Raw genomic sequence first — 123,968 nt, forward strand, 5'->3', positions numbered from 1 at the left:
TATTTAAACTAAACTGAGCTAGACAATGACATCTCTGAATTCAATAATGAAATGCCTTTAACTGAAAATGTAATGTTTAATCGTATTATTATACATTACTGACACTCTAATTTGATACTGTTAAGTGCTTTGACACAATCTGTATTGTTAAAAGCGCTATATAAATAAAGGTGACTTGACTATGAATTTTGCTTGTCACTTAATTTTCTTTTTTTTTAACCTAATAAATAAAACTTTTCTATGGGATGACAATGAGTTCATAATGAAACTTTATGTCTGAAAAAAATCCCAGTGGCATAACGTTTTTTTATTTACAAAACATTATATTTATGGAAGCCCACTTCCGCCACATCTGAAAAAAATAAAACAATTATGTGTTTGCTGAAAGCTAAACATATAAAGTCGAAATGATAAGATTGTCGAGTGTCATAGACTTTTATTTTGAAGGACATTATGGCGCGACCCTGCTGCTGCTACATGTGCCAAATCAAAACACAGCGAACTGTTGTAGTGCTGTTATGATAATGATATTAGTTCCTAATGGACAAGGGTCTAGCAGTTTTGTAGCTGTATATTTGCAGTACTTTTCTTTCCTTATAACCGTAAACAATTTTAAAATTATCTTCTTGTAGCCTTACATTTCCTCTTTCCGCCTCTTAGTAAGTAACATACGTTCATTTACGCTGAACTACATTGGTATTATGTAACGCATACAGTGTAGCTTTACGATCTATCATCTATGCGAGCGTTTATCTTTTGTACAAACTCCATCTAACTTACCTGTGCAAATACACATAGTTGTTATATAAAATCAGACAGTATAACGTTACATAGTATGAAAGTTTACAGTATATAGTTTACTGTTTGCAACTATACAAGTAAAATAATACTGTGATCCACAGCTGAACAAAAATGTCCCAGGACAGTCAACATGGCAAGTGGACCATATCAGATAGTGAGGACGAGGACAACATTATTCCTCCAACACCTCAGAAGGATTCAAACAAACTAAGCATTAAACCTGATTTAGAAAGAAAACCTGATACAATCACCACTTTCTTCAAGCAAGAGCCCAAGCTGAGTTCAAAACGCAATGAGGACACCCATTCTGTAAAAGAACCATCCGCTCCCTCCATGAGATCTGAAGCCAGGAAAGCTGCACATATGACTCAAACCATCCCTGTAAAATATGAAAGCAACCATTCACCTTCTGTAAAGAGAAAGAGAGAAACAGAGGAGGCAGGCTGGATCCTCTCAAGCAGTGATGATGAAACTCCATCACCTGCCCCGAAAAAAGAGCCCAAGAAGTCTATTGTAAGTCCTAAGAAGAAGAAGACTGAAGACAGGCGTCCTCCGAGTCCCCATGGCACTAGTTATTATAAAGAAGAGCCAGCTGATTTCTTTGAGACCAATTTATTGTCTATGAATGACATGTATCGTTTTTATTTAAACAAAGTCACTGGGATACCAAAAAAGTTCAACACTGGAGCGCTGCATATCAAAGGTATCTAAAGAGTTTGTCTACTTAAGTTCTGATGCATGTTATATATTTCTAATCATTATAATAATCTGTTTTCTACTCCCGTTCTATAATCAGAGATACTTTCTCCAATGTTTGGAGCCCTGAAAGAGTCTGTACAGGTATTGTGTTAATAAATGAAGTTGCAGCTAAAGAGACTACTACCAACCATACAAAATTTTGTAATGTTTTTATCCTGATCAACTTTTTTGTTTTCTTTTGTAGTTTAATTACTGCTTTGACATTCCATGGATGGTGGAGCAATATCCACCTGAATTCAGGTAGGATGAAATCTCACCTTTTTAGATTTGATGTAGAATTGCACACTCATTTCATCACACTGAACTCACTAAGTGAGTGCTTATTCTGTTTGTTCTTGTTGTTTTTAGGGACAAACCGGTCATACTCGTTCACGGAGAAAAAAGAGAGTCCAAGGCTCGGTTAATCGAGCAAGCCAAACCATATCCACATATTCGTTTCTGCCAGGTTCTGTCATTTTTGCAATAATCAACTTTTTCCACTAGAGGGAAGCATTAAACTTTATGGTAGTCTGAGGTCCCCTAAAATATTATGTCTTTCAGTAACTGTGTGTATATTGGAAAAACATAAAAAATACTTTTAGGGCAGGATTTTTAAAGTTTAAAAAGGTTTGTTAATGTTTGCTAAATGTTTGTTGTTGAATCAAACTCTCTTGTTTTTAACAGGCCAAACTGGATATTGCATTTGGCACACATCATACGTGAGTGTTGGACATTTTATTTATCTATATAAATTTAGTTAGACAGTGGGTGAAGAAAATAAGACTTAAGCTTGAAGTTTCTAGTAAAAATTACATTGTTAAACCTATATGTACAACCATAAAACAGGTGTATAAAATAAAGCATTCAACCATATGACAAGCTTTTTCAGTAGAATGGGTTATACCAAAAATCTCAGTGACTTTTAAGGTGTCACTGTCATAGGATGCCACCAGTTAAATGCTTGAGTCTGATGTGTAGAGCTTTACTGGCCTGCACAAAGTTCACACCTGAACTATGGTACTCTTTTAGGATGAGCTGAAATGCCAGCTGTAAGCCACATCCCATCAGTACCATCACAGAATATGGATAAAGCAATTTGCTCAGCCATGAGAGCACCTAACATCAAAACATTGATGCTCACAGTTATGAAATGAAATATTCAGAAAGCATATATTGGTGTGGTTCTAGTGGTGGCTTGGTTTTTAATATGTAACAGTGCAACAGTGGTGGTGTTGTAGCTCACTTATATAATTTCATTAACACCTTGATCAGGATTTAGGTTTTATTAGCAGTCAGTAGAATAATGCATATTGAATGTAGCACTTCTCGAACTACTCAAATGAGTATTAATGTCTTCTCAGTCCATGCCGGCGTGCAGATTATCAGCTGAGCATCTGTTGCGATGAGTTGAAATTAGATGTTAAACAGACTCGGTATTGAATTTTAATGTGATGTATTCCTAGAGTACTGTTTTCTCGCACAAGAATCTTTCATGTTTTATTCAACAGAGAAAGACATAACAGGATTTAGCATTTTTGACTCCAGAGGAGCGAATTAAATGGCTTGTCTTATTTTATATAAATTGAGTAAAAAAGTAAGCAAAAGAACAAAAAGATTGGCAGTATAATCCTTCTCGAACACCTTTGTCAAGTCCTCAAGTGCTAATTTGCCTTTAAATGAGTTCTAAACGTGAGTTATTTTCTTAATACATTTTCACACAAAGAACAGCATAGAATTGATTTTGAATTTCAATATGTGGGTTTTTTGTTATAATTAATATAACACAGAAGCTGCAGGCGTAATAAATGTGCCTCATTGTTTAAATCTATTCTTTTATGCCGCTTGACATAAAAAGCCATGGATTTTAGGTAAAATCAAAGTTATTATAATTAGTTATTAATTCATATTGAGTCTTTGGTAAATGTGCCATAGGGTTTAATGGTAGTGTTTTGTGCTGTTTGATGGACACAAATGAAACAAAAAGATTGCATCAAATAAATGTCATTATGTAAAATCAGTCATATTAAAATAAATCATAGTTGCCTTTTGCAGGAAAATGATGCTGCTTTGGTACGAGGAGGGATTCAGAGTCGTCATTCTTACCTCAAACCTCATCCGACCCGATTGGTACCAGAAGACACAAGGGTAAGGTGGTCCAGTGTAGAATGGGAGGGGCTAAAAACAAACTCATGTGAATGAATGGTCAGAAACGTTCTAGCGGTTTATTTTGTGCTCTCCTTTGTAGTTTCTCGTTTTCTGAATACATCAACATTTGTTTCATATCTGAAATGAAAGTGGTGCATTCGCTAGTCCTAATGACACATTTGTCTGTTGCTATGACAACACACTGAGCAGACACTTAGAGTAAATTGAAATTAAGCTGATGTATCCTAAATAGGAGTGTTGAGCTCTGCAAATCCGAACAAACCAATCACATTGTTATAGACACCTCTCTGACCCGAAACGGTGTGTTTAAATTAGCTACATGGAATAATTGCTTAAATGAAACCGTGGTTTATGAAAGCTGTCCTTTAATAAAGATATTCTCCATGGTGTCATATTCATACCAGCAGAAGCTAGCAGGCAGGTCAGAATGATGGCTAATGAATTAGCAATCGCTTTCGGTTATTAGGTTCAATTTTATTAACGGTGTATCAGGAACAGAACACCATTAAGGAGACAAAAGCTCCAGAGTCAAAGGGTTAGGCCGCCAGTTAGGTTATCAACCACACTAAGCTGTGGATTAATGAAATCTCTAAATTGAGCAGTTAATATTTAAATCCGCTGGTATACATATATTCAGACAATCTGACATAGTACAGTATATTGGCCCATTCACTCAACCTGTACTGCCCTCAGTTCACAAAGAGGGCATTAAGTGCTGTTGGAGCTGTGATGTAGCGGTTCGTGCTGTGCCATATGGTACCGGGGTGTTTATACGGGCGATGTGAGTTTGAATTCGGCTTAATATTTCCCAAGACTATTCCCATCTATTCTAAGCATCATTTCTTGTCCTCAGTGTCCCTGTAAATAAAGTGTAACCACAAATGAAAATGATTGGCAGCATAGAAAAGTGGAGAATATAGCCACAGCTGCTAAATTTGAAAGAATAAAGCATCTCTGGCCAGCTGAAAATGCCTGTGGTTGTACATTTGGTTGTAAAATGAACATTTAATCAAAGTTGGCACTATTGACTATTCACGTTTTTTGGTCTTGTTGTGAACAATTATTTGAAAGAAGTTTCTTATGCTCACCAAGGCTGCTATTAATTGATCAAAATACACTAAAAGCAGCAATATTTTAAAGTATTGTTACTATTCAATGGTTTCTAAATTAATATAATTTAAAAGTCATTTATTTCTGTGATGGCAGAGATGAATTTTAAGCAGCCATTACTCCAGTTTTCAGTGGCATAATGATCCTTCAGAAATCATTCTAATATGCTGATTTTGTGCTCAGGAAACATTTATCTATTTAACGGTGTTGAAAACAGCTGTCTAATATTTTTGTGGACACCATTGTTCATTTTTCAGGGTTCTTTGATGACATTTACATTTACATTTATTAATTTAGCTGACGCTTTTATCCAAAGCGACTTACAATTGCTATATATGTCAGAGGTCGCACGCCTCTGGAGCAACTAGGGGTTAAGTGTCTTGCTCAGGGACACATTGGTGTCTCACAGTGGATTCGAACCCCATGATGAACAGAACGTTCAAAAGGACAGCATTTATTTCAAATATAAATCTTTTGTAACTATTAATTTCTTACTTACTGAACCCAAATTTAGAGTAAAATGGGGTAGAAAATGATCATTCACATTGAATTTAATTACAGCTGAACCGTTTTGCCATAGATTGCCCCTTATCACCAACAATTGATGTAATTGGTGCATACAGTCCCCTCCAAAAGTATTGGAACAGTAAAGACAAAATTGGTCTGTTGGCTGTGGAGTCGAGACATTTACAAATATGATTAAAAGATGAATATGAGACTAAACTACAGAATGTCACATTTTATTATTGTGTGATTCAACACATAGATGTTTTACCAGCTAAGAAGTTCAGCACTTTTAGAGTTTCATCCCTCTATCTGATGTGAGCATAAGTATTGGAGCAGTTGCCTCACAGGTCTTTCTAAGTGATCAGCTGTGTCCTGTTGCATTAATTCTTCAGATATTAAAAGCAGGGAATGTGTCGTATCAGTTATATCCATTACTTCTGCATTCTGAATCTTGCATTCGATGATGACACACACAAACCAGGATGAAGCTGAGGGAGATTACTTTGAGAGAAAAGCAAGCAATTTGGATGCTAAAAGAAAAGAGGAAGTCAATTAGAGCTCTAGCAAAAACAAAGGTCATGGAGAAATCAAGAGTTTGGAAACCACCAGCGACACCAGCAACCAACAACGACCTGATCAGCTGAGAAAACAACAGTAGTTGATGACAGACAAATCATAAAACCTGTGAAAATGAACCATAAAAGGCATGTCTGTAAAATCACCAACAACTTCCAGAAAGCTGGGGTGATGCTCTGACAATTTACTGTCCTCAGGAGACTTTGACACAGAATTACAGATGCTACACAGCAAGATGCAAACCTCTGACCAGCACCAAAAATAGAAAGGCGAGATTAGAGTTTGCAAAAAAGCACAAAGGTGAGCCAGAAGAGTTTTGGAACTGTGTTTATGGACCGATGAGACAAAGATGAACCTTTATCTAAGTGATGGGAAAGAAAAATGTGGAGAAACAAAAGGGAACTGCAAATGATCCCAAGCATACAGCCTCATCTGTAAAGCATGGTGGAGGTGGTGTCATGGCATGGGCGTGCATGGCTGTCTCTGGAACAGGCCCTCTCAACTTTACTGATGACTTAATTTATGATGACAATAGCAGAATGAATTTGGAAGGGTACAAAACCATCTTGCCTACCAATATTCAAGAAAAGTTTAGCAGATTAATTGGGAAGTGCTTCATATTGCATCAGGACAATGACCCAAAACACCCTGCCAGTTCAGTCAAGGAATTTATAAGGGCAAAGAAATGGAAAATCTTAGATTGCTCAAGTCAATCTCCAGATTTAAATCCGATTGAACATTAATTTCACCAGCTGAAGAGGAGAGTAAAGGCAGAAACTCCCCAAAACAAGCAACAATTGGAATTGGCTGCATTAAAGGCTGGGAAAAGTATTTCAAAGGATGAGACCAAGAGTCTGGGGATGTCTATGGGTCACAGACTCACTGCTGTGATTGTGTGCAAGGGATCTGCAACTAAATAATAGCTTTTAATCTTTTATATCTACCTTATGTTCAACTGTCCCAATACTTATGCTCACATCAATGAGTGGGATGAACTCTAAAAGTGCTGTTCTTTTTATTTGTAAAACATGTATGTGTTGAAACGGCTAATAATAAAATGTGACATTCTGTAGTTTTGTCTCATATTCATCTCTTAATTTTGTCTTTACTGCTCCAATACTCTTGGAGGGCACTGTATGTCTTCAGAAATTCCATATGCACCTATTTTTGTGGTATTGTACTTAACAATATTCACTTAGACATTATAGATATTATAGGACATAGATAGGATATAGACAGAGGTATAAAGTATTGGAGTAAATGTAACTAATTACCGTACTTGAGTATCTTTTCGGATACTTTGTAGTTTTACTGAGTATCAAAGATATTAGCAACTTTTACTCTCTACTTCACTCCATTATTGAATGATTATCTATACTCTTTACTCCACTACATTTGAAATGAGTGTTGCAGTTACACATTACATTTTGCATGGCACCTAGCTTTTCTGCAGCAGTTTATTTCTGCTACAAAAAATGTAATACTGCCTACTACAGGGCACTGAAAGTACTAGATCTTGTGCGTTTTGCCCTTAATCGCCCAAACTTGTCAACAAGACTACTTTACATGAATGCGAGTGCCTTAGCAAGTTGTTGTGAATCACAGGTGTTTTATAAGGACATGACTGCAGCTGGCAATAAGGCCAAATCCAGTGCAAGAAGACTTTGACTTTTTAATTTTATTTAATTTATTAAATTTTTATTATTATTTATTTATTTTTTGCCATTTTGAGGTGTTCAGTTTTATTTTGGTTTTAGAAAATGAATGTGATTGCTCTCCTCACAAATCAGCTCTTTCTTGTTTGTGTGCTCTGTGCCTTGTCTTGGACTTTTATGTCACTTCCTGTATCCCATGGTTTTTGTAGTCAGTTTCTATCTTATCTTGTTCAGCTTGTTAGCCTCCTGTATATTTATTTATTTTAATTTATTTAGTCATTTAGCAAACGCTTTTATCCAAAGTGACTTACAAATGAGGACATAAGAAGCAATCAAAACCAACAAAAGAGCAGCAACGTGCAAGTGCTATTACAAGTCTTGGTTAGCCTAACGCAGTACAGATAAATATTATTATTATTATTATTATTATTATTAATTTTTTTTTTTTTTTAATAAAAAGACATATAGATAAAATAAAATTAGAATAGAGTGCTAGAGTTAGAGGGTCAAGTAAACATTTACATTTACATTTATTCATTTAGCTGACGCTTTTATCCAAAGTGACTTACAATTGCTATACATGTCAGAGGTCGCACGCCTCTGGAGCAACTAGGGGTTAAGTGTCTTGCTCAGGGACACATTGGTGTCTCACAGTGGATTGGAACCCGGGTCTCTCACACCAAAGGCATGTGTTTTATCCACTGCGCCATCACCACCACGTGGTGCAATTAAAGATGGAACAGATGAGTTTTTAGCTGTTTCTTGAAGATGGGTAAGGATTCGGCTGCTCGGATTGAGTTGGGCAGGTCATTCCACCAGATGGGAACAGTTAATGAAAAAATCTGTGTAAGTGTTTTTGTGTGTCTTTGGGATGGTACAATAATGCGTCGTTCACTTGAAGAACGCAAGCTTCTAGAGGGCACATAAGTCTGAAGTAATGAATTTAGGTAAAGGGGTGCAGAGCCAGTGGTGGTTCTGTAGGCAAACATTAATGCCTTGAATTTAATGCGAGCAGCTATTGGTAGCCAGTGCAAATTGATGAACAGAGGCATGACGTGCGTTCTTTTAGGCTCATTAAAGATTAATCTTGCAGCGGCATTTTGGATTAATTGTAGAGGTTTAATAGAATTGGCTGGAAGACCTGCCAAGAGAGCATTGCAATAGTCAAGTCTGGACAGAACAAGAGCCTGAACAAGGAGTTGTGTTGCATGTTCCGAGAGAAACGGCCTGATCGTCTTAATATTGTATAATGCAAATCTGCAGGACCGGGCAGTTTTAACAATGTGGTCTGAGAAATTCAGCTTATCATCAATCACAACTCCAAGGTTTCTGGCTGTTTTTGAAGGAGTTATGGTAGATGAGCCTAACTGGAAGGTGAGATTGTGATGAAGCGATGGGTTAGCTGAAACTACAAGCAGTTCTGTCTGCATTATATATATATAGCCCTAGTGTTTCTTTAGTTCTTTGTGAGTTGTTGAATGTAAGGCTTGTCTGTTTACCCCTCATTCTGTTCTTTGTTCCCTTTGGTTTTTGGAGATGGTCCTCACTGCAGAACACAAGATCCAGGGGGTGTGGTTGGATCTAGAGCCAACTCCTCCCACCTTACATATACCTAAACCTACCCGTCTCCACCCCCTGATCCCTAAACCCACCCATCCCCACCCCTAAACCTACCATCTCCACCCCTAGATGTGGATCCAACCCCGCCCCCTGGGTCTTTGTTCTGCAGTGAGGGGCTACTGGGTTTTTGGCTTATTATTTGTTCTAGTTTTTCCATGAAATCCCTGCACATAGATCCTTGCCTCTGCCTGTTTTCCCCAGCTTCTCCACAACATTACAGCTTTTGACTGGAATGTCTCTTTGACTAGTGCATCTTTGAGCCTATATTTAGTATAAGTAAAATACTTAAGTACTGTTAAAATCAGATACTCAAAGACTTTTACTCAAGTTGTTTTGGCATTGGTGACTTGTAAATTGTAGTGGAGTAACTTTACTTTTACTCAAGTATGGTTTTCAGGTATTCTTTACACCTCTGGATATAGATATTTTATATTTTGTTTCTAGTCCATGACGTTTTAGAGTAAACATAAATTTGCTGCATATAGCGCCACCTAAGGGTGTGCGATATATATCGTCTGCGACATCGTAATTGTTGTTTTAGCAATGTGCAATTTGACATTATCGAGTATTTTGCAAAAACCAATCAAAACACCCCTACAGACTGCACGCATTCATTTCATTAAGTCTAGACTAGAGCGCATGCGCATTTAGAGTGTTTCACTGCATGATTCAGTCAAAATGCATTAAGAATGATCCCAAAATTCAAGATATGAGAGCAGAAAATGTATATATATAATTTCATATAGTTAAAATTACACGAAGAGTGCTGTTTTTTGTTCAAAAATAAGCATGATTGTGATATGGATTTTATACAACAGTTCAGTAAACAACAAGTTTATATTAAGAGACTTGCGTTTTAAACACCATATTGCCTGATTTTGCTCCATTTCGCCAAAAAAATAAAAATAAAATTCCAAACAGTTACAGCACTGTTTTATGCGTCTCTGAACAACGTGACGGTGATTCGTTCCCATTTATCAATTAAATCAACCATTTAAATGATTCAGTTCAGTCGCAATGACTCATTTATTAACAGTGATATGCTGCCACCTACTGGCGATTTTAATTTCACATTAAAAGTATCTGTTCATTTTAAAATAATTTCAAATATCAGTATTCAATGTTTTATGTTTAAAATATCAAAATATTATGCATTTGTAACTGTAAGTTAAAGCACTCCATGTCCCTCTGAGCTGCATTAAACAGTGTGTAAACACATCTAAATGCCATTCAGATTCTACTTCTGCAAAGATTCATTTTGATGATACTGGTTTCATTTGTTTGGTAACAGCCTAAATGTCTTATTATTCTAATTGACTGATTTGTAACAATTTGACTCAAAAAATGGCTTCATTAAAGGTAAAATTGCTCATAAAAGGTAAAAATCAATTTAAACTTAAATGAAAAGATTAATTAATCACTGATGTGAACTGACCACACAGAATATGAAGAATATCAAAAACTGCAGCTGTCCACGGTAGTCAGATATCAGCACAATAGCACACTCGGCAAAATATAGTCTAATTATGTTTATCGAAAAAATCCCAAAACATATCGAGATATCTTTTTTTTTTCAATATCGCACACCCCTAGCGCCAGAAGCAGAAGCCTAGAATGCAGAAGCCTAATACTATGAAGGGGTCTCTGTTGATCTTTTCTACAAAAGTTAAAATATTAACTATCAAAAAATAATTTGAAATTGACCGTGTGTATAAATTGCTTTATTGCTATCAGCCGTAGTAAAATTAGACTCCATATTTTAATTAAGGTGAATGAAAATCCATATAGAATTTTGACAACCCATGCTTTTACTTTTTTCACTGAATTAATTTTATGGAAAGACATTTAACATTGCCCCTTCACTACTGAATCCTCTGAGCCATGGCAAAATTTTTTTATATATTTTATATAAAATCATATTTTAAACATTTAAGTGTGAGTTTTCAGTCTGTATTGAATGTGATACAATAAAAAAGATGTGGAATGATATCAAACAATATCCTTCTATTGAGTTGTCTTTGTGGGATGTGCAAAAAGACAAACTAGTGCAGTCTGATTCGCAAACAACTGACTCATATGAATTAATTATTTTTGTTGTGATTGCCCTTGGAATAGTTTTTTTCCAGAGGCATTCTTTTAAATTTTCACTTTTAACTTTTTTGCTTTTTAAACGGGCATATAACACAAGCAAGGCAAATATGACATGCCCCAGTCGCAACTTCAGGATCTGACAATCTTGTGCATGAACTTTGTAACATTTTGATGATTCACGCCCTTCATTAGTAAATATGTTGCTGGTATCTCTATGACAGGATGTGGATGAGTCCTCTGTACCCCAGGTTACCGGAGGGAAGTCCAGGAACAGCGGGGGAGTCTCCCACCAACTTCAAAAGAGACCTGCTGGAATACCTGGAAGCATACCGGGCTCCAGAGCTTGCTGAGTGGATTGACCGCATCAAACAGCATGATCTGTCAGAAACAAGGTGAGGTTCTTAACAAGTGAAAGAGCCATTATTTAAATGAGAAAGATGACTAGCATAGTCAGACCTTTGACTGATTGCAAAAGGCGTTCACAATGCTGCTTATTCTGGCAGAAACCATCCAATTTGAGACTCACTGAGTGACATGTAAATCAACCATTTTATTTAGTTTTTCATGCCATTTAGTTGTGGGTTTATCTAAAATAGACAATATCATTGTACATTTTATTTTATGTTTTTGAAAACTTACCAAAACAGCCATTTTCTATTTTAATACATTTTTAAATATAATTGATTCCTGTGATAGCAAAGCTGAATTTTCAGCATTATTACAGTCTTCAGCATTACATTAATCTTCAGAAATCATTCTAATATGCTGATTTGGTGCTCAAGAAGCATTTATTATTATCAGTGTTGAAAACAGTTGTGCTGCTTAAGATTTTTGTGGGAACCAGAATACATTTTACAGAATTCATCCTTGAATCCTGAATGGAATGACTCAGATGGCATGACTCAGAAAACAATGCAGCTCATGAATATCTAGCATATCTATATCTTGCAGTTTGATTTCTAAATAAAACTCAGCATATCTATCAGGTTTGGTTCCACTAATATGACTTGGTAAATAAACAAATCCCACCTTCATTATTTAAATGGTGATTAATATTATAGATATCTAAATTAATTAAAAATGTAAATAAATTAAATAAAAATGTATTTATAATTTTAAAAATGCTTTACGTAACTTCTTATGTTTTCTTGTATAGGGTATATCTCATTGGTTCAACTCCAGGAAGATATCAAGGACCTGCCATGGAGAAGTGGGGCCATCTACGATTAAGAAAAGTAATGTTTTTGTGTGATTCGAGTCTTTTTCTTTCAAAGACAATAGTTCCTCTCCGCACTAGACATAAGAGTGATTGATGTTCATGAAAAAGCATTGTACGCCTGCAGGAAACCCTTGGAGATATACTCTTCATGCCTTATTTATTGAGGGAATTCAAATAACACGGGCAGAGTGAGGTGTTGGATCGGTCTTTGCAAGATTCATAAACTGAGCCAGGAGAAATCAGTTTCTGTAATGAAATGGAGTCACACTGAACATTATCTAAACAGCGCTTTGATATAAATGACTGACTCACACAGAGCACACACTTTACACCTTCATAAGGCTCATCCCACATCAGTGGATCTCAACTGGTGGGTCGTGAACCAAAAATATGTCAAGGGCTGTTTTGAAAAGATTGCTGACAGCAGAGCAAAACAATACTAGTGCACATAATAACGTGCAACAGACCATATAATCATGCATACTTGTGACAGAATAAATAGGCTTATGATCTTTTAAAAGAGAGATAAAAACACGTCCCATATCTTCTGTTGTTGACGTCAAAGACCATTTATCCAATTTTGTTGCTAATTCATCTGTCACTTGATAAAAGCTTGCCAAATGAGACGCATGCAAATATTGATATAGTGTGACATACACTCATTGTTTTTGTTTCTCTCAGCTGCTCAGTGAGCACACAAAGCCCGTGCAGAACGAAGAGCGATGGCACGTGCTCGGCCAGTTCTCCAGTATTGGCTCCATGGGACTTGATAAAACTAAATGGTTGGCAGCTGAGTTCCAGCGCACTCTGACCACACTGGGGAAGGCAGGGAAATCATTAGCCAGTCCAGAAGCACAGATGCTCCTGGTGAGTGTTTCGAACAGCCCCCGCAGAGCATGCTGAAGCGGTGAAAGTATCTGCTCGTATCGCTGCCTTACCCTCTCTGGATTGCAAACAACGTGGCCAGATGGATATTACAATAAACACAGTTGCATATTCTCCTACCAGCTTGCTTGTCTATCAGGATAAATGAGCCCTCAATTGTGTCTCCATTTTAATTAGGTTAGAATCAAGGAGGGACGCCGGAGCGCACATATGCGTCTGCCTGTTTCTGCATGTTCCTCATTCATGTATTTCAGTATATAGTCCCTCAGAGCTATGAAATTTGACGTCCCGCATGTTAAATTAGCAATTAGTATTCATAGCATGTTCCCATTTGCTATACTTGAATTCCAATTTTGCAAAAAAAGGAAACCTTGTCAAGTCTCTCTCGGCTCGAGCTGTTAGAGACAATACTTACAAGAAGAATTCTCATCCATTCTGTTATTTGCATAACAATAGATGGAGGGATTGAAGATTGATTTCTGTCTGATGCAGCTATTGTTAAATGTCAGTTGAAAAATCAAGCCGCCACACGGAGAGTCTTCAGCACAGAGAAAGATGGCAGACAGTACCATCAAGCCTTAAATGTTACTGTGTCATCTCTAAAGACCGAAGACTCTTACAGTTAGCGGGCTTCAGAAACTCTGTTGAGTCTTGAGATGATTCAGTACCATAACTGTTAAGGATGGGTGAAATTATTCATAGGTTCTAAATGTAGACATATAAAGAACACATTATGCACAAAGCTACTTTTCTATTGAGATCACATCTGTATTGTGCGAGTAAGACAATTTAGTTGGGTCTAGTTTCATAGTGTTTTAAAGGTCAGTAGGTTTAATGGGTGGATAGGTAGATAGCCTACAGTTCAATAGTTTGAGGATTATAAGTTTTTTTGTCACGTGATGCTTTAGAAATGATTCTAATATGCTGATTTTGTGCTCAAGAAACATTTGTTATTATCAACCAGTTATGCTGCTTAATAGTTTTGTGAAACTGTGATACTTTTTTTTCTTTGAGAATGGTAAGTTCAAAAGAGCAGCATTTATTTGAAATAGAATCTTTAACAATGTAAAAGTCTGTTACTTTTGATCCATTGAATCCATCCTTGAATTAGTATTAATTTATTTAAAGAAAAGAATATTAATGAACATTTAGTCAAATTGACACAAACTAAAAAAAGGAATGAATCCTTTGTCATTTCTAGGTTTACCCATCTGTGGAAAATGTGAGAACCAGTTTGGAGGGCTATCCAGGTATCATTCATTTTTTACTCTGAAATCAAAACAATTTTTAAATGTTTTTCAAAACTAACTGTTCTTATCCCTGCAGCTGGGGGATCTTTACCCTACAGCATACAGACGGCTCAAAAACAGCTCTGGCTTCACTCTTACTTCCAGTAAGTTCTCATATCTCTGTGAAAAAAAAAAAAAACATTTTGCCAATGTACTCATCAATATTCAGCCTAAAATTACCCTTTTTAAATGTTACCATAAATATTCTCCTAAAATAGGCTCCTTAGCAGTGCTCCAGACCTCATGATCTAAACAGCTGCCTTTCTGAAGACTTGTCTGACCCTTAAATTGCTTCTTAGAAATTTCAGTTAGGTTCTTATTCCATCTCTCCCATCATTTGAACACATTATAACCATAAATAAGCAATTTTACTGGTCGCCTCAATTTTGCTAAGTGATCAGAGATGGGCCTGTTGCGATGTAGATTCAATCTCAGTCCCCCTCTGAAGTGCGCGCACTACACTTCTACTCAGTATATTTAAATGAGTCCATGTAGACTTCTGTATTCATGCCTGAATGCTGACAGCAATCAGACAGAAAGCTCTCCTCTTTCTCTGCACAGTACGCCCTAAAGCATTATCTCGCTGCACCTGCAAATGGCATGAAATGTTTTGATTTATCAGACTATCCTCTTCGGATAGTCTGATAAAAAAGACTGTTCTTTTGTCACTTTAACAGACTGATAAGCTCTTCTTGCACTACACATATATCTGCACTGTTTTTGTTTTATTTAAATGATTTGCACTCTATCTATTCTGCCATGTGCCTTATGCCACTTTATCTATCTCTTTCTTTATTTTTCTACAAATGTCCTCATTTGTATATCTGTATAGTTGTATGTACATATGTTTAAACTGTATTTATCTGTATTTGAACGTCTACTGTCAGTGTCTTAAATGTTAACTGTATGCACCAAGGGTCTGAGAGTAACGCAATTTCAATTCTCTGTATGTATGTGGAAGAATTGACAATAAAGGAGACTTGACTTGACTTGAAATACTTTTTTGGGTGTTTTTGCTCCTCGGAAAGGTATATCAGCAGGTGTTTCTCCATTTTCTTTCTCTCCTTCCCTTACCTTCTCAATCTTTCTCCTCTAATCAGTGGCTGGCATGCTGATGTTACTGGCAGGAGCAATGCGATGCCTCACATTAAAACCTATATGAGGGTTTCACCGGACTTCACACAACTAGCCTGGTTCCTTGTCACAAGGTTAGAATGATGAAGTAACTTACTTGCTAAACTGAATTCATTTTAGGCCTGTTTGACAGTCAGCATTTCAGATCAGATATAGCTACTCTAGTCTCAAGAGGCTGAAGAACTGTGGCATGCAAAGTTATTTTAGTGTTATTTATATACTATTATAGTTTTTATTAATATTTTGAATAAGCTTTTATTTGTACATTTTCAGTTTTTATTTTAACTACATTTGTCACTTTTTTTTTTTTTTTAATATAGGTTTAAATTATTTTAATTTAATTTTAATTTTGAATTTTATTTCCAGTTTTAGTGATTCAACTAAAACTTGTTAATTGTTGTCAAGCCAGCATTTTAAAATTGTTCATGTATCAATCTTTTTTTTTTTTTTTTTTTTTTTATTAAAAAAAAATGTTTTGAGTGGTTGCAAATACAGATTGCCATTCTGCTATTACAAAATGCACTTTAAATTAATAGGCAATATAATCATATATCATCATGTTAAACGCCTGTTTTATTGAGATTTTATGACTTGTTATTTCACATCCATGCTGCTTTAGCAATATTAGATAATTAAGTCTTTATCGTGTATCAGTTCAGATCATCTCCAAATTGCACATCACCACAAAATAACAAGAGCAGTCTAGAAGGAAATACACAATTTTAAACATAACTGCATCAGCTTTGAAATCAGTTTGTGGTTACTCATAGGTTTTGTTGATGATGCATACAGTATATATGACTGTTAATCTTTTACAACAAACACTAAAACTCATCTTTATTGCCTTGAATATGACATGTTAATGCTAAGCTGGATGAGATCGGCACCGTTTCTGCTCTTTTGTTCTTCAGAGAGTTGCTCATAGCTGCCAAATTAATGCTCTTGGCAGAAGGAGGCTTGTTTTTCTCTGATCCCTGGCAGATTTGTGTCTTCTGTGCTGCATTGATAGTGTTCCACTTGAAGGATCCCTTAGGCTCCATAAATGTATATTTACACAACATAAGTCTGATATGTTTGTTTATTGAAGATTATGCCATTCTCTTTCATTGGCTGTTTCTTAGCTGCAAAATAATAACCACTTTCCTGTTTCTTCGGTCTGGTAGGTTATATGTTTGTTGGACTCTGGACGTTAGTAAGTTTCCTCGAACTGCTCACACAACAGCGCTTTTACAGATAATCAAAGCCCTTTAGTGCAATTGGTCAATTGAAGTGCTAAAGACTTTGCTTGGTGGTTAAATGAAGTGGACAAGCAGCAGGTGGGTTATAAAACACAATGAAGTGGTAATAGAACATAATTCTCTTTGATGATCTTTCAGATTACATCCAGGAATAGCATGTTAAGTTCAGCAATTTTGTTGATTTTGCCCTAGAAAGCCAATCACAGAGGAGAGATTCTGGTTTTAAAACACTCTCTTTAACCAGCAGATAAAGATATTCATCATTAAAATCTTTAACACATGATGTTCCTGTGGCTGTGGCATTGAAGCCCACATGATTTTCATCTCAAGGCAGCATGAATGGCCACTGTTCCTTGCGGCATTTCTCAAAGCGGTGGCTTTAATTGTGGTTGAAATGCATTGGGAGGAAGATCGTGAGCAATGTCTCTAGGTCAGTCGTGTCCGGCGATGAGTTATTCATAGAACGTTTTATGAAGATTAAAGCCTGCAGTGGATCCAAAGCCTTCAGGCATGGCCTGTCATTCTTAAACATCTAAGTCCAAAACGCATTAATTATTCAGTAATTGCAGTCTGAAAAAATGTCCTCAACAATATCCTTTAGCTTTGACATGTTTAATGCTAACACTTCTAGTTTAGGTGACATTTTCATGAATGTTTGACTTTGAAACATGGGTGAAGCTTCATCTGCTGGTATCCTCCGCAGTGCCAATTTATCAAAAGCTGCCTGGGGCGCCCTGGAGAAGAGCAACACTCAGATTATGGTTCGTTCCTATGAACTGGGAGTTCTCTATCTGCCTTCAGCCTTTGTGAGTATTGTGACTATTCAAATACATAAGCATTTCTGACCTTCTGCTAAATTCAGTTAAAACCAGCTTCTGATTGTGGCTGGATGGTATCTAGTTTGGCCGCATGTCCACCAAAGAATTTTTTTTTCCCAAGGCTATTTTTAAATTGTTTTCAATGGGAGCACTTAGTTTTTAAAACGTTAGGAGTGCGACGAGACACTGAGCATTTATTTATTGAAGAATGTTCAATTTTGGGTAAAAAACAGCGCTCATCACAGTCTCATTTTAGTCATCTAACCAATCACAGAGGAAGAGGCCGACCAACCAAGTCACACTCTGCTTGTACTATGACTGAACAACAATGGAGAAGTTTTTGCTTGTCTCTGCGTATTCATGACTTCACCAGATGGAATTCCTGGACTATCACAATAACCTGGAAATATGGAGAGTGTGATTTCCAAGCTTGGAAAGGTCATGGAAAATCATGGAATTTACTGTAGAAACCATGTGAACTCTAACCAAAATTAGTGTTACCTATATTTTCTAGTCATGTTTCAAAATATTTATTACTTGTTGATGAGTCGAGCACTTTAGCCATCTTCCAGCAGGGTATTAGTTTAAAAGAGAAATTAAGATCTCCAGTAAAACCCCAAGAGAAGGAGCTCAACAGAGACAAAAAAAGACATCTGTAGAGTCTCTGAGCATACTTCTAAACTACTCTAACTGTGTAAATGCTAAACATAATGTCTTGGAGTAGATCTCATATTTATCCATATGTTGAGACAGAGCTTTTGTGTAGCGCTCACATACTCGCAGGGTAATTTGTCCTTGTTGTCAGGGTAGGTCTTAGAAGTACTTCAAAAGTTGCTAAGCAACAGTATGGTTCAGTTCTCTCGGTGTGGAAAAAAAAAGAGGGGGGAAAAGCATGAGTTTGAAAGAGGATAGTGAAAGGTTGTGCTCTCTTATTCAATAGGGATGTGTTTGGTCTTTTTGTGGCCTGAAGCCTCTTTGTTTTAGTTGAACACAGTCTTGTTTATGTCATGGTAAGTTCTTGCTAGAGGTCATTTTTGAATAATTCACAAGGTTTGTTCCATTATAATGGATCCATAATTAGCCATTTTTTAGGTTGTATAATATTTTTCATTTAGCATGTTATTAGGACATTATATTTGCATTCAGTACACGTTATTATTACTTGGTTGCTTGCTTAAGTTACAAATGAGGCTGCATGTTGACTATTGAAGTTATTTTTACATCTGTAAAGTTCATGCTCCATAATTTTCATAATGAGTCACGTTTTTTGTTTGCCACAGTGTGGTGCTTTAATTAAAGTTCTCTTGTTTAAGAAAGTCTGAGATCAGACTGTTCAAGATCACCAGAGTACAAAATACATTTTGTTTTTGCTCTTAACGAAACACCTTTGACAGCATGTTTTCAGGTTTCAATACAGCATCACATTGTTTCAGTCATGCTGTGTTGCCATAAACAATCAGAACCAGTGGTTACTTGTGAGCCAAACTCGCCCTTGTCCTCTTTACCACCAACAAAGGTAGTTGACTTAATAAAGCATGTTCCTGAAGTGAGATGCAGTTGATGAGTCATGCTCATTTTAAATACAGGATTTCATAATTTTGTCAATTTTTCTGATTTAGTATTCATGTATATTGCTCATTACTAGCTCCTCCAAGCAGTCAAGGCCATTATAGAAATTTAGAAGGAAAGGAGAGACCAACAACTGTTTGGTTCAACAAAATTTTTCCAAATATATTATTTTGTAGGGTTTGGAACAACATGATGGTGAGTAAATGATGACAAAAAATTCATTTTGGGGTGAACTGTTCTTTTAAATAGGTTCAAATAAGCAGAAATAGTTTTTCACTGTTCAATCTCATTTTGTATGGATTCATGGTGTTCATTTTTGTTTTGTGTTTGCTTTTACAAACTGTTGGATGAAATTATAAACTGTGATAGACAACAACCCCTAAAATTCCCTAAGATGCGTTTATTAGTTACACCCAAACAATTTATCAGTATTACTTGTGACAGCTGAGATTTAAGTAGAAGCTTGAAGGTCACTCTGGAGTTTTGTTGAGATTTTTTTTTTTTTTTTTACTGTATTATTATTATTTTTTCTCTTTTTTGGTGTGTACACACACACATATATATATATATATATATATATATATATATATATATATATATATATATATATATATATATATGCATACACACATATATACCTGCTACAGCAACAGATAGAAATAATTTTGGCCACCACAATATAGTATATAACATGTATGTAAAAAGCTTTCTAAACATTCCCAGATGCCTTCCATATTCAAAATTAACTTTTTATATTGAGTTTCTAGGTCACTTCCTGTTTTTTCTTCATAGATAGCAGGACAGTGTTTGCGTGTGCTTGCGCCTGCTTCATTTCTCTGGGTTTTGTGAAAGCTTTAGCTGTCTGAGTCTGGTGATATATTCCCCACTGCCCTTTAAATCTATCCAGCCCTCTCCATCATCATGCCCACCACACAAATGAGAGTTTAGCATCACTCAGAACAGCCCTGCTCCCCTCTGGCTTTTTCCACAGAAAACAGGATGAACAAATGCACACGTTCTCATTAGAGCTGGATGATCATAGAATATGGCATATTTTAAGGTCTATTGATATGAGGTTGAAATAAAAGGGTCTTTCATTGAGTTTGGGCCTTTTTCCCTTTTTTATACATGTTCCCAGGCTTTTTTGAACAATGTAAATAATCCACTGGTTCTTTTTATGGAAATATTGTTTTTTGTCATATATTTCAGACTTGTTGTTGTTATTATGCATATTATTTATTTGTGTGAAAACTATTTTTTTTGTAGGGTGCTAGTTAATTCTTAACTAAAACTTTAGGCATTAGATATGAGCAGGATAGTCATCTGGCCAAGTAGTGATTATTTAAGCCTCTCTTGCAGTGTTGCTGTTAATTTTTGTGTGTGAACAGTGAGAGTCTTGTGCAATAAGTAGGCTAATTTCTATTTATCTTATTTATATGTTGAATATCAGACTGGTTAACTTTGAATTTGAACATAAACAGATTTGCACATCCCTATTGAGCATTAATAATACATGTGCTTTCTCTTTGTCTGTAGAACATGAGCACATTTCCTGTGGAGAATAATGTGTTTCCGGTCTCCAGCTCCTCCAAAGGCTTCCCAGTGCCTTTTGACCTCCCACCTCAGCGTTACTCAAGCAAAGGTGAGACTGAACATTGCGTCATTCCCCAAAAGTAACTCAACTAAGATTCATTGTAGTTCCAACCTTCATTAAAATGTCAGAGATGTTCTTCTGAACTCTGAACAACCACACATATTTAAAATGACAGATTTACACTTCAATGAGGCATTTGCATCAAAGTTTAAAGGTTTGCTTAATGCGTCAAAAGTACACTGAATCATCACTTGAAGAAAGGTTAACCTTTACTTTGAATTTGAGAGTTCAAATGATTGCTAAGGAAACACTCTGTAGATATTAATTGCACAACGCAAAAGCCTGAATGAAAGCTTGCAGTGCAGGTCAGTATCCAGGCTAAAAAATTAATATTTTGATACAAGTGTCTTAATTTGCTCTTTGACACTTATTTGTTTTCTAGCTAACTTGCATTCTCCTTAATTATAGCAGCCTTTCGTATAATGAATAAGTGTGTTTCTTGAGTGTACATCACTACATGTGATGAGCAAGGTGTTCAAAGACAGCTACTCGAGATGGCAAAGTGTGTATTTTAATTGCTGACAACAGTGACGCACAAGGGGTGTGCATGACACAATTAATGGCCATTTCATTTCCTGCACAGTGGTGTGCTCTGAGCCATCAAATGGGATTAATAATGAGGAAACATGACATTTACTGCCACCCAAATTCTCTCATGTTCTCATTTAATAAAACATTTATCAAAAAAATATATTATTTGATACTCATTAGTCTAGCTAGCCGATTAATGAGGTAATTTATTTTATTTTTAAATGCAACTAAGATAGAAAAAAGAATAGAATAGAAAAAACATTTCAATTCCAAATAAATTATTTTCTTTTTCTGTTCATGTATGTATGCAAGAAGAAAAAGGATGTTACTTGTCAGCTTCCGGTAAGCCAATATGTATAAACGAGAAGCCTGCCATTTTATGTAAATAACCGTTTTGGTCATGAGTCAAGTATATGGCTGTTTAGTAAAACTCTGCATTGTTTTGACTGACAGAATAATTGCAGATGAACCCAAACTATAGCCTGCAGGACTTGCTGCTGACACTAAATTAACTCATTATCATCTGCGGGGTAATTACAGTATTTTGTGGTTCAGACTTTTGTGCAAATGCAGATTCAGAGGCAATAGGCTCACAGGGATATATCCCTATTTTTGCATTCAACGCATGCTATAAAAAGAAAATGAGATTTCATATTAATTGGTGTAATGAATTGGTGTTAAAACATCGAAAATGTTAAATAATTTTTAAAAAATAATATCTTTTTTTTTTTTTTTTAGGATTTATGTTTCTGAAATTGTTTTTTGAAAATCCAAATCCAGTTCTAGGGAAAGCACAGTATGTCATTTTATACTTCTCTCCATTTTTTAGCCCAAGCTCATAGGAAAGGGTGCAAGAAATTTCATTCCTTTGTTGGAAGTGCCGTGATATTTAACCATGACTTGCAGGGCAAACTTGAAATTACAGGTTCTGAATTATGGTCTCAGGTACAGAAGTTTTGCAGAGAAAAATAAAGCACCTGATGTTGAAAATAGAGTATATTAGATAGACTTTGCTTTTTTTAATTTTCAGTTTTTGCTTTGTTTTGAGAGATAAGATAATTTTATTCTGTCTTTGGGTATCCACTATGTGACATGCTACTGATAACGTCAGGACTCACTAGTACTTATATCAGTCTCAGACCGTTTGATTGCTCAGCCCTATAATTGCAGAGAAAATCCAACTGTCATTGGCGCCACATTCTTAGTAAATGAAAATAAGAGCGCTATGGGCCCTGCTCCTGACACGTCCGTTTGATGACCTTTAATCATGGAGAGAAAATAGAGGCGGCAATCGATGGTACTATTGAAACCTAGGGTGTCATCGGTTTATGAACTGAGGCAGAAGCCCTCTGTGGTTGCCATAGCAGCGTAGGTCTTTTGATAACAGAGGCTTCAGCCATGAAGTGGGATCAGTGGGCGTGGCCTGCAGGTCAAGATAAAAATGGGCGGCATTCTCAGTGTGTTTAGTGAGCTGGGACTTCTGCACTGATTATGATGCATCGGTGTGGTTTCAATTGGCTTTTAGCAGTAAATTATGTTTTAGCACTCAATCAGTGAATCTTTTTGTCTGTGTTTGGAATATATATCACATTATATGTGACCCTGGACCACAAAACCAGTAGTAACCAGTCATACATTCAAACAGTTATACATCATCAGAAAGCTGAATAACCTTTATATTAATAACCTTTCCATTGAGGTATGGTTTGTTGGAATATAACATATTTAGCTGAGATACAACTATTTGGAAATCTGGAATCTGAGGGTGCAAAAAAAAATCTAAATATTGAGAAAATTGCCTTTAAAGTTGTCCAAATTAAGTTAATATGCATATTACTAATCAAAAATGAAGTTTTGATATATTTACGGTAGGAAATTTATAAAATATCTTCATGGAACATAATCTTTACTAAAAATCTATCATTTTGACCCATACAATGTATTGTTGGAAATTGCTACTAATATTACCTGTTACTTATGACTGGTTTTGTGGTCCAGGGTCACATAGATTCTATTAGGATATATTCTAACATTCAAAAGTTTGGGGTCAGTACTTTTGTTTTGTTTTTTTTAGAAATTAATACTTTTGTTTTGCAAAGATGCGTTGTATATTTTTGTATAGTTATTGTGCTTAAGAAAATGTTGTATTATTGTAAAAGATGTATTGAAATGATGTTGTTAATGTTGCAATGAATATAGCCATTGTTGCTGATATAATGGTAAAACATAAATAAATGATATTGACAATATTACTATTTTGTATTTTTGTTCAAATAAATGCAGCCTTAGTAAACATAAGACTTCTTTCACATATATTTAAAAAAAATCTTACCAACCCCAAACTTTTGAACTGTAGTGTATACTTTGCACAGTATGTCCAGAATTTATATGTAATTTATATGAGATATTATACATATACATATTTAATCAGACCGACAAACATTTGTACACAAATTAGGTTAAAATGCAACTCCAAAATTATAATTTTTTTAATAAATCTTTTGTAATAGACAATAAATTAAGCATATTTTAGTGTTCTTCAGTCGTCCACTCAGAGTCACGGCCAGGACAGACAGCACTCAACGAAAGCTCAGATGAAAGTTATTTCCACCGAGGCCTTTCGTAGTGTCTCGCCTCTGCTATCAGTGCGCAAATGCTTAATAGAGGCACTTCATTTCCTACAGATGATTGCTTATCCAATCAAATCAAATGCGTCGTGTCACAGTCCTTGTTGATACTCATTCGTGTGATATTCAGTTTCCCACTGGATCCGTTTACATAACTGTGTGTCTAACAATTAACTGCAATGGAGTCACACAAGCATTTCTGCCTCTTCAAGTCATCCAAAGCTTTACTATTGTGCATCCCCCACTATACTGCAGACTACATAATACCCAGAAGGCCATTTAAGACCTATAATTAAAGCTTTTAGGAGACAGACAGATAACCCTGGGCTTTACAAAGCAAATGTGCAATTGCAAACTTCTCCGCATGCACCATAGCAACAGCTCTTCCATACCTGACCGTCTTCACACTCAAGGAAATACATGAAAATGTTCAGGTAATAAGACTTTCTTTTGCACTTGATTTCGTTTTTACATATAGCTGTTTGCTCGGAAGGAATCTGGTCTCAAGTGTTATTTCTGTCAGATGCTCTGCTTGCCAGAGCACCAGCTTGGGGTTGAATTAATAGTACTTTGTAATTAATCATTTTGAATGTACGTTCCAAACGAATCCGTTTTGAAACTAGAATCGAACGTTTGTTTGGAAAAACAGCTATTTTTCATAGGAAAAATCTTGAGAGGACTTGTTAAGATGATCTTCTCTCCAAAATTGTGACATTTTTATAATGCAATCTTCATAAGAATATTTCCACCCTATACTATTATTATTGTAATCAAAAAAGTTTCATTATTACATTTCCATAATTAATTATTTAAATGTATTATCATATATTGTCTATATTATAATATTGGTTTTTTTCTGATTTAAATAAATATAAATCACTGTAGAGATTACAAAAACTTAAAAGTTAAATTTTGAGGATTTATTGAGGATTAGGAAGGGAAAACATGCTTATTTTCATTCAAATCAGAATTTTTAGGCAAAGTAAAAAAAAAAAAAGACATTTTAAAGTACATTAAAACGTATTAATTGAAAAGTCTTTCTTAGAGTTCTTATTTTGTCTAAAAGGAGTTTTTAAAATATGACTTCTCTTATGAGGAGGGGATATGTCAGTGATTATGGTTTCTTTAATAAGAGCATCCGTCATGCTCACTCTCACAGTTCATTTGATCTGAGCCCCTGCTGTCAACACCTGTGATATTAATACAGACTGAACCCAGTCACACACTCAAATGTACACCTCAAAGAGTACCTGCACCTCTATATTAAGACAAACGTAATACATTTCTATTTCCGACCTGACTGTTGCTGCTGCTGTTTCTGCTCAGTGATGAGAAAAGGATAGTTTCGTTTCCCTCTAAATCAGCTCAGAACTTCTCAGCACTCTCTACTCTTCAAACGGGCTCAGTCTCGGCTCACGACCAAAAAGGGACCAGCTATTGTGAATTAGAATGGGCCGCTGCTCAGTAGCTACTTGAGTCTAATTCTTTTATTCAGTGAGGAGACCGTTGAGTGCTGCTTAAGATCCTCTCATGTGCAAACGCCATTAAAGTAATAGTTCACCCGAAAAACTAAATTCAGTCATCTGTGTACCCAGATCGGTCAAGCTTCAATTTTCCATACAATGAAAGTTACCACAGCTGTGAAGAACGTTTGTAATAATTTTCATTTTTAGGAGAACTCTTCCTTCCAAAAAAATGAGGTTGTTCTTTATGAATGCTTTCTTAATGTGCAAGAATAGATCAGGTCAGAAGTGTGTCATTCTTGTTTATTTTCAGTAATCAATTTGGTAAATTGCATGCAATTTTTATGCACCCCTTCTGGTATGATTATTTTTGCTTCACTTCCTCTTCACATATATTGCTGCTGTTCCAGGCAACAATTAAGCCTGGATGTGAATGTTTGTCTAGCCCTACTGCTGTGTGTTCCTGCTGTTAGATGAAAAAACTGTCAGTATTGAAAGTTCTTGAAATTGTTGCACTAATTAAATAATTTAGTCTTGCAAAGGCAATCATCGTTATTCATCATCCTGCACCAATTGTTCATTTGGTTCGACTTGGTATACTAAAAGTAAAACTGTAAAAATTATATAGACTTTTTTTTTAAATAATAAAAAAATGACAAACTTTATCTAAAATTTAAAATGAAAACAACAGAAATAAAAAATATACACCACGTAAATAAGACAAGCGTTTTGAAGGTTGACTATATATGCCTCTGTATTTTACAGTTATCTGTGAGAACTCCTTTGAGATAAGTGACTCGCTTATATTTTTTTCTGTAAGTTATAAAGTGTAATGTTCTCATATCACAAGTATAGCAGTTTGACAATGAACCATTTGCCTCATTCACCATGCGCTTTTTAGAGGTATTTTAAGTGCTGGGTTGTTTTGAGATTGAATCCAGTTGTGTCAGCTGGTTACCATGGATACTGCTTTTCTACAGTCTTTTATAGAAGTCAATATCTATAATACATTATTAAGTAAACCGCACAGTTTGTGCACGATCCTTCACGCTGATACAGTACACACACCAGTAGTTATGCCACAGGTGAGCATATATCTCAAGGCAGGTCAGCCTTCAGGGAAAGGTCAGAACCTTCTCTTCTGTCCATACTGGGAATCTTTGTTGGCCCAAGGCAAATACGTAATTCTGCATCAAAGCTTCATGAACTCTGCCTGGAGCAGGTCAGACTCAGAGACTGTTAATCTCCAGGGTTTCCATTAATGTATGCTGTTGCATTTCAGTTGTGTTTTTTCTCCTTGCAGATAAACCGTGGATCTGGAATATTCCTTACACTCAAGCCCCTGACACTCATGGAAATGTTTGGGTTCCTTCTTGAGCAGTTTGAGGTTCAGGGAATCATCTGCATAAGACAGAGTATCATGGAAATCAGACCATCGGCATCTCACTCCGCTTCACGTCTGTTCTATTTCACCCTTGTGAGGATTTAGCCACCTTAATGACACACTTCTATGGAATAGTTCACCCAAAAATGAACATTTTGTCATTATTTTCCCATCCTCGTGTCATTCCAAACATTTTTTGTTGATCTTATGTTGAACATAAAAGAAGATATTTTAAAGAACGCTGGTAATCAAAAGGGTGATGGTGCCTATTGACTTCCATAGTATTTCTTTCCTAACTATGGAAGTCAATGGGGACCAACAACTGTTTGGTTCTTCAGAATTCTTCCAAATATCTTCTTTTGTGTTCAACATGGGAAAAAAATACAGACATGAGGGTGAGTAAATGATGACAAAACTTTCATTTTTGGGTGAATGGTAGATGTACATCATAAGAGTGTGCACCCTAAATGCTGTATTTTAGTCATGTTTTGTAATCACAGAAACTGTAAAGATGTTTAGTTATGCCTTAATTGTAAACATTTTGTAAAAAGGCCAAATAAAATGCATTTTACAACTGGAAAACCTTGGAACTAAATACATTTTTTAGTAGCAGTGTCCTCCTATCACTTGTGGAAAAAAACATGTTTATTTTGAAACCCAGTAATGTATTTTGAAAATAGCAATCAAATTATGTTTTTATTCAGCGAAACAACCATTGTCGATGGCTTTGACGTAGTCATGTTTACTCCTTGATTCAAAAACCTCAGAAGCAGATAACTGGTACCGTTTATTTATTTATTTTTATAATTTTTATTTTTTTCTCATCCATTTTGAGCCGGATTTGTCGTATAACCAATAGAGTTCAGATAAAAAGAAGACTAAATGAAATGGTGAAAACATCTCAAATTCTTTTTTAAAAAGTCTTTTTTAAAAGTTTGATTATGGACATGTCCTCTGAAATGAATTCCGGGCGAGGTCCAAGGGCGGATTGACTTTTTCATTCCCGGCTACAGTGATGCAGTATTGTGTTTGAGGAGGACTCTGCTCCCCCAGCATCAGTGATATATTGAATGTGTTCAAAATACAGAACAATTGGTGCTGTTTTCTACTCATCCTGAAATTGTCATGTTGCCTAGCAACACTGGAAAAGTTAACTCTACCTTGATACAGGAATTACCTGTGACACTTAGACCTTTTCTCCAGCACGTCTGTACTTAAAAGTTACAGCATGTCGCTTGTGGAATTTTTATTTTACATTGTAATGAAAATGAAATATTCAATCTGAATCATGTATCTCCTGCAAAGCTCTCTGAGACATTTGTTGAAACTGCTTTAGACTTTAGATCAGATGAATATCAGAGAGGTCTCCTCCATTCTAAAAAGGTCTTTTAGTGTTGATCTCGGATCATTAGAGTAATTCCTAACAGAGCAGTCTGGCCAAAACCACGAGGATTATTCGAATGAGTGACTACTATGTTAACGATTCCAATTACATCCCTGGAATTACTAATAATTGTCTACTATGTTACTCATTTTTGTAATTATTTTTCAGGGTATGTATATATATATATATATATATAGTTCATTACATTAACTATGGACCTGTTCCATTAACATTTTACAAATAATGTATCTTGTTCTATCATTTAAGACCAATCAAACTTTTATTTTCAACGTTTTGATTGGAAAGTGTGCTGGTATTAGTCTTTTTTTAACCATAAAGACTGATAGACTGCTGCATTTTGCAGTTTAAATTTTCTAAAAGAAAAACTGACATCTAAGTTATGATGCATTTTAATTTTAATGTCCTGAATATCAGGCAAGTATCAATATATCAGCTAAGCATCAGTCTTAATTTCAAAGGAGCATTTTATTGGGTCTGACCACTGATGAAGTTGCATGGGCAATCAGGCATAGATGCCTTATGTTTTGTGTTGCTTGGATGAACCTTTTAAAGCCATGAAGGCATCGTATGGAAAGCTGTTTTAACATTTATTCTTTAAAACTAACAAGTATCTGCATTTATGTTGAGTTCTGATTAATGCATATTACAGTTGTCTCTGGCACATATCCCTTTTTTAATTAGGTTCAAATATTTATTAGTCGAGCTTTGCTATATTACAACAGCTACTTATATTACATTTTTAAAAATTACGTTTCATGAGAATTGGCTAGTAAAAGTAATAAAAGGAATACATGCTAATGTCTGATGTCAGTGTATATTGATTTGATCATTTTAATCTAAAACATACAATTTTTTTTTTTTTAAAGGTCTAAATGTGAATACCTAGTAAATATTTAGTATATTTACTTACTGGAATAACCATCCACGAAGAATCAAATGGCAAAATTAGCAATTTGTTACCAGTAACATCAAAATCTGTGACTGTTGGAATAAGAGTGACTAGTAACAAATGAATGAATAATAGTGACTGAATGGAGTAGTAGCAAATTAAAACCAAGCTAACAAAAACATTTTGAAAGATCTTTGTGCCAACATTCCCATTAAGTTATAAAAACATTTCTCTCAATGTTCAAAACGTTCAGTTTTAAAAAAAAAAGTAAAATCCCGAGAACATTACATTTTACAAACAGTATAGGAACATAAGGGTACAACGGTGCTAAAGGCACCTTGGTGTAAAAGGTGCCTTTGTTATCATTTTCTTCTAAACCACTAAATGGCAGAAAAACTTGGCTTAGCACTTTGCAAAACATTTGCTTTTCAAGATGCACGTGCAAATGTGGCTGATCCTTGACGCAATCGCGGGCAGCTGCACAAATTTGTTTCTGTGCTTATTTGATCTAAAATTTGAGGTTTTTTTAAATGTTGTAGATTTAAGTAGCAAATAAGAATTGCTAAAATTATTGAATATATTTTGAGACAAAGGTCTTAATGTCACAGGTTGATGAGGCACAATCACACGAAGAAAATAAAAAGGTATTTTAATTAGTAAATCCAGGAAACAGACAAGTATAACAGCATAAAATGGATGAGAACGGACGAAGACTAAGGGAGAATTGAAGTCTTAAAGCATGAACCAAACAAAGGAAACTAATGAGATAAGACAACAGGTGAACTGAATGACTAATTAAACAGAATGGGTAAAACCAGGTCACAGGAGAAACAGAAAACCACAGACATATAACACTTAATTATTTTCAGTTTTTTACTGAAGGGCATATTGCAGGTTAGAGACTTCAGTGAGTCGATGTATAAAAAAAATACTGTAGGAACTTGATTTTCTTTAAAATATACTTTAAAATACGCTATTAAGGCTTCTGGAGTCGTTTTTGTGAGAATTTTACTTCTGCATTTGAAACGCGCCAAAACCGGAAGGGACACATTAAAAGGGAGAGCGGTCCATTTAGACCACAGGAAAACAATGGATCGCAATGACAGTTCGGACGCTGAGAAAATTTTAAATGTGTATTTACACTCGTATGACGGACCACAGATAAAATGATGAGCCTGCTATGCAGCCAAGAGAGCAGGACAGGCCAGGATTAGACAGAACAACGGTCAGAGAAGACAAATTGAGTTGATGTGAGGAGAACAGGGCAGGTGTTTGGTGAGAGATCAGTGTTACCTTACAGATATACACACGTTAGCTAATAGCAATGCTAGTATCGATACTACCAGTACTAGAAACTAATAAGCGTTGATCAGGCGTGTCACACTCGTTAATATCCGACACTAACGTTACGTGATAGTGGTTTCTTATCACCGCAGGAGAGAGAGATAAACACGTTTTTGATTCGGTGCTTGTGTGGGAAATGCGAGGTGACCTGCAGTATTCCTCTCTCAGACTGATGCATGCTGGGAGAAGCAAACACAAGTTTAGATCACATTCACTGCTGACCATGCTTTTCCACTTGGCCTCCATCACATCTGTTAAGTTACACACCACCGCGGTGTTTGAAGCAGATGCATTAGTGAAGTCCCGTCTCTTCAGCTGCACTAACGCACCGAGGCCCAGAAGATGCCGTCCTATTTCTTGTTAGGAAACCTGTGGACTCGATGTCCTGACAGGCTGGAGTTTGTGCAACCTCCACAAACACAATAATTTACCATGACAATGATACATTGAAATAAAAATAACTACCGAAAACACACTGACCCGCGTGTGCTCAAAGCAGAGTGCGGCACACGACTCCCTTCTGTGACGTAACATGACGCGATGTTGAAAAAAAGCGGTTTTTGAGAACCGTCAAGGAAAGCCTCAATTTTTTATCTAAATTTGTGCCCTCGCGTCTTGTAAAACATTTTCAAATCCTGCATTAACGGTTCATGGTATTTTCATACAAGGTTATATATTCATTTGAAAAAAATGTTTAACCTGCAATATGCACTTTAAGATAATTAAAGCAACAGTTTGGTAAAGAAAAACGTATGGTATTTTGGGTAAAAAGTACAATAATTAACATAATCATTAATAGAAGGCTGACTTTTTCGTTTGTTGACATAACATGGTTAGATTCAGATGGTAAATATTATATATTATGTTGGAGATAATCACCGTGTTTAGCATGAGACCATCATATTTAAAAACATGATATTGATCATATCATATAATAAAATATAATTTGTTGTAACTACTGTAAATCTATATGAAATTATTATGTGATCTCCTTCAATGCTTTCAGAATCTTTACTTTTTAAAATGATTTTTTTTTCTGTATTTTAACATGTTTTATATTAACATATTTTAATGACAGTATATTTACTGAACAAAAAATAAGCAGACAATAGTACACACTTTGCTAAAGTGGTTGTTTTGAACAAGTAATAGCTTACAGTATTAAAGGAAAAACATTATTGTTGCTAAAGTATTTGTATATATATTGTGGGCCTTTTACCCCACGCCACCTCATACATTTATAAAATTTTTAAACAAAATAACTTGTATGATTTATTTTCTAACTAAATATGTTGCTCCATAAATTTATTTATTTGTTCTGCAATAATACACTTTGGGCGTAATGAAAAGCAACTTTTTTTCTTAGGGTGTGCCTTTAGCCCCGTTGTACCCTACTTTTATGTGTTCTGAAACAAGTAGTAACTTTTTTTTTTTTTTTTCTTTTTTTTTTTTTTTTAAATGTCCAACTAAAATGTTTAATGTATAAATAATGTTTTTGTGCAAACGTTTAGAGAACATTATTAAAGACCAGAGAACTTTGGGCACACATTCCAGTACAATTAATTTGTTTATAAATTTTAGGAAACTGCCAGAAATTTTAGCCAAAGTTCTGAGAACAATCCCTATTAGCTGGGAAATAGATAGGCCTACTAGTCGCAGTTGAAGATCTTATACGTTGTAATAATATTAAAATAAGTTCCAGCAACAAAGAAAGAAAAACTTTAGTTTTAGAGTGTAATTGTTAAAATGGCTTGCCATATGCCTCTGCTCCGATAGTTTCGTGCAGTCGCAGGGAACGTGCGCTTTTTGTTAGGGTTGTCGACTGAACTTAAGTGCATCGCGAATGTGTCCAGAGAGTTCTTGCGAGTTTAGTCTGTGTAAACTGGTGTTGAAGGCTTACTATAGTAGTTTTAGCTTATGCATAAATTCAACGCTTGTATCAGTATTGTAAGATCTTTTCAATAGCGTGCGTGCAGCCACCTGATGGACGTACCAGCGACTGAAGTGAATATAAGGTATGACGGCTTTTCGAAGTGACCCAGTGAGATGGATCGCATGAGATGAGCTGAACTAGCAGATCCACCCACAATCTCATCTAACAGGATTTCAGCTGCCACTAAACCAATTGTCAAGAGGATGGTATGAGCATCTCTCATCATCATTGCTCATATGCAGTGATTTTGATGTACATGCAGCCCAAGAATAATGGAAGACGAGGAAGTTTCTTATAGTTGCATGCCCACCACCGTTAAATGTAAGATGTGGAGACTTTATTACCAGTCCTGTCCAGCAGTAGTCAAATAATGGCATGTAGAGGCGCGTGCTGCTGTGGTCCTGTGAATGAAGATAATGCGAGGTTCATAATGTTGCTGCTCCTCATCATCCTCTACCTCCTGTGCGGAGCCGCGGTCTTTTCAGCCCTGGAGCATCCCAAGGAGAAGCAGGCGAAGGAAAAGTGGGCTCAGAGGTTTGAGCTTTTCAGCCAAAAGTACAATCTCAACAAAAGTGATCTGGAGAAGTTCTTGAGACATTATGAAGAGGCGAACATGGCAGGAATAAGGGTGGACACCCTCAGACCACGCTGGGATTTTACTGGAGCCTTTTACTTTGTCGGTACTGTCGTTTCCACCATCGGTAAGAAATATATTTGGACTAAAAGATTCTTAAATGTATTAGGTTTATTATATTTATATAGCTATCTGAAATCACTAGAATTTGTATTTACAATAAACAATTGTATGATAATATAGCAGGCTAATACTAATTTATTTATGCGAGTGTGAGTGAGTGACAGTCACACTTTTCAATTCAGTGAATATATGTAGCCTAAAGTCTTGCCTGGAAAAGCAAAAATATTGATACAGTTTATTACAGACACCTTATTGTTTGAATAGTGAGGCATATTCTCACAATACAAGTGGTCTGTTAACAGTTTAATGAAATAGGATGCAATATATACAGTATATATATATTTGTATTGTATTGTGTGTGTGTGTTGTAATGAATAAACTGTTTACATTTCTAATATTTCAAATAGTCGGTCTTATTGTCCCTTCATGAATGTATGTCAGTGTGGTTTTATCATCTTCACTTGTTTACCTGAAACACTGCAAAAATTAGGATAGAATCCACACAAAAAATGTAATTAGTGAGGTTTGACTTAAAAACAACATTAAAAAGCAACATAGAAAACATATATTTATGTAATTTGGCTTTGACTCAAAACCATATTGTTACTGACATATAGCCCTTGTGACAACTCGACCTGTAGTATATGTGATACAGCTATTTATTAATTATTTATTTATTGACTTATGCAGGTAAACCACAGGAATTGTGTAGACACAAGTTTTCTTGTGTTGTTAGTGTTTTAGTGTTCATGTTGTGTATTTATTTATTTGTGTATATACTGTATGTGTAAATACACTTTGTCAAGATTAAAATGAATACACAATAAAGTGTTGCAAATTGTTAGGATGTTGGATGTTGTACAAGTTAAGTCAGTCTGATACATGTCCCGCTCTCTTTTCTGTACATTTTATCTTTATATAAATATTGACACTGAGGTTTTAAACTTAATAAAGATCCTGTTTATCTACATCGAACACTGCAGGTAGTGCAATCAAAGATTTTTACAGAATTTCCCAGTTCCTCATGCCTGTATTCCTAACTAATTCCAAGAAAATTTCCCAAAGGGGAGCCAACAACCACACAACTGTTAGTATTCCAAACGATATGAACCATAGACCTTTGCAGCTTATATTAACTGATGTTTAGTTTGGTTTCATTGCATCTCTCTTTGATCAAGCACCTCATGAAATGTCCAGTGATAAAGTCTTCAGCTGAGGATGAGAATGAGCTTGTCTTCATGATGTCCCCATCAATGGTGGCTTTCATGTGCAGGGGAAAAACATCTATGAGAAGAATAATGCAATCCACTTGTTATTTGCATTTCAATCAGTGTGACAAGGGAAAGGTGGGAGATGTTTCAGTATCTGTCACCAATAGCAACAGTTTGTTCTCCAGCTTTGAAGAAGAAAATAGTTTTGGCCGATTGAGATCAATAAACAGCCTGTGGCAAATATTGTTTATTCAGTTATATATATAAATTAACGTTTCTTCCTCTCATATTTCTCACAGGGTTTGGAATGACCACACCAGCCACAGGCGGTGGCAAAATCTTCCTGATCTTTTATGGTCTCATTGGCTGTGCAGCCACCATTTTATTTTTCAATCTGTTCTTGGAGAGAATAATAACAGTGTTAGCTTTTGTTCTCAAATCCTGCCATGAAGTCCAACGGCGACGCAAAGGAGTTTTACCTCACAACAGCAGACAAGACTCGAGCGATGCGAGGCTAAATCGTGAAGACAGCCTTGCAGGATGGAAGCCCTCAGTGTATTGTGTGATGATGATCCTTTGCGTGGCAGCAATAATCATTTCTTTTTGTGCTTCAGCCATGTATTCCTCAATCGAGGGATGGGGATACTTGGATTCACTCTACTTCTGCTTTGTGGCATTCAGCACCATTGGTTTCGGGGATATGGTCAGCAACCAGCGAGCCAGTTACGAAAACCAAACCGTCTACCGAATCGGCAATTTCTTCTTTATTTTAATGGGCGTTTGCTGCATTTACTCACTGTTCAACGTCATCTCTATTGTTATCAAGCAGGTGCTCAACTGGCTCCTGAAAAAGCTCAAGATGCCATGTCGTCACTGCCCCCGGAGGTCTCTCCGGCCCCGTAGAAACGCAGTCATGCCGGCCCATGTGCGAACACGTGTTCGCAACATATCCATAGACACAGATGCAGTGAACGACAGCGAGACGGATGGACGCAGGATGTCTGGAGAGATGATCTCCATGAGAGACTTCTTGGTGGCTAATAAGGTCAATTTGGCGATCATGCAGAAACAACTGTCTGAGACTGCTAACGGCCATCCCAGGCCATGTGGGTCAACAAATAGGCACAATGGATTCTCTGGTGGGGTCGGAGCCCTGGGCATAATGAATAATAGGCTTGCAGAAACCAGTGTGGACAGATAAATATAACCTTTACAAACAAAACAACACAATGGCTTTATGAAAAGCCAGATTGCACTGCCCATTTAGCTAGTATTACTTTTATAATACAGATGTAGGCTCGTACATGAAGTCTCTTTTGTGTTTTGAATGCTGTAGTTGAAATATCCATTGCTGCTCTGAAGGTAAAGAGAACGGAGAACTCAAGCTCAGGTCTGTTTCTAAGATTGATGTGCTGGGAGAGGCTTTGCTGCACAGAGTTTCGACTCAAACTTTCTTATAATTGCAGGTTTTTGTTTTTGTTTTGTTTTTTTATTGGAGGACGTTGCAATCAGGTTTAGCACTTTGCATGCCAAAAAATGAACAGATGGGATCTACAGTAGCGTGTCCAAAGTCTGAGACCACTAGTGTGAACATATTTTTTATGTTTATATTATGAGCATAATTCACATTAAATGTGAACTGAAAAATTAACATTAATTTTTTAATTTCATAACTATTAATTGAAAAATAGTACTTGGCTTGTCCTTCTTTGGATTAAATTGCAGCAGCACTCGAGCTGCATGAACTTTGGATCAAATGATTTTTACATTTTTACAATACATTTACAGTAAAACTTACAAAATATTTCTATTTCAAATAAATGCTGTTCTTTTGAACTTCAGTTCATCAAGAATCCTTAAAACATTTATCATGGGGTTCACAAAAAATATTAAGCAGCACAACTATTTGTAACACTGATAATAAATGTCTCTTGAGTGCCATATCAGCATATTAGAATGATTTCTAAAAAATAAATAACTTTACCATCGCAGGAATAAATTGCATTTTAAAATATATTGGAATAGAAAACAGTTATTTTTAATTGTAAAAGTATTTCAAATTATTACTGTTTTTATCAAGTAAATGCACCTTGGTGAGCACAAGAGACTTAAAACAACAAAAAAGCTCTGACCCTGAACTTCTGAATATGCATGCATGCATGTATAGGGTCTGAGATTATCATTGTGGTGTCAGACTTTTGGACTCCGTCTTTCTGTCACTTCTGTCAGCTTCTGACACTTTCTAGTGAAGCGTTTCTTTTTAGGTTCAGCTGAACAATCTAAGTGAAAAGGTGATGGAAATTACATTCATTCACCAGTTGCTTGCTATCCTCTTCACTGTGCAGGTATGTAGATATGGGCATGAGGCATAAGGTGTGACATTTAAGAGAGCCAGACAGCCCACATGCCATCTGTTTCATGACATTATACTGCAGACGCTTCAGAGAGTCTTGCAGCTGTATAGAATCCATAACTCTACTACAACCGATTGATTGCTTGAATTGCTTATCAGGTATTTCAGATGAACTGAAACAAATGTGCAACAGTGCACAGAACAAAATGAACAACTGTTCATGAAATATGTGCAATGCCAAAATGGGTATGATGCAGGACATCAAATCATTTTCTCCAGCACTTTGTATCTTAAACTTTGAAACCTGCTTACTTTATTTTGAGGTGAATGACTGTGTAGAGGAGTAATGCATGATGAATTATAATAAATTTTGCTGGGAAATCTTGTTACATTATTATACTTTTTTTTGTTTTTTTTTAGTCTAGAACATTATAATCAGTGATGCTCTCCACACTGGATGCGGAGCGACGCGACAAAATACCGTATTTTGATATCATATTTTGATTATGATAACTATATTGGATGTATGAGATTACTGTTGTGCAAATCATCTCATAATGCAGGCTGTTATTTGACTGAACAGCAGGTAAGTGAATATCCATTTCTTTAGGTTGGTGAGTCCTGTCCTGTCTGTGTATGTGTGTCATGACTTTCCTTCCATTAACATCTGTCACCTGCAGTCTTATGGCCCTCACCAGCTTTCACACCGTGTCGATATGATCCTGCTGTCACTTCAGGGGAATCTCAGAGGTGATGTGAAAGCCAGCAAAAGCAACTCAGTGGATTTCCAACCTGTTTCCAAGCAGCAAAGGAAATAGATGTTTTCTAGCATATTCTAGTCTTCTTATTTGTTCATTTTGTGCATTCTGGGCTGTCAAAATTAGTGAGTGGATCAATGCCAAGTCAATGATCCTAAACAGTCATATTGTTGCACGCCTAATGCACATTTCTTGCCTTTTGCATAATTACAATAGTATAATCGACTCAAGAAGCCCCGGGTTATTTGGCTGTGATTTGATTTTGAAACACAGGCACATAGGCCACATAAAGTCTAGGCTGTTCATTGCACTCAAAAACCTACCGTATTTAATGCTGAATGGGGTAAGTTGTCATTAAATAGGTATTTCAGCTAAAACTAAACAAAATGGTAAAAAAAATGTAAAGGGTAACACAAAAATATCAAACCACTGCTCTCACCAACATTTATAATATTGAAATTGGTAGTATGCCTACTACAAAACAAAAAAAAAACAACAAGAAAATAAATTACAGATATTTTGAACGCGTTTGAGAATCATGTAATTTCAATATCTTTATTAGTATTTTGCAGTGCTACCAAAATGTGGTTTTGTGGACACTGTTGTTGTGATTGCGGTAAATGTCCACTAGAGGGCGGTATTGTGTAATAAAACTTTATCTTGTTGAAAACATACATCTGTATGATTACCTTAATAATAATATTAATAATAAACGAAATTCATATTTCAGAGAGAAAGAAATATAAATAGTGAACTCCACATTCTTTCTTCACGTCCTCAGCGAATAAAAAGTCAGAATTTATATTTTTGTCCGTGCAGCATTTGGTGAAAAATGATCGAGGATGAAACTGTACCATATTCCACTGGATTTGTAGTCCGGCGCTCGACGAACTCTCATTAAGTGTGACTATCCCGCCCGCTGAGAGGAACTACAACTCCCATGAAACCACCGCAGCGCTTCTGTTAATATCAATATGGCTTCTGTCAGTCAGACAAAGGCGAATCAGTTTTTGCCTTGAAATGAAATCAAATTAGGGAAAGGTAGCGGGAGAGTCGGACATCGTCCTGTTTTGCCGGTTCATGTCTGGCGACGGGGATTAAAGGGACGGAAACACTGTCAGTTGAGTTGAATAAATGCTGTGGTGCACGGAGGCCCCGCACGCGCACAATCAGGTAAGTCTGAGATGCCAAATTATAAGAAAGGCGTCATTTGTTAAATCTGTCTGGAGACATGAAGCATGCATTCACGTGCAAATGACGCTCTGGGGGGGATTGAGCTCGGTTCGACCGCTGCTTCGCATGTAAAGTCACATCTGCTCTCGTTCTGTGCTGGGATAGGGGTTTAGAAAAGAAATGCCAGCAGCTGTGCAACAACTGACACTATGATGACATTGGTCAAATGAACTAATTTGCATTCATTATTATGGCTATTAATAGTTATGTGTATATTTATATATTATTCTGTTATTATGTGTTTCAACTAGGTGCTGACAGCATCCTGAGAGCTGTGTTATTTGGGTGTTTATATTGGGTTAAAGTGACGTCCGGTGAATATAGGCTTGATAGTTGATGCAAATTATTATTATTATTATTATTATTTTTTCAATAGCAGATATTTTTTAATTAGGGACCACTATTAAGTGGTCTCTATTAAGACCACCTAAATTCAAAGTTGTGCATCTTTTCTTATAGATACTATATGTTAATAGTTTTTCAATAAAGTGTATGCAATATACAATTAATCCAGTACAAGCACGTTATTTTTGTCATGAACTGATCAAATTAAATTGCTTAGTTTATTTGCAGATGTGATAAATCCAGATTAAATTTTCTAATGTAAAGTGCTTTTGTTTCCCGTCATGCATTTTTATTGTAAATTCTTCACATTGCATTACATTAAATTAAAATAATTTAGATGCATTTTTGACAGACCAACTGCAAAAACTGCTGATGAAGCTAAAATATGGATTATGGTTTAGTATTTTGCACTTTCCAGGATCTATTCAACAATAAAAAAGTCAGTCTGGATGTTTTAACGTGGTCCCTTCAACCTGTTCTTATCACGTACCTTAAGACAGTTTGCAATTTCTCTGGCTGTGCAGCTTTCTGGATTCTAGCTTTCATTCCCAGTCTCAGTTTCTTCATATCAACTTCATATTTTTTGCCAGTGCAGAAAGCTTATGAGGCTTCCCATTTTTGGGCCATATCATATTTTCTCAGAGTGGTCAGTTTGTCTCCACAGTGAAAATAATGTTAGCGGGTAAAGTTTCTAACAAAAGAATGTGTTTTCTTCCCTAGAATTCAGTTAATGTTGTTATATGAGGTGAAGTGGCTTTTTGCTTAGTATGCTTATATGAAGCAGGGACAAAGGGTTAACAGTGCACATTATAAGCATTCCTTATAAGCCCTCATGAGAAAAAAGCTTTATGTTTATGGATTATAATTACAGACAGAGCTTCTCAAATAGCTTGTATAATATTTTCATTTAATATAATTATTAAAAGTGTTTATTTATCATTTTTATTTTTAAGTTTTGTTGTTTTATTGCATCTTTTTGAGCATCGTTTAGGTGGTGTTATGTGCTTGTTACAGATATGACCTTTTAAAATACATTTATTTCCTTTAAATGTTAGGAAAATAAATAATTTGAGGACGCATTTGATTTATCTCTTAATTTTAAATAAAAACTACGCTTCTTGAATGATATTAACAGCTTTAATATGTGCAGTTTTGTGTGGCTTGAATAATCATTTTGTTTATGTTTCTGTAGAGACCGTAGATGTCCTGTAGATGCTTATCACATTCAGTTTATTTATAGATATAACTTTAATTGTAGAAGCACAGTGGGCATCAGGTACTTCAGATGAGATGGTCTCTGTTTTCATTGATCTGTGGGCATGAAGGTCTAATAATTACCAGCTGTCTATAGAGGAAAATTGATAATTTAAAGATCACCGTAAGTTACATATGCAACAAATGGGCTGTAAAAAAAAAAAAAAGTTTAAAATGAAGGAGAATAGAAGTAAACGCAGATTTGGGCTTTTTTTGGATGCCGTGCTGATGAAGAGAACCAGGGGCATATGGACAAAATCAACTTTGATCTTAAGCTGCTGCAAAACAGATGAGTTTTTGTGCTGCTGCTTCAGTACTGTAGTTTCATAACTATAATCTATAGATGCTTTTATGCTTCCATGCATATGTCAGATAAGACTATCATTATGACTATGAATATGTAAATAAAAGAAACAATGAGCAACACTAAACTCTAAAACTCCTCAGAGCATTAAAACTTTATTAAAATTGCATGCACACCAGTAGCCTTGCATTTAATGTTTGATATAGCACTATTGTATCTCCCTTGATGATCGTTATTGTTAAAAGTAGCGATGCTTTTTGCATTATTAAACAATTATTTGTGTTACTTGATTTATGTGTGCTGGTCAGTTAACTGAGTTGGTTTGTTATCATCAAGTGAGTAGAAGTGGTTGTGCGTGCCTGTGGTTTAACATGTCTATGGCCGATTCTGAGTTCTTCTGTCAATGTGGTTTATCATGTCTGAGGTGACACCTTTACATTTAGAATGTTTTTTATTCTTATGTCAGAAAGACTGAAAATGTATATGTGGTGCACGCATCTTATTGTTTGGTTTCTACTGCTAAAGGCAAGGTATTGTTTTTTGGGAGATACAAAAAATGGAATACTGAACAAATCCTTTAGAATGCTCCCAGATTTATTGTTGTTTTTGCTGATTTGCTGAATCTGATGCCTCTGGATAATTAAACCTTTTGAAGCTTTTTAAGGGTGCTTGGGTGAGCAGAAATCTTTTTTTATGCAGCGCAGACACCAGGAGACAGTCGTACTCGCTCATCAGCAGAATTTATTCTTGAAGAACATGTCGCAGGGAAGTTGAAATCTTCATTTTGTTAAAAGGAGCCCCAAAGTTTTCTCGTTTACTTGATTGCATTACACTGTGCCATACGGAATGCATATTCCGCTGGCACGAGTTTTGCATTTGCAGCACCATAAGTTGTAGCTTGCTTTTAAAACTCGAAATGAATTGAAATACGGTGTGTTACGGGACAACAATACGGCAGAAGCGCGCGTGTGTGGGCAACAGCCTGGCATTGAGAGAACTATTCTCAGACAAACGCCCGTACGGAGTGATTCATCCTCAGCTTCTTCTCTGAAAGTAGGTTGGCCGCCTCCGATGGAATTTTTCTTGGCAGTTTTCCCTAAAGTTAACCTCCTTCCCCCTCCTCACATGTCCCAGCTTTCTGCTGTTTAAAGTCTAATAAAAATTCTGTGGTAATGCATGCAGTGTCTTTGCCTTGACCTCAGACAGGCTCCACACTTCTGTTGCAATGATTGGTCGATAAAGGTGCGGTGACTTTGACATTTTCTTGGAAAAATAATGCTTTAGTTAGGGCTCATGCGCATGCGCCCCTGCTACACCTCCTCCACTGCATTTCTTAGACAAAAACATTGTTTTTTAGTCTAGGCTGTGTTGTTTTGACTTTTAGACATTATGCAGCCATGTGTCGTGTTTTATCAGCATTTCCTCCAACATCAATTCTCTAATGCAGCAGCTCTCTCTCTTTTTCTTGGCAGAATGTCCCATTATACAGATGAGCCTCGTTTTACCATTGAGCAGATCGACTTGCTGCAGCGGCTTCGTCGGAGCGGCATGACAAAGCAAGAGATCTTGCACGCCCTGGACACCCTCGACCGGCTGGACCGCGAGCACGTGGAGAAATTCGGCCACCGGCACGCCCATGGCGGAAGCGGGGCAGCCGGCGTCAATCACGGCAATGGCAGCAATGCCACCACCTCTTCCAACTCCTGCACTACCTCCTCTAACAACCTCACAGCCTCTTCTTCGACGACCTCTACGGCCACGCAGACGGGATACCGTGGCAATGGCCTTTCTCCCTCCCCTAGCAACAGCTATGACACCTCCCCGCCCCCGACGGTCCCCACCCCTGTGCCGGTAGTAGCACCCATGGTCCAAAATGGACGGGACGGCCTCGCCACTATGCCCAACGGGAAGCTTTCTCCGCCCCGCTTCGCTGTTAGCAACACCTCCTCGCGGGCCTTTGCATACGAGCACCCAGATGAGGAAGTGGACATCGATGACAAAGTCGAGGAGCTCATGAGGTAAGTGGGAAACTCTCTGGATGGGATGGTTCATATTTTATAAAAAAAAATCTGGATGGTTACAATACAAAAACAATTAAGGCTGCAAGCAGCATTGAAAGGGCCCTTGCACCCGGGCTCACTGCTTGGCTGTGGTGCTGTGACTATAACTGAATATGGCCATGGGCATGTGTTCAGGACAGGACTCTTATCAAACGTGAAGTTTGATGAAAATGGCAAAAACGGCACAATACTTGCCGAGAAAATAAAAAATAACAGACTTCCTGTTGGGTTTTGGACTTCGTACCGATATACTTTTTTGGAGGTATTGGTGTGTTACATGTGTCTACTGAATTTCGTACATGTGTTTCAAATAGGGCTGGGCGATATATCGAATGCGATTCATCTGGAATAATGAACTCGATATTGCGTAGCTTGTCAGTTGACTACAGCTCTGTGTATTAAATGCCGCTGCATTTGAAAGCAGGTGATGGAGATTTACCGCTAATCACAGAACCGGCTTTACTGACAAGTTGCGCATTATCATTGCGTTCGATATATCGCCCAGCCCTAATTTGAAACACAGCTCGAGAGGCACTTCGTTGAAATTTTATAAGTGGCACCATTGAGCCATTTTGCCACACCCACTTCTGAAACCAATATCAGATGTACATTTTCGCCAGTTCTGATGCGTGTGCAACGTTTCATGAGTTTTGAGCATGTTTAGGTCCTCAAAAATGCGATTCATTTTGGAGAAGAAGAAGAAGAAACTGAGCAATTCCAATAGGGTCCTTGCACCGCGGTGCTTGGGCCCTAAATACAGAAAAATATTGTAGTCCACTTCATGATGAACAATTGTCTTTTGAACTCGTCAGCCTAAAACACCTTACTTGTTAGCTTTCATTCAGATATGAACTTAAACGGTGTATTTGGATGATACATCTAAATACCGTGCAAAAATAACAACAAAAAACAGTGTAGTCCAGTTCATGAAAAGTTCTCTTATGAACGAATACAATACGTTCAAAACAAGTCACAAATGAACTCATCAGCCAAAAATTCATCAATCATTAAAACTGGATCTGACTTAGTCATATCTGAACTGAAATAATATGTGTATTTGGTTGCTGCATCATAATACACACACAAAAAATATCAGTGCAATCCCAGTGCAGTCCAATTCATGTTCAGTTGACGCTTATGAACAATTCTTTTACATGAATCATTCAAAATGAGTCACAAATCATTCATGTCAGTCCTTAACACTGAATCCGAGTCACTCATTAACTTTGATCATATCTGAACTGAAATGAACTCTATTTGCAGTTTGTGAAGCTTAAATTAGTGTTATTAATACTGACTGGTTGTTGATATGACAACATATAGTTAAAGACAAGCATTAGGGACTTTTTTGTTGTATAGAATGGTTCTTTAAGAAATGTTTCCAAAAATTTATGTTTTTCATTTGTTGTCTCTCTCTCTGTTGTTGTAGAATGGACAGTGCTATAATTAAAGAAGAGATTAAAGCGTTCTTGGGGAACCGGCGAATATCACAGGCAGTAGTTGCCCAAGTTACAGGTTAGTTTGCTCTGGCTTTTTGTTTTCCAAAATGAATAACAAATATATTGTGATTTATCCTGTGACTGTGATATATTTCCGTTGTTATTTTGTATAATAAAAAAGAGAGCAGTTAAAGCACACCTTAATATTTTGCTACTTCTAGCATAATGCTATACAGAAATGTCAGCTGAATGGCTGTTTTTTTTATTACAGTTGTGGGATTTGTCATGGCAGGCCTTCGAGAGGCATATGCAAGTCAGATTTTGCCCTTATGAGCTGTGTGTTGTTGTCTCCAGGTATCAGTCAGAGCCGGATCTCTCATTGGCTGCTCCAGCAGGGCTCAGACCTCAGCGAGCAGAAGAAAAGAGCCTTCTACCGCTGGTACCAACTAGAGAAAACTACACCTGGTAATACTCAACCCCAGTGTCATTTACCCGTGTAGGACGTCCAACAACTTTCTAATGTTTCTGTCATCTAATAACTTTAGTTTAACTCTAAACCCAAGACAAATTTGGCTGATAGAAATGTTACAAAACATTGAGGTGATAAAATAGTTCATAATTTGTATATTATTATTGTTTATTTATTTATTTTTATAGATTCTTTCTATACAACACAATATGACAATAAAAAAAATAAAATCATAAAAATCATAATTCTATATAAACCAAATTATATTTTGTGATTGCAAAATTGGGTAAAACAAGCAGCCCTTTCAAAATTTTTGAATTTGCAAGTTGCCATATGTATGATTTATTTTATTGTTTTGTCATTTGATACTGATACTGTTTGCTTTTATATTGAATTTTGAATGTTTCATATTATTGCGACATTCCTGGCTGATCTGAGGGAAGATATCAGACGTTCAGTGAATAGATTAGAAGATCATGACCCAAACCCCAGAGCAGCGGTTTTCTCATTATCATGTGCTTCCGGACATAGTGAAAAGGCTTTGGTCTCTTCAGAAGCACACAGACTGTTTTCCTTATGACACTTCATCTGAGATGACACGTCATGTTTGTGTCCCAGGTGCAACACTAGCCATGCGGCCCACCCCGATGGCCCTGGAGGACATTGTGGAGTGGCGTCAGACCCCTCCTCCCATTAGCAGCACCCAGGGCAGCTTCCGTCTGCGGCGTGGCAGCCGCTTCACCTGGAGGAAAGAGTGTCTGGCGGTGATGGAGAGGTGAGAGGATGTGGTAAATTGTGTGAATGGTCAGGACAGGACATTGTGGGTCATTCCAGGATAATGGATGACCTTTTCGTTGATAAACACACTATTGTTTATTCATTGTTAATTTATGTTTGTTCATAATACATTATTTATACAGCTTGAAATGTTAAAAATGTATCAGTTTAGTATGTAGAAATTTACATGAACCTAGATAATTTAATTCTGTAAAGTTCTGTTCATTACTGGTTCATGACACCTGATGTATTAACTTAGGAATTTTGAACCTCATTGTAAAGTGTTCATTTATTTTACAGATTTCTGTTTATTTGAATAATTACTTGGAAAAAAAGTAATCTTAATTGACAGATATATAAGAATGTGTGCCATTGTTTAATTCAGTATGTTAGTGTTTATATTAATAATTAGCTCTTTAAATTAATCTAATGATACTGTACATATAGTTTGCTGGGTATCTTAACTATTATCAAGAATGGTGAAAATTTGACTAGTATTGATATTGACTACTGAAATGTTGGTATTGTGACAACTGTAAAACAGTCAACCTAAATCTAGAATGAACAAAGACAATGCAAGCCTATATTTAAAGGGGTCATATGATGTTATTTTAAAGATCATTATTTTGTGTATTTGGTGTAACAGAATATGTTGACCTGCTTTAATGTTAAAAAAAAAACATTTTTCAAATACTGTACATTATTGTAGTTCCTCTGTGCCCCGCCTCTCTCAAACGTTGTTTTCTACAAAGCCCGCCTTCCAACAAGTGCAGTCTGCTCTGATTGGCCAACTGACCCAGTGCATTGTGACTGGCCGAACACCTCAAGCACGGTTCGGAAATGTGACGCCCCTTACCATAATCGCAAGCTTCAGCTTTCAAGTTAGTTTTATCAGTCCAAAAGGGGGACAGAGTTGCGTGACGGACACAATGATGATGCTCGTATGTATTTGCAGTACACAAGCTGCGGTTAAGTCTATTTCTGACGGGCTGCTGTACACTCCGCTGTGATGTGACCCTGTTCCCCTCACACACACACTCATGATGCGTTACGCACAAAACTCAGAACAGTCAATGGCAAATACTTGAACTAATAACAAAACATACTTACAGTTACTGATTCAGAAGATTGTCATAGCAAAGTCGGAATTGACTTTTTTTTTCTTTTTTTTTTTTTTTTTTTTTTGGAAATAGCCTTCGTGCATAGCCAGCCTTGTACTCTACTAGGTTCACGAAACTGTCGTACATAAAATGTTGTGTTGTAAACAAATCTTAATCAATGATTTCTAATTGCACCTACTTTCGGAAGGCCAAATAAAGAGCTTTTGCTTTCGCATAGAAACACACAGGGTCTTCCTGACATGACTGCATCAACACTACTGCGGTTACTGAAACCACACCTTCTTGAACATTTGGGCGGCATTATGCAAATATTTCCACATTGTGATGTAGACATACATGGAACTTCGTCTTTTATAAAGAATATATAGGGATCTCATCTATGCACGAACAGCTTGTAACACTCCAAAGACAAAGGAAAACTTGAAATCGCATCATATGACCCCTTTAAAACTACGAAATGTGTTATAAAAAGGTTATCGGCCTTACATTGTTTATCTTATGTTTCCGCACAAGTTATTTCAATGACAACCAGTACCCCGATGAAGCCAAACGAGAGGAAATTGCCAACGCCTGCAATGCAGTTATTCAGAAACCAGGTAGGATGTTTAAACACAAGCTCCATAAAGAAGATGAATGCATGTGTAAATGCCTGTTATCGTGGCCCCAGACGTTATTGATGAGCTCTGCTGTGATTTGATTAAGGAAAGAAGCTTTCAGATCTTGAGAGGGTCACGTCTCTGAAAGTTTACAACTGGTTTGCCAACAGACGGAAGGAAATTAAGAGAAGAGCCAACATAGGTAATGTTGAAGCCCTCTGGGGACAGACAAAGCTCGAATTACACGCAACAATGCATTTTGAATATGGACAATGTAATTATTTCCATTGCGTTGTTATCACCATGCTGCAGCTGTCTCATTCAAAATGTGTATTCATCAGAAATATTGAATTTACAGAAAAATGCCTTTCAGAAAACTCAGTTCCATCATGTTGGGTACATCCTAATGGGCTCAGATATGTTATGGCAAGGTCTGTTTTTTTCTAAGAAGCAGCAATCCTGGAGAGTCATGGGATTGATGTCCAAAGCCCGGGAGGTCATTCCAACAGCGATGAGATCGATGGAAATGACTACGGTGAGCCTGTAGCTGCTGACCAAGTTTTGGGAATGGTAAGAAATTTAGTGATTATTATTATTTATTTATTTATTTATTTTTTAAATAAATTAACCATTCCTACATATCTTTGCTAGGATGGCCTATATATATATATATATATATATATATATATATATATATATATATATATATATATATATATATATATATATATATATGTGTGTATATATATAATTATTATTTTTTGACACTATTTAGTATATCATATTGTATATTTATGTCATATATATTTTGTCCTAGATTAATTAAAAATTCTGGCTAATACCGATTAGCTAATAATTATTGTCATGTTATGGCTGATAATCACTATATGGTTGATATTGAAATTGAATGCTATTTTGTAAATAGATCATTTTAAATGCTTCATATGAATTTAGGAATGACAGCAGAGGTCAGTCTAAATTTGAAAATGGGGAAAATGCACAATTAAATATCCAATACCAGCCAATATAAATCCAATAAATGCAATTTTTTAAAAATCAGCCCAAACTCTGTAATTGGTGTATCATGAGTTGTATGAACTATTTCATGCTCTTTTGTCTTTTAATGACACAAAGTCATTCAAACAGGTTTGCAGAGGCAAAATCAGAGGGCTTCAGACCAATCTCTGGTTCTCTACTTCCTTATAGGATGACAACACCGGTCCAAACGAACACCAGGACCCCATAGCTTTGGCAGTGGAGATGGCCGCTGTCAATCACAGCATCCTGGCACTGGCAAGGCAGGGCGGACCCACCAGTGACATCAAGACAGAGGTGCTGGATGATGAGTGAGAATCCTCCCTTCGACGTGGAGTGCGGAGGGAAGCCGAAGGAGAAATGTGGGGTTACGTAAACAAAGCCAAACAGTTTGTGCGTGAACTGTTATGAGGAATATGGCCAGGTCGTTGATGACCAAAGTGAATGCGGAGGTTATAAAGACTGTTAACCCAACATTCCCCCCTTCCTCCTCCCTCCTACATGTGACGCCTCAATAGTCTTTTCATTCAAACCGTTCTCCTACATGCAGCAGGTTGGGGAGGCGGTGCGATTAAACTGTTGACGAAACACGTTCACTAAAAACTTCATGCAACATATCACCCTGCCATCTCACACTTGGATAGTGAATTTCGCCTCTCAGTTTTCCTTCTTTCAGGAAGTCTTCTTTGCAGGATATAAGAGGTCAGTATCATACTAAATGTTCACTGCCTCAGTCTCTCCAGGGAAAGTGTGTTGGGAAGCATATTCTCTCTCACTTATTAACTTATTTCTTTATGTACGTGCAGTCTAGCGTTGCTGAAATTGCGTTTAAACTTGTACAGTTGTCACCAGGGTCTAAAGTTAACACTTGCCTACCACCAAATGTGTACCTGCGACTTTGCCAAGTCTGCTCTGCCAAGCATTAACAGACTAGAAAAAAAATAATTACTGGCTAGTTGATAAGTCTTACTGAGAAATGCAAAATAGCTTGGTGATTCGAAATTGACTAGTTTATTGATTAGTCTTAAGGAAGTCTTGAACGTTTCTTTTTAGGCATCTACATAAAATGTGTTTTTGCATTCAAAAACAGCTCTCGAGGCATGGTTTTATAAATGTTATGTTTAAATATCATTATTTTAAAAGTTATTTTAACTTCATATCTTGTCTTAAAAATGGCTGAGACACTTAAAAAAAATATTGCCATACTAGGGGTGGGCGATTTGACCAAAATCAATCATTTTATTTCTCTGTAACAATATATATCACGATATTTTTATTTTGGTCTTTATTGTCTCTATGATATCAAATTGTCTGATGCCATTGAAATTTCACTAGCCGAGAAAAAAAATCTCTAGCTCATTGAAGACGAGTAAACAGTCAGCGATTATAATAAGAATGAGAAACTAATTATAAGCAATAGGACAAAAAAAATACTACAGCGGAACAAGTAAATAAGAAATGTTACATACAATCTATAAGTAATCAAAATTGATAAAAACACTGCATATTCTTCACTGTGTAATTTAAATATATATTTCTTCTTATTAAAGTTACAAAAGTCAAAAGCAGTGAGAGATTTATTAGACTATTAATAATAGTAATATTAGACTGCTGTCACTTTAAGAGCTGCCCGGATTCAATATTCTGTTTCACATGCGTTTTCTTTCTCAGCTGTTTACTTTCACTTAAGACCTAAATTACTGTGTTAATGGGGATATTTGCAAAGATATGCATTTTGCGCGCATATAGCCAAACGAGTGGTCTTTTGCTGCTGATTGCATTTCAACAGCTTATCATCACTTGTTTTTAAACCGCAATACTTAAAAATGCGTGCAAATGATACGTTTTCGTGACCACGTAGCACAGCAACATCACGTGAGCGTTTAACCGCAAGAGACGATAGTCCAAAATCTCTACCCATTGACAAATTTCTACCACACAAACCCGGTCCATCAGTTATCAATGAATGTCTTGTGAAGGTGAAACAGCTGCATGTTTGTAAGAAACAAATCTTTAACTGTTACACAATGCTACATTTCTACAAACTTTCTGCCTGTCGCTAATCAATTGTATCTGTTGCGACTCGCACGTTTCGTCACTACATCAAAATTTAGTTGTCATTGTGACAAGAATAGATTAAGTAAAACAAAATACAGTTTTATGACCAGTATGAAATACTTGTAGTTGTAAAATTGGCAAAACGTTAATTGTGGACCCTGGTTGTCAGCGTAAAAGGACTGTTTTTGCGGTACCATAACCGGCCTGCTGGCTTCAGCAATTACGTATTGCACTTTTAATTACTAGCGGGAGCTTATTTATGTTCCTGCCGCTACACAACTGTGCATCTCTGCAGGGAGGCGTCGAAGGCTGTCTGGAAACTGAAGCCAACTCGTGAAGATTGTGCCATTATATTTCAGCATTAGCAGACTAGAAATTCAGTCGGGCTCTTCTGCAGGCCTCTCTAAAAGCAATCAGACAACAGCCGTTTATTTGAACGTATATAACCTCAAAGTGTTCTACTCAGCCAATAACTGTGCAAACGTTTCAGCAGCACGCGGCTGGAAAATGTTGTAGCATTGGGGATTTCTTTGTCTCAGCGAACGGGAAAACACTTGACAATCAGGGTGACGACGTTCCAGTACAAAAAAACCTGTTGGTGTTTGCCCACGTGTTCAAATATGGGGTTTCTCTGGAAAGAAATGATAGCTAAAGTCCCTTCCATGGCTATTAATAACCGTTATTTCCAAAATTAAAGTGGATTTAACCACTCTAATAAATATCCCATGTACTTGCTTATTTGTTTTTTTGTTGAATAATCATAAAATGTCACTTTAAGGGAGAGGGTTATGGTGCTTTGGGTTCTTTACCCCAACCTACATATGTTTTTTTTTTTCATTTATCTGGTACTGTTTCAAAGAAAGAACATAAGAGGGATGGACTAGTTCAGGTTATTTTTATTTGTGCTTCAGAATTGAAATATGGTGCTTGTTTTAAAAAAGGAATACTAACCACATGCCCTCTCCCACGTTTTACAGTCTTTCCTCTTTGCCTTTTAGGAAGCTGCTTTCTGTGTGTAATGCACATCATTGCAGTCACAAATAAGCTTTTTTTAGACGTATCAAAACAGCTATCGGATGACAAACCTGTGAAAAGTATCAGCTGCTTCAAAAGTTCTCTCAGAATGTCATTTCAACTCATCAACACACCTTTGTTCCTATTGAGCGTTAGATTTCAGTCCATGAGATCGCCACTAGCTAACGAACAAGCTCGCAGCCGAACGTGAATTTTGAACATGGGCTTCAGCCTTAATGCAAGTATTTTTAAGCACTTAAATTACAGAATGTGTCAAATCTGTCAACACGTCATTTCTGTGAAAATTAACTGTTGATGACGCTGTTTAAGTTAACATTAATATTCCTAGATACATTTATTCCATAAATCTACATAAGCTTAACATAAATGTACCAAGTCTATCTGATAAATATATAACGAAAGAATATTGTATAGGAGAGAATATTAATTGGAAATGAAATTTCTCGCTTTTGGAAATTCTGCTAAGCAGATAAATCTGTCAAATGAGACTGTATTTGTTTCTCTAGTTATGCCTTGTAATTTGGTTGAATTAAATCAAGTACAATCTGTTCCTTTGTAAGGGTGACCGGGGCTATTTTGCACATTTTTTACATCAGTGAATATTTGACAATATATATATATATATATATATATATATATATGTACACTCTCTAAAAGATAATATTAAACATCACGTTTAATATGTATTATTGCAAATACATATTTTATTTAAAATATATTATTATTGACTTATTTTTATTATAATGTTTTTTTTTTTTTATCAAATTTGGTTAAAATAAGTTGTAATGAATTATACAAAACTACAACACGTAAAACTTGACAACTTGGCCCAACCTGAATTTTGAACCTACAATACTTTTTCAAATGAATTAACAATTTCTTATGAATATAAACAGTAAAATTTTAAATATAAAGCAAAACACTTAAAATCAAGGTTTTGGCTAACAGAAATTTAAATGAAAAATGAAATTACAGTCCTCCAACTGAATTCTGAATCAGAAAAATAAGTTTTATATCTGTTGAAATCTGTTTTCATTATATAATTGTAATGCAAATGTGGTTTTATTGCGTTCAGCAGCTATTAGAATAGATATTGACATATGAATGCGAAATCAAGCATTTCTGCATATTTTTTATTTTTTTGTAATTACTGAAATATAATCCTTGTGACAATTTCTCTGTGACAACTAGCCCCGGTCTCTGTTTTGTATTTCAGAGTTTTTCATTAAACCTCAGTCAAAATATTAGATATTATTATAGCGAGACAATGAACAGTATTGCAAACTGCCAATCATACTTTCAGCTAAGAAAAGTGTAGAATTGTCCTCAATGTTTTAAGTCAGCTGGCGTTGCCAACCCAAATTTGAGCGTTAAGTATCATAAGCTTGCACAGCAATCATGTAGTCTTGTATATTTTATTATATGATACAGACAGTCCAATCTTACGAACACAGAGTCCCTCAGTAAATGCTTTCTTAGAAACAGTATTGAGGCACAATGTGATGATGGACTAGTGCCCAGTCAGTTACCCAGAAGTCTTTAAGCTAGTGTTGCAATGTGTTTGGAACAGAAGTCTGTCGTGAAAGAAAGAGGGAACACTTCGACTGTGTTTTTAATCTGTCCATGTTCAATATGTGAATATATTAAATATATATAAATATATTCTATGAGTATAAAAAATTCTAAATATATCACTGTTGTATTAACTTGAAATAGTCTAATCATGTATCTCTTATTACAGAATTTAGTGCCTTTTTTGGACAGTAGACTGTTCTGTAATTAATATGTAGTATAATACGCATATGCTTTGTTACTTTTTTAAGTTTTGTTTTGACACTATTGTTCATTTTCAAACTTTGTTTTTAAGTTGTTTTGATTTTAGAACTGTACCTTCTAGAGAATAAAAACTTAATGAGCTGAAAGACACTTGTCTGATCATACTTTTATACATCACTTCAGAATTTAGTACAAATTCGTTATATTCCTAATTCTGAAATTGTAACTGGATTGTTGAAGACTGTATATAAATGTGTGCAGCTGCTCTTTTTCATGCAGAAAAAAAAATTATTGGCTGCGAGTTTGTGAGAGAGAAAAATATCACCCTGCAGCCCAAGCCCGGTTGCCCACTGAAGCTAAACAGGGTTGAGCCTGGTCAGTACCTGGATGGGAGACCTCCGGTGAAAACTAGGTTGCTGTTGGAAGAGGTGTTAGTGAGGCCAGCAGGGGGTGCTCACCCTGTGGTCTGTGTGGGTCCTAACGCCCCGGTATAGTGACGGGGACACTATACTGTCAAAAAGCACTGTCCTTCAGATGAGACATTAAATCGAGGTCCTGACTCTCTGTGGTCATTAAAAATCCCATGGCACTTCTCATAAAGAGTAGGGGTGTAACCCCGGTGTCCGGGCCAAATTCCCTCTACTGGCCCTTGTCTATCATGGCCTCCTAATAATCCCCATCCACTTGATTGGCTCTATCACTCTCTCTCCTCTCCACCTGTAGCTGGTGTGTGGTGAGCGCACTGGCGCCGTTGTGCTGTGGCTGCCGTCGCATCATCCAAGTGGATGCTGCACACTGGTGGTGGTTGAGGAAACTCAAATCTGCTGAAGCTGGTTGCCTTAAGTTCTCAACTTTTTTTTTTTTTCACAGTCTACTTGAATAATCCCCCCCCCCCCTTCAAGTCAAGGAAAAGTAAGCTAAAACTAGAACCCCTTAAACATACGAAATAAGACGTGTAAATCAGTTCACTTTTTATTTTTCTTTACAGCCAGATTATTGTACAGTCAATATAAAAGAAATTATAAATGAATTATTATACATGATTATTCTTTGGATATCAGCATAGAATTGCAGATAATTAAGTTAATCAAACCCAGCCTTGTGCTCAGATTGAACTCTCAAGATGCAACTATACAAAACACACATACACATGTATATTCTGGGTTCAAATGCTCCATATACGGGACAACTTTTCATCAGGACGAGGCACAGACTAGTGGTAAAAGACGGAGCTGTCCACTCACTGCTCAAAAAAAAAAAAAGAAAAAGAAAAACTACTAAAGTCGAGCAGCAACTTCCTGCCAAGAGCTTCATCTGACATCTGTGTAAACAGCAGGGCCCAAAGCTTCCTTCAAAACCTCTTTCTCCTGATACCCTTAATTGGAAGGATTTCAAACAGGAGGAAAGCACGAGTCTCCACACCTGTATTTAGTATTTGACTTCAAAAGGCCACTGTGTGGTTGCTCAGATATGGCTCTGGATCTATGCGATTTATGACAGATCAAGTTGTCATTACTGCTATTGCAGACTTGCTGACGTTGAACAGAATTGATGTAGGGTGCATTCAACCGTTTTAGTGAAGAAAAATGGTAAATTGCACTTGAAAACAAAAACACCTAGTACACATCTAGTTAAAAGCATCTATGATTGAAATGTTGGGCCGTGGAGATCAGCTTACTGAAAAGGTCTTCAATAAGTTCATTTCCCCTTTCTTTTTAAAGTAACTCATCAAGTCCAACAATCAAATTCCAACAAGCACTTTTAACATTATCGCTACAACAGAAATGTATTAAACTTAGTAGAGACTCATTCTAAAGGCAATCAATCTATTACCTTTAAATTAATACTTAAAGAATGACTGTGACCCAGTAGAACTAAAAATCCTACCGTCTGAAGCCGTTGTTGCTAATCAAAGCAACAAAGACGTGCTGCATGTGTGCATTTGTTTGTTTTTCTCATTATGAATGAGGCACAGATCAAGATACATAAAAAAAAAAAAAAAAAGGCAGGCGTTAACTAAATTTTGACTGAACACAAACATCAACACCACACTATAGGAAAAATTATAGGCAACTTCAAACTGTGGAGAAATACATTTTCTCAGATGGAAATTTTGAAATGTTTTTGACTGTTGAGCACCAAATCCAGTGAAAAGCAGATTTACAGTGGATCTTCGGTTAGTTTAAGTTAATTTACAACAAAAATAAGTACCCTTTGGGCACATAAGCTATCTACTATAAATCAAATGTGCAAATTAATTTTCCATTCATGGGATTTTTACACTTTATAAATTCAATTTACATAACTACAACCATTAAAATATATTTTAATAATTTGATATTGCATTAGACTTCAGAAATCACATGATTTCCACGAATAGAATATAAAAGGAATGAAATAACACTTTTTCTCCACGATGTGAACAAGCATCATATCAGCATCGAATCATGCTCCTTATTTAAAAAAACTATATAAAATGTGACCGCTTTGCCCATACAGTACGCTACAAATATTTAATGAAATTACTTTTAGATCTTTTAATTTGAATAAATATGATGAAGGTATTGCCAGTAATTGGTCCAATACACAAAACTGGAATGTGCTTTTACCGTGACCTTCTTGTGGAAGACAGTCCTTTAGAAACCAATCAAACTGAGCTACTTTAAATTGCAGCACAAAGTTATTTGAGGTTGAAGTAGTTTCAATAACCCAATTCCAATTAAACGGCTGCTTACTAAAATGTGCCCCAACCCATCAGATTGTAAATAAGCCACTTTAAAATACTTTTTTTTTTTCAGTCCAATCATCAAAACCATTAAGAGAGGGTCTAATTAAGCCAGTCAATTAAACCTGAATGTGCCAATTCAGTCAAGTCTAAAAATTCACCATGTGCAATTAAGGATACACACCAAGCAGGTGGTTTCCTCCTAAATACTGATTTCATTCCAATGATAACAAACCAAATAAAATATCCCATCTTGTAGATTTAGCCGTCCAATCGCTGGTCAAGTAATAGCAGTACTTTACAACATGAAGAAACTTGCATCAAAAACCTACATTAACCTGCTCAGGGCGGCACCTACGGCAAAATACATGCAACCCTTCCCCCTTGATAGTGGCTTACAGCTGCAAACACTACTGGGCATATCCAATGACTCTGATCGGATCCCTGATATAATCTCTTACATGTCTAGCATACCACATTCTAACTAGTGTTACAAAGGTGCAATGAGGGATGCCAACCAAGAAATGGGTTGACTTAAAAGGCACATTCAGGAAACTAAAAACCGACTGTGCAGAGAAGATAAAATCAAGCATCATTTGTAGTATCAAGTCCAAAAGTGGACTCTTGGTAAAACCAGCGCACAAAAAAAAAAATGATGGGTTGATCTCAAAGACCTGGAAGATTCATTTACGGTCAACTCAGGGAGACTTGCTCGAGTTCTCAAACCAAGGAACACAGTTGAAGCAGCATGTTAAAAATTGATAGCACTCCCACATGCTACACATTAGCATAGCACCGAAACTGATAGAGGGGCTTGTAAGGGAATGTTGTACCACCTCCATGCAAAGTTGGGTATCAGAATGCTCCATTAGCCCAAGCACAGTGATGGATGGAGTTGAACTCCGCGGTTAGATTCAGATGTTGGAGGTGGAGGCTCTGTCCTTCTCAGCTCATTGTCCATTAGCTGGTCCAGGATTTGCGATTCTCTCCTTTCTGAATGGCAGTGCCGGCTCCTCCCCTCAGTTGCTGACTGAACTCCCCACTGCGGCGATTTTCAGTGTGCCTTTTGGAAGCTTCCCGTCGAGTCAGTCGATCTGGACGGACTAGCACCCCGTAACCAGGGTTGCATCGGAAGTACTGGTGGCCCTCGACGGAACCATCATTCTTACCTAGTGGACAAAGAATAGAAAAGGAACATGGTTGGTAAATCGGTCTCACCAAGGTGTCAATGTTTCCAAAAACTTAGAGAGGTCATGAACTGAGAAATCTAATTTTGCTTGATCTTTTGACATATAAGAGGTCTTGGTGCTATAAAAACATTCTGTAAGTTTCAGAACTCAAAACTTTCTCATTAGTCTAAAAACAGCTAATATCAAAGCCAGTCTGTCAAAACGACAGATTGTGGAACGTGCCACTTTATGACAAATTAGTGTGGCTAAACCCCACCTCCACAGATGATCAACGCCTGCTTCTACATCACTGCCTGTTCAGCCCCACCCACTGATTCCCGCATGCAGTGTAAATAATTATAGAGGTAAACGCAGGTCTACTAAGAAACAAAAACTTTGATGAATTTTACTTTAATGAAGTTCCAGACCGCATCAGTAAGAACTTGGTCCTTTGTTCACTTCATTTTACCACAGATTCGTTTACAAACAAGGCACAATTCGATACAGGATTTTCAGAAAGATTGAAACTAAAAGACGATGCTGTGCCGACTATATCGGATCCAACAGTAATATCACAACACACAAGTGTAACTGTTTTTATTATGTGGTCACTATTGCGTTGTCTGTTATTACAGATCGTTTAATATGTACTGAGTATTTTTGCATTTTTAAACCTAAAACACAGCAGCATCCATTTATAAAGGATGTAGGCTGTCAAACATACACAACTGTTAGCCAATCATAGCAGTGGGCATTTACTTCCGAGTCTACAATCCACCACGCCCATTCAAAACAGTACAGAAAATAGCCTATTACTTCCAAATTATATATTTTTTTTATATAAAATTCTTAAGTGGACCTCAGAGAACAGTACAAAATAAAGGCAGTTCATGACCCCTTTAATAATGGAAGATCTAACTCACCTGAGGGAGTGTCCAATTCGACCCCGACCCAGATGCCTTCTGAGAAGTGCGTTGGGCCGATGTAGCGGACTGTGCCAGACTTGTTGGATCCGACAGTGACTCTCCCTCCCACCTTGAGCCAAGCAAGTTCCTTGGGTTCCACATCCTCAAAGGTTATCTCTAGCTTCTCCAGGCTGTTAGTTTGTGTTGTGGTTGCTTTTCCATCTCCAAGAATGTTACTGAAAGACCTGAGTTCATTGGCTTTGACTTTCTGGAGGGAGAAAGGGTTGTCTATGGAGGTACTCAACACCAGGGGAGGGGTTGCGTTTAGCTGTGCTTCCTGCTGAGAGGTGGTGACACCATTCCTGTGGGCCGCCTGGGTATCTTCCTCTTTTCTAGGCCTGTCAGATCTTAACCCAGCTTCTACAGGAGCAACAGAGGCATTAACAGGGGTCGGTAGACAGTCTTCGTTGCCGTGCCTGGATGCTATGGGTCCCGCTTGGGAATTGGGATTAGGGGTAAGGTCCCCGCAAGCTATGGAGACGTCGGAAAGGGTGGCAGTGGAGACGCTAGTAGAAAAATAGCCACTGGAGGCCTCGCTGATGGGGCTCAGGGGCAGGTCATGCGGATCATGCATAGAGGACAGGGCATCAGGCCCATCCGAGTGTCTGTCTGAAGCAGGACTCTTCCCCATTACTGCAACCTATGGGGAAGGATGTCCAAAACCACAAGGAACATTTAACTACACCTCAACCTATCATCTGACTCTCACACAGAGAGCACATGCTAGGAAAACCACAGATTTAATAGCATGCAATTTGCATCACATGCAGGAGAGAAAAACTGGGCTCTTAAAATATCTTTCTAGGCTATACTTTCGCAAAATACAAGTCTGTAACCCAATTCATCATTCATATTTATTTAATTTCGCCAAAGACGGAGCATGAGATCAGAGTGGAGATCTACTTACCGGTTCTATTCTTACTCTTCCTTCATCAGGGTTGTTGGCTGTTTGCATCATTATTCGTGGCATATGCTGGAGAGATGAATGGAACGTATTAAATTTGTTTTTACGATTTCAGTAATGGTTTTCAGAGAGGCGGACCAAAGCTTGATTTAAGTGTCACAAGTTCATTTTTTATGTCGGGAGCCTTTGGATTACGTTTGATCTAAAGTACTGACAGATCAAAAGTCTTCATGCAAGGGAGGAGAGATGCACACGATGAAATATCACTGTCATATTTTTTTCCCCTCTACGCCTCCGTCGAAAGCATGCTGGGAGATATGATGAAAGGGTATGGCTTGACAATTAATCTTGGGGAAATTAAACACTGGAGTTTATCTATGGACTCCTGCCTAACATATAATCAGGTTTCCCTGACATGATTTACTTTGACAAAATGAGGACACCGTTATAATCATGGAAAACCAAAAAAGCCTGTTTTCTTCAAAAAAAATACACTACCAAGCAATAAGGCTTAATTTAAAGACTTAATTTTCCTCATACGAGATGGATAATATATCACAGATATAGTATATGGGCTATGTAGTAGCATATGGAATTTCTGTCTATATGGAAATGAGGAGGCATGAAGACAGGACGACATTACGCTAGAACCTAAAATTGACTCAAATTAAATCGTCAAGAGGATTTTCATCCCTCTTTGATTACCACATATGATTTAGTCATCTAAATGCAGCATATTTCTGACAGGCTTTGTAGATGCTAAAATGGCTATTTTTATGACTGATACTCTACATCAGTTTTTTTTTTTTTCTACATTATTTATATTTATTACTTTACATTTATGCATGAAATTACCCCATGAAACTACTATTGACAAGAATTTACATACAGAAATGTTTATAAGCATAGGTCTTGCTTGTCTTTTGAATAAATGTAATAATTTGTGTTATTTGTAATTGGAACATACTTTGAAAAACTAAAGAGGTGGGTGAATCTAAAAAAAATAAACAATTACAAGAAAAAACAAAATGCATTCAGAAATAACATTTATTTATATATTAATTAATTAATTAATTAACTAACTACAATTAAGCACATTTTACCCCCAAATACTGCATGATATATACATAACTGGCCTTCAAAATGTAATATATCACTTTGCCTTATTGTTCATTCGTTATATTTTTATTTCTGCATGTATTCTTTTTATTTATTATAATTTTTAAATATTTTTTCCTTTTGGTTTTAGGGTTAAATGTGACCTGGACATTTCTTGACAGTTTTCATGAGACTCACCCAGGTGAACAAAGAAAGTTTTTAGGCATAGTTTACTAATTAAAAAGTCGAAAACATGACCAGACCTGTTGGGAGTGTGGAGAAGGTCTCAAATCTTTCTTGTCGTCACGTACAGGGAACAGGGACTTGAGCAGCTTGGGCATCTGAGGAACCAGGGCCTTGACTGGGGAGATATAAGAAGCAGCAAGCCCTGAAAAACCTGTGGGCGGGTTGGGAAGGAGGCAAACAGCAAGGTAGAGGTGTGGAGAAAGACGACAACGGTGGTGAAACAGAGACAGATGTAGAAAAGATATAAAAGGAGTGCATGAAGTCACAGTCACATAAAAATGTCCCACTGACATTTTTTGACATCACGAAGAGACAAGGTGAAAAGAAGTTGAAGTCGAACAAGACTGGGAGAGATTTTCAGTAAGCAACTGAAAGGTTGCAAGTTCAAACCCTGAACTGGCATTATTGTGCCCTTGATGAAGATACAGGGATTTTCTCTGTAATAAGTGTTTGTTAAATTCATGAAACAGGTTAGAAATGAGAGTTCAGGCAGAAATTAACCACATTTACAGTAGAGAGCACAGAGTTGAAAGGACAGTCAAATTAAGAATGGGTCATGCTGGAAACGGAAAGGAAGATTATTTTATTGCAGACTAAACAGTCCACGACCTGTAGCGCTCACTTTAAGAGTGACAGTTAATGTCGTACCTTGCTCTGGGTCCTGATTCTGTGTAGGTGGTGTAGGAGGTCTGGATGGTCGTGGCAGTGTTTTGCTGAACTGAGAGGATGTCCCAAAGATATCCTGCTGACTCTCCCATCGATTCTTACATAAGCAAATTGGATATTAGAGGTTACATAAAAAGAACCCATTTCCTATGGTGGACCATGTGTCTTATTTTCACCCTAGAATCTTACCTTGTTGTCATCCAGCACTGAGTTTAGTGACAGATCCTGTCTGCTTCCAGATAACTAGAGGAGGAAAAGGTTATGTGTGAATACAGAATGTGCCAGGCTGCGATGATGCTGAGCTTTCTTAACATTTCTGTCTGTTAAGATGACTCTAAGGCTGCAGACGCGCTTACCCGGTGCACGCTGGGAGAGCTGAGACTGCGTCTGCTGCCCTTGCCTTTACCTGCCAAATGCTCCTTCACTGCCACCTCCTGTAGCAAATGATGAAAAAAAAAAAAAAAAAAAAAAAAAAGTATTTATGATGAAAACTGAACTCGAGAGAGAAAACTAGACAGCACTGGGAAGTCACCATTTATTTCAGTGATATAATTCATAGGACTGCTTGTTTTAATGAACTGTTTAAAAATGGAAAGTGCATTGGCAGCACTCATGTTTCATTTATAGAGTAAAATATGTTTTTAATTAAAATACTGCTCCGTATCACAGCGTAAGTTTATACAGAATGAGTTAAGTCGTGTGCTAAACATATTACTCCCCTCTGTTTTACTCCCAAAGTGATTTACAAACACTTTGCGAATCATTTAAAAGGAAAAATGAATCATTACATCTGCCACAATACTAATTAGATAAAGTCTTCCATTAAGATTCAGATTAAAACAAAAAACTATGTACTCAAATGGATTAAATGCAATCTTATCAGAGCAAATAGTATTAATGAAGGTAGCTGTGGGACCTGTCTCAGACGGTCCAGTGTGAGGATGTTCTCCACAGCCAGGACGCTCCGCAGGTACTTCTCGATGGCAGCTTCGTTGTCTGAGGATTTGGGGTTCTCAGCGCTGGCGGCCACACGGGCCAGCATCTCCCTGTCCTCTGAGCTCTGACTGTCCTGCTGACATACACAGCAGAGAGAGAGAGAGAGAGACAGGTGCTCATAAACAAACCAATTCAAGAAACCAGATTCGCAAATATGATTAAAAGATGAATATGAGATAAAACTACAGAATGTCACATTTTATTATTAGCCGTTTCAGCACATACATGTTTTACCAAATAAAAAGAACAGCACTTTTAGAGTTCATCCCACTCATTGATGTGAGCATAAGTATTGGGACAGTTGAACATAAGGCAGATATAAAAGATTAAAAGCTATTATTTAGTTGCAGATCCCTTGCACACAATCACAGCAGTGAGTCTGTGACCCATAGACATCACCAGACTCTTGGTCTCATCCTTTGAAATACTTTTCCCAGCCTTTATGCAGCCAATTCCAATTGCTGTTTGTTTTGGGGAGTTTCTGCCTTTACTCTCCTCTTCAGATGGTGAAATTCATGTTCAATCAGATTTAAATCTGGAGATTGACTTGGGCAATCTAAGACTTTCCATTTCTTTGCCCTTATAAATTCCTTGACTGAACTGGCAGGGTGTTTTGGGTCATTGTCCTGATGCAATATGAAGCACTTCCCAATTAATCTGCTAAAATTTTCTTGAATATTGGTAGGCAAGATGGTTTAGTACCCTTCCAAATTCATTCTGCTTCTGTCATCATAAATTAAGTCATCAGTAAAGTTGAGAGGGCCTGTTCCAGAGACAGCCATGCATGCCCATGCCATGACACCACCTCCACCATGCTTTACAGATGAGGCTGTATGCTTGGAATAATTTGCAGTTTCCTTTTTTCCTCCACATTTTTCTTTCCCATTACTTAGATAAAGGTCCATCTTTGTCTCATCGGTCCATAAACACAGTTCCAAAACTCTTCTGGCTCACCTTTGTGCTTTTTTGCAAACTCTAATCTTGCCTTTCTATTTTTGGTGCTGGTCAGAGGTTTGCATCTTGCTGTGTAGCATCTGTAATTCTGTGTTAAAGTCTCCTGAGGACAGTAGATTGTCAGAGTATCACCCCAGCTTTCTGGAAGTTGTTGGTGATTTTACAGACGTCTTTTAGTGTTCATTTTCACAGCTTTTATGATTTGTCTGTCATCAACTACTGTTGTTTTCTCAGCCGATCAGGTCGTTGTTGGTGTCGCTGGTGGTTTCCAAACTCTTGATTTCTCCGTGCCCTTTGTTTTTGCTAGAGCTCTAATTGACTTCCTCTTTTCTTTTAGCATCCACATTGTTTGCTTTTCTCTCAAAGTAATCTCCCTCAGCTTCATCCTGGTTTGTGTGTGTCATCATCGAATGCAAGATTCAGAATACAGAAGTAATGGATATAACGGATACGACACATTCCCTGCTTTTAATATCTGAAGAATTAATGCAACAGGACACAGCTGATCACTTAGAAAGACCTGTGAGGCAACTGTTCCAATACTTATGCTCACATCAGATAGCGGGATGAAACTTAGTTGGTAAAACATCGTGTTGAATCACCCAATAATAAAATGTGACATTCTGTAGTTTTGTTTCATATTCATCTTCAGGGCTCGCAAAATTTCTAAATCGCTGGTAGCCCTTCGGGCAGGTACTCTTCAGATTTTAGTAGCCCGAAAATTTATTTAACTAGCCCAAATAAAATAAAGACCATAAATGTCAATCAAAAACGTTTTGAATACACACATATCAACGAATATCAAGGAAAGAGTTCTATTTTACTATTTACAAGGTATCTGCAGAATTCTTAAAAATCTATTTAAGGTAATTTGAAAAATTATTTCATAGACAGTTTTAAATGCGTTAAATGGTATAAGGCCTTAAAAACTCTTCAATTTAGTCGTATCAAATTTAAGGACCCGTGGGAGCAATGTTCCCTCTAATCCTTTTTCTTGCTGAGCAAAACTTCTCTATTGGGTGGACATTTCGGTCACCTGAGCAAAAGCATTCTTTATACCAGACCTGTACAGCACGCACACAAAAAAGTGTGTAACTTTTAACTTTCAAATGATGTACATTTTAGGTTACCTGAGAAAACATTTTTACTGTACAATACACTGCAGTTCAAAAATTTGGATCAATAAATTTTTTTAAAGAGGTTTCTTATGCTCATCAAGGCTGTATCTATTTGATAAAAAATACTGAATATTATTTCACAAAATAATATTGTGAAATATTATTGAAATTTAAAATAAATGTTTTCTATTTTAATATACTTAATTTAATTAATTCCTGTGAAGCAAAGCAGTATTTTCAGTATCACATGATCCTTTTAGAAGTCATTTTAATATGCTGATATTTAATCAATGTTGGAAACAGTTGTACTGCTTGTTTATTTTTTAAACTGTATTTTTTTTGGACCTGTGATATTTAAAAAAATAAAAGTTAAAAAGAACAGTCAAAATTGAGATTTTGTTACAATATAAAACTATTCAAAAGTTTGGGGTCAGAAATTTTTTTCTTTCTTTTTTAAAGATACTTTACAAAAGTTTAAAGAAAGTTAAACTTTATTCAGAAAGGATGTGTTAAATGGATAAAATTGATAGTAAAGACTTCCATTGTTAGAAAATATTTATATTTTGAATAAATGCTGTTCTTTTAAACTTTTTATTAAATCAAAGAAAAAAGTAACAGGTTCCAAAAAAATATGAAGTAGCACAACAGTTTCAACACTGATAATAATCATAAAATATATATGAAATATGCTTCAGTTCTGAAATCTACTGACAATTCTATTCTGAATTGATATTTAGTATTATTTATTAATACTATTATTAGTTTTGTTTTATATATATTTTATTTCTATTAACTTTATTTCAGTTTTAGTTTTAGTAATTGTAGTACACAAATGTTTTTGAAAGCAGATATTGTATGCTTACCCCTGGGATGTTGGAGACGACTTCAAAGGTCACTCCACAGGCAGGAATAGTGCTCCTGGCGGACATTCTCTTTAAGAGATTTTGAGCAAAACCCTGTTAAAAAAAACAAAAAAACAAATAAAATGTGCAGAGATAGATATAAAAATCATCATTTTTGTTTTGCAGTTTATCTAAAGCTTGAAATCCCTAAAAAAAAAAAAAAAAGTATGAGGTTTATAACAACTAAGCACCAAAAATATCTGGCACAGCTGTGTGTAAAGTGTAAAAAGACACTTTCCTACAGTTCTGATGATTGTGTAGGTTATACAGAGTAGGCTATCCCGCACCTGTCGTCCAGTGAGGTTCACACAGATGCGTTTGCGCAGGACTAGCTGCATCTCTGCAGGGTGGCTGAGCTGCACCACAGTGCGGATAATCAAGTATACTCTCTGATCTGGGACGGCACCTCGACTCAGCTGTGGACATTCATGAACTGTGGAGTCCCAAGAAGCTTCGGCTTTCACCTGGAAGAAAAATAGTTTTTAATACAATCCTATAAAATCAACTAAGGAGCCTCTGAGAGCCCTGAAGGTGCGTAGGTCATATTCTCACCTCTCCATCATAGTGTTTGACAATCTGAAGGTCAAAAAATTCATCCTCATCTTCCGAGCTGAGTATGGCATCCAATCCGCCTGCCTCGGGATCATCTAGGTTCTCCTGAGAGCTGAAGTCTTCAGCTGGAAGGAAGGTAGAGGAGAATCAGGATGAAAAAGTATGAAAATGAGTAAAGATAAATAGTGCTTGCAGTGGAAGAAAGGTCACAGAGAACATTGCGGTTTTTAAACAGGCGAGAAAAACATACCACTCAAGTCGAGGAAGAGCACTGGAATGTGGGTTTCCATTCCAGGTACTGATACCCTGCCAAGAGAGAGACATAAAAATCAACCCAAGGCCAAATACTCATGACTAAACATTTGTAAAAATGTTTAACTGATACTGACATTCATTTAACAAACAAAGCCTCAAATCCAAATATTATTTATTAAAACACATCATTTAAGGTTTATAACAACCTGCCTAAAAAGCTAACTGCATAGAACTGGATTGACATTAAATAGAATTCGAACCTCTGACAGACAACATGTTTACCAGCCATCTATAACATTTGATAATTTAAGTGTTCAGCGTAAATGCAAATAGTTCGGAGTGGTTGTAGCAGTGCTGTACCATTCAGCAGGAGCTCCTGGTATTCCACTGCCAGCAGAGGGCACCATCACTGCATTTCTCTCCTCTGTGAGCGTCAGACGCCACTCAAGCAGCTGGGCCTCCCTCTCCACATCATCCTCAGACTTATCTATATATATATTATAAATTTATACACACAATTTTTAAAAATTTAAATACATCCCTATTTAACTATAAAAGCATTATTTGATCTTATAATAACATTAAACAAAACAAAAAAATGATCAGTGGACATGCAGTGATAAAACACTGCAACAATCAGTGTAGATCTGATTCAGTCAAACCTCTAGCTCTTTATTTAAATTTTTTTGGTGGCTGGCAAGGGAACAAAAAGAAGCTATGTGGGATTTTGGACCAATGCATGATGTGTACAAACAGAAACAACATACAAAATCAGATCCACATTTGTTCTGTCTGCTCTATATCTAATCAGGCCCGTTTCACACATGCTCCGTTTGCAGTGCGTATGGAGTCTGTGTGCGTTACGTATGCAGTGCAGAAGCAGCACGGACTCATTGTGCTTTCACACAGGACGCGTTTGCAGTCCGCTCCTGATCCGCAGATGTTTAGCACAAACACAACATTAATCCATTATTTTGATTTCAAATCCAAATGTTGTTTTGTTTTTCTGAAAGTGGTTTTTCAGTATTGTGATCCTCTTATCACAGTACAGTTACACAATCTTTCATAGACATTCACGTTTAAACTCAATTAATATAAACAATGTATTATATGCATTTGGCTATAGCTTTGTATATTATGTTGCTCAAGCAAGTGGAAATACATTTAAACACAGAATATAGCCTTTTCTTGTGTTAGGCTTTCACAAATATTTTAAATTAAAACTTACCACAGACAAGTCGGCTATCATGACTTTTACATTTAAATCTTTATTACAAACAGTCCCGCGGGTCTTTGTTTTCTACCACCACAGGACAAGTGCATTTTGCCTTAAAAGTGCACTTTTCTTTGTTTTAAACCTAGCCAAAACGCCTGCGAAACACAGTAGACTTTAATTATATCTATTTATTGTGAAATTACTACATTTCCATGTCAATCCATGTTCCTTTTTACCGTGAACAAAGCACTGTCACTTTAAGAGCGTGCAGCACAGCAATAATAGACTCGGTGCGGAAGGATCGTTGAAGCGCACTGCCGGACTGCAACCGCGTGCAGTGTGAACGCTCTGATCCGTTAACATGGGCGCAAAATATGCACTGCAAACGAAGTATGTGTGAAGCAGGCGTCAGTCTGCTTGTTTCTCAAAGACTGTGACACGAGCTCCCCAAAGCACTATTTTGAAGTCCATTACTGAGCTAAGACAAGTACATGTGTCTATCTGGTTTTTACCTGTTTTGCTGACCAAGGTCTGAAGATGTTGGTCCAGATACTCTTGTCTCTTAGTGAGAGCAGTGAGGCACTGACACCGCAGACGCTCCAGATCTTGCTCCTACAGGGTGATGGACAAATGCATAAACACAAAAGCTTCTATTGCTTGGCCATTTCTATTTTTGCTAATAAAGGCTTTTTATGTCTCTAATGGGCAGGACAGAGGAGAAAGACAGGGAAAAAAAAGTGGGAGGGAGAGACAGGAATGTGATGAGGAAATGACGCAGATCGGATTCAAAACGGAATCTCAGCAGGAGCACCACAACATCATGAAAAATATAATAATTAATAATAATCAATTCCTTACATTTATTAACAACTAAAAGCCTGTCATAAATGTATTGACATCCAAACATACCTGATAACTGTCCATTTCATCGCCCTCAAGCTAAAAACAAAAACAATATAAACATTATAGACTCTCAAGATAACATTCAGACATCCTGCTAAATGTTTAGGTGAAAAAGAATGTTTACCTCTTGTGGCTCATTGTTTTTAGTCATCTGCACCTGTCTGATCTCCACACAGCCGATGGACACTCCCAGAATGATCTCTGCTATCAAAGGCATTGTGCCGGAGTCCTGCACTGAACGCACCTCCACCTGAATCCGCCGAGACTGGCCCTGAGAAAGACACACCAAAAACAGTTAATACCCCATGACACAAACCCTAAAGTGAAATGTTAAACAACTCTGTATTTTACTTGTGCTCTGTTATTCCATCAACAGAGTTCACATGCCTAGGAGTCAAATAAATCTACCAAAAAAAAAAAAAAGAACACCTCGTTACCATCTGTATTAAACCTGTGACTAAAGACAGCTCACAAGGTGCTATGCTTTGTGATCATAATAAACAACTATAGACAAAAGCTGTGGGCTAACAGACTTACAGTGGTGTAATTTATAATAACCATGCAGGAACATGAAGTGTCTGACCTGTTTGAGCTGGAAGATGCCACCTGTGCGAACATCTCGCGCTGGCACCACCTCCACAGGCATGTACTCTCCATTCTCATTCAGCTCCAGAATCTGCACCCACATCTCCAACTTGCGTGTTACTTCGCTCCACCTGAGGACACGGAAGAGTCAAACCAATCCGAGAAGCAGGAAGCAGATCACTTGATGCAAGATGCCCCAGTGTTCTCTACATTATTGAAAGTTTATATCAGTATAATCGGACAATTACAGGGGGCTGAAGCTCAAGTTTCTGCTCACCTGTCACGTAAAGTGCGTGTTTTGGCCTGGATGATGCTGAGGTCCCAAAGCGCAGGGTTCCTGCCTGGATCAGCCTGCCTGTGTCCGTATACCTCGATGGCTACGGCACCCTCTGTTAGATACTCGATAAAATCCTCCGTTACAGTCACAGCATGCTCCTAAAGTACGGAGAGTATAACAAAAGTAAACGCATGTTAATCATTTCTTGATAACTCCTGTGTTAAAGCAATATATAATCCTTAAATGAAAATTTGTTGAAAATGTACCCTCAGATAGTTTGTTTCTTCATTTTGGACAGATTTGGAGAAATGTAGCATTACATCTCTGCAGTGAATGGGTGCCAAGAGTTAAAACAGCTGATAAAAACATCACAATAATCAACAAGTAATCCACACCACTCCAGTACATCAATTAATGTTTTATGAAGCAAAAAGTTTTTAACTTCAAACCATTGATTCCAATAAAGTACGAGTCCTCTATTCATTATATTGCTTTCTATATTGAAAATGAGAGGACAACAGAGGATGGACTTTTTCACTGTAGGAATGGTTATGAATTCTGGCCAGAAACGACATTGGAATTAAAATCGTCAGAATGACGGATTTGTTACTTTCTAACATGCAGCTTTTCACTTTACAATACATTAATTGATGGACTGGAGTAGTGTGGATTATGATGTTTTTATCAGCTGTCTGGACTCTCATTCTGACGGCACCCATTCACTGCAGAGGATCCATTGGTGAGCAAATTATGTAATGCTAAATTTCTCCAAATCTATTCCAAAAGAAGAAACAAACTTATCTATATATTAGATGGTCTGAGGTTGAGTAAATTTTCTTTTTTTGGGTGAACTACACCTTTAACAAACAAAGATGCACAATTACCCAAAGTCTTTAAAGCTGAAAGTCAATATTAGTAATAATTCACAGTTTGGGCTATTACTGGTTAATTTATCATTTGACTGTAAAAGCACATGTCTTGACTCGTACCTTACAGCTGTCAAACACCACCATGCAGTGGGGGTCTTTGCTGCTGGAGAAAGAGGCAGAGGGATCCACTTCTGGGGCAACAATGATAGGATCTGCTTGGTCCCAGAAAGAGTACTGACAGAAGACAAAATTGGACAGGTATTGCGGGAGACCAGTAGCCTGCAGGATCTTAATCTGTTTGAGACACACAAGTAAAATACATATGAGGTTAGACACTGGATATTGTGCTGTTAATATTCATTTTAATTAACTTTTAAAATATTATTTAAAACCAAAAACCTTGACATGACTTAAGTTTCTCAAAACTTACATGCACAAAACCTGCTTCTGCGAACTTCGGTACTCACCATACAGACCAGTTTGCGTTCCTGTACATCCCCGTCTGGGCTTCCATCACTTTCATCTCCTCCGGCTACACCATCATCAAATCCTCCACCCATTCTCATCACCTCCACATGCAGCCGCCCAGCAACCTGACAACAGCAACAAGTAAACAACACTTCACTCGTCCGCTGGAGATAAACTGTGTCTCATGCTTTATATGATGACTCAATTAGATTCCATTTCACAGATGAAATTGCATTTGATTTCATTTAAATGCATCCCATTTCATCTTCTGGAAGAAATTTTCTTCAGAAATCAAATGAGACAGTGAGCGTTAAATATTCATAGCAAGTCAAACCACTGATCATATTTGCCTGACTGCTGCAAACAGATCTGAACACATCATCCTCACCTCTCCTTTCTGATTGATGATGGGAACCGCATATTGTAGCTTTACGTCATAGAACAGGCAGGAGAGGAAAACGTTGGCCACCCCGATTAAACTGTGGTTCACCTGCTCATCGAAGAAAGGGTCGGCTCTCTTGAAGTACGAGCGCATCACCTATGAGATGGAGAGAAATACCACTCCTGTAGTGTTACTTTTTCATTTTCAATGTACAAATGTAAAGCGTGTGTGATGAATAAGAGCTTACAGGGTTGTCCTCGTCAAAGTCCTTCCACTCCTGATAAAGCTCTCTCATGTCCACCAGCCGGTTTTCCATCTTCTCAAGGGCCCATATTTGCTTCCCTTTGCCTTTCCTCCTCACCTGAATGGCAGGTTCGCTCAATACAGCGTCTCGCTGCATACACAAACACAAAAAAAGGTCACATGACTGCACCACCAATGCTTATGCTAAGCTTCTCTCATGTTATCCTGTGTATAGAGGGTTTCTGCAAGTTTTAGGAAAGGTAAATTCAAGACTTTTTCCTTTAAATTGGTTTTAAAAGTCTTAAGTGATGGGAACACAATGTGTAAATGTGTTCCCTAAATGTAAATATTGGTCACACTTTATTTTAAGCTCCAATTCTCGACATGTATTAACAAACAATTAACTATGACTTCTTCCTCAAACTCCCAATTTGCTGCTTATTAATAGTTAGTAAGGAAGTTGTTTAGTTATTAGGTAGGATTAAGGATGTAGAATATAATCATACAGAACATGGGCTTTATAAGTACCAATAAACAACCAATGTGTTAAATATAGGCATGCTAATAAGAAACTAGTTAATAGTGAGAATTTGTCCCTATACTAATGTGTTACTGTAAATATCATAAGCTGTATTAACAAAAGTTTGAAAATAAAACTTTCAACAAATCTCCATTACAATTGTACAATAACTTTCACTTGACAATACTGCAAAAACATGATTTTCTTCTGCAGTATTTTTGTCATGTTTTCCAGTTCGAATGTCTAAAGATTCTTAAATCGAGATACATAGAGGATCAAACACTAGAAGTCTTGTTTTCTGTGAAATCAATCAAAATGAAATGAGTTTACGAGTAAATCTACTGATAAGGTCAACTTAATTCAAAGGGAAAAAACAATTTCATATCCCACTGAGAGGTATGTGTTCTCATTTTAAGCACAAACTCACTTCATTTTGTTCACTTTCTCATAAAACAAGACTTCAACTATCTTCATTTTGCATTTCAAGTAAATGTATATTAATTTAAGGATGTTTAGATATTGGAAAACAAGACAAAAATACTGATGAAGATATTTGTTGTTTTCAAAGCATGCAACATTTAATGCAATGACTTTATAAATTTAAGACTTTCTGCTCCCATTTAAGACCTTTCAACCTTAATTTGTAAGAAAGGCAAATTAAGACTTTTTAAGACCTAACATGGGTCTAAAATGTGGCTGACCTTTCTGTTGGCGTTAAGGTTTGCAGCAGGGATCTGTAGAGTAACTCTGTACTCGGTTCTCTTGTCCAGTTCTTCAGCAATGAAGCTCGCCTCCTGCACTAACAGATTAGCCCGTACGATCTGCTCCCTCAGTTTCCTCAAGCTCCGCGTCAGCACTACCTCCCTGGTGTCACCAAAATAACAGCATTAGAATTCACCATGTACCAAATTTCACCTTGGGATAACAAAACACATTTGTTTCCACCAAAAACTGAAACCTCACCTCTCCTCGCTCCACTGGCGCAGACGGTGCTGGGCGCTAGGTGATGATGACATTCCTCCCTGGCTCAGTCTCTCCCAGCTGCGGTACTGCGACTGCAAGGGCTGCGACTGCGGTATCTGCATGCTCTGTCTGTCTGGAGTCAGCTGTTTGCGCAGCTGCTGCAGCTCCTGCTCGTACATCACCCGCTGGCGCTCGAGAGCAGTCTGCTTCTCCTCCTCATGCTGGCGCTCCAGAGACTGCAAAACTGCCTGCATGGGGTCTGTTAGACAACAAAAACAGAAATATTTTACATCATTTTGGATCGTGTTTAGGCTACTGTACCTTTAAGACTTAAAGGTAAATTACCCGTTTTGACTGGCTAACATTTTCACATGTGAAATGAGTTAACATTCCTCTTCAATGCAACATAAGTTTCCATATTTTTATTAGCAGCAATGTTCTACTTTTTATTACAGCTGTACCAAAGTTTGGGGTTTTTTTTAATAACGAATTAATACTTTTATGCACATCAAATGTGACAGTAAGACATGTATGAAGTAACAAAAGATTTCCATTTCAAATAAATGCTGTTCTTTTGAACTTTTAAAAGTTTAAAAAATCATCACAGTTTCCACAAAAATATTAAGCAACACAAATGAAGTCATATTTCACATACATTTTGTGTCTAAAACTCACCGTTGCTGCCCAAAGCCTTCATCATGACTTCAGTCTGAGCAAACTCGTAGCTGAAGCTGACCTCACTGGACACCTCGCTGGCCGTGTCTCCCTCTCCGTCCAGCTGCTCACTGCTGTTACTGTTCCTCATGTTCCCTCCCTCACCCTCCTCTTCCTCACCCCTCAAGCGTCGCTTCGGTAGGTTTATCCTGAAGATGATACAAATATAAAAAGTCTTCATAAAAGAAGAATCAATACTGCCCTTTCACATACAAATACAGGCAGCCGCTATGTGACATTCTTTAGTCTAGAGTAATAACACTGACCTGAAGAAGTGATTGTTTCCCCAAAAAATACGGTCACCATGGTGAAGCTGCTGCCGGCTGGTGACTGGAGATCCATTTACACATGTTCTGTAACAGAGAAAACATCAAATTACTTTAGAAAACTTTAGATTTAACATTTACCTAAATAACGATTTGGCTGCTGTTGTTTTCCTTTAACTTGTAGTAATAACTTTTTAGATAAAAGAGCCTGTCTAATGCATACATTTAAAATGTACTGTACATGCATAGTGCAAAGAAAACCTGCAGTGAAGCATTCATGGATTAAATTGAACCAGTGACCCTTTTGGTTTACCCATCTCACATTTGCACTACTATCCTCGATGCATTACCTTGAGTTTCTGTAAGGATTGAGAAAGACAGCTCCCTCAGGTGTGATGTTAATGACACAATGCTCTGCTTGGATGCCCATTCCACATAACTGGATGTCCTGTGAATCTGCTGATCCAACCTTAGTGTGTTCCTGCAAAACATCCCAGCATTAACTGCAGTTATCACTCAGATGACATCCATAGAGGCTAAAATCAACACATAATGAATGCCACATTTTCAAGCACCAAATTATAAATTAAACTAGATTTTTTTTTTTACTTAGTTCATTATTTAAAAAAGTATTTAATATATAAGAATAATATTATGTATATAATTATAAAATATACTTTTAATATATTGTATTATATTAAAACGTGTATAATAATAATAATAATAATAATAATAATAATAAGCATGCATAATATAATATGTAATAATAAGTAGCAAATAATAGAAATAATAATACTATAATTAAAATAATATACAAAACTCTAAAATGCATTACCTTTAGATAATAAACCAATAGTTCATTAAGGGCAGGGTCAGCGTTGAGGTTGACCAGGAAGCATTTATCTTCTCCAACCTTGATACCAGATGACTGCAGAGAGATGCCAAGACTCTCCAGCTGTTTTTGTCTCTCCTGTGCAAAGAAAAAACAATGCAAGAAGTTGTTTAGCGTCCTCTTCTGTGTTTGACGGATGGTGTTATGGAACATGAACTACAGAACATCCAGACATAAACAAAATTACAGTCCAGACAAAACAGTGCAAATTATTGTTGCTGTTACTTGTGCGATTTCCTCAGTCTTCCTCAGCTTCTGTTCCCAGGTGACCGTCATCTCCTGTATCAATTTTTCCGATTCCTCCAGTCTCTCCTTCAGCTCTGGAGCCTTCATAGACTGTAGAGGAACATGGCTCTTAACATGCTGTTTTTGACATTTTGCAATGTCATACTAAGAAAATGATAAAAAGTGTGTACCTCAGCCTGCGTCAGCTGATCTCGCAGTTTCTCCACCTCCTCTCGAAGTTCCCGGATGATCCTGGCATTGGGGTCTTCATTAACCACGGCATGGTTTACAATGCTCTTTGCTCGGTCTGCATAGCGTAATGTTGACAGCGTCTCCTCATAATTATCTGCCGCAGGGCTTACAGTGGCAACCATAGCAGTCCGACTGTTTCCACCCAGACTGTCCTGCGGTTACACCAGAAGGACGGACATGAGACATCAATGCACAGGGCAGAGTGGTCACTTTCCAGAAATTATACAATCAAAAGTGTGTGGATGGAACTGGATTGGAAAATGTAAAAAATACTGTGGAAATTCCCCTTCCTGGTGTTTACTGGACAGAATGAGTGTTCATACCTTGAGCAGCCATGTCAGCACCGAATCTCTGTAGGGCACAAACTTGTTCTTGTTCTTTCCAGCACCCTGGTCTGCCAGAGCTGAGATCACCAAACCCAGAGTGGTTAAAGACCTGTCCGGTGTGGAGAGGAAAGATAGAAATGGAAAATAATAAGTGAGAGAGAAACAGACCAAGGAAAAAGACACACTTCAAACACAGAAATATGCACTGGCAGCCCAAAAAGCCTTCACCTGATTTATAAACCTTTCTCAGAACAAACTATGCCCTTAGATGTAGCCAATTTAACAACTCGGATTCTCCACAGTATCTTTAAATCAACTAAAATACATTCTTAGAGGGCTAAAACATCCAGACACAATATTAGTGGGGAGCTTCGCACGGTAAATGAAGATTATGTCTACACAGAAGATCAAACTTATTTCAAATCAGTTATTTTCCATGACATGTCTCCTGTAAAATGCAAAGAACCTATCCAACAGAAAAGGAAACACCTCAATTCAGTGACATAGGAAAATGTTCAGAGGTGACTCAGAGACTAGATTAAGCAAGAGAATCTCATGAAAACATGTCTGGGTCACATTTTACTCCAACATTGAAAGGGAAAAATTTATAAAATTATGTATGAAGAAAATGAAGATGATTTCTGGAGCATGTAATTGTTATTTTATCATAGTCGTGACGTATTGTCAAGTATGGTGACCCATACTCGAAATTGGTGCTCTGCGTTTAACCCATCCAAGTGCACACACACAGCAGTGAGTAGTGAACAAATGCACACACACACACACCGTGAACACACACCCGGAGCAGTGGGCAGCCATGCTGCGGCGCCCGGGGAGCAATTGGGGGTTCGGTGCCTTGCTCAAGGGCACCTCAGTCGTGGTATTGAGGGTGGAGAGAGCGCTGTACATTCACTACCCCCCACCTACAATCCCTGCCGGCCGGGGACTCGAACCCGCAACCTTTCGATTACGAGTCCGACTCTCTAACCATTAGGCCACGACTTCCCCATATTACATTATTATTAATAAGGTATAATATAATGCAACATATTATATAGTAATATGATGTTATTAATGGTCAAAAACCCTATTATTATTTCAAATTTTTCTATAAAATAACATAACATAATATAATAGTAATCAAATAATGCATTTAATTGTCAAAAAAAGTGTGTCCAAATACAGAAAAAAAAAAAATTTAGGCTTCCTTTAAGTTAAAATAATTTAGCATTTTTGGGGGCAAAATATCAACTAGACTTGCTCTTGACAGTTTCCATAAGATTAATGGAAATCCTCTGCAGGTTTGTACATTCATTTTAAAAAGTACCAAGACAAGACAAAAAGAAAGGCATCGTGCAGCATGAGTCAAGTTTGTACACACTTGTTAATGTTGCTTCCTTCCTTGAGCCGGTCGCCTGCAGCACCCGTCTTTGCAGCTCTCTCACTTCCTGCCAGGTCCACCAAACTCAGCTTACTCACCTTTTCCCCACTTGTCTGTAGAAAGAGAAAAAGGACAGAAATAGTAATGAGAGATGTTACGTTCGTAAGCAGATGAATACTGCTTACCACATAATATCCACTGGCTACTTTTTTTTTTTTAGAATAGCATGTCACATGACCTCATTATGTGTATGTTTCCATGATTGGTGCCTAGTTATCCTGGAAATAAACAGTGAACTAGCAGTGGCAGGACCTAATAAAAAACAACAACATCATAATCCCTCACCACTGAACCGTTCCATGGTTGTCAATCCTGTCTGTTCTTGTCCTCCCTAGAAACCCAGGGAAACGGCTTTAAATGTTAAATTTGTGTATGAATGACCACGCTGGACAAATTCTGGTGAGCTGTCCTATATTACGAAGGAACAATGACAAGAGAGGCTATAGTGGGCCGTAGACAAGCATCCATTGTTCTCCTCTCTATTGCACAGCATTGGAGCAGTATGTGGGGTGGAGTTCCTTTATGTGCCCCAGCATCAGACCTTACTGTACACAATCCCCCTGTTTGAGCATCAGAGATGAGGTTTAATTGAGAGGAGAGGCAGAGAGATGTGAGCGCGAGCTGAGAGGATATGGGAAGTCGTGAGGAGGGGGGTCTGAGCTGGACCGCGATTACAGTGCATTACAGCAACAAAGAGAGTCCTTGTGCTGCAAAGGCTTCAGGCTCCACATGCACATTGGCTGAGAATACACAATCATATAGAGCCAGAGTTCATTCGTTAATCTATAATCAGCCATTTATAGGAGACACATTCTGCTCTTTTGTAGCATTTAATTTTTTTATTTTCACATAGTTATGCACTAACCACTCATAACACCTTAGAAACTGTGTAGCAACACCCTGACAACCACCCAGAACACCTTATCCACCTTTTAACCATAGACTAACCCTCTTAGAACACCTTAGAAACTGCATAGCAAGACCCTGACAATGCTCTGAAAATCACCTAAAACAACCACATAGTCATGCATTAACCACTCAACACCTTAGAAACTACATTGCAAAAACCCTGACAACCACCCAGAACTCCCTAGTAACCTTAAGGCCGGGACACACCAAGCCGACTTCAAAGAACTAGAGGCAACGAAAGCCAACGGTGTTGTCGTCAGCAGCGTCGGACCAAAAAGCTGCGCTCGAACACACCACACAGACTACAGCCGACAGCAAACTAACATGTGCGTTCTGCGCATGCGTAAGAGGAATTAACGGTCTATATCAGCAGCTATCAATAGTATATATTCATCATTCAAAAGGAGAAACCAAAACAAAGATATACGAGATAAACGCAGATAAGCGAAACGTAAACACATCGGCGCTTGCTTACCATTTGGAATATTAGTAATGTTGATAACTTTAATCAATTTAAGCACTCATGTTGTTATAAAAACAGTCGCATATTAGAATGAGGGGGAAAGATCATGTAACATTTAAACAGCCTTCTGCCTAATTTTGTACTCTGTCGTATACTCTGTACTTTTCTGTGCCTTGACAGTGTAATTTACTTGGCAGTCAATAGGACAGTCACAAGCCTCCCGGTTTTCATCCAAAATATCTTAAATTGTGTTCCGAGGACGAACAAAGATTGTACGGGTTTGGAACGACATGAGGACAAGTGATTAGTGACAAAATTTTCATTTTGGGGTGGAGTATCCCTTTAAACATTACATTATGTCAAGGATTCGCAAACTGGGGTTCGTAAACTAACGGCAAAGGGTTTGTGAGTTTAATGAAAACCAAATAATTATTTCAATCAAAAAAATTTAAAATTAAAATAAGTCACTAATTAAGCCATAATTTATTGCTATTGAGTAAATATGTAATCAATACAAAAGTAACTGTAGTCTGATTTATAATATTTTAATGTAATTTAATCTAACTACAAGTACTTAATTTTTTTAATCTGACTATGTAATCCAGATTACATGTAATCAGTTACTACCCAGCTCTGGCAACTGCATAGCAATACTCTGGGAGAACACACAAGTGTTGAATAGTGGTGAGTTTACACTGTCAAGCACAGACAATGTAAAAATCTAGTTTTTCAGGAGCTGTTTTACATAATATGCTAAACACAGATTTATTTGAATACAAAAGAACATGGAAATCAGAGGTAATCTACTGCCTCACATTTCCTCACAGCACTGTTTGCATGAAAAACAACAGCATGCAAAAAACAGGACTGATGACTGTGCTGGAAAAATACACACATCATTACTTATCGATGGCTGAGATGACAAGCAACACATACATAAGGGCTGGGTTTGGTGCACAGGTGTGTGCATGCAGGCTTAAACTTTATCATTGCTCTGTTTTAGTGACAACATGCTAAATTTAGATCTTGCACCTGTTGAGGGGCCAGCACAGTCCAGGCTGTGATGAATTATAGATTAGGGACTGGACACAAGTCGAATCAGGTGATCGTGACATACGCCACAAAAGAAGAGCACAGTGACACCAGGACAGTGCAAGAGGAGATCAGCTGACGTCTAAACTCGGACACTCTATAATTTATTCATCAATTTTCCTTCCATTTGCATGAGCTCTCCTCCATGCTCACGATAAAGCCGATAAGGGAAGGTCCAGAGTGCACTTAATGGTACAAGATCTTTGGAGATGCATTAAATTAAATGACTTATGCAATATTATAAATGGGAAACAACCAGTAATGATCCAAAGTGGATGGAACAAAGGCAAGGGGGGTGTAAGAATATAATGTAAGAGGAGCATTTGAGATTTAACACTGGACTGTGCATCACAGGTCCACATCAGCTGATAAAAGGTATTCGATACATCCATCTATGAGAACATCAGGGCTGGACATCTTCCCCTTCCTGCAGTACTTGGCTCTATTTCATGAGGATCTTGCAAGAACATTCAAGGTCTGAGTTTTATTATCAAACAGCAGAATCAGGACTGTTCCCAAATTAAATTACCCTAATAAGGTTTTCCTTGCTCTTTTCAAATAAGAGCGTTTGAAGACAGACTCTGATGCTCTCAACCCAGGCCACCCAGACCATTTACAATAACAAAGCTACAAAAAACTAATAAATCAGAGAACATGGTTGCAAAGTTGAAAATACATTAACACATGACCACCCACATTTACATAGCCATGTTTATTCAGAATTCAGAAACCTGACCCAAACTGATAAGCAAACTATGCTGGTATGCAAAGGTTAGCCAATCATAAAGAAGGTCATTTACATGAAGTCTAAAAACGTACAGCAGTTAAAGCTAAGGGTGCAAAATGGTAATGATTATAAGTTTCATGGTGCAAGAAACTATGTCCAACATAAAATAACTTAAATTTAAATAAAAGCTGAAGCGTGTAAGGAGACCCATTTAAGAGATTTTCCACTTGTATTATCTTGCATCTAAATCTTAATCTATGAAAATCAGCTTTAGAACAGTGTAAGTGTGTCCTTACCCCCGACTGCAGGTCCTTTAGTGTGTGCGTGAGGATGATTTTGAAAACACCATGGGAGCGACTGCTTTCCTCATTCATATTGGTGGCCGCCACAGTGCGGGATTTATTCCCCTCAGACATCAAGGACTCAATGTCCTTTGGGTAGGAGAAGGGACACGATTAGAATCTCAGACATGCTTTAAAGGTCAGAAATACTGCACACTTGTGCATACTTATTTTTTTGTAAAAAACAAAAACAAAAAAACAAAAAGGCAAAGCAGTAAAGACGTCCTGAGTATGGCCTTTAAAAATAAGGCAGGTACAATGCTGATGAATTATGGTTACTGCAAAATAACCCGTTTTTAGTTTTGAACAGTTAAACAGGACTTCCACAATGATCATCTATGGAATCTCTGGAATTCTACAGAATGGATTAAAATTTGTAAAACTGTTAATCCAAAGCACTGTTCACATTAAACACATTTAAACTCAATATATTTTAGTAGAATTAAAAGAATAGGTGACAAATTACACAATTCCATGAAACAAATTCTGCAAAACGCCACGGAAATCTGCCTTTTACAGATTCTGTGCAGGCTTTAGAATGACTAAGAGTTCCATGAGACCAAAAACATCAGCAGTGACATGTCGTATTGTGAGCTGACTATAAACATTCCTACAGTGGGATTTGCTAAGCATCAACTGCAGACCCAAAGAGGGGATAACTGAGCCACATGATCAACTAAACGACAATATATATTGGAAAAAAAGGAGGTGAAAGTTCAATCATTGTGTAAAGCGCATGTTATTCTACCATTAAAGATATATTTGTCCTATTTTGTTACCTTGTAACTTTCTACCGCAAGCCTTGATAGACCATCAACATAAGGCCCCAAAACTTTATGTTCTCTCACTCTTAAAGCCTGTCGACTCCTGTGGGAAAAACGGATATTGTGTTAGATCAACATCTACGGCAGAGTAAAGCTCAGAGATTAAACATGAGACACAATAGGCTTCACCCTTTGGGGTCCAATAGGTCCCGGACTTTCTCGTTGTAGATTTCCATATAAGAGACTTCCACGGTGAAGCTTTCTTCCTCTCTCTGGTGCTGAATGGTTCGCTCAAACAGAGAACTGCAGAGTCTGGGGATCAAACCGGGTTGGTCCGCCGAACCCATCATGGTGTACGACTTCCCAGAGCCTGAGGGAAATTACATTTTCTCATGTTACTTAATACAAATAATCATTACTACACAATCACATTACAAAAGAAGAATATTTAGAGTTATATTTAGAGTGCTTTTAAAAAAACTTAGCAAAGGTCACTGCGTACAAAGCATTACTCACCAGTCTGCCCATATGCAAAAATACAGGCGTTGTAACCCTGAAAGGCATTGTTCAAAAGACTCTCCCCAAGGCACTGAAACACTACATCTTGGCCTGATAAAATATGATTGATGACAATTAAGATGGACGTCCATAAATGTGAATCTTACAAAAAACTGTCATGAACATTTTCAAGTGATGCATGACTCTGAGATGACAATTAAACTAAACTAAGGTTATGGTCCTAAAAATAGGCTTCACTGTGGCTTCAAAATTCACCACGTGAAGGAGAGAAAGAGAGGAAAACAAGAGAAAGCATGTATGGCTGTGCTGAAGTACATGACGACACCTAAACAAACAGCTTAAAAAAAATGGCATAATGAAAAAAAAAAATGGCTCTAAAAATAAGAAAAAGTGTTTTTCAAATAAATAAATATATATAGATATAGATATACACACACTGAACAAAATTATAAACAAAACTTGTTTTTACCCCCATTTTCCATGAGCTGAACTCAAAGATCTAAGATTTTTTCTATGTACACAAAAGGCCTATTTTTCTCAAATATTGTTCACAAATCTGTCTAAATCTGTGTTAGTGAGCACTTCTCCTTTGCCGAGATAATCCATCCACCTCACAGGTGTGGCATATCAAGATGCTGATTAGACAGCATGATTATTGCACAGGTGTGCCTTAGGCTGGCCACAATAAGAGGCTACTCTAAAATGTGCAGTTTTATCACACAGCACAATGCCACAGATGTCGCTTTTTGTTTTGAGGGAGCATGCAATTGGCATGCTGACTGCAGGAATGTCCACCAGAGCTGTTGCCCGTGAATTGAATGTTCATTTCTCTACCATAAGTCGTCTCCAAAGATGTTTCAGAGAATTTGGCAGTATATCCAACCGGCCTCACAACCGCAGACCACGTGTAACCACACCAGCCCAGGACCTCCACATCCAGCATCTTCACCTCCAAGATCGTCTGAGACCAGCCACCCGGACAGCTGCTGCAACAATCGGTTTCCATAACCAAAGAATTTCTGCACAAACTGTCAAAAAAACGTCTCAGGGAAGCTCATCTGCATGCTCATTATCCTCATCGGGGTCTCGACATGACTGCAATTCGTCGTCGTAACCGACTTGAGTGGGCAAATGCTCACATTCGATGGCGTCAGGCACTTTGGAGAGGTGTTCTCTTCACGGATACAGGGCAGATGGCAGACAGCGTGTATGGTGTCGTGTGGGTGAGCAGTTTGCTGATGTCAACGTTGTGGATCGAGTGGCCCATGGTGGCGGTGGGTTATGGTATGGGCAGGCATACGTTATGGACAACGACCACAGGTGCATTTTATTGATGCCATTTTGAATGCACAGAGATACCGTGACAAAATCCTGAGGCCCATTGTTGTGCCATTCATCCACGACCATCACCTGATGTTGCAACATGATAATGCACGGCCCCATGTTGCAAAGATCTGTACACAATTCCTGGAAGCTGAAATCATCCCAGTTCTTGCATGGCCAGCATACTCACCGGACATGTCACCCATTGAGAATGTTTGGGATGCTCTGGATCGGCTTATATGACAGCGTGTTCCAGTTCCTGCCAATATCCAGCAACTTCGCACAGCCATTGAAGAGGAGTGGACAACCTGATCAACTCTATGCGAAGGAGATGTGTTGCACTGCATTAGGAAAATGGTGTTCACACCAGATACTGACTTGTTTTCAGACCCCCCCAATACAGTAAAACTGCACATTTTAGAGTGGTCTTTTATTGTGGCCAGTCTAAGGCGCACCTGTGCAATGATCATGCTGTCTAATCAGCATCTTGATATGCCACACCTGTGAGGTGGATGGATTATCTCGGCAAAGGAGAAGTGCTCACTAACACAGATTTACACAGATTTCTGAACAATATTTGAGAGAAATGGGCCTTTTGTGTACATAGAAAAAGTCCTAGATCTTTGAGTTCAGCTCATGAAAAAATGGGGCAAAAACAAAAGTTAAGTTTATAATTTTTTCAGTATATATATAAAATTATTTTTACTATTGTAATTATTTAATATGTCTATTAGGGCTGTCAATCGATTAAAATATTTAATCGTGATTAATTGCATGGTCGTCATGGGTTAACTCGTGATTAAGTTGCGATTAATCGCACATTTTTATTTGTTCTAAATGTACCTTAAATTAATACTTTTCAAGTTTTTAAATGGGCATGGACAAATATGGATGCTTTATTCAAATGTATGTTTATTATTATTATTGAAACCATAGTCAACACAGAGCATGAAGACTAGATATGTTTCAAAGGTCATAGATGTTTTTCAAAAAACTTGTTCGTGTCTATTAGACACATGAAAAAAAATACCAGGTTCCCATTACTTCTCTTTCTTTGCACTGAGCAATTTACTTACACAAACCAGTTTACATTTTTGCACGACAGGGCAGCTCACTTCTTCTGAACATGCAAAATGTACATTTATTATTACATTTGTTTGCGTCTCTGTGCACACATACTGTATTTTGATGCAGCAAAATTTTCAATAACACTGTTTTCATAGATATATTTTACTGTTTCTGTTGTCAGACAACGGAATGAATATGAAATAGTGACTGAAACACGACCCATTGAGACTACATAACCAGCTCTCCCTTCCAAGATGTTAATCTGCAAAAAAAATCATGATAATCAAGCCGTCGTCTGATGAAATCAAATACACATAAAATAAACATAAGATAAAGACAATAGCTGTGCTGTGATTTCGGCTATACTTGCATGTAAAATTAAAGAAGCAACATAATATCTGTGTTTAACTGAAAAGCGCTGCTCCTCTCCGCCACTTGCTGTCGCTGAACAATGAAGATGCAGAGAGTGAGATGTGTGTGTACACGCGTGCTGGGAAAGCAAGACCTCGCGCAGCAGTACCAGCGAGTCTCACAAACTAAATGTTTGGGTAAACCTTTTGTCGCTAGGCGCTTTTTTGAAGGGAAAAAAAGTCGCTAAAGGGGTCTGCAAAGTCACTAGGTTGGCAACATTGTGAATCTCCATTTCTCCAACTACGGGTTAGGCCACGGGTCAAACAGAAAATGTGCGCTGCATTAATCGTGCGTTAATAAAATGAGTGCCACTAAAATGAATTTGCATTAATGCGTTAACTTTGACAGCCCTAATATTTATAATGAATTATAATAGATTTTTAATTATAATTTAATATATATATTTTTTTTTCAATCAAATCAAATCACTTTCTGTCCCATAGATAAAGTTCCATGACTTGAAACTGTACTGAAAACCTCAAGGTGACACTGTAGATGTTCTGGGGAAAAACCTTGTTAGTACAAATGATCTTGATGTGTAAACAAAACCTTATCTTCACTAGCACCACCAGCACCAGCGCAAGAACCATCAAAAGATAATACAGATGTGATATTTGGTACTGAACCAAGAAACAGACAAAGTGGCTTCCTCAAGAAGTGTTTCTAGAAACTGACCAGCAAACTTCTCTGTCTCCGACTCATCCATCGACCAAAAACAGTAGTCATAGGCGAAGGTCTTGACAAAAGAGATACAGATAGATAGAAATAAAAAAGGTTACTTTGTGTTTCCATTTGCTCTATTCTATCAAACTTGTATTCTGTATGAATGTTCTATCAAACTTGTATTTTGTGTAATGTAAGCATGTTCATTTTAGACAGAAATTAAGGTCATACCTTTGGCTGACCCCTGCTGCAAGACGATCCAAGGAGGAGGGTGCATATGGAAAAGACAGAAAAAGAGCTTGTTTAAAAACAAATCACTTATGCATGCATTTTAGAAGAATGCACAATTTCAATGTGGCTGCGCTGTAGTACAAGATGACAAGTAAGATTCTGTATAAACTAAAAAAAGTCCATGTGTTTTGGATGTGATATCATGATAATACTATTAATACCACTGTACATATACTAGGATTCTATGGTATTATTAGAGTTCTATTTATAGCATAATATTTACACTGGCAGCCAAAATTTTAAATAATTAAGTTTTTTTCTGGGTTAAGCTCACCTAGGCTGCATGTATTTAATAAAAAAAATGCAGTAAACACAGTAATACTGCAAAATCATTACAATTTAAAATACTTTTTATATGGTCAATTCCACTTTGCTCTCATAGAAATAAATGTGATTTTTAATTATATTCAAATAGAAAATAGTTATTTTAAATTGTAAAAATATTTCAGTTTTGGCCGCCAGTGCATAATATTTCAGTACATTTTTCCCTGAAAACATCCAAGCTTTAATTATTCCAGGAAGTTCAGAGAAGCTTCAAAATAAAATAAAAAAAGCCTCTAACTGTCCAAATTCTGTGGACCCACTGACTCACAGCTGACCAAAATAGCATGTCATCACCAGGACTAGGAACCAGCGGCTCTACACACAATCACACATCCTGAGTGAGTCCATGTCATCAGATGTACTTTGCTCAGTGGACCTGAACACAAACAGACTGTCTCTCACTGAGAAAGCCCTGCCGTTTACAGGGTAAATACGCATTTAGAGCCCTTACTCAAAGTTAGGTTATCCGTAGAGGGCACCTCAATGGCTTTGCACAGCACTCTGTGAACACAATGACCTATATAAGCATTATTGACTGGCTGTGGGAGCGTATTGAAGGATCTTAATCGCTCAGAGAGCACTGTGCCTTTCCAGGCCAAATTAATTCAATTCTGTTGTTCTCGGGGTAATTAAAAAACACAAATGCAAAATGCAAAGCCCAGTTCCAAACCATAGTGAGCTGCCTAAACAACAAATAGAACTGAGTGAAACATTTAAATAAAACATCTACCAAGTATTTTACCCAATATTTGTTTGTGCCATGAACTTTTGTGCACTGAGCTATTAATATTATTATTATTATTATTATAATAAAGAGTTACAGTCATACTTAAGTCGTTTTGCATGGAAATTTGTCTGAGTACATGACAAACAAGTCAAATAATAATAATAATAATAATATTATTATTATATATGGGGTCGACCAATGTGTTTTTCAGGAGCCGAGGCTGATACTGATTATTACAGATCAAGTAGACTGATTAAGTAGACCGATAACCAATATTTTGAACCAATATATATGCCTGGTGTAAAAATGAAAATTAATGTTAAAATGAACAATAACAAGGGCGCAGAAAAAAACTATTTAAAAGTTTCGGCAAATCGGTTTTAAAAATGACCGATAACCAAAAAATTGCTTAATAAACGGCCAGGCTGATAATCATCAACCCCTAAATGGTTTAGTTTATTTATAGTAATAATTTCATCTTGTGATCACTAAAAAAACCTATAATGACCATCTTCAGCAGTGGCGATCCCAATCTAGAAAATCTACGTCCATGAGAGCTTATGGAAATCACCGAAGCGTGTACAGCCATGTAGTTACAAAGCAAACGAACAAGCGAGGGATGGAAAGCTGGGGCAAAATATGCCTGGATTCAGTTCCAACGACCCCGGGCTCAGCTTGTCGTTTAAAATCAGGCCACGCTGCACTTGTGGTATAATAAGTTGCACGATGACGTCCCCCCGTCACACCACGCTGAGAACTGAGAGAGATGTTGGCCCTGAAGGAAGTGTCAGACTGAGCTTCATCTTGAGTTCCTGGGGGAGGTCTGGCAAACGGGGTGGACAAACACACATGGCGGATATTCGGAAATCTGTGGAGACAGCTGTATATTCTGTAACACTAAAAATAACATTTCTGAGTGACAGTCCCTCAATTCTGACATTGAAATTAAAGGATTAGTTCACTTTTAAAAAAAACTTTTGCTGATAATTTACTCACCCCCATGTCATCCAAGATGTCCATGTCTTTCTTTCTTCAGTCGAAAAGAAATTAAGGACGTGACGTCACGAACGCGCATCACAGAACAGAGCAAAGCGAGCATTTGTGCTTATAAAACTTAAATTTTTTTTATTTATTTTTGAAATGACCGATCGTTTCACTAGATAAGACCCTTATTCATCGTCTGGTATCGTTTAAAGCCCTTTGAAGCTGCACTGAAACTGTCATTTGGACCTTGAACCGTTTGGGTCCCAATGAAGTCCATTTTATGGAGAAATGTTTTCATCAAAAACCTTAATTTCTTTTCGACTGAAGAAAGACATGGACATCTTGGATGACATGGGGGTGAGTAAATTATCAGCAAAAGTTTTTTTAAAAGTGAACTAATCCTTTAATATGTGGAAATTCTTAGAAAATGATCTTGTCTCCATATTATCGGTTTCTAAAATCTAGCCTTGCTATATCTATCTGTTGCTGCAGGGCATAAACTGAGTGCTACAGATAACAGATACTTCAGTATACATCAGAGTAAAACAAATCAAATTTCATGCATCATAGGAACATAACGCATGCTTTCAAGACACCTAAAGGACAGACTACTAATTCTTGAGAGGGAGGTCTCTACCTAACCACCACAGCCAAGGGTGTAGCTTGCAGTAGGTATGCGTGTAATGGCAAATGAGTTCACTGGTTTGTGTGCTACACCCAGACTACTGCTCATGCTTGTAGCTCCTGCCGCCGGCAACTCCTTTCCCAAACACTCGTTACAAGCCCTAGTGACTTTGACCTTGGACTATCTGGCAAAGCCTACACTAACTATACCCCTGGACACATTTAATCATATCTGATTCGCCAACATGACAAATACAATGATGTACAGTCTCTGACGTAATGGACAAAGTACTGAAATGAATCATTTCATACAAATGACACTACTTAGAATGATGAAGATGGGTAAGATTAGAAACATTGCTGAGCACAACTGTATATTCGTTCCAGTAATAAACTATATGGCTGCTTTTTCGCTCATGCAATGTTGATTAAAAACGGTCTTCTAAACAGTCTTCTCTTATTTATGTTGGGCTGAGAATCTAAATTATAATGCATCGCTTCGTTTGGATGATAAACGTGAACAAACCAGTTCAAATAGGTTTCAGTGATGCAGCCTTTTTTTTAATTTAGTGTAAATGTATCCGTTTAAATTAATACAATCATCAAATGTAATTTTTATAGTTCCTGTTCTACAAAAATAGTACTCTGATTGCAGAATATACAGTAATCTGATATAACAAAACAAATTTAATAAAATAAAATTTAAAAACAAATAAAATAAAAAGAATCAATTAAAAATAAAATAAATAAGTGTTTAAGTATAAGTTGGCAAAACTGAAATGGATAATATGCACAATATATTAAATAAAATAAAACAGGTGTTTAGGTATAAGTTGGAGAAAGTAAAATGTGTAGTTTGTTTATCAGAGCAAAGTTAGCTTCATGTTTTTAACTGTCCAATGACGGCAGCCATGACAACCTAAGGAAAGCTGGCAGCTGCTCCCAGTCCCAAGTTCCCAGTCTGATTTCCAAACATTGCTGGACTAAACCCACAATGCATCACTCTGTGTTGTCCTAACACGGCTGTCCTGTACATCTGCACAGATTGGAATCACCATGAGCCAACTGTACAAATGAAAAATGCGTATGCTGTGCCTCTATGCCCGTTTTCCCTACAGGAGACAGAGGCATGTGGTTGTTATTACCCAAAAAATGCCTCAGTGACAGGTGAGACCAATCGCTGAGAGACACTCTAGCTAGAACTGGGATCAGCGCTGCGGTGCTGTTAATCACACGAGTTCTCTCATGATGTCATCGAGTAGCCTCGCCAGTCATCCTGTACGTTGCTTTATGACATTGTTTTTGTGGGAGTGAGTCAGAGGCTTCCTGATATGAGGCAGCACTGACTGAGCAGAGTCCTCAGCTGCTGGGGAAGACACAAACTCTCACTTTCTTTAGCAATCGCGCACACACAAAAACATTCATTTAGAGAGTGTCGGTTTGGCAGCGTGCATCAAAGACAAGCTCACATAAGACCCTTCCCCCAAACCAGGAAAAATCTTGCAGTTAGGGCTGGATGAACACGTTAAATACAGCAAAAAAACATGCTTTTTACAAAAAGAATACTTGAAAGAACAATACTTTTATTACAACTAATTCTTTTTAAACTCTACCACTCAAAAGTTTAAACAAATACTGTTATTTAGCAAGGATGCATTTAATTAATAGTGAATACATTTGTAATGTTAAAAAAGTTCCCATTTAAGAAAAATATGCTTATCTGTAATGTACTATTTATCAAAGAATCATCAAAAAATGCATTACTGTCTCTACATTAATATTAAGCAGTAAAACGGTTTTCAACATTGATAATGAGAAACTATTCTCAAGCAGCAAATCAGCATATTAGAATGATTTCTGAAGGATCATGTGACGCTGAAGACTGGAGTAATGGCTGCTGAAATTTAGCTTTGCAATTAATAAACAGTTAAACTATAAGTGACCTTCAAGAACAAATGACTGAATCACAAATGAATAATTTTCAACCAGATTACTGAAACTGTCTGTGCAAAGAGCTGGTTCAGAAATAAAAGTAATCTGCATTCTGGCTACTGGCATTATTTAAATATCATATACCACTATAATGTACGCAAGCTGTGATTTAAAGGGGAAAAAACTAGTAGTCTTTTGGGAATTTGATTGCAAACTCCATAGTTGCAAACAAAATATCGAACATAAAAAAACTGATATTACCATCTAGCCCTACCCACAGTAATGAATGATTCAAAATGAAGGATTAAATGTTTACCACGCTTCCAAAAACACGCTGTGGCAAAGATTTGGCAAACACTGCCATGAAGGTTGTTGGTTTGAAAAATTAGACTTTGGTTCGCCACATAATAACAGCAAGCTCATCACAAATAGTCGCTACTTTTAATAGTTGCAGTTTTATTATCCAAGGAACTGTCTATAGGGGAGGAGGCTGCTATGAAAGACTGTGTCAACAGTGTCGTCCCTTCCCCCACTCTCTGTATCCCTCCATTGGCGCTGCAAACAATGAGGAAATCACCACTCTGGCTTGGTGCTATAATAGTATACAAATGAAACAGAGACCAAAGCACCACAGACAGAAAATAAAAACCACATTGACACCACCGGAGGGAAAACCCTCCATTTACAGGCTAAAAAGTGGTGGTTGATTCAAGTCTGCAGTCTAGCAAACAAGCCACTGGCCTCAATATGTCTTTGAACGGCATCAAACACACATTTAATCCCGCCACATTCAATCAGGCTTTCATGCAAACTCAGGGAGCATTCCAGAAACATGCTTGCGATTTCATTTCCAGCTAGTTAATGGATTCACCCGATGCCTCATCAGACTATCCTAATATTCCTAATAGGCTTGAGGAATGCATTTCCTACAGAGAACCATTTAAATCTCTCCTTCGAGAGTGTATCGACCACTCCGAGGCAAAGTGTCGACTCAAGGCCAGGACTGTAAATCCCTATGTCTTTGTCTGCATTCTTGCAGGGTCTGAAGTCTGAGAACAAGGGGGAGGAAGGAATGAACTTTGATTATGGTCCACTGCAGCTTTCTCATGGGTTAGTGATGTACGCTACGGTGACAGCTGTCAGTGCGAGTATGCCAGAGACCGAGGGTTGTGCCAAACGCCGTCTAACACCTCGTGGTTGGCGTTTGCATGATGGGTTAGTCAGAAAGACAACCTGACCGTGCACACGGACGCACATGAACTACGAGTCATTTTTAAAAAATGTGATTCCGCTCCGGTTGCTCGCATATACGCTGCTTGTGACTTGGAAAGATCACGTTTTGTACCCTTGACCTAAATTATGATCCACTAGATATGTCCTAATGAATGTATGTGCACCGACAGATGTGGTCTCATGCTTGAACTTAATGCTCTTGAGCAGGCCGAGGGCAACAGGATGCACTCTAGGGCACATCTTTCACATGATACAGAAATTTCTTAAGATAAAGGTGCCCAATTGTGACTCAGTGTCTTGGTAACTACAAAAGTAGTGTAATGAAAAGTGCACAATTAAACTTAATCAGCTGTGTTCATTAAGATTATATGACGCTCATCCAGTCATTTTCACCGATTTGCTATATTGTAGAAGTTGGCAAGTAGGCATTAGCCATTGTAAGATTGTAGAGAGAGAATATATAGATTATATATACACATTTCATCATATACATATAGTGAAAGAGAAAAGCTGCATTACAGCTGGAGGTGCACAATTTCTATGAATAACAACACAGATACGCGTATCCAGAGTTGGCTAATGAGTGTGTAATCTGGATCTGCATTAAAAGTGATTTGTGTTTGAACTACTTTTGAGAACTGCACCCTTGGCATTGCTCAAGGAGCTTGCTGTACGTCTCTCAGGTGAGAGCGTGTCTTTGGAGAGCGTCATATGAGATTGACAAAAAGCTGTAAAGGAAAGGTTGTGTTGCAATAGTTTGGGAGTGTTTTATGCAAAATGACTAACCTCGGGCATAAGGTCGCTCATTTAGAATACTCCAAATTCATTAACATTAGAATGTGGTTAAGAACACATTCATGTGCATACGCATGTGGTGTGAATTAGGCAGAAAGTATAAATATGAATAAACTATGCAATTATTATTGAATGACAGCTATTGTCTTATATAAGGTTTTAATAATCATTCTAATTCTACGATGACAGGAGAGTATATATATATATATATGATATATATATAAATATTAAAAAAACGGTCTATAACTGCAGCACGCAATTAAAATAATTAAAATGTTATCATCTGTTGGTGTGGACGCTAGTTATCATTATTGGTGTGAACAGCCCTTTATATTTGTTGCAATATTATAAAAAAAAAGAAAACTACTCTTAACAAGCATGTCCAATTTTCCAGTTAAAATATCTAAACATCCTTGAAACAAAATAAATTTACTTGAAGCAGCACTGCATAGGAAAAAAAAAAGAAAAGATAATGCATCTATGTATTTTTTTCTCTTGTTTTAAGTATAAATAAGTTAAAAACAAGTTAATCAAAACACACACACAAAAAAAAAAAAAATCTATGAAAACATAACGACTTATTTTATGCAGTGTTACTATAAAGTACATTTATCTTTTTTTAAAGATTAAATATTTTTCCTGGAAAACATGTAATAAACATTACAATCTCAAAGTCGTAATTTTAACACTGCATACTGTAAGATAGGAGGATCTAAACTACTGTCTATAACTTGATTAAATAAAATTAGAAAAACATCTTAGAGCACTGTTCAGCGACCTCATGACATGCATCACATACATGCCTACTCAAGAAGCATTCAGATATCTGAATATGCTTTTGAAGTTGTTTCTACATAAATATGAGAATGTGTCTAGCACTTAAGGCATCTGTGCATCACTGCACTCACTAATAGAGCTCCATGTAAAGGAACTTTGATACACAGGGTGGCGGTTCCTGTTAGAAACAGTGCTGAGTCCTCAACACACCTGAACTCATTCTGACTACTGTATGTCTGACTGATTTCCTGTCTGCCAAAAACACGCCCTGTCTCTCCGGTGCTCTTTGGTGTATTTAGGTGGGATGGTGCTGTGATGTGCTGGCAACTCCTTAAATTAACAATCTAACACGTGCCTTACACTAAAGGGCACAGCTGCAAAATACTGTTAATAATACTGAAATAGTTGGGAGCGACAAGCAATTATTGGTCGTTATGAATGACACAGGGATTTTTCTAAAAATATGCTATTTTTATCATAATTCATAAATACATCGATTTGCCAGGCACATACAAACTTCTGGTAAAGATACTTATTGCTCATGTCTGGGTGTGTTTAATGCTCAATCCATCCAAAACACCCCTAGGAGCTGCTTGCAAACATAAAACCTTTCAAATGTTATTTTCTTTCATTAAAGTAAATGGACAGGCACTAAGATTCATTCAGCCTGAGTACATGATGCCATCGGACATGCAGAGAGAGGTATAAGCACACAAAGGACTGAAAGACAAATATACACTGACATATAAACAGGCATGTGTAGCCATCATAAAAAGATGGTCTGGAATGTGTTGTAGCGCCTGACAGATCGTAATTAATACAAAATGCCAGCAATAATCTGCATAAATAAGGCTATTTTGGTCATGTGAACCTTGCCATTTGAGGCATCTGCATCGCAGGGGCCATTAACGGGGTCAGCGATTGAGCGCAGCACGACACATGAACTCAACGCTACAATTAAACTGTCTGTTGTGCGAAGGCAGCAGGCGGCTCGACCATTGACTTCCAAGTTTAAAACCTGTTCAACCTCTGTCTTTGTTTGCACTGCATGACAAGAGAAAAGCAGAGGGAAAAAAATAATTGCGCTCTCTTGTTTACCCACCATAAAAGTCAGAGGAAATGTTTATGGCCGACAGATGCTAAAGCTAGCTTGTATTTTCCCCTTTTTCCAGACACAAGAGCTCCTCAGCTATGGATGACCTAGGGTTAACTCTCCTTCTGCGTTTCCGTGACAACAGAGGGCAGAGAAAAAGAGAGGAAGTCATACGGAGGAGAGTTATGCCCCGACACACGGCAGGACGGAGCGAACAGCAGGCTACGTTAAAGAGAACTGCACGTCCACATTCCTGTTCTCCCTCAGCCCCCATCGTACGAGCCGACCGACCGAAAGCCACAATGATACACCCGTTCTCAAAGTCCCTGATCTCAGCTATCTCACAAAGGGTCCCAAACATGAAATATTTGATTGAGAGAGGAAGAGAAACAAATACCGGACTTGTTTGGAATGGAATTCTAGTTTACAGCATACTACTGTATATACATTATATATTACTGTTTAGGTATTATGTGTTCAGAACATTTTAAACAGTACTATGCTGTATATATTATATTATGAGTTCAAATGACTCGATTCTTCATCTTGGAGAAAGAAATGGTTATTTTAAATCAAATTATTTGCACTGATCAATCTGATCAAATAACAAGTCAAGAAAAAGATGTTATAAAAAGCAGCAGATATTACTTCTGCTTCATTACTCTGGAGAAGGAAGCCAAGTTGAGAGAAAAGCATTGTGGGATACAGTAACCACTGCAGTATGCAAATCTAGTAGGTCATTGGGTATTCTGCATGCTAGTAGTATGCTACTCTGAACAAATCACAATGTTAGTAAATCTAAACTGCTGTGCAGTTTGGTGTGAGTAACATTTTTAGCGTTTTTGAATTTTTTTGTTTGTTTTTGAAGTTTATTCCTGTGATAGCAAAGCAGATTTTCAGCAGCCATTACTCCAGAAATCATTCTAATTCTGATGTTGTGCTCAAAAAACATTTCTTATTATTATCATCATCACTGGTGAAAACAGTTGCTGCTTAATATTTTTTGGAAACACCGTTACATTTTTCAGGACTTTTTGATGAATAGAAAGGTCAAAGGAACAGCGTTTATTTGAAACAGATCATTTAATGCATACTTGCTGAATAAAAGTATTAATATAGTATGTCAGATTTTCCAATTTAACTTACCTGGAATCTTTTCCTAGGTTTGCCGGGTACAGATATGTTTGATTCCCCTCCATTTCCACAACACATTTTGTGTTCAGGTCCTTTTCTGTTAGAAACAAAAACACATTGAGGCAATGTAAGGACCAAAGAATATGAATTTTCAATTTATTTTGTGCTGCATTAAGTTGTTGGAATATTAAAAAAAAGGATACAATGCCACTAAACTGATCAGATGAAGCAAATATACTATGGAATTGCTACTCTAAATATGTTTGTCCCTTCTCTGTCACTTAGATGTATCTAATAAGACAATCTTATGACCTATTGAGTTCCCAGTCATCCTTATTATGCAGAACAAAAGGCTAAAATCAATAACAGGGGGTTATTTCACAGCAGGAGATGCTGCTCGAGGACTGAAACCAAACCAGCATTCTGACACAGAGAGTGTTCCTGAAATCAGCCACCACTATTCTCACAGATATAGAAGATTTTCAGAGTTCAGAGAAAACCAGATTTACAGACTCACGTCCTCAGATGGGATATTAAATGCCATTTCAGGACAATCAAACTATAATCTCCCTTGACAGGCTGTTAACTACATTAGCAAAAAAAAATCTGTGAAACTAAAGCAACGATTGTAAACATGCCAGATGCCATAATCAATCATTTTGCTAACCAACTATTTCCAAATCCATATTTCTCCAAAATTGAATTCAATGATTTCAGTGTGAAAGTGCAATAAACTCATCAGCAGGTCATGAGATGCCACAGTTCTCAAATGTGAAGATAATTTAAAGCAAAAATCAATCTCATGTCCAATTATGTATTCATTTGGAATGTAGTCATGTAATATGGGGTGGTGATGGCGCAGTGGATAAGACACATGCCTTTGGTGTGAGAGACCCGGGTTCGAATCCACTGTGAGACACCAATGTGTCCCTGAGCAAGACACTTAACCCCTAGTTGCTCCAGAGGCGTGCGACCTCTGACATATATAGCAATTGTAAGTCGCTTTGGATAAAAGAGTCAGCTAAATGAATAAAATGTAAAATGTAAATGTAATAAGTAAGAACAGTGAATGATCTGTCTCGGATTATTCTGCAAAATTGACCAGATGATGAAAAATGTGGCATATACCATCAGTGGATTTGGTTGTGTGTCTGCATTGAATTATTCCAATTAAAACATTGGAATAATTTGATTCAATATGGGAAAAAAAATTGGACCAAACTGAATAGCTGGCAAAGAAAATTATTTAAATAAATAAATAATATTTATGTGCACAAATACATGAAAATAATTAGAAATAATAAATAAAAATTTAAATAATGTATACACAAAATATTATAGATATTGGATAGTAGTATTTCTTAAGTAAATTAAGAAATTAAAGCATTTTTTGGTCCTTTTTTAACTCACAGAAAATGTTTAGTTTAGGCTGCGAGACATAAAAAAACAGAAACATGGTCAATGAACACAAGATCCAGTGACAACACAGCACTGGCTATATAGTTCAAGTGACACTTCCATGAACTGGCACGAAACTCTCTCACACTGGCCACATGCCATCCTTAATGTTGAACCCTGGGATTGGCTCGGGTCTCAGCTTGGCCAGAGTCTTCACTCTGACAGCAACAGTGGGAAGAACCTGTAACAGCATTCCTTCAAACACCATGTCAGAAGCAGCCTGTTGCCAAAGCAGCTTCCGGTCCAATAAATGGATTCCAAATAAAGTTTTGCAGTTCGGTCAGCTGAAAGTTTATGATGCACTGCTGACGAACAAAGGGAACGGCCTAATACTAACACACCCAATCCGACAGCAGGCCAAAGCATGTCTGAAACCAACAAACTCTCCTACTGACAACAACAGAGAAGTGGAAAGCATCTGCAGCTGACTCAGAAATCCTTGGAAAGGATGCACTCCAAAGCCACACTAGCTGTAACAACTTCCTGTTAAAGCAGGAAACAACTGGTTTCCTCCCAGCATTGGTGGCCAACGTCCAATAAGGAGACCCATCTGGATTTACCACAGCTAGCCAGTCCAAAAATCTGAATTTCCTGCATTATGTCACTCAGGTGAGAGCGATAAGCACATGTAATCTTGGCAACAGTGACGAAGTGGAAAGACTGACAGAATCCTGAACACAATAACACAAAGACCAAGTGACTATTACAGTGAACAAAAGGCAGTGACAATGCCCTGAAGCTAATTCCTATAATAATTTTTCCATACAAGTTCATGGAAGTAAAACTATTAACCAATGCACGGTTCAGTTAGTTACATGAAACTGTAACTACCATCTTCAGGCTATGCGAGAAGGGAATGAGGCAATTGGTGTACTCAACTAAACCGGTAAATCATTAACTATTTAAACCTCTATATCCCTTTATCCACCAAAAAGGTTTTGTGAAATTATCTTTACATAGTCTTAGAATATTATAGATTCCTTAGAGGAATCCAAACACATTTGGCCATGGGAACATGTTCGGTTATGCAACGTCGGCAAATAGTCCATTCAGACTCCCTTCCTGCCTTTGTCCAAAATAAAAAGAAAGAGACAGAGAGAGACAGCGCAAGTAAAACAGAAAGTTAAGTGTCATTTAGAAACTTACAAATTCAAGTGCTCTATGTCGTATGATCATAATAACATCTGAAAAGTCTTTGGAACTGGAATAATACAATAATGAAGGTCAGAATAGTGGCATTACAAACGGAGACTGGGAAGTGTTTTAAAGGATATGTGACTCAGAAAGCTCACACAGGCTGTCAGCACACGATCAGTGCCTGAGTCTTGTGACCGAATGTTACACTCCAGTCGGACAGGTGACCGCGTCACTACAATACAGCAAAGATTTCACGCTTTGGTGGTTTTACCAAGACACATCCCACGGCAAGACCTGCTTTAATGTCATGTGTTCATGTGAAAGAGTAATCATGCAAATAATCTTGGAGAAAATGAAAAGGTGAACAGAAAAAAGGAAATTTAATTAAACCGTATGCATGACATTAATGAGGTGTCCTCTAGACAGATAGATAGATGGATGGAAAGAGAGAAAGATCTAGCATGTATCATATATAGCTACAAAGTTTATGTGGTCATAGATGGATGGATGGATGGGTGATTGATAGACAGATAGACTTTCTCAGAACTTTGTCAAACCCCACACCTAGTGTGCTGACTGGCTAGCCAGCTTCTGAGGACCACAGGGACAATAACGTCTAAGAGAGTGTTGAAATACAGGCTGCATGTGATCAAGTGACAGAACTGAACTGGACTCACCTCTCCGGTTCATGGGCCGGACCCGAACCGCCACCTTCACGTTGGAGTCGTTCAAATTAGCGTCGCCCATGATGTATATCGATATATCCACGAGAAGACGTATTATAAAACGACCGAAATGCTTCCTGACAGCTACGAGTTCATAAAATAAAACTCATCTAGATATGCCTGTCACAGGAGTCCCGGATAATCTGTGATATCTGAAGCGTGTCTTGTCCAAAAATGGCCAGCATCGTCCTTACTGGGTGGTTTTTCTGCGTTTTGAGCGGCACAATAAAGACATTGTCGCTTTTAATAACATAAAAGAAAAGTTTATCGGAATGTCTTGACAGCTGGAGATTTAGCTGGATCAAAAACAAGAGTCGAGAGCAAAGCCAACTCCCTCCTGGATCCCTGTCACACTCACACTGGGTCAAACTGCAAATATCAAGACTTTTGTCCGACAGGAAACCGAGTAACTAAGAAGTAAGCAGGGTTTAAATAATTCATGCCTGGCTGTGAGTGTCTATTACCTACCGCATTTTGCATTTATAAAAAACAAATATATCCCTTCAGGTGTTTTAATCCAGGAAACACTGCAGAACTGCCGGTTTAATCGCATTTATATCTGAGTAAAGTGCAATGTTTATCCAAAAATATATCAAACAAATAAGACAATATTCGCAATGCACAGGCCTACTAGATGTTAGGCTGTTAAATGCACTTTTACATCAACAAAATAGCAAACTACACGGTTTTAGACAGAAATAGCATTAATGTAAATGTCAACGACTGAGAAAAATCCTAAAAATCCTAAACTGGCAGTTTGATCGCGAATTGTTGAAATGGTAGGAGATCCCACCGCATCTGATACGTATTTGTTGAATTTTGATTTTTTTTTTCAGGCTGGGTCCAACTTCACGAGCTGATTAAAACAACGGTGCTGCTCTACATTCCCATCCACCAAGGCAAATCTTCTGGGTTAATATCCAATATGACGGAGACGAGACTAGCAAAATTAGCGAATCCGGTAAAATGAAGATTGGACTGATTTAAGGACTCCAGCGTGGATGTTACGGTCGTTATAAGCAGCCGCTTTATTCCATGACTGAGCAGCGTGAAGCCAGTGACGTTAACGGTGATCTAAGACGCCCAGCGGAAGTTCATCTTTCAAAGTAAAAGTCCTTAAAATAATAACGCAAATAAAATTATTAATAAAGTGATTTCATACATTCACTAAGAATGATCATTGTTGTTGTTGTTGTTGTTAATAATTAATCATCAACTAACCAGTCATACAATAACAAAACTACTACTGCTACTACTAATAATAATACTACTACTAATAATAATTATTATTATTATTATAGCAGTAGTAGTCGTACTAAGCTTTTTTTAATTACATGTATATTTCTCGAAGTCAGAACTGAAAACCATCCATTTGCGATCAGCTGATCTCCTTAACCTTTCAACCTCCGATGAGGAAGAGCTGATAGTGTTTGGAAGTTCATGCCATTGTGGTGAGGTCAGATATATTTCGGTAGTTTTCCCATTTAAGTCCACCTTTTACTTCGTTTACAGGCATTTTAATATCCTATCCATATAAAGCTGGATGTTCCGAATGCTCACATAAACTCTCTTAAAGAGAGGCTCTTTAATATTATTTATTTTGAGGAGGAGAAAATACTGCCAACATATAAGATGTCTACTTTTACTGGTAATGCATAAAATAATAAAATAAATGCAGCATTTACGTTCTGTACATTTTCCTGAACCCCGTTTAACAGTCTCATTATATTTGTTCATGTTGTGCGACACCTGCTGGTTATGTTCAGCACACGAATCACACGTCCCATGCAAACTTAAAATTTTACTTATTTATTTATTTTATAATTAATTTATAAATATACTTATTTACTATTTGTGACCCTGGACCACAAAATTAGTCATAAGGGTAAATTTTTCGAAATTGAGATTTGTACATCATCTGAAAGTTGAATAAATAAGCTTTTCCGTTGATGTATGGTTTGTTAGGATATGACAATATTTGTCCGAGATACAACTATTTGAAAATCTGGAATCTGAGGGTGCAAAAAAATTTAAATATTGAGAAAATCGCCTTTAAAGTTGTCCAAATGAAGTTCTTAGCTATGCATATCACTAATCAAAAATTAAGTTTTGATATATTTGCAGTAGGAAATTGACAAAATATCTTCATGGAGCATGATCTTTACTTAATATCCTAATGATTTTTGGCATAAAAGAAAAATCAATAATTTTGACCCATATAATGTATTTTTGGCTATTGCTACAAATATACCCCAGTGACTTAAGACTGCTTTTGTGCTCCAGGGTCACAAATATCAACACATTTTGTCAGTGTCATTATTCATGTGCTTTGTGTGTCTGTGTGTGTGTGTGTGTGCTTTCACTTACAGTTAAAAGTATAGTACAAAAAATTAGAACAGCAGTAGAAACAATAACCGTAGTTAAAAAGTACATTAAACAATATCAAAATCCATAACTTAAAACAGAACGGAACAGTAATTAACATACAGAAATACAAAGAAAAATAAGAATCTAAGAAAAAATAAAAGAGAAAAAGAAAGAGGATATTACTCAATTTGAAAAATAAATAAAGAAATAAAGTGAAGTGTTTGTGTTTTGTGCTGTCGATGACAGAGCTGTCACGTGGACGGTTTTTCAGCGCTGTTTAATCAATCTTTTGTATTTATTGGATATTAAAATTAGTGCATAGAGATCTTACTGTATTTGTATGTCAGATACAGACTAGGCTTTTGGATAATGTAGATGTTAAATTAAATGTAGCCTATTCCCAGTTTCTAGATTAGGCCATGTAATACTGTGATATCCCACTAGAGGATGCTGAGTTCTCAAATAAAACCACCCAAATGTATTTTCATGAGACCAAAAGGATGCAATGATAAATTCTTAAATGTAATAATTAATGTAATAATAACTTAATTTTAAAATTATGATTCCCTTCTATTTAAAGTATTTTGTATTTGTCCTGAAAAGCAATCAGAATTATTACACTGTCAAAAAGCGCCAAAAAAGTTGGATCAAGACTTGTAACTAAGTTTGCTTGAAGCTGAGTCACTTTTCTTGTCCAATCACACCCACTGCACTTACATGAGTAAGTCGTCTGTGACTGAAATGTCATGGTCCACCCTATACATAAAGGTCGAAAATAGGAACAATAATTGCAGACGAAGGAGTGCCTGTACTGAAAGTTTAATTTGTTCTTCAAGTAAAATAAAAAAGTTGTACGCACATGTTCATGTATCAGCGTTGCAGTGAAAACATGTCTGCTCAAGAACAAAGAGTCACAATATGGAGAAAACCCAACACAATTAATATAGCTGTCTACGGTAATAAGGGCAGAAATGTAAATACAATTTGACGTTTGCTGATTGTATCATTTATTTGGAGTTGCCGCAATTGTGCAATTATTGGAAAATACCCTATTAAAGTCTAAATTAGATTTAGATCGGCTTACCGAACAAATCACTTCCATTAATCACAACGTAAGCAATATTCCACAATGAAAATGAATCCTGGTGGTTTTTTCAGGATCTATGGCTTAATCATTTCAGTCTGGTACATACAGTGCACTTTGAAGCTTGGTAATTTAGCGTAAATGTTAGAGTGTGAGGGGTCTGACGGGGCCTGAGAGGGAACTCCTGTGATCTGTGTGGCTCCGAGAGGAGGGGCCTTCCAGGGTAAAGGGCATCTGCTTTGAATCCCACCACGCAGGCCGCCTCCACCCCACTGTTATGCTTTCGCCTCCTTCAGACCTGAAGTTACTATTAGATCAGTAAGCCACATCCACTTCAGACCAATATTAATGAGCTCTTTTCCATTGCATGACTATGGGTAAATATTTGTTTGTTGTGTAAATTGAAGCAAACCCCAATTGTAATTTCAGAAATAAGCTATATGTGGTGGTAACAAATGTCACTACTCAATGGAGGTGATACAGTTCCAGTACCTTGCCATTAAACCAGATGTGCTAACTGTGAGACTCTAACAGCTAATAGAAGATTATCTTATTTAGCAAGGTTCTTTTCTAACAGTTGCTCTCCATAGAATACAATTCACACTAATGCCAGTAATAGAGGCCCTTTCATTCATATTGCAAACTCTAAAATTGAGCTTGCGTTGCAAAAAAAAAACAATTGCTTTCTGATACTTATGTCTGCGCTTTGGGCAAATATCTTCCTCATCTGAAATCTAAAATTACATGGCTTTTTTGTTAACAAGAGCTGTGCTATTACTTTCAGCAGCATTTAGACAAGGGTTGTTATAGTTAACTATAACTAAAACCTTAAAAAATAACCTTTAACAGAAAATAAAATACTAGTAAAGAACTTTTCAGCAAGCTGTCAAAACAACATTTCTCAACGTTTCATTTGATGTGCTAAAATAACTGAAACAAAAAAAATTATAAAAAAAACAATATAAAAGACTATATAAAACTATTTAAAAGCCTAATAAAATGGCAAAATACAACTAAATTGCTAAATAAATTTAACTTCATAAATTAAAAATTAATTCAACTATTAATATACATTACTTCAAATAAATTCTATTTATATAATACAAATATAATAATAATAACAATAATAATACACTTGAGTAATGGCCGCTGACAGTTAAGCTCTGCCATCATAGGAGTAAATTCATTTTAAAAACAGGTATTTTAAATTGTGATTATACTGTTTTACTGTATTTTTGATCAAACGAAGTGGCTAGATTTGCATGGACAAGAAACACATTTTATTGAGAAAACGTCAATTCTAGTTTGTTTTTGCATATTGCAAGCAAGCTATTCACTCAACTAGTTTTCCTAAGATTGTTTTTCCACACATTAAATGCTGCTCGGCCATGATGATGATTTGACTCCTAACATCTTGATTAGATAAACCAACAACTGTCTCTAACAAACACGCGTAAACACCCGCAATGGGAACTTTATGTCTTTTCCTCAACTTAATTCATCTTTATTAAGACGGGCGATAAGGGACAGTATTGCATGTAGGCGAAGGTCTTCTGGATTACTGGCCCCAAGGCGGCTTATTGTGGGGGTTCGTTAAGATGACACGATTAAGATAATTGTTCCGGCAGCTAATCAGACGGAAGCGTGGCAGGCAGAGGGTTCGATTTCAGGGACGACACTTATCTTTACAGAGGGGGTAGGTGGCATGGGTAATCAATTAACTGTTCCCAAGTTTAGAGAGGTGCTGTCTTATGAATGGTCCTGTCCACAACATTACAGAGAGGAGAAGATCTAACGCAGAACATCTGATGACAAGAGCAATGCTCTCAAATTAGATTTGAATGACTTTTCACACTTTAATGATTATTTCGAAATCTGACTGTTTGTGCTATTGACATAAACATAATTAACTTTGTACCTTTTTTGGCATGCAAAACCCAGGCCTGGAATCACAGGAAGCATGAATCGTAAGCCTGGGAAGGTGAAAGCAGAGGTAAAGAGGTGGAAATGTACATCAGCAGTTTTTCAGGAAGAAACTCAAAATGAAATGCGGTCTCCTGCACTTCTTGCCCCGTAGAGAATGCAGTTGGAGCTGTGCTGCTTCATGTGGTTGGTGACTCATACTGTGCGAGAGCAGGATTAGTAGATTGGAAATGGGTTTCCGGAAAATCGGAGGTGAGCAACCATCTTCTCTCGCTCAGCACGACGTTGGGTTTCATTTCTCAGCTTGGTCTTCTATAAAGTTTTTTTTGTCCCCTTTATTTTGTGTGGTCATATTATAACCTAAAAAACAAAAGAGACGTCAATGTCAGGGAGATCACTAAAATATATAAGATGATATATATATGGTCTCACTTTATTTTTTGGGACCAATAAAACCCCCAATTTGCTGCTTATTAATCGTTATTACGGTAGTTGTTAAGTTGAGGATTATGGTAATGCAAAATAAGGCATTGATATGTGCTAATAAACTAATAGACAGCCAATATGCTAGTAGTATGCATGCCTATAAGCAACTAGTTAATAGAGAATTGGTCCCAAAGGTGTTACCTTTGGGACCAAGGTTTTTTATTAACATCTATGAAAAACCTTCAACATGGACAGAATCTTTCTATTACATAAAACAGTGGAAAAGGTTCTTTTAGATTCTTAAAATGTCCTTCACACTAAGAAAAAATAATAATCTTTCAAGAACTGTTCGTTGAAAGGTTCTTTTGGGAACCAAAAATGTTCTTCTATAAAAAAAAAAATTTTTTGGAACCTTTATTTTTAAGGGCCTGTTTACACTTAGTTCAGTTCTCTTTGTTGTTTTGGTCTTGACCTAAAAGTAAATTTAGTCTTGGTTCGCTTAGCATTCACACAGTCATTTTTAACATCGATTCCAAAGATACAAAGCAAAAAGCATAAAGATAAAGTCACAAACTTATTGGGCATATATTTCAGTCAAACCGCATCAGAGATCTTTTTTATTTATTTTTTTAACACCTTTTCAGGGTTTATCAGAAAAGCCAGCTTTTCAGGGGTTCTTTTGTGCACACCAAGGTTCAGATAGCATTGTTCATGCTTATTCAAATGAACAACAGTTTGTTTCAATCGAACCAAACCTGCCAAGTGTAAAGACGCCCTAAGAGTCTATAGATTACTAGTTGATGCATGATTAGCCATATGGGTGAATCTCACAGAAAACATCAAGTCGTCTCTGTAGCATCACAAAAAATAAATAAATAAATAAAAATAAATGTTATATATATATATATATATATATGTATGATTATGATTAATCCCACCTAACATTCAAGTTTTTAAATATACTTTGAATGTGAAATTATTGCAATATAAATCTTCAATTTAATATATAAACAACATAAAGACAGTACAGTTAATATTTTTATGACTGAAGGCGAGTATCACTAATACCAATACTACTGATGTTTCTAGTAAATTGTTCTTTTTTCCCCTAATATTTCGCAATTGACTAGCCATTCAAAATTACAGTATAACTGAGAACTGTCAAATTTAACACACACACATATATATATATATATATATATATATATATATATATATATATATATATATAGTTTTTTTTTTTTTTTTTTTTTCTGGTGACATATAGCCCAGACATTTCTTTGGTCGACCCATTTATCTGTTATGCATTTGCAATTTTACATGTGCAATTCTGTACATACTTTTTCTTTAATGTGTTAATCACATTATCCATCAGTATTTCATTATTAAATTGCAACTAATGTTTGTATTTCATAAATTTTAGAACACAGTCGCTGCATTATTGATGGCGTACATATGAAGCTCTCAGTGGTGCAGGTGTATTGCTGTGTTTTTATGGTCCTTTCTAATGAGTCCTGTGCCAGAATATTGTTTCACATTATGCAGGACTCCGTCAAGTCAAATGAATTGAGCGTGTTTATGGGGTGGGGTCATTGCCTATGACAAAGAGCCTCATCTGGGCCTTTACCATACGCAAAATGACTCAAATTAGATTGTGGGTGATGTAAGCTCTACTAAAATCAGCAAATAGTCCTCTGGGCCCTTTTCATATTATGGTGATATTGAAAGAGGTGATGGAGAGGTTATGGTGTGGTTTGATATTTGGCTTATTATAAGAGTTGGTTTACTATCAGACTTACAGACAACAGCTAGTTTTGTCATTCCAACGCCAAATAAATTAATTTTAATAAATTCACTATTCCCATGAATATCTGAGCCCATACAGTAAGTTCATCATATAATTTTAAACAGATAACTGAGTGGATTCTACAATGTCCAATGTTCCGTTTAATATTTATTTTTCAAAACACATTTTTTGCCAAACATTCTAAATGTTTTGAGGTTAAATAATAATAGACTGTTTCAACCATGTGGTCAAAAAGACAATATTAAACTAAATCTATACTATTACGTTTAAAGGGGAATAATGTCAGCAAAAAAAAAATCTGAAAATGAACAGAATATTTAAAAAAAAAAAACACACACACATATACAGTAAATTAATTTTCATTTCAAAAAAGTTATATTTTTATTATTATTTATAAACATTTTATAAACAATAAAAAAGTGGCAAAAGTAAAAAAAAAAATTATAATCTGTTAATTTCTCCTTTACAAACTAAATCTATTAAATAACTTGCCCAAGTTCAGTGTCCTCTTAATTATATCATTGTAAGTCATGTGGGCACAAAGCACCAATGACACAGTTTCCTGAGAATTACCCAAATCCCATAATAGCCGCATGTTTGTTGAGAGTAGTCTGGAAATTCACTTTTCTCTTGGATTTGAAACAAAGCCAACTCACCACCTTTCCTTCAGCAGTTTATCAGGAACATCTCCCCTTGACCAAGTGCACAGAGCAATAGGGCAGCTCTCTCCATCAGCCGAGTTCAAACCTCAAACTGCCTTTCTTGTGAATCACTGCAGTGATAAAGAAATCCCATTAAGCGTTTGCCAGTTTGCACACCCCATCAATCTCACTTGTAGCAATAAGGAAACCAACGTGTGTGAGAGGCAAGTGAATGATAGTTGGACACGGGTTGTTTAAAACCTACTGAATTTTCCCTTAAAAAGTCAGAAAGGAACACCAAAAACTCTTCGCATTAGCTCTGAATTTTATTCTTCTAATGAACTAAAACATATTCAAATAGTCTGAGAGTAGTGATTGATAGAAAATAGCAAGACCACCCAGAATGTCCTCTACCTGCAGCTGTGAGATCATTGTCAAGCTGCAACAGGCAATGATAAGACGCCGTTGACATCTCATTGATTCAGCCTCATCTCATTGATTTGACTCTGTCACGTGCGTCACAGAAAGGGACAGGAACCTTTGGATCTGTCTGCATCGTTTGGCTCCTGCTGGCTCACTGGAGAGTAAGAATAATGACAAGATAATAATAAAGAAATAGTTCACCCTAAAATCTAAATTTGCTAAAAATTTACTTACCCTTAGGTTATCCAAATGCAGATGTTTGTTTCTTCATCGGATTTGGAGAAATTTAGCATTACATCACTTGCTCACCAATGGATCCTCTGCAGTGAATGGGTGCCGTCAGAATGAGAGTCTAAACAGCTGATAAAAACATTAAAATAATCCACAAGTAATCCACACGACTCCAGTCCATCAGTTAACGTCTTGTAAAGCAAAAAGCTGGGTGTTTGTAAAGGACATTAATTGCTAGACTGGAGTTGTGTGAATTACTTGTGGATTATTGTGATGTTTTTATCAGCTATTTGGACTCTCATTCTGACGGCACCCATTCACTGCAGAGGATTCATTGGTGAGCAAATGATGTAATTTTCTCCAAATCAGTTCCCATGAAGAAACAAACTTAACTACATCTCAGATGGCCTGAGGGCGAGTAAATGTTAAGCAATTTTTAAATTTTGGGGTGAACTATTCCTTTAAACACACAAACTTAATTATTAATAAATCAATTTGCAAAGATGTTTATAGAGACATTTACCATATAAATACTATACATCGATTTTACATTTCCAAATGTATTTTTGAAAGCATTATCTATAAAAACCAAGCCAAATGAGTTTATGTGAGTGTTAAAAATGAATTCTGGGGAACTCACATTGCTAGAGTTCAGACTGTATGGTGCTTGTCAGTCGTGCACAAGTCAGGGCAGCACAGCAGGAAAGAAAACACTGTGCTCTGTTCAGTGACGTCTATGAGCATGTGACCGAACCTCCACTGTCACGCAGAGACCTCTTGTAAAAGTCACAAATTTATTTTGGGATTCAAATGTATGCACACCTGAAGGTTAAATGACAAAAAACACACTAGCATAGCTATGAAAGTCGCATTATTGGCAAGGATCTTTTTCAAAAAGAGAGATGTGCACCTGTGTGTGTTTACATACCTATAGTTTGGGGACAAAACTGTCCCCAGAACTTAATTAAATCCAACAAAAGTTCCACATTGTGGAAACCTATTTTCCCCAGAAGGATCGTTAAACTTGAAATCACCTACATTGTGGAAACTATAGGACAACAGCTTAATAAACATGCTAAATAATATCTTCATGAAAATCAAAAAATTCGGAAAAGTTTGTGTGAGAGTTAAGCTAGGTTCAAGGTTAAAGAAAATAAAATCTTAGAAAATATAATACACATAAATTAATATGGTCGAGCCCCCTTTTTGACCAATCTGATAGACGCTCTGTGTTTTGTAATTACAATATAATTTTTTAAAAAAGGAACAAAATCTAATTCAGCAAGACAATTAAAAAAATTTCTAGTCCTTGAGGTAGAATGCTTTTAGAGAAGTATAATTCAAGGCCACAATCGCTATGATGTTTGAGTCTCACAGGCCCCAGACGGCTGCCATCTGTGTCGCCAGCAGAAATGTTTTTGACCCCAATTAGCTCCCCTGTCTCTCCCCAGCACCTCAAAGTCTACTCCACCACACACACAGACAGGTCCTTGCTTTTACAACTCCCGTGAAGTCACTATGGTTAACAACAGGTAAATATATAACTCTCCTCTTACAAAAAAAGCTTTGAAGATGCATATCTGGATAGCTTAGAACATTTGACTCTTTGATCAAATGTGTACTTCCTAGTAAGTACCAACCCTGAGGTTCAATAGGCCCTTTTGAATATTTTAATTTTTGAACCAAATCACTAAATAGCAATTAAGACAATCACAGCACTCGTCTAAAAACTGTTTGACACTATGCACTCCAAAGCCAATCCTCATTAATGAGGTCTTCACTTGAAATAGCAAACCATCAAATTTGAGGTAATTTCATCTAATATATATATATATATTAAATGTTGACTTAAATATGTAATATTTTTAAATATATATAACAACAAGTATTTTGCCATATTATTGCCCCTTATCTCTATGGTCCACCAGGGGCATTTTGCCCCTTTAGCTGCCCTTATATTTGCATACTTTTTAATCAGAAGATGCTTCTTTTATAATTTCTTTCCACATAATTTAGTTTCATCAATATTCATTAAAAAAATGTTTTTTAATTGTCCAATTTTAGGGCCAGAAAAAAACACCCTACAACTTTTTCCCTTGTCTATTGGTTTTGCTTAGCGGGATTTGCAAATCCATGCACTGACTTTGATTTACATCAGTGCAATTATTCTAAAAATGGAGTAACTACATTTTCACTTGTTTTTACACTGATAAACATGTTATTTTTATATTGCTTTCTATTTGCTCTCTCTAAATTTGGAGGCAGCACCCTGACCCTCGCCAGCTGCCCATCATTACCGTGTTTAGTAAGCCAGTTAATAGACTGCCTCTCGGATCACAGGTCAGCAACTCACATGAATTTGATCTGAATAGTCATTACATTTTTTGCAAGTTTCTGAGAGGAATTCCTTATGCAGACATAGGAAGCAGAAACAGAAATGCATGACCGATTCACTTAAATGTAAACATAATTCTTTGCTTCTCCCAAATAGTTTACACAATTTTTTTTGCCATAAGGATTGCTTGTATGATGTTCTTTTATTTATTTTTATGTGATCCCTTTTGGATCTTCACAGCAATGTTCAATATGAACCATCCTTGTACTGAACATCTTATAGAATTAATTACAGAATTGATAGACTTTAGAATTAAATGAGTCGATATATTTCATTTTTTGGGTTAACTATTTCTTTAATGATATTTCCTGAAATATGGAATATCTAGAAATGTTCATTAAAGGAATAGTTCCCCCAAAAATGAAAATTTGCTGAAAATGGTATTCACCTGCAGGCCATCCAATATGTAGATGAGTTTGTTTCTTAATCGGAACAGATTTGGAGAAATTTGATGACCCTCTGCAGTGAATGGGTACCGTCAGAATGAGAGTCCAAACAGCTGATAAAAACATCACTATAATCCACAAGTAATCCGTATGTGAAGAGTTGCTTGTTTGTAATAAACTAAAGCATAATTAAGAAGTTTTGAACTTCAAACCATTGCTTCTGACTAAAATATGGAGTTCTCTATCCATAATTCTGCTTTCTACAGTGAAAATACTGAATCAGGAGAGAAATATGCAAAGATCAATCTACAAGCAAAAACAGTTCTAAACAAATATGTCTGTGGATTTTGATGTAACAGGAGATATACTTTTTAACTCAAGGAAACATTATTATGTATTATGTACTCATATTTTGATCAGAATCAACAGTTTAAATTTAAAAATTTGTTAACAATGGATTTTTTTGCTTATAAACATTTAGCTTTTCACTTCACAAGAAATTAATTGATGGTCTGTAGTCGTATTGACGATTTGTGGATTACAGTGATGTTTTACTCTCATTCTGACGGCACCCATTCACTGCAGAGGATCCATTGGTGAGCAAGTGATTTAATGCAAAATTTCTCCAAATCTGTTCTAACGAAGAAACTCATCTACATGTTGGATGCGTGGGTGAATTCACTTGTTAATGCACCTTTTGTTTAATTAATCTATAGTCATCATCACCACTCCTTTAGTCAAGCTGCTGGTTTCTTGCAGAAACTGATGTTGATTTCAGCTTCAGGTGATTATCTGAAACCCATTTGCTCCCCTCACGCATCAAAGAGTGCTCATTTACTCGTTGGGCTTATTCACTTCCAAGCCCTCGTCTTTTAGCCTCTGCAGTGCAGCAATAGAACAGTAAAATGCATAAAAATGCTTTCAGGTCCGTCAGCTGCGGAGTTAAGTCGATTGGGAGTATTTATCATGGGGGTGCTTTCTATCTTTAGAAAGGCTATCAACACGTCAGAGCGGTCAGGACAAACGTCCACAGAGCACTGTCATCCGAAGACGTCCGTGTCTCCCGGCCAGGACGGAAAGAGGACTGGTGCGTCTATTCAGTTCAGCGAGCTGATGATTGCCTCAAACCCACGCTACAACTCAAATGGAGGATTCAGTCAAGAGGAACAAGTTAAAACAAAGCTTTCTGTTCAATTTCATCACAACACAGATATCACAGGCTTCTCTGATCAATGCATTGCACATACACACATAGCATGTTTCAACTGTAAAGTCAAAGAAGCACTTGTCTAGAATATTTTCTAGAATCGAGAACATATTTAATAATTTCAAACCTAGGTTGGCTCCTCTACCCAAAACATTTCAGTATCCAGAATTCAGGCTATTTTTCTCAAGACGTTTATAGGCAGGATACATGCAGTAGTTCATTTCCCATTGTTATTTCTCATCTCGTAATTTCTTTGTTTTCAATAGCCAATTATGCTTCCATTACTGCTTTTGTGGCACCACATGTCGCAAACAACATGACGTACAGCTCTTGAAGATGAAAGCCATAAACGATTAGCCACCTGAAATATGATTTGCAATAAAACCAAGATAGTCTTCAATATCTATTCAATATGTCTGCAGCACTCATATTGAAAAGATAATGGTGAAGAATCAATGTGTATTCATCTCTCAGGGTCACAAGCCAATGTGTTCAGAGCCATTCAAATATGGAATGTCTTAAAGGGATAGTTTGCCCAAAGATGAACATTCTATTATCATTTACAAAACTTCATGACAGACATTCCAAAACAGCATGACTGGCTTTTTTCCACTGAAAAAAACCAGACACTAGACTGAGTTTTTCCTAATATCTTCTTTTGGAATTAACTGAACAAAATAAATGGATTACAAAAAATACAAAGAAAATAAAAACTATTTAGGACAAAATACTGTACAATGACCCTTTTACAAATGAAACTGTCTACATTTGTAAAAACAAACAAATACAAAAATAATCTGAATTGTGAAAAGACATGAAAAAAGTTACAAAATTAAAAAATATTATTTCATAATATAATTGCAAAGGAAATGCATATTATACAAAGACTTGGGGTAGTGATACAAATTTTTTTTTTATCTAAACCTTTGACCAACAAATATGTAAATGACACTGTTGAGGTTCACAAGATTTATGAGGAATGTGATATATCAAATATTTAATTCAACTTGCCACCTATATGCATGTTAGGGTTAAGTAATTAGATACAGTTAATTTTTGGTTTCATTATCTCTTTGGAATCACTCTTTCTTCAAAAACTTGTCTGGTATAGTTCCTCTGGGAGACATTATGGAAGCCAGATAAATTATAGCCACGCTGGCCCACGAGATGTATTTACTAAGGGTAATTATCAATTATGCCTGAGTCTAATGAAGCTTTCCTCTCATCTGAATTAATTCCCACATGAACCACAGATTTCTTCTGTCTCTGATGCTGCAGTGTTGGGGATGATCATCTGCATTTCAAGCAAGTATATATATATATTTTTTAAGCAATTACGACACAATCCTGAGAAGGTTTTCCTTTTAAGATTCTGTATCAGTGGCAGAACAAATTGATTAAGAAGTCATGTTCAAAAAGGCTTTTTTCTCTTTAAGGAGGGAATCCCCATCTAAGCCTGCTGTGATTTCCTCCATTATTCTTTACTGGCTTATCTTATCTTGTTGTTGTTACTTTAGGAGAATTGGAGCGCTGAAAGTGGTCTACAAGTGCGAAAGTATTGAGTTGTACACTTTAGATGCACAATCATCATCACCCAGAATATCTGTCAACACTGGAGAACTGGAAATGTGTGCTACATCACGATGGGTCCATTAACTTAATGGACAGAGGGTGGTTGTGAAAAGAAAAAAAATAGATGGGGAGTATGTTAGAGAGACAGGAGGGGGCTGGGACAGTAACCTTTGGGCTTTTTATTGGAATGAGATGACACACTCGAGCAGCTCTTAAATGAATGGCATCTGTAGTGCGGTTTCTGCTGAGAGGGTTGCCCTTTTCTTTGCAGCATGGTCCAACTGAAAATGAAACACTGCCTCTTTTCTCTGAACACCTCAGAGTCGACCTCCCAGCCTCACCGTATCCTCGCCAGATGTGGCATCAATGTACCTTTTCAGCTACGTTATCGAACTGTGATGGTGTGTCTGATCTGTGGCTCAACGCTTCCTGTTCAAAAGGCTAGCTCCAGTTTAACAAAAAGACTTTTTTAAATAGTGGCATCATCCGAATGACGCAATTTCATTATATATCATATAGAAAGTTCTCTAAATGCAATTACCAACATTCTTATCGTTGTTATTGTCCCATTTGAGGATTCTAATGTTCATTGGTTCTTTTTGAAGAGTCTTTTTTGAGCAGTTAATTATTTAATAATTTAATGTCCACGCACCATGCATACAGACGAGACACGCTTCCATAATTCCTCGCTCCGTTGCACCTACAGAGATTGCTGTTTTAGAAATTACACCCAAATTGCTCTCAGCTTTCCGGCCAGATAACACCCAAGGACCTCACATCCAACGCGGAGGATTTCCTTGTATCACCTTAAATGAGAAAGACAGGCGTCTTAAAGTGGACTTATCAAGAATGTACAGGGAAAATTTCACAGTTGGCCTACCAGCATAAACACACACGCACACAGCTCCTGGTCCTTCACAGCTAAAAAAAACGAACTCTTCTGGGATTTTCATATTACACATTGCTTTGTAAATCTCTGTGGTTCAAAAGAATGCTTAAAGAGTGCTGATGTCATTCCTTCCATGCTTATTACGATTTATTATAATAAAAAAACGAATACACACTGTTTATCTCTATCCTGCTCCTTTGTTCTTTAATGATTAGGGCTTAAATGACAGGTATTGTGAAATACCAAAGCTTCTGAGCATGGGCGACGTTTGAGTCGGGGGGGAGAATAGCAAAAAACCCCCCCCAAAAATTTAAGCAAATTTAAAATATTATTACGTATAAGTATCAAAACAATGTTCTACCTCACCGCACGGTGTCAAAGCAGTTAATAGTAACAGAACAGTCAAGAATAACTTAAAGAGGTTCAACTTTCTACCGTCTTTACTGGAAATTAATTTACTGGTTGACAAAGTTGGAACTGGATCTCGCTCTGAACGCATGCTGTCTGTGGTGGTTTGGCCAGTCCCCATTCCAGAACTAAATCACTGAGTGTGCTCTAGCCTTAATGTACATCTATTTTCACATATATTCTGCACTGAACAAAAGCTCTGGCGTTTTCAGCGGTGAGTGAATTATGACCAGCTTAAACACTTCTGATTGGCTAAGAAATCAACAGAAATGCCTGTGATTGGCTAAATTGCTAAACGCAGCAAAAAATATGTTGATGTTTTCTAGAGTGCACTGGCTTGCCAGACCTTCAACTGAGGGTGCTTTTGCTTTCGTTTCATTTTGCTTTCACCCATATCACACCTCCATTAGAACCAGGCCTGGGCTTGGCTAACTGCTGCAAATAGGGCATTCCATGATAACACTAAATTAATCCAAAGTTCTGGTATGAAACTCGAGATGGCGTAGTCCGATAGGTCAAACTCAATCTGACATAGTGACGTCATCACATGGCGCAGCTGTAGTTATGTCAAAAGTACAGACTTCGGTACTAGTTGGTACTGAAATTTTAAAAATGTTCATTTCCTGCTAGCATTTGAGGATCTGCTGACAGATGCCTGCTTTCAAATGCTCCTGTGTGCTTCTGTGTGAGTGCTTGGTGAAGAGCATGAAGTGATGATCATTGTAGCCAATCACAGACGTATCTGTTGAGCGTGTGAACACAATGGCCAATCAGCGGTGTTTAAGAATCCGCTCAACAGCATTCTAATGCTAGCGGGAAATGGATTAAAATTTCAGTACCTACTGCTACCGAAGTCGTTACTTTTGACAACAGTAAGCAGCTGATTGGTTCTTTTTGCATCAGTAGCCAATGAGCTTGCTGCTCAACATTCAAATACTTGGCTAGTGCCTGCTGTAGCAGTTGCAGCACACTTCAGAAGCCCTTCACCTTCACCAGCTCCACCTGTATAGATCTGCTATAGGGTGATTCATGTATGCTATTGGGGTTATTTTATATATGTTATATGTGCAGCAGCAGCATTTCTTACATGATCACAGCAGCATGTTGTGGATGTACTGGCATTACCAAGTCTCTGTATTTCCTCTGCTGCAGCAGCAACCCCTGCTTCTAAATATTTTTATTTGGACATTATTAAAGTGCAAATCTTAAAATCATACTGAACAGCACACTACTCTTACAATTTCTGCTATTAATATTATATATGTTCATGTACATTTATTGATATTGACCTTTTTTAAGCAAATCAACTGAGCTGTAAAAGCCATGTGATTAATCACTCTGGAGCTGCAGGAAAACATTTTGACATGTCATAGAATCATCAATGGAGCAGACAGAGAAAAAGCAGTCCATATTATGCTTTAAAGAGCACTGCTTTTAAATAAATAAATAAAATCAGTCACTGGTAAAACATCTACTATTATATGATGAAATGGGATATTTAGAAAAATTACATTAAAATATAATATATATTATACATATATATATTGATGTAATAAAAATGCCAGAATACATGGTTAATTCTGAATGGAGAAAATGCTTTTTGTCCTCAGAATGGTGGATTTTTGGACTATCTACCAGCTAGGGCTAACCGAATCATGCTAACCAGCCAAAAAAAAGGTGATAGTCTACACCACAATGGAATATGAGATCATTTTCTTGATTCACTGCCTCACTGGACAGCCAAGAGTTAAGGCGTTTTACATAAATTGGATTAAAATGCAAAATAAACATTTCTGTTTCTGAGATAAGCACACTTGCTGAATAAAACATGCAACGTGATAAGGTCATCTAATAATTTGTAAAGAAAATTGTAGGAAGAGGACAAAACTGCACAGTAGCCATTAAGTACATACTATTAAATTACATTCTCATGCTAGACATCTTTACTCAACACTGAAGTGACCACCTGCCAGTAGCTTGCCATTTTAGAAGTTCCAAAAAAAGACTAAATGCTTTTGATTTTTTTCACAAACATACTGGATCTACAAGAGTCAATGAATTCCTTCTGAATTTCCCTGATTGGATCGCAGCCTCAAACACCTGCAGAAAGAGAGATAAGCTACTTATCTTCCAAATGTTCCAAACCCCAGTGTTTCCGCATCCTTTCACACTGGATTATGGGGAAACACACATAAAAAATATAATTGCTCGTTTACTGTTATAATTACAGCATCGCAGAGCTTGGCAAAGTGTTTTCTTATAGTCACAGCATTTTTAAATACAAATCAAAATCGTCAAATGAACTAACGAAATTATGATATTCATGTTGATATATTTTAGCTTCACTGTGCACTGGAAAAAAGAAAATAACTGACTTAGTTATTGCTGTTTTCTTTAAATACAGCCTGGAGCCAGCAAAGACTCTCTGTCATTCCTCCTCAGGGTAATCATAAATGAGCAGCAACTCCTAATGACTATTTAATTAGCGGCTAAAATAACTGAAATAATGAAAGGGATTTTTCATGGCTTGACCGTCAAATGAATGCATTAATTTGCACCATCTACAGTGTTTATAAGTTTACATACCACTTACAGAACCTATAAGATGCGTTAAAAAAGGGTAAATATGAAGAACTAAGGCTATGCAAACATTTGAACAAGTCAAAATTTGTAAATATATAAAGAAGAAATGAAATACTAAAATTCTAAAGGACAAAATCAACTATAAATATACCAGCAGAACATGCATAAAAGAATGAACGGTCTCAAAAACGTGGTCCAACCAAACCGCAAGTTCTCCTCACATGTCTGGCAGCATCTCTTTTGGCTCCTACAGGCAGAACGCTTAACATCACACAGGCAGAGTCACAATCATTTGGCAGAAACACTCTGACTAAACAAGTGTGTGGTTTTGTTGCACACTTGGGATTCATTTTCAAGGAGATTTTGTTCGTCAATGAGTATGGCTGCCTTCCATGATGTATCATCTGTTGACAACAGTCTGCTGTGACGTCGTATGATTAATTGTGTACCTTTCTGCCATCAGGTGATTTCATAAATGCTTAGCTTGACAACATCAGTACACAGTTTCATTATATGTAACAGATCACGTCATCAATAAATGACCTGTCAATGTGAGAAATTCCCTTTTATTTAATAGTGTTTGCTACAGCAAGCATCAATATTTTCACAAAACCCCTAACCCCAAGTATTCAACTTTAGCTTGTAATTCAGCTCTTGCTGTTTGTGGGCTTGTATCGTACATCATATTGAGGAGAGGCGTGTTGTTATTACTTTTCTAAGAATATTTTCACCAATAGATGATAAAACAAAATGAACAAATCCCATAGACTTACTCTGAAAGAGACTTGAGAGAGATCTAGAGACCAGAATATCATGGCGACTTGGAGCAGGGTTCTTGTGAGAAATAAACCACCAAGCAATCATACAGATTGCTTCTGGGGACACCTGAGACTTACATTGTAATATATCTGTTTCTGTTTAGTTTCCTTTCTGCCCATATTTGGTTCTTCCTGCTTTAGTTCATGACCCAGTTTTGTTAATTAGTTATATTCATCACCTGTGTTCTATTAATTACCTTGTTTCCTCGTTTGTTCCACTCCCTTTATAAGTCCTCAGTTCTCCCTCTGTGTTTGTCGGATCTTAAGTTAGTAATGGTAATGTGTGTTGATGCTAAATAAATCTCTTTTGTTATTCTTTGTCGAGCGCTCCCTTCTCTACAACCACCAACCGTAACAGAAGATCCGACCGCCAACTGAAGACGAGATCAACGCTTGGGATGCTCGAGCTCGTTCCCGTCGTTTGCGGGGGTTCTCGCTGCCATTCGCGGCTCGCCCCTGCCCGTTCTGCGTGGGATGTTAAGGCTGCCTGTTGCGGCTTACCCAGGCCACCCGTTTTGGGGAGAACGGGTCGCCATTCGCCGCTCGCCCTTACCCACCGCCCAAGAGAAATTCGTTCCGCCTGAGACGGCGATGAATGTTCCGCCCGCGGCGAGGAGGATTCCGCCGCAAGGGGCGATGAACGTTGCGTCGTCCGCGACGAAGAGGATTCCGCCGTACACGGCGATGAATGTTCCGCCCACGGCGAGGAGGATTCCGCCGCAAGGGGCGATGAACGTTGCGCCGTCCGCGGAGAAAAGGGATTCCGCCGCCAATAACGGTTCCCCCGAACCACCGAGGGGGGAAAAACAGGTGCCGGTGGGGATTTTAATTGAGTTTGAGGGCATGTCATTCCCTCCATTGCCTGCTCCTCGCCAGTGCCATCCACTGCCTGCTCCTCGCCAGTGCCCTCCAGTACCTGCTCATCGCAAGCGCCCTCCAGTGCCAGCTCCTCGCCAGTGCCTTCCAGTGCTTGCTCCTCGTCTGAGCCCACCAATTCCGGCACCTCGCAAGTGCCCACCTGAGTTCCCGCTGGTTCCGTCCAGCCCACCTGAGTTCCCGCTGGTTCCGTCCAGCCCACCTGAGTTCCCGCTGGTCCCGTCCAGCCCACCTGGGTTCCCGCTGGTCCCGTCCAGCCCACCTGGGTTCCCGCTGGTCCCGTCCAGCCCACCTGAGTTCCCGCTGGTCCCGTCCAGCCCACCTGAGTTCCCGCTGGTCCCGTCCAGCCGTCCTGAGTTCCCGCTGGTCCCGTCCAGCCGTCCTGAGTTCCCGCTGGTCCCGTCCAGCCGTCCTGAGTTCCCGCTGGTCCCGTCCAGCCGTCCTGAGTTCCCGCTGGTCCCGTCCAGCCGTCCTGAGTTCCCGCTGGTCCCGTCCAGCCGTCCTGAGTTCCCGCTGGTCCCGTCCAGCCGTCCTGAGTTCCCGCTGGTCCCGTCCAGCCGTCCTGAGTTCCCGCTGGTCCCGTCCAGCCGTCCTGAGTTCCCGCTGGTCCCGTCCAGCCGTCCTGAGTTCCCGCTGGTCCCGTCCAGCCCACCTGAGTTCCCGCTGGTCCCGTCCAGCCCACCTGAGTTCCCGCTGGTCCCGTCCAGCCCTCCTTCGTCTCCGATGGTTCTATCCAGCTTCGCGCCTCCCGTGCGCCCTCAAGTGTCCGCGCTGCAAGAGCGCCCTCCTGCATCTACGCTGGTCCCGTCCCGCTCTCCTTCGTCTCCGCTGGTTCCGTCCAGCTCCGCGCCTCCAGAGCGCCCTCAAGCGCCCGCTCCTCCAGAGCGCCCCCAAGCGCCCGCTCCTCCAGAGCGCCCCCAAGCGCCCGCTCCTCCAGAGCGCCCCCAAGCGCCCGCTCCTCCAGAGCGCCCCCAAGAACCCTCTCCTCCTATGTGGCCCCCAGAGGGGAACTTTCCCAAAGAAATTTTGGGGGGGGGCCATATAGTCTCAGTCTGTGTGGCCAGGCCAAAGGCCAAGGCCACAAAGGACCCCGATCCATCATGGCCTCCCGAGGACCCCGATCCGCCAGGGCCGTCCGAGGATCCAGATCCGCCAAGGCCGCCCGAGGACCCCGTCCTGCCATGGCCTCCCAAGGCTCCGGATCCGCCATGGTCTCCCGAATCTCCAGTCCTGCCATGGCCTCCCAAGGCTCCGGATCCGCCATGGTCTCCCGAATCCCCAGTCCTGCCATGGCCTCCCAAGGCTCCAGATCCACCATGGCCTCCCGAATCTCCAGTCCTGCCATGGTCTCCCAAGGCTCCTGATCCGTCCTGGAGGCTCCCCTGTCCTATCCTGGTCCTGCTCCAGCCTCCAGGACGCCCGCCCCCCCCCTCCCCGATGTTACGGTGCGGGACGCACCTTCCGGGAGGGGGAGATACTGTAATATATCTGTTTCTGTTTAGTTTCCTTTCTGCCCATATTTGGTTCTTCCTGCTTTAGTTCATGACCCAGTTTTGTTAATTAGTTATATTCATCACCTGTGTTCTATTAATTACCTTGTTTCCTCGTTTGTTCCACTCCCTTTATAAGTCCTCAGTTCTCCCTCTGTGTTTGTCGGATCTTAAGTTAGTAATGGTAATGTGTGTTGATGCTAAATAAATCTCTTTTGTTATTCTTTGTCGAGCGCTCCCTTCTCTACAACCACCAACCGTAACATACATATTGTAAAAAGGGGGGCATAATAGGTCTCCTTTAAGAAGTGTTTACTGAAAGGCTCTTTTAGGAAACCGAAATGGTTATTATAGCATCACTGAAAAACCTCTTTTTGGAAACGTAATTTTAAAAAGGGTACAGTACTATTTTATGCAAAATATTTTATATTATTAAACATTTTGAAGCTCCTATACAATAGGGATTTATTAGTCAACCTGATGAGTCAGTAGTCACACTAAGACCATGTAGAGTCCAAATATACTGTAACCCAATCTGTTTATTGAGCAGTGATGAAATAATCAGCTGGTAATGTATTCTGATTAAGTTTGCTGTGGTGAATCACAGTAAGTAGCCATCTAATGCCTGCTGGTGGCAGCCTGTTTAGTGCAAAGCGTAAGTCAACCAATGTTAGCCTTCCGTCTGGAGCCGGCTTTAGTGCACATGCTGTTGCCCCGATCTCAAGCTCTTACAGTCTCTCAGTTTCTAAGGCACTAAGCATGGTCATTAACCATCAACATGGTCACTTTCCTGTGTAAATGTACAGGGGTTGATTTGGTCAGAGTGTCCAGAAACCCATATGTATGGACTTAATATGACCACGGGAAAAGTATTTAATGTTTGACCACAGTATAGTCCCACTATTTACTCATGTTGGAAAACATGTTTTGACATCTTGTTAAATAGCGTGTAAGCTTGTGGCAAGCATAATAGATGTTATTTTTCTTAATTGAGGAGCTATGTTTTTAATTTGTTGGCTTCTTAAAGATGCTGCAAATGCCCTTTGGCAATGGCACCCTACATAAATATCATGAGATGAATTTTTCAATTAAGTTTCAACATGAAGCTCGTACTCTTTGATTGACAACCACTCCAAAACCATTTTACTCTTATTGCAGTTCGCCCTTGGCGATAGAAATTGATATGACGTTGTTATACTATATTATGCTATGCTAAGTGACAAGGACAAATTGGAGCTCTCTTGAACTTTCTAATAGTTCCATTGCATTCCTGCATCCTAAAAATAGCTGGTCTAGACACTCAAAGCCAAACTTGTCTGATTCCACAAATAACATCATTTAAATATGAAAGGCATGGATAATACACAGAAAATGTTGTGGGATTTGCATTTGCAAAACATTTCAATCACTTGCTTTGTATAAGGTGCTTTTATACAAACATGCTTTCAAGCTGCACATTTTTACAGTATACTTTAAACCCATGGCGCTGATATTGCTGGCACCATCAGTTGCGCACACAGAAACAACTGAACCACTGAAAAACACTTAAGTTGATTATGTTCTAGTATCATTTGCTAAACATTTTTGGGTAGAAAATGTACGATTTTCAGAAAACTGATGCTGATTTATTTGCATCTATTAAAGTATGCTATTTGCAGTTACAGTTATTTTCTATGAATTAACAAAACTACTCAACAAAGGAAGAAATTACTGCAAAGGCATATAAATCTTGTTAACCAATTGGTTGTTTTGGTTATTTTATGCAGCTAATCTGAACAGTGTTCATGATTCTGAGCAAAAGTCATTTAGATTTATTATTGTGTGCATATGCAGACTTGTTAGGTTCCAGTTTAACTTTGTTTTATTTGGTTTGAAGCTTCATAAAAACAGTTTAGTGCATCTTTATCTCTTCTCAGAAGTAAAAAAAATATAAAGTAATTTGGTAACATCATATCGGCCCAATCCTGTGGGATTCTAGCAGTGCAGTGCAGCTCTATTAATCAAACTGATTGTGTATGATACATCTCTCTCATGTTTTTAATGATACCGGGGATTTCTATGGCCTTTGATTGATTGCATTCATTGTTGTGATGCATTCTTATCAATGATTTTGGGTGACTCAACTCGGAAATGTTCACTTTACAATCAAGCTGATGATGCCAGGAAGGAAATGCAGCTGTAGAAGGACCCTTGGGAGGGTTTCTGAAATTGCACAGTTGTGACATTTCCAGAGCTGAATGAACCAACTAAGATATTGAGTCCTCAGACACAAGTTTGTAATATCATTATGAAAACTGACAGATCAAACAAAGCACACTGCCATCATCAACAAGGGAATGCTACGTTGCGATACTTTCATAAATATGCTACACTTTGGTGTCCTTTATCTTTTTTTTTGTTTTTTTTTTTTGTCTTGAGACTATTTGATATTGGTGATAAACTACTATCTAGAAAATTAAAATGAACCTAGTATGGAAAGTTACTAGTCTTAAACACATTAGATGTCCACCATTTAAACAGGTTATTTGGGCCTGGGCCTGTATCAAACAAATAAAATCTATTAAACTCATATTCAATTTCTTGTTTAATTATTTTAATTACCCAAATTTGTGATAAATTACAATAGACTTGCAACTCTCTTCCCCATTCTGGCACTATTTCATAAAGTGGTGACATTAATTATCAGATCACTGAAGAAAAGAAATTGTTACATTAGGAAGGGTATTAGCCTTCTTTTTGAAGGCTTTCCTTTGTTATTCAGTGCACTGCGTGGGACTCGGACGTCTGTAATATGCACATTTCATCTTTTATCTTCCGAGTCCATAGCACAATAATCAGCAACCAGCGAAGATGCAAACTAACAATTCTACCCATGGCAGACTCACCGTAGAGCTGATCCCCAGAATATCTCATAAAATGCTTTCTGCTCTCTCAGCAGGAGTTTCTTCTTTGGCCCCGTTTCCTCAGCATGGTGACACGCTGCAGCCAGATGAGCGAACACAACTCATCCTGTAACGCACTTATCAGATCTCCTCCTCCATGCCATCCAGCTGAGAGCTACAATGATACATCATTTGGGCCAGAAGCCCTTGTTAGCATCACGAGATGGTCATCTCAGCGAGAGGCTGTTTTTGCCATCACCATAATCAGAGGTTTTCTATAAACCCGCCCAAGGACACACACATGACTGTTTAAACTCACTTTATAAGATCTGGCTTAAACAACTGTGCAGCCAACAGCTGGGAGGGCCAATTTTCTGGTCCCTTCGCCTGTAGACAGAGTGCTGGCCTGGTCTGATTTGGCTGTTTTGGACTTGCCAGACCAGACTGGGTTTCAATTCACAAGCGGCTCACCGCTAGAAAAGCAATCTCAATGCTTTCAAGTCCTTACATTGTATTTTGGATTTGGTTTCATCACCATGAAATAGTTTTATTTTAAAACTGCCATTCATTGTGAGACCATGCAAAGGAGCTTTCGCTATCCGTCAGGCACATTTATCTACGGGCTATTTCATGTAAAAACACACACTCGTCTTCAGACATGTTCTGACTCTGAGCGCTGTGAATTTCTCACCTCACTGGTGTGACTGTCAGTACTCAATAATTGAGATGTCTTAAAGATTGATTTTTCAGAACTTGTTCAGGGAATGTTGTGTTTAGTAAAGCCCCAGCTAACAAAAATATGTCCTAGGAGTGTTTTGCTGATGTTCCCATTATATTATGAAAATGCCATTTCTGAATATTCTCAGTTCAGAACGACTAGCTTTTAAAAACATTTTTCTTGGTTATGCAAACGTGTTTTCGCAACTTCTTGTTTGAAGTTTATAGTTGAGAAATGTCCTAAAAAAATAAGTTGAGAAAACTCAAAAATCTGCTGAAGCTGGTTGCCTTAAAATTTTAAGTTGGCTCAACTTTTCTTTTTCTTTTTCTTCATTCCAAACCCATAAGACCTTCATTCATCTTTAAAACACAAATTAAGATATGTTGATGAAATGCAACAGCTTTCTGACCCTGCATAGACAGCGATGCAACTGACACGCTCAAGACCCAGAAAAGTAGTAAGGACATCTTTAAAATAGTCCATGTGACATCAGAGGATCAACCTTAATTTTATGAGGCGAAAATACTTTTTGTGTGCAAAGAAAACAAAAGTAACAACTTTATTCAACATTTTCTTCTGAAAATGAATGAAGATTTTACATGTTTAGAACAACATGAGGGTATGTAATTAATGACAGAATTTTCATTTCTGGGTGAATTTGAAATCTTGAAGTAAAAAGATTCAAATAGTATTTTCTTGTAAACATACTCATATAATCTTTGTTTTCTATATAACTTTGAAAATCTTTTACAGTGTATAAAAGACCAACCTATGAGCAATAAAACATATTTTCTTTTCTTTGGCTCTGTCTCTCAAGATGTTTGGTTTAACGTTCCTAATTCCCATTGTTTGCCCTTAAATTCATAATTTAAAGTTTTTATTGCTTATCGATTGAAGTTTAATCCATTGCAATGCCAATGGTCACGCTTTTTGCACACAGCTCTCAAAGCATCATTATTGTCTTGGAGCATCACTTTATCAGAGGATGAATGGACAGAGGGCACACTGTGAATGAGTGTGCGGGTATTCTGGGAAAATGTTTGCTTGTATTTTTAGTTTCCTAGTCTGT

General features: G+C 37.4%; 4 protein-coding genes across 7 annotated transcripts; 3 read left to right on the forward strand and 1 right to left on the reverse strand.

Annotated features, from left to right (window-relative positions):
* The first annotated feature begins 438 nt into the window (after positions 1 to 438).
* On the forward strand, positions 439 to 27,667 carry LOC306850539 (tyrosyl-DNA phosphodiesterase 1-like). Of its 3 annotated transcripts, none has more exons than XM_079386216.1 (16): positions 439 to 659; positions 903 to 1,504; positions 1,598 to 1,641; positions 1,745 to 1,800; positions 1,909 to 2,005; positions 2,224 to 2,258; positions 3,592 to 3,684; positions 11,486 to 11,656; positions 12,421 to 12,499; positions 13,165 to 13,350; positions 14,570 to 14,618; positions 14,695 to 14,761; positions 15,758 to 15,865; positions 17,733 to 17,835; positions 20,953 to 21,058; positions 26,995 to 27,653. In XM_079386216.1, exons 2-16 carry the CDS (start codon positions 913 to 915, stop codon positions 27,066 to 27,068), a joined length of 1,860 nt encoding a protein of 619 aa, XP_079242342.1. In that variant the 5' UTR covers positions 439 to 659; positions 903 to 912; the 3' UTR covers positions 27,069 to 27,653. The 3 variants fall into 3 exon arrangements, with proteins under 3 accessions (XP_079242342.1, XP_079242344.1, XP_079242343.1); XM_079386217.1 differs by having other exon boundaries at positions 485 to 659; positions 11,513 to 11,656; positions 26,995 to 27,667; XM_079386218.1 differs by lacking the exon at positions 13,165 to 13,350 and having other exon boundaries at positions 476 to 659.
* Positions 27,668 to 33,016: 5,349 nt separating this feature from the next.
* LOC306850493 (potassium channel subfamily K member 13-like) lies at positions 33,017 to 35,755 on the forward strand (the record flags this gene model as incomplete). The annotated part of the gene is made up of 2 exons (XM_079386149.1): positions 33,017 to 33,347; positions 34,854 to 35,755. 2 exons carry the CDS (start codon positions 33,017 to 33,019, stop codon positions 35,753 to 35,755), a joined length of 1,233 nt encoding a protein of 410 aa, XP_079242275.1.
* Positions 35,756 to 38,607: 2,852 nt separating this feature from the next.
* LOC306850222 (homeobox-containing protein 1-like) lies at positions 38,608 to 49,721 on the forward strand. The gene is made up of 9 exons (XM_079385731.1): positions 38,608 to 38,838; positions 42,274 to 42,819; positions 44,291 to 44,376; positions 44,655 to 44,765; positions 45,388 to 45,544; positions 47,181 to 47,263; positions 47,370 to 47,465; positions 47,718 to 47,833; positions 48,470 to 49,721. Exons 2-9 carry the CDS (start codon positions 42,275 to 42,277, stop codon positions 48,611 to 48,613), a joined length of 1,338 nt encoding a protein of 445 aa, XP_079241857.1. The 5' UTR covers positions 38,608 to 38,838; position 42,274; the 3' UTR covers positions 48,614 to 49,721.
* A 4,403-nt stretch (positions 49,722 to 54,124) lies between these two features.
* On the reverse strand, positions 54,125 to 97,889 carry LOC306850743 (kinesin-like protein KIF13B). 2 transcript variants are annotated; one of them, XM_079386582.1, is made up of 40 exons: positions 97,726 to 97,889; positions 94,466 to 94,550; positions 84,771 to 84,786; positions 84,552 to 84,612; positions 81,072 to 81,164; positions 80,745 to 80,925; positions 80,571 to 80,658; positions 79,747 to 79,881; positions 76,200 to 76,312; positions 74,816 to 74,927; positions 74,432 to 74,644; positions 74,241 to 74,351; positions 73,959 to 74,093; positions 73,474 to 73,604; positions 73,124 to 73,210; positions 72,819 to 73,006; positions 72,144 to 72,402; positions 71,882 to 72,044; positions 70,665 to 70,811; positions 70,424 to 70,573; positions 70,035 to 70,160; positions 69,688 to 69,861; positions 68,699 to 68,856; positions 68,420 to 68,552; positions 67,961 to 68,107; positions 67,843 to 67,872; positions 67,446 to 67,545; positions 66,078 to 66,204; positions 65,713 to 65,768; positions 65,463 to 65,587; positions 65,198 to 65,374; positions 64,872 to 64,964; positions 61,857 to 62,009; positions 61,297 to 61,374; positions 61,130 to 61,183; positions 60,923 to 61,037; positions 60,292 to 60,389; positions 58,934 to 58,999; positions 57,985 to 58,666; positions 54,125 to 57,061 (listed from the first exon to the last, which is right to left on the reverse strand). In XM_079386582.1, the coding sequence occupies exons 1-40, from the start codon at positions 97,793 to 97,795 to the stop codon at positions 56,853 to 56,855; spliced, it is 5,439 nt and encodes a 1,812-aa protein (XP_079242708.1). In that variant the 5' UTR covers positions 97,796 to 97,889; the 3' UTR covers positions 54,125 to 56,852. The 2 variants fall into 2 exon arrangements, with proteins under 2 accessions (XP_079242708.1, XP_079242707.1); XM_079386581.1 differs by having other exon boundaries at positions 61,857 to 62,012.
* Positions 97,890 to 123,968: the final 26,079 nt, after the last annotated feature.

This window comes from Barbus barbus, assembly GCF_936440315.1.
Source record: "Barbus barbus genome assembly, chromosome: 30".
Taxonomy (NCBI): Eukaryota; Metazoa; Chordata; class Actinopteri; order Cypriniformes; family Cyprinidae; genus Barbus; species Barbus barbus.

Excerpts from the sequence above, each read along its gene's own strand:
- LOC306850539 (XM_079386216.1), top strand. The coding sequence starts at position 913 with ATGTCCCAGGACAGTCAACATGGCAAGTGGACCATATCAGATAGTGAG. Across the intron at positions 1,505-1,597 it reads TGGAGCGCTGCATATCAAAG|AGATACTTTCTCCAATGTTT; the intron begins GTATCTAAAGAG and ends TTCTATAATCAG. Across the intron at positions 13,351-14,569 it reads CAGAAGCACAGATGCTCCTG|GTTTACCCATCTGTGGAAAA; the intron begins GTGAGTGTTTCG and ends TGTCATTTCTAG.
- LOC306850222 (XM_079385731.1), top strand. The coding sequence starts at position 42,275 with ATGTCCCATTATACAGATGAGCCTCGTTTTACCATTGAGCAGATCGAC. Across the intron at positions 44,377-44,654 it reads AGTAGTTGCCCAAGTTACAG|GTATCAGTCAGAGCCGGATC; the intron begins GTTAGTTTGCTC and ends TGTTGTCTCCAG. Across the intron at positions 47,834-48,469 it reads CTGACCAAGTTTTGGGAATG|GATGACAACACCGGTCCAAA; the intron begins GTAAGAAATTTA and ends ACTTCCTTATAG.
- LOC306850743 (XM_079386581.1), bottom strand. The coding sequence starts at position 97,795 with ATGGGCGACGCTAATTTGAACGACTCCAACGTGAAGGTGGCGGTTCGG. Across the intron at positions 70,161-70,423 it reads TCATCAATCAGAAAGGAGAG|GTTGCTGGGCGGCTGCATGT; the intron begins GTGAGGATGATG and ends TGCTGTTGTCAG. Across the intron at positions 68,857-69,687 it reads TGGTGTTTGACAGCTGTAAG|GAGCATGCTGTGACTGTAAC; the intron begins GTACGAGTCAAG and ends TCCGTACTTTAG.